The sequence below is a fragment of the Dreissena polymorpha genome, chromosome 1 (genome assembly GCF_020536995.1).
Source record: "Dreissena polymorpha isolate Duluth1 chromosome 1, UMN_Dpol_1.0, whole genome shotgun sequence".
In the NCBI taxonomy this organism is placed as follows: domain Eukaryota; kingdom Metazoa; phylum Mollusca; class Bivalvia; order Myida; family Dreissenidae; genus Dreissena; species Dreissena polymorpha.
This window is the reverse complement of record NC_068355.1, coordinates 166200012-166330546: the sequence shown is the minus strand read 5'-3', so window position 1 is coordinate 166330546 and position 130535 is coordinate 166200012. Positions and strand designations below refer to the sequence as shown.

At 35.9% G+C, this 130535-nt stretch overlaps 1 protein-coding gene and 1 long non-coding RNA gene across 2 annotated transcripts; one reads left to right on the top strand and one right to left on the bottom strand.

The window, feature by feature from the left end:
• Positions 1 to 15627: 15627 nt before the first annotated feature.
• LOC127859873 (uncharacterized) lies at positions 15628 to 26893 on the top strand. The gene is made up of 4 exons (XR_008039507.1): positions 15628 to 15762; positions 22163 to 22242; positions 22581 to 22847; positions 23449 to 26893. It is a non-coding gene; the product is annotated as an uncharacterized LOC127859873 (long non-coding RNA).
• A 9404-nt stretch (positions 26894 to 36297) lies between these two features.
• Positions 36298 to 127620, bottom strand: LOC127859543 (GTPase IMAP family member 8-like). Its single transcript, XM_052397049.1, has 9 exons — positions 127470 to 127620; positions 125734 to 125825; positions 111716 to 111829; positions 81779 to 81895; positions 79269 to 79316; positions 77084 to 77220; positions 57415 to 57976; positions 50842 to 51005; positions 36298 to 40140 (listed from the first exon to the last, which is right to left on the bottom strand). Exons 1-9 carry the CDS (start codon positions 127526 to 127528, stop codon positions 39328 to 39330), a joined length of 2106 nt encoding a protein of 701 aa, XP_052253009.1. The 5' UTR covers positions 127529 to 127620; the 3' UTR covers positions 36298 to 39327.
• Positions 127621 to 130535: the final 2915 nt, after the last annotated feature.

Genomic DNA, 130535 nt, shown 5'->3' with positions numbered 1-130535 from the left:
AATTTTGAGCAAGCAGTAAAAAGCACACAAGGTGCTACAAAGAACATACTGAGTCATAAATATTTTAACCAAGATTTAAGAAATGCACAGAAGAAAGTATTCATTGATTTTCAATAAGTAGGGCTATAGGGTGAAAAAGATTATGAAAAAAATAAGTTCCCCTGATTAATTGTATGTTACCATAAAAGGAAGATATATCATCCAGCTGTAATGTGCGAAAATTTCGAGTGCAACACTGTCGTAGTTTTTATTTTATGATCATGCAAACAAATATGGGTAAAAGCCAATCATTCTGCTTAAGAGACCTCCATTATTTCTACATGTACCTATGATGTGAAATGTACAGGTTTGTTATGCAATGATCAAACAAATTTATAAAAGCTTAGGAAAAATGGTTACATATATCCATGACTATGTTGAATTTGGTAAAGATTTGACACATTTGATCATATTACAGAAAATAAACGCACATGATACATGCTGAATTATCTATTGATTGTAAAAATATTATTGAAACAGAAATAGGTTTCAAAGAATTATCAATCTAAAAAAGGCTGCAGAGGAAATCATAAGCCAACTCAAATGCAAGTTATGAATACGAGTTGGGAATCAATATTGCACACATTTTATTTTCCCTGTCGCTAATCAATACTTTGATCATACATAAAGCATCAATTATTTAAAAATATAACAAAAGTTTTATGTTATCGAGAGTAAAATTAGAAGGATCAAAATGTGTTAAATATGGCAAACTTTTTAATCTTCAAAGCAAGAATGATAAGATACAGAACATTGTACATGTAACATTAAGCAAATATGCAGTGCTATAATTATCTACTGTTGAAAAAAATCATGTTACACATTCAACTGCAAAATGTGAGGAATGATCTGATACAGAAAACAAAACAAATCATTATTGTGTACAGCAGAATAATACAAATAAGATAATTGGTCGCAAAATGATGGTAACGAAGGTTTCACTCGAATTACAAAATATCTTTTAAACAACATTTTGAAAATACTTAGTATTTGGTAGTATACGGCTTAAATGATGATTATTAAATAGACATATGTGAAATGGTCACTAAATAACATCATAATATCAAATTTTATTAAATTTCAACATCAAAAGTTTGGCCTATAACGAAGGTTTGTTACCAGCACTGATTTCCTTCATCCTATGCAGGTTCATAACATGATCTCGGTCATTTTTAGCTCGACTATTATATATGATATATATACAGTGGAGCTATATCTTACTCACCCCGGCGTCGGCGTGCGCGTCTGCGTGAGCGTTGGAATGTTAAAGTTTGCATACCACCTCAAATATTTTCTATTTCCCTTGACATGTTGCTTTTATATTTTGAATACTTCTTTACCAACATGACCCCAATGTATAAACAAGAGCAGACAACTGTATCAAGCATTTTCTAAAAATTATGTTCCCTTTTTATACTTAGAAAATTGAAAATTTGGTTTTGTGTTTAGGTTCACTTTATTCCTAAAGTATGAAAGCTATTGCTTTCATACTTGCAACACTTACTAACTATCATAAGGGGACTGTGCAGGCAAAGTTATGTAACTCTGACTGGCATTTTGACAGAATTATGGCCCCTTTTATACCTAGATAATTGAACATTTGGTTAAGTTTTGTGTTTTGGTCAATTTTACTCCTATAGTATTATAGCTATTGCTTTCAGACTTGGAAAACTCGCTAACTATCGTAAGGGGACTGTGCAGGGCAAGTTGCATAACTCTGGTTGGCATTTTAACGGAATTATGGCCCTTTTGTGTCTAAGTAACTTTGAATATTTTGTTACATTTTGTGTTTAGATGGACTTTACTTCTAAAGTATCAAGGCTATTGCTTTCAAACTTCAAATACTTTCTTACTATCATGAGATTACTGTACCTGGCAAGTTTAATTTGACCTCGACCTTTGAATGACCTTAACTCTTAAGGTAAAATTAATAAATTTTGCTTCAATTGCCATAACTTCTTTATTTATGATCAGATTTGATTCATACTTTAACAAAACAACACTTACCTGACATACCACAATGGACTCCACCAAACCATCCCCCGCGCCCCCCCCCCAGACCCCCCCCCCCCAATTTGTTTTTTTCTTATCTTTGAAAGATCATCTAATAAATGACCACACCCCCACATTATACTACCCTCTCCACCCCCACCTCAACCCCCCACCCACCCAAAAAGATTTTTTTTTTTAAACATGGTAAAAAAAACAAAACAATTTATTTTATTTTTGAAGGACCGTCCGACCATCCGACCCTAGCTATCTCTATCAAACTTGAAATAAAATCTTATTTGTTTGTTTTATGTCTTTACAAATTGTCAATAGATTGTGGAAAATATACCTTACCTCTGAATCGTCTATAAAGTAAAACTTCTTTAAAACATAAGTGATCAATATGTTTCAATTATGGTTCTCTTCCACTTAGAATATGACTATATTACCTTGACCTTCTTTAATATGAACAATTTCCCCATGACGGCTTACGTTATACGGTCAAGCACTCGAATAGTCGAGCTCGCTGTCTTCTGACAGCTCTTGTTACATTTGGCTTTTATTTACTTTCGTTCATTGATCTTTTAATGTTTTAGCACTGGGTTGCTCTAATGTAGCATTATACGCCGCTTTGATACGCGTTTGCATAGAATCATATTGTCCAATATTGGTTTCTTATGGTATCGGATATCGTATTGCACAAATATCTTTCCATACTTTTGCTTTATTACATGGTAACTTAGGTTTCTGCTGATTTATCATAAAATGTTATACTAACGACTGGGCAACACAGTAAAAACACTGAAAGATAAATCTAATGGCAAATAATGAATAAAAGCAACATATGACAAGTATTTGACCGATTTGTGAAAATGTTAGTAATTTTGACAATTATATATATCGACCATGGCATCGTTGTATCTATTATTTATCTACTATGACATATGTAAATGTTGATGGTAACTTCTGATTTTGCAAATCGTAAATGGCACATTTATTAGAATAATTATATACACTTCAACACCGTTATTTCGAAGTCGTCAGGACCGTTAAAAAAACTTCGAAATAAACATTTGACAGACGACTTTTTTGATTCTGTAATAATAAAACGTTGTGGAATTTGCATGGTTCGGTTACACGCTACTATCAATAATTGTTTACTTAATTTGTCAGATTGCAATAGATTTCTACTTGTAACAAACGAAGGAATAAAACGATTCTTGTTCTTCTTTTTATGTTTTCTCTAAGTACAGAACATGTTAAATATAATGAATATGCACTAATTATCAGAACATATAAAATATAACGAATAGCACAAATTACCAGACCATATAAAATATCACGAATAGCACAAATTGTCATACATGACGTAAATACAGATGAATACATTTTCGGAAATGGATTAACATTTTTTGTAAATAAGACGCGATGTCTTATGGGACATGGACATGGAAGAACTCACTTCCGCCCATGTTTTGCTTGCAGAAGGTAGAGTTTATATAAGATGAATTTCCTTGGACAACATTTACTCAGACCTAACGTGACACGTTTATTTGTTACTAAAGAATGCAAACTACATAAATAGTAATTATCGGCTTTTGACGACATTATAAAATTAACACGATACGCGCAGACGACAAAGGTGTAATTATCAGCTTTTGACGCACCACGCCCAGACGACAAAGGTGTGAAATTATGCTCAGCGTTTTGCAGCTTTGACTTCGGATTAAAGATTGATGATTAGGTGCGAATTATAGTGTTGGGACCGACAGAATCACTTCGAATTAACGATTTTTTCGGTTTAACAAAGTTCGGATTAACAATGAAATTTTACATTAAACAAAGAAGAACCAAAATCAGGACCGGAAAAATACTTCGAAATAACGGTGACTTCGGATTATCGGTGTTCGAAATAACGGTGTTAAAGTGTATTTATAAACTATATAAGATATCGATGCTTTGTAAGATACATATTAACATGTGCATCCACTTTACTTCTAAAGTATCAAGGCTATTGCTTTCAAACTTTAAATACTTTCTTACTATCGTGGTGGTACTGTACCTGGCAAGTTGAATTTGACCTTGACCTTTGAATGACCTTGACTCTCACGGTCAAATTAATAAATTTTGCTTAAATTGCCATAACTTCTTTATTTATGATCACATTTTATTCATACTTGGACACAAAACAACACTTACCTGACATACCACAATGGACTCCACCCAAACCATACCCCATGCCCCACCCCAGAATCCCCCCCCCCCCCAAAAAAAGATTTTTTTTGTTTTTCTTATTTTTGAAAGATCATCTATTAAATGACCACACACCCACATTATACCCCCCTCTCCATGATGGCTAACGTTATACTGTCAAGCACTCGAATAGTCGAGCGCGCTGTCCTCTGACAGCTCTTGTTTTTATCAGAGCAATTTTTCTTCTTGGCATCAATATGACCCAATAAAATCCTGACCAAAGAGTCAATATCAATCCATTGTTATGTCCCAGTTATGTTACTAATTTACCACTGTGTATTTAAAGCACTCTCTTAATTTAAAGGACCTTTGGGGCCTCCTTTATCTTATCTCAATTTCATTCATGTCACTGAAATCAATATTTGAATGGGAAAAGTGCGTGTGTATTTCAAAGTGTCCTTTGCCCCTGACGCTGCATTACATGAGGACCCAAAGTGTGTACCAGCACTCCTACCTACTTTACCTACTAGATAAACGAAAGTTGCGACAACTTTAGAATTATAACTGCAATTTCCAGCTATTCCAGAGACATGTTTCTCTCCATACATTTTTTCTTCTAACAACTTCATCTCCTGAACTGTTTAGCAGAATTAAACGAAACTGTACAGGAATGATCCTTGGCTGACTCTCTTTCAAAGCATTTCACATCGTTTTGGTCGTTTGCATATATGGTCAATGCAGCTAAAAATGAAAACTTCAAAAATAGTTTTCTTAAACAACAAGAGTTAGGGGTTCGTAATTTGTTATGTAACATTATCTAGTGGTCCTGAACTAAGTTTGTTCAAATCATGCCCCTGAAGTAACAACTGGCCACACCGCAGTTGTCCCATGATTCATATAGTGTTTATATATAGTGAATAACTTAAAAAATCATCTTTCATGATACCGCAATAGTAACGGGTTTGATATTTGGCGTGTGACATCTTTTTGTGGTCCTCTACAAAGTTTGTTTAAATAATGCCGCATGGTGTCAAAATTGGCTCTGTCCTGGGGGTTACTTGTTTTCCGACCACGATGACGAAGACAGCAGCGGCGGTGGCGGGAGAAATAGAGCACCCCATTGAGGGCCTCCTTACATTGTAACTCCTAGTCAACCCGCAGACATTAATGGACTCGAATCAACATTTTGGGGCTGACTGATCTCTGTCACAATATAATGTGAGGGGGCCTTCAGTGAACTGTACTATTTCTTGTATAATGCCCATTTCTACTGTTTGTTACCCTTTTAATGTCATAAATACCTTACTTGCAATCTAATAGCTACTACTTCCGTAGGTGAGTTATATCATCCGAAAATTTTCTGGAGCAAAGCCGGGAGCCTCCACCTATATACGCAAATAGACTAGGTCGGAACATAGTGTAATGTAACCTAGGCTAAAACGATATCCCACAATTCAGTCTTCTTCCGGATGCAGGAATAACAACACGCCATTTTGATAGCTTTGATAATTGGATTTATTTCCATTTATTTCCAGTGTTTCGGTTGAATTTTGTTTAGACAAGTTTTAGTATTTGTCTGGCAATTTATTATCCGGATTATTTCATAGGTATCGTATAAAACTTTTGTTTAATTTGTGCTTTATGGGCAGTGTGTATTCAAGCGTACACATGGCGATCTCATTTACATTGTAAACTGGGAGAATGTTAATCAATGCCGTGTATTTGTTTAGACAAGTTTTAGTATTTATCTAACAACTTATATTATCGGTGTTATTTTCAATTATTGTATTAAACTTTTGTTTAATTTATGCCACAAACGCGGTTTTTGTGTTCATGTAAATAACTTAGAGAATGTTTTAATGCAAATTGTGAATTTCATGTGCCGACAATACAATAACAACCTGGTCTATGACCAGTTAATTGTTGAATATGTTTTACTCTTGTCTTTCATGTACCGACTGTACGAAGGACGCAGACACATAAGAAAAAGCACTTACAAGACGTTGACCACATTGCTTCGGCCATGCATTGGTCGACGGCAGACTATATGGCTCCCACCATACTTCGGTCTTTGCACGGTACCGGGCAAGACGTCGACCATGTGGCTCTTGCCACATCTCGGTTGACGTCAGACCATTATGGCTCCCGTCATACGGCGGTCTTTGCCCGGTTCGGCCATGCATCAGTCGACGTCAGACCATATGGCTCCCGCCATACTACCCGGTAACGTCACGTGCCGAGCATTGGGTACTAAGTCACCGAGTGCTCGGTGCCGAGCACTGGTCCGGTCACCGTGTACGGTCACCGAGCACAGTGTAACGGGCTCCAAGCACCGTGTACCAGTCACCGAGTACCAGGTATGGCCCGTAGTCTTATTTATAAGACGCGCAAAGAATTTAGAGATACTTTTTATATGGGCTAAATTCTTTGGAACGTCTTATCGGCAAAGGACCAATTACTTGGTGGAAACCAGAAAGTTTAAAAGTTCATCAATTTGCGTAAAATTGCAAAATAACATAACCAACTCATTAAGTTTTAGTTCAGAAGTCCATCTTTACCTCAAATATCGTCAAATTGAAGTTAGAAAGGCAATTCTTGAGTTAAATGCCTGCTTAAATCGCATCATAATCACTAACCTCACGCCATGTTTTGAAACATATTGAAATATCAACCAATCAGAAAAATGCGGTTTTTCGACACCACAGTGTGACGTGTACGCGTAATTTGTCTTTAAATGTCATATTGGTAATTCATCAGCGAGTGAATTCGGCATGAATATGCGCACGTTTACTATCGTTTTTTACTTGGAACATGTGACAAATTAATAGTTCTTAAAATATATGTTATTCCATAAAACTGAAATGATGATAAATGTCAGCGTTTCTACATACAAAAATTACCAGTCCAACGTGTGTCTGAGATAGATTACTGAAATACGGACACTGACACAATTGTTTCGGTAAATAATATACACATGTATATTCAATATATAAAATATATATATATATACACATGCATATGTTCAAACCAGATAACGTGCAGTATCTGGTCACTCTTCTAATTTTGAGCAACTTTTAACTTATGTCTTGTTTTTAACTCTTTCTGTGTTGTTATATGTACTTACATTCTACGTTAGATAGGACGGTATACTGTATGATCTGTATCACTATTATTTATGTGCCGTATAAAAATAAAAGTTGTTATTTATTTGAGTACTTGCACATTTTTAATTGTCACTTAAAAAAAATAACAATGCTAAATTATTCCAGAAAAGTACAATAACATCGCTTTACTATATAACGCTGTCCGCTTACAACAGACAAACGCAAACTGTGTTTTCCGCTGTTTATTCTTCACATTTAAACCAGATGGTTTACATGGAGGTGATGATATTGATTAATATCTACACAGCGAGCGAATCGAGAGATATTGAAAATTTGAATAGTGGTTGGATTTAAATTGCTCAGGCATGCAAAATTCAAAGCGTCATTACATAAGTCTTACGGAACATTATAGAGAAATTAATGATCTACACAGGTATGTAAATATTATTGCAATCCGTTGATATTAACTGTCTGATATCGGGGCTTGACTGTTGCGCACAAAATACTTGCACAACAATATAGACAAAGAAGAAAAACTTTCCACCAATGTTTTAGTCATTCCCCCGTTGTACGCTCCAAATATTACCAATATAAAAAGTAGCTTAATATTTGAGAGCGTCAACAAGTTGGATTAGTATGGCCTGGTGATGTCACATTATATTATGACCACATTTTGAAGTATTTAAAAAAAAAATTGCCAAAATGTTAAGGTAATTAAGACAATGTACAAGAGGCATAAGTCAGTGATGAGGGTGCAAAGTAAAGGTAATGCTTCATTGTCAAAATGTTGATCCTCAATGTTTGTGTCTGTTACATTTATCCTATACCCTTTGATGGATTTTCACTAAAATGGCTAAAAGTTCACAGTCACTAAAAGAATTATTAGAAGGCATATGTAAATTATACTGGCTCAAGTTCAAGATCACACTTGAAGGTTAGCCTTCATTATTTTCAGACCTGCTTCATTCCTTCCTATACCTAACGACCGCAGTAAAATGCAACATTAAAAGAATAATATAATGGATCAAGGTAAATGTTTATTAAACTGGGATCATATTGGTCAAATGGCTTAAAGCTAATTTTCTTAGCAATTACTGAGGTTGAAAATAAATGAACAATAATAATTCATTTTGTGTTTCAATAAATAATTGAGCTTTATTATATTGAACAAATTAACTGACGCAGTTAAAAAAACTGAAATCTTTCAATTTAATGGGAGATTATAATGTGTTAATGCATTTTCATGCAATAATTTGATTAAAACCATCATATTCAGTGAGTATTCAGCCGATTATTAATTGTGCCGAATTTTCGCACATGCCTCCCATGTACGTAGGAGAAATTAAAGGTGTGCAGTAAAAATGCCAAAGGTAAAAATGCCATCAATACAAATGCCAGAGGTAAATATGCCAGACGAAAAAAATGCCGGATGTAAAGTGGTAAAAATGCTAGAGGAAAAAATGCCAGAGGAAAAAATGCCAGAGGTAAAAATACCAGACGTTGTATAGAAAAATAGTAATATTGATTAGTTAAGTCTATATAATATATTTCATTTTTACCTATTGCATATTTTTCCTCTGGCATTGTTAGAACTTTACTTCTGGCAATATGTCCACTGTGACTGTCATTTTTTCCTGTGGCATTTTTACCTATAGCATTTATACCTTAGTAACATTCGAAATTAAATACAAGCATGGTATATGTAAGCTTTGAGTTCAATTAATGACAATAAAGGAACAAAAATACATATTATGATAAATGGTTGCCCTTGGCTCTCCAATACAACTACCATTAATAACAATAAATACTATGACAAATGTTGGATTCATTCCTTTTCTTAGTCTTGTACATTTTTAGTGGTTCACTTGCAGACAACTACCGTAATTACTCTATGTTTTCGGACACTCTAAGTTTTCGGACACCCCCTTTTTTAGCAAAAATAATTTTTTTTCGTGACTCTTAATTTTTGGACACACAAGTTTTCGTCCATAATTATTGTCTCTAAGTTTTCGGACAGTATATTTTACATCGCTTTTTTACCAAATTTCGGTCCTGTTTTTGATATCTAATGACACTTCGATCATTGGGTTTTACAACCAGATTAACATCATAAAACATTGCAGGTGCATGCCTGAGGGCAACGGACCATTAAATTTGCGTTATTGGGTAAATAACCTTGTAAACCGGTATTACACAATGGCTTCACCCGATAGCATAAGCGTTATGACAATTACGAGGGGTAGTGCCAATTAACAGTTCAATTATCTACCGCAATGGTACTACCCCTTCTCAGTAAAATAACTGTGACAAATACTAAACGCTTCAAAGTGTGATGCACCCTATTGCAAGTTTTACGAACAATGGAAGGTATTAGACAACAACTATCGGAAATGAACAAACAAGGAATTCATAGTTTGCTTTTTTATTGCGTTAATTAAAGGTTCATAGTAGCGAGTATCGGTACATCACATGCTCATCTTTGAACTCGTTGGTCAAAGTACAACCTTGTAGTAACTTTCTGTCAAATAAATTAAGCATTTAAAATTATTTAAAATGCAGGGCAAACATATATAACTGAAATTTATACTATACGGCATTGTATTTTACTAGCGCGTGCTATTACCGGTAGTCGTTGATACAATTGACGCTATTTTCGGACACTTCAATTTTCGACTCTAAGTTTTCGGACACCTGTATTTTGTGAATATTTTTTGTATCTAAGTTTTCGGACACGAAAAAAAAAATTATTTTTAAGTGTCTATAATCATAGAGTAATTACGGTGAGTAACCTTTGCTTGATTTAAAATCATACTTATGTTTTATTAAAATAAATTGTTTGAAAATGTAATATCAACAGACATGCGTCTTAAGAAGAATATAACTTGCAATCAATATAAAGCCAATTCATATTCAATGAATAGACCTAGATCATTTTACCAGAAATCTGCCGCAATGGTACTACCCCTTCTCAGTAAAATAACTGTGACAAATACTAAACGCTTCAAAGTGTGATGCACCCTATTGCAAGTTTTACGAACAATGGAAGGTATTAGACAACAACTATCGGAAATGAACAAACAAGGAATTCATAGTTTGCTTTTTTATTGCGTTAATTAAAGGTTCATAGTAGCGAGTATCGGTACATCACATGCTCATCTTTGAACTCGTTGGTCAAAGTACAACCTTGTAGTAACTTTCTGTCAAATAAATTAAGCATTTAAAATTATTTAAAATGCAGGGCAAACATATATAACTGAAATTTATACTATACGGCATTGTATTTTACTAGCGCGTGCTATTACCGGTAGTCGTTGATACAATTGACGCTATTTTCGGACACTTCAATTTTCGACTCTAAGTTTTCGGACACCTGTATTTTGTGAATATTTTTTGTATCTAAGTTTTCGGACACGAAAAAAAAAAATTATTTTTAAGTGTCTATAATCATAGAGTAATTACGGTGAGTAACCTTTGCTTGATTTAAAATCATACTTATGTTTTATTAAAATAAATTGTTTGAAAATGTAATATCAACAGACATGCGTCTTAAGAAGAATATAACTTGCAATCAATATAAAGCCAATTCATATTCAATGAATAGACCTAGATCATTTTACCAGAAATCTGCACTGAACACATTATAATGTGAAGATGTGGTTTTATCAATACATTATATACAGTTTTTTATCACATGCTATACCCTGTTTCCCATGTAATACAACCATTACATATTATTTTTTATTACACATGTGTAATACAACATTTTTAAGCGTGTTCACTGGCTTAGTTTTCGTTTATTGACCAATCGCATTTTGTTATTTTGCTGAAATGACGTTGCAACGTCAAATGACGTCACGAAATGTAAACAACATTCAGGATTTATCATTATGTTTTCGTAAATATTTATTTAATTTGCTGATTTAAAAGCATGTGATAAAAAAGATCTGACACTCGTTGTCATAGCATACCATATTATATTAAACTCGTCCAGGAAATTCGTTAGTAAGCTCGCCAAAGGCTCGCTTACTAACAAAATTCCTGAACTTGTTTAATAAAATATGGTATGATATGACAACTTGTGCCAGATCCTATATATCTGTTGGTAATTTTTAATTTTCATAAATTATCAGAAAAATAGACATTTGCATATATTTGTATTATATCAATTGATTTAAATACAAAAATGGATGTTTAATAAGATTGTTAAAATCCTCAAACAAGAGACCATGTGTGCACACACTTAATTTAAAAACACAGTCGAAATTATTAAAAATGCAATCACTGTATGTAAATATGTAATGGAAAATTGCTTATTCTACTAAAAGTAAATATATAATACTACAAAAGTACATTCAGAACATGAAATGAGCAGTTCTGTTTAAAAAAAATAGATGTCCATTTAAAGTTTGATGCCCGAATTCACATAATTAAATTTTCCTGAGACTTTTGCCCTTGAATATTTCAATAGATTATAATATATTGTTTGTAATCTTACGCCGAAGGCACAAATATTGTTAAAAAGACCTTTGTGGGTCCAACAGTCAGTCAGTCTGTTCATTTGGCGAGGGGTGTGGGTATTATGGACATGAAATCCTTTCTCCCCTTACGACTAGTACAAGTAGGGCAGTTATCAGGTACTGGTCCAAGTATGTGCACTCAGTACTGGTAAACCTGCTAACCCAGGAAATGTGTGAGTTGGTTTACTGTCCGCCATCATATGACTAAACTACTGTTTGAAAAGGGTGGAAAACCCAACGAAACAGTTAAAGAAAAAAATCCATCCGTAAATTAAAGATTCGCCCAAAAAGACGCATTTTGTCTTGCATAAATAAGTTTTCTTACAATCTTAGCTTTGATGCTTGTAGTGAGGATGTGTATGATTACATAATCCACACACCCACATCCCTGACCTCATTTGACCTTGACAGCAAGCTACTTTTGGACATGGTCTCACTCAAAAGATTCAAAAGCTCAGTTAAGCCAAAATGACGCGTTTCATTTTAATACCATAACTGCATGCAAAAAAGCTTTGATACTTGCATTTATGTTATCTATGAAAACATTCAACTTACCCACATCTTCTGATCTCATTTTGACCTAGATATTTACCTATTTTTAAAATAGGACTAATACACAAGGTCTAAATGCTTTGTTTACCCTAAATGACATGTGTCTTTAACATCAATAATGTTTCCTACTAAAACCCTTTATATTTAAAAGATCATGTCTTTGAACACTATCAGTGAACCCACTTCACCTGACCTCATTTAAACCTTGACATTGACCTAATTTTGGACTTAAACTAATTCAGAAGGGCACCATGGTTAACCACAATGGATGTGTTTTGTCAAACATTAATACCCCTTGCTTAAAAGCTTTGATAGTTGATACATGTATTAATGTTATCTATGAACACTCTCAACACCTTTCCTCTTTTTTTCTGTCGCCTTAGGCGTAGTGATGTAGCGTTTTCTGTCCACCAGTCTGTCCGTTCATCTGTCTCTCTGTCAGGGCTATATCTCAGATTTGATACAAGATTTCAACATGAAACTTCATGGGTGGATTGATATCAATAACGAAAATTGCAATGCACAAGAACCAGAACCCTTCACTTCCTTAAATAAGAGTAATGGCCCTTTGTTGTTTTTGTTTGATGTTACTTGTCAGGGCTGTATTACAGATACCCAACAAGATCTTAACATTAAAGGGGCCTTTTCACGCTTTGGTAAATTGACAAAATTGAAAAAAAAATCAGATTCGCAATTTTTCATTGAAGTTATGATATTTGTGAAGAAACATTAATACTGAACATTTACCATGCTCTAAAACATCCATTATGTGCATCTTTTGATGATTTAAAAACCTGAAAATAATAAAGCGTTGCAACGCGAAACGATTAAATAATTTGGAGAATTCTGTTGTTGTCGTATTTTTTGATACTACGAGGTTTGCATATATAAAGTAAAAAATACATTGGACATGGTATGAGAGCGAATGGTCTAGCGGATAGAGCAGTAGACTTTTGCTCCATGGCTCCAGGGGTCAGTGGTTCGAACCCCGTTGAGGGTTACTTTTTTTTAATTCTTTATTTGTATTATCGTTTTTTTTTACTGGAGATTTTTAGACCCAATGTTAACATTTATCAATATAAAGTATTTAATGACAAACTTAAATTCATTCCAAAATCTGTGAAAAGGCCCCTTTAAACTGTACGGGTCTATAGAATGCATAAAAACAATAACCCTACACTTATGGTGGACGAACCAGTTATCGAACAGATAAGAAATTACCTTAAAATATGTTAAAATTGGAACACTTAAAATGACAAAAACATTTTGTTTTAACAAATGACTAACAGTTTAATCATTTAATAACTTATCTGTAAAGTTTGCCAGCAAATATCCTTCAAGAATTCATAACAATGATTCCCTGGTTAATGTCACCTCTAGCAGACAAAACAAAATGGCGGCCGATGTAAACATGACCTATTACCCGACACTTCATAAATACTACTCAAGCATATAAAAAGTCACATGACTATCACGTGACCCGGACTCGGCGAAAAAATCTGCGTCTGCTGCAATCAAAATTGCAAACAGAAATATGCTTTTGGTGTGTAAATGCACGTTTTGATAAATGCATTCAAAAAGTAATAGCAAAAAAACACATAAAAAAGTGTAAATAACAATAAATACATTTTTTAACCTGTTTTCGGCGCATTTGTTTCAAGCTAAGTAGGCAAGTAGGTCATGCACTTTATGTGCGACCATTTGTTTATCAATGTGACGTCATGCGCACTTTTGCACATGTGCATTCAGAATCAAAACAAAACGTCCGATAATAGGTGCTGTTCGATAACAGGTACTTACACGATAATTATTATCCCCCGCCATAGGCGGACAGATATTGTTTTGGCGTTGTCCGTCCGTCCGTCTTTCCGTCCGTCTGTCCGTTCTCACGAATGATACATTGTGCAACTTTTTTTATGCCCATATATACATTGTGTGTCTTAATTTCATTGTGCGACTAGTCGCACAATACATTTGCCCAAAGTTCGTCAAAATGTGTCTTGTGCAACTTTAAACCTATCTGGAGAAGTCGCACAACGTTTTTGTCCAAAGTGTGTCCAAAGGATGTCCATGTAAAACTGTCTATGCGATGGACGAGACCGTAACTTTTATTTTTGCAAGTGTCTGTGAAAGTTTGAGCGTCTATATTTGAGGCAATCAGAAGCCTGTTTATAAAAAAAACAAGCCAATGAACACCAGGCTTTCTAATATCCTCGAATACCGTAAATTCGCGACCATAACATTAAATGTCAATATTAAAATAATAACACATAAAAAAACAACGAAAACAAACATGAACTTTTTAAAATAAATTCATTCCTCTCCGATTTGTTCCATTATGATGTCCACACAATGTTTTTAAAGCTCTTAGATGTCAAAATTCTTGACAATAGTGTAAAGTGTCAGCCATTTTGTTTTACTACCCTTGATTCGCGGGTATGACGTCATACAAAAATTCATTACAGTGTCGAGTAATTAGGCCAAGCTAACTTACTTTTAACCGTTTACATTGGTGTCATCAAAGATCTATTAATATTAATAGATCTTTGGTGTCATGTGCAAATGAAACATTTAACAAAAAGTCAAACACGAAATAACAATAAAATATTAACATATGAACAGGGTAAATTGCATGGGAAATGGGAGCAGCTCCCATAACAACTGTGTCTGGGTGGATTTTTTCCAAGACCCTGAAACGTAATGTTTTTAGGCACTCTGTATAATTTTTAGGCTCTAGGAACAGACACATTCTCCTCCTTAACAGCTTTGTAAGCATTTATCAAGGCAATTGGTGAATAGTGCCTATACTTCTTGCGACGATGCTTAGGGATTGTCTTAAAAACAAAAAAGAAATAAAAAATAAGCTTAATTGTCATGGTCTAAGAAACACACAATAAATCATGTGTTGGAATTGTTCATGTTTTCGAAGCGTAACATTTCCATATATGGCAGTGCTACTACAACAGCAGACGACAACAGAAAATTGTGATATCAGATTTTAACTTAATATATATGAAATTCGATGGTCCGATATTATTGATGTTAAGAAAATATGGTATTTTTGCTAATTGATTGTATTTTTCACTTTTTACTTGTTTAAAACGCATTATTTTTCGCAAATCTTCAATGGTTCCAATCGAGTAAACATTCGTTTCCATATCGCCACGATCACGCATGCGCAGAAATAAATCTCGATACCGGTTACGTGACGAAAACGAAATCCGCGAATCTAGGTTAGTCGCGAATTTAGGTGGGTCGACGATAGACGAATGCGCATGCACCCGCTTGTTGGACATGTGCAGTGGGACTGTCAAACGTTGTTTATCATAATGGATAGCGGATTTATATTTTATAGAACCATATGTGAGGTAAGTTTCGTATGTTTTTTTTTCTATTACTACTCAGTATAATCTATTTAGATGTTTTTTCTGTTTGTGAATAACTTATGGCACCCAGTTTAAGCCATGAAAAGAGGAATAAATAAGGTCATTTTGAAATCTGTTAAATTGGCCACACAGTTATCGGGAAATGCAATATTTAAATTTTGTCCAATTGTTTTACATCCAAAATGCCATAAGCACAACTAATTTTAAAAGAGTAAACGCACATTGCTTTCAATAGTTGTTAATAATTTCGCTGTTTTATCACGCGCACCTGCTCGTCGTTGGCAACGTGAAAAGACGCCGACATTTTGTTTGTAAACAACTTTGCTGCAGCAAATTTTTTTATATGGAAAAAAAGTAAAGCGGCGTTGTGGAGCGGCAGTCATCATAATGAGATTTTAATTAGATAAGACAAACTGTAAATGCCGAACTGGTCAAACCCGAGTGTCAGAGTGGCATTTAATTACGATGCCGAAGTAACCAGGTGACGAAGAAACTAGCTACCTGTCAATTGTAACCATTACCAGTGTGTCTTAAAATGCGGCTTTTCCAGGGAAACCATGTGTTAGCTGACTAAATGTTTAAGTTTTACATCTTACGAGCAAATAAATGTGTATTGCTCAAGCAAAAACGTTGATCATTACACTGTTTTCAGTGAAACATAAAGGATTTTTTTTATTTTTTTTTAAGATGCATTTGCGATTATAAAGTTTGCTAAAAATTTGAAGTTGGATATCTATTATTTGAACAACATTAATTGAACATAAAGCTAAAAAAAAAATCCCCTTTTTCTTCAAAACAATGTTAAATTCCCCCTACATGAGGGCCCCGGCCCCAGTCCCTTGAAATGTAATTAGGGCCATGTAATGATATCTAGGTTCAGATTAAATCTGGGTAAAGTTTGTCACCAGATGAACTATTAAAAAATTATGAGTTTATAAAACAAGAGGAACAGAACTGTTTAGTTTTCTATGACAGTGTTCATTTTGTTTTTATGTGAGTACCTGGTGCATTGGTGCTATATAATTTGCAGTTGAAAGTTTTTACTTAAATAAATATACACGTAAATATAAATTTTACATTCAACACAAACACACGAGGTACTTGCATGTACATTTTGTTTGTAATTAATTCTGAGGTAAATGCAGGGCTTTTTTCAGCCAATTTTACAGCCTTGATGGTCGGCCAATGAAAATACTAGAAGAGAAAATATTATAGTTATTGTGTTTATAAAATGTTTAACTTTTATTGGAATATTCAATGCTGGTCTTTCAAACTACTGATATTGAGCTGATTTTTAGCTCGGCTGTTTTTGGAGAAATACCGAGGTATTGTCATAACCAGCTCTTCGTCCGCCGTCTGCCGTCCGCGTCGTGCTAAAACTTTGACATTTGTCTCTAAAGTCAAAGTGCTTCCACCTACAACTTTGAAACTTCATATGTAGACCTACATATGAAGTTTCAAAGTTGTAGGTGGAAGCACTTTGCAGCTTGAGGAGTTTCACACGCAACACCCATTTTAGGGTCACTTGGTCAGAGGTCAAGGTCACTGTGACCTCTAAAAAGCAATTCTGACAATATTTTATTTAAAACTGCACCCGCAGCCGAGCGTTGGCACCCGTTTTGCGGTGCTCTTGTTTAAATTCCAGTGGTATGGGTAGTTTTACATTCTCTTCAAAAACGCCCTGAAATACTTTTATTGTGGGATTGTTTATTCGTTATGTATTTGGTTTGTTTGTTTTGTGCGTTTGGGTAGAGCCACCAACCTTCTGCAGTTATCTGGATTCCCGGGGGGGGTATCTTCCCAAATTTAAGGGCAGAAGTGTCCCGCTGAGACTTCCGAAATGTGACCCAACTCTGATAAAGAAGACCCATTTTGATACAATATTTTTGAAAAAGCAGACCCATTTGTATACGACACCGTTGAGAAAGTGGACCCATTTCAATACAAGAATTTTGATAAACTGGACCCATTTCAGTACTATAATTTGAAAAAGTGGTCACATTTCATACTAGAATTTTAATCTCTATCATATCAATACAGTATACTTATTGAATTATGCAAATATATATGTTGTTTTGATATATTATAAAGAGCGTTCTTAAGTATGACCGGAAATTAAATGTTTTCTTAATTTGCTGTGATAACGATTTCATGATTCCACACATTTTCTACAAAAAATATATTATTATCCATGATGTCACCATGGCAGAGTATAATTCCGTGTACACATGTAGCATAAAGTCGGTTATTTTGACAGTCGTCAAATTCCGACACAATTTTCATAAATCATTTGCAGTAACTGCAATTTTCCTGACACTTTTAGATTATGTAACCATTTGGTCACTTAATTCTGACGTATGCACAGTATCATCTTGTTTGACCAAGCAACAGATAAAAACAGTCAAGTTTCTGCATCTTTCTCGCTACTGATTGATACCCATTTATGTACAAGAATGACATTGATCATTCCCATTTTGATACTGATACTTTCAAATCTATATGCATTTATATACAAGCAAATTTCTGATTTCAATGCCCATGTCTATACTTTATATATATATACTATACATGCTCAAAACCAAACCCATATCTATAATTTAAGTCGTAAAACACACCCAAAAAAATCGGCACACCCCTATATACCGTATATAGGAAGTTAACCCCCAGGTCTGGAGTGCACCTAATTGCATTCAGCATTATTCATTATTCAAAGATTGAAGGGAGGTATATAGGAATTGGCTTTAGATTGTCCGTGTTAAGTTTCCAAAATATAAAATGGCGTCTGATCTTATTTTACACTTATACTTGATTTCAACAATAACTCACTTGATGATCAGTACAGTCACACACGTTATGGACATGACAGTTACTTAGATTATTAAAATTAAAGTCACACAATTTATGGACATGACAGTCACTTAGGTAATGGACTTTAAAGTCACACACCTGCGTTATGGACATGACAGTTACCTAGTTTAATAAAATTAAAGTCACACAATTAATGGACATAATAGTCACTTATGTTATGGACGTTAAAGTCACACACGTTATGGACATGACAGTTTAATAAAATTAAAGTCACACAATTTATATACATGAACGTCACACAACTTACGGACATTACAGTTACTTTGATTATTAACATTAAAGTCACAAAATTTATGGACATGACAGTCACTTAGGTGATGGACATTAAAGTCACACAAGTTATAGACACAACAGTTACTTAGTTTAATAAAATTAAAGTCTCACAATTTATGGACATGACAGTCACTTAGGTTATGGACAATTAAGTCACACAACTTACGGACATTACAGTGACACAACTTACGGTCATTACAGTTACTTAAATTATTAACATTAAAGTCACACAATTTGTGGACATGACAGTCCCTTAGGTTATGGACAATTAAGTCACACAACTTACGGACATTACAGTGACAAAACTTACGGTCATTACAGTTACTTAGATTATTAACATTAAAGTCACACAATTTATGGACATGACAGTCCCTTAGGTATGGACACTTAAGTCACACAACTTACGGACATTACAGTGACACAACTTATGGTAATTACAGTTACTTAGATTATTAACATTAAAGTCACACAATTTATGGACATGACAGTCACTTAGGTTATGTATGTTAAAGTCACACGAATTATGGACATGCAAGTTACATAGTTTAATAAAATTAAAGTCCCACAATTTATGGACATGACAGCCACTTAGGTTATGGACAATTAAGTCACACAACTTACGGACATTACAGTCACACAAGTTAGGGGAAAGTCAGTTACTAAGTTTATTAATATTAAAGTCAGACAATTTATGGACATGACAGTCCCTTAGGTTATGGACAATTAAGTCACACAACTTACGGACGTTACAGTGACACAACTTACGGTCATTACAGTTACTTAGATTATTAACATTAAAGTCACACAATTTATGGACATGACAGCCACTTAGGTTATGGACAATTAAGTCACACAACTTGCGGACATTACAGTCACACAAGTAAGGGACATGTCAGTTACTATGTTTATTAATATTAAAGTCACACAATTTATGGACATGACAGTCCCTTAGGTTATGGACAATTAAGTCACACAACTTACGGACATTACAGTGACACAACTTAAGGTCATTACAGTTACTTAGATTATTAACATTAAAGTCACACAATTTATGGACATGACAGTCACTTAGGTTATGGACAATTAAGTCACACAACTTACGGACATTACAGTGACACAACTTATGGTCATTACAGTTACTTAGATTATTAACATTAAAGTCACACAATTTGTGGACATGACAGTCACTTAGGTGATGTACGTTAAAAACACACACATTATGGACATGCCAGTTACATAGTTTAATAAAGTTAAAGTCACACAATTTATGGACATGACAGCCACTTAGGTTATGGACAATTAAGTCGATCAATTTACGGACATTACAGTCACACACGTTAGGGACATGTCAGTTACTTAGGTTATTAAAATTAAAGTTACACAATTTATGGACATGACAGTCACTTATGTTATGGACGTTAAAAAGTCACACACGTTATGGACATGACAGTTTTATAGTTTAATAAAATTAAAGTCACGCAATTTATGGACATGACAGTCACTTATGTTATGGACAAATGAGTCACACAACTTATGAACATGACAGTCACACAAGTTATGGACATGACAGTTTCATAGTTTAATAAAATTAAAGTCACGCAATTTATTGACATGACAGTTACTTATGTTATGGACAAATAAGTCACAAAACTTATGGACATGACAGTCACACAAGTTATGGACATGACAGTTTCATAGTTTAATAAAATTAAAGTCACGTAATTTATGGACATTACAGTCACTTATGTTATGGACAAATAAGTCACACAACTTATGGACATGACATTCACACAAGTTATGGACAAGACAGTTTCATAGTTTAATAAAATTAAAGTCACGCAATTTATGGACATGACATTCACTTATGTTATGGACAAATAAGTCACGCAAGTTATGGACATGACAGTCACACAAGTTATGGACATGACAGTTTCATAGTTTAATAAAGTAAAAGTTACGCAATTTATGAACATGACAGTCACTTATGTTATGGACAAATAAGTCACGCAAGTTATGGACATGACAGTCACACAAGTTATGGACATGACAGTTTCATAGTTTAATAAAGTAAAAGTTACGCAATTTATGGACATGACAGTCACTCATGTTATGGACAAATAAGTCACACAACTTATGGACATGACAGTCACACAAGTTATGGACATTCCAGTTAATTAAATTATTAATATTAAAGTTACGCAATTTATGGACATGACAGTCACTTATGTTATGGACGTTAAAGTCTCACACGTTATGGACATGACAGTTTCATAGTTTAATAAAGTAAAAGTTACGCAATTTATGGACATGACAGTCACTTATGTTATGGACAAATGAGTCACACAACTTATGGGCATGACAGTCACACAAGTTATGGACATGACAGTTTCATAGTTTAATAAAATTAAAGTCACGCAATTTATTGACATGACAGTTACTTATGTAATGGACAAATAAGTCACAAAACTTATGGACATGACAGTCAAACAAGTTATGGACATGACAGTTTCATAGTTTAATAAAATTAAAGTCACGCAATTTATGGACATTACAGTCACTAATGTTATGGACAAATAAGTCACACAACTTATGGACATGACAGTCACACAAGTTATGGACATGACAGTTTCATAGTTTAATAAAATTAAAGTCACGCAATTTATGGACATGACAGTCACTTATGTTATGGACAAATAAGTCACGCAAGTTATGGACATGACAGTCACACAAGTTATGGACATGACAGTTTCATAGTTTAATAAAGTAAAAGTTAGGCAATTTATGGACATGACAGTCACTTATGTTATGGACACATAAGTCACACAACTTATGGACATGACAGTCACACAAGTTATGGACATTCCAGTTAATTAAATTATTAATATTAAAGTTACGCAATTTATTGACATGACAGTCACTTATGTTATGGACAATTAAGTCGCACAACTTACAGATATGACAGTTACACAAGTTATGGACATGACAGTTACTTAGATTATTGACATTAAAGTCTCACAATTTATGGACTTGGCAGTCACTTAGGTTATGAACAGTTAAGTCACACAACTTTCGGACATTATAGTCACACAAGTTATGGACATGACAGTTGCTAGATTGTTATTAAAGACACATTAGCAATAGGGATAAAAGATACACTAGTGATGTAGTTCATATACACAAATCATGCCTATTTATGACACAAAAAGTCATATAATCAAATATAAAAAATATTTCATTTCAGTGGCTTTACAGAAACAACCAAAGAACTTGGAGACCTTCTTAAATGATGTAGAGTTTGCACTGAAGGAGGGGTTCTTAAAGGTATGAAAACATAAACTTTTGTTGATACATTAATATTGTTGTTACTTGCCTTTTAAATATGTTCAGTATTACAAACTGACTAAAATAAATTTAAAATCCATAACATTTACTGCAAAGTAACACGTTTTTCAACTATTCATTTTACTTTAATTTCAATTAAAAATGTGTGTACAAACATATTAACAAGTTTGGCTTTACCTATACACATAATGTTTGTGTATGTGACTATTTTCACCTTTTCTGTGTTTTTGATTTTATAATTCATTAGTCTGCACATCATTGACCGAAACTCTGGCATTTTATTATTTTTTGTTAATGATTTTATCCCTTCAAATCAGGATGTAGGTCAAGATACATCACCCACAGCCAGTAAATAGGTGTGCTCATCAACAGGTCAAGATACATCGCCCACAGCTGGTCAAGAGGTGTGCTCATCGGCAGGTCAAGATACATTACCCCCAGCTAGTCAAGATGTTTGGCCATCAGCACATCAAGATACATCCCCTACAGCCAGTCAAGAGTTTTGCTCATCAGAACATCAAGATACATCACACACAGCCAGTCAGGAGGTGAACCTTAGGAAATACACTGCAACATTAAGCCAGGTGAAGATTATATCTCGTACTTTGTGGGTTTGGAACTCATTTAAATTTAACAGTGGATTATTATGCCCGGCCCCGGATCGAATGATCAGGGGTATATTGTTTTTTGCCTGTCTGTCTGTCATTCTGTTGAAAACTTTAACCTTGGTTAAACTTTTGCAATAATGAATAACTTTTGTTATATTAAAGATAACAACTTGATCAAATATATGGCTTCAAAGCGTCGTTGAAACTTTAACCTTGCTCTTACTTTTTCGAATGGCTTTCTAAGATCTCACTACTACTTTTCAGCTCACCTGATTACAAAATGCTCATTGTGAGCATAGAGAAAACTCCTTTTCTGATAGAGCAAGAACTAGGGCTTAGATATTTGATGTGAATCTTGTCTGTTAGATAATTGGTTGCTTTTTGGTCATGCCTTGGAAATTCATGCTGAACAAGCTCATCTGAGAAGACCAAAATAGCAGAATCCTCAGTGTCCTATTGATTTAGTTATCGCCACTGTAGTTTGTGTTGTCAGAAATAAGGACTATACATTTTGTAATAAGTTTTGAATTAGTGTTGCTTGCTTCTATTTGAATAATATTCTTTGTAACTTTTTCAGAAGCATGGACGAAGATGACCACACTATATCAGATGAGGATGAAGAGGAATATGAGGGAAAGAGAAAAAGGAAGCCCCCCAAAAAGGCTGCAAAACGTCAGAAATTCACAGAGGTAGAAACAGAGGAAATAAAAACTAACTTTAGTGAATATCTTAAAAGTGGAATTTGTCAGCGGAACCAGCAGGTTGAAGATGCCAAACATAAAAGTCGTAAGAAAAATGGGCAAATTTGGAAAAGGTCAAACGACAAGATAATTGAGAAAATTAGTGCAATGAATCCAGGGCTTTTTTTCCTGACTTTGTGAAGCGGCCCTGGCCCCCTTACTTTGTGAAAAAATGAGTCGCGAACTTTTCAAAATTGTGAAAAAATGAGTTGCAATCTTTTCAAAATTGTGACAAATTGAGTCGCGAACTTTTCAAAATTGTGAAAAATTGAGTCGCGAACTTCTTAAAATTGTGAAAAACTGAGTCGTGAAATTATTAAAATTGTGAAAAACGGCCCATTTTATAAAAATTCACGGCCATGTTAGGTTTGTGAATTGTCCTTTTCAAAATTGTGAAATGTCCTTCCACGGCCACTCATAAAGGAGGAAAAAAAGCCCTGGAATCATAAGAAAAAATAAAAAAACATGTTGTTTACTATCGGTACTCGGATGGAACATTATAAGAATACTTTCGAGGGACATTGAAAAGATCATGCAACAGTGACTTGGCAAATATGGGTGATGTTTGTATGCAAGTGGTAATTTTTGTGTGTGCATTTTATTTGTTGAATTGAAACTTTACTATGTATATGTCTAAAGGTGGACAAGAATCTGGTATATTATCAAATGTTTAAAATGCTTATACAAAAGCTTAGATACAATATTTTCCTTTTTGCTTCATCGATGCTTTTGGAATGTACCTTATTTATTTTCTTATATACCTGATTTCAGTTTACAAATAATATAAGTAAAGTTTAAGGTATATAATAAAAACACATGTTATGAACATAAGGTCACAAATGAATTTTTGAAGCAAGCTCTATTTGTCACTACTTAGGAAGAAACATTTTTCCAAATAGATTCTTTTTTCTCCTGTGGTTTTTCTTAGATTCACAACTTTTGTTATTTAAAAAAAGAGATTGTGTGTCCTTTCCGAAATTCGCTAATAATATGTAACTTAAGCTGCCATATGTATGGTCCAAACTTGAAGAAAATGTTTTGGCAAGACCGATATGGAATCTGGGTCATGTGGGTCCAAAAGCTAGAATGTGTGCACAAATTTACAAAAATAATTGTAAATATGCTTGAAGACACATTTTTGATCCATTTTTTTTTCAAAATAATATCAAGTTTGACAAATCTTAAGGAAACTTTGTAAGAGTTGTCTAGACATTTTTAGTTTGAAATTGTTAGTACAAAATACATATGCACACACCCTAAGCATGTTTTTTTTTGGTTTTACAATTACTGGTTTGTAATATTTAAAAAGGACGAGGCAGTTGACTAAACACTGACAATTAGTTTTTTCTGATGGGAATGTTTACCAGTATGATTGGAATAATTTTTGTCATGCCGCTGGCATTGAGATCAATATAGTTGCCACAATGGCACTTGAGTGTCTGTATGTACGTTGGTTTAGGTTTTCAGTCAGGATTGCTTGTCCAGGCTGTATCGCCCTTATGCATTGACACTTTTAAAAAAAAAATAACTTGGCATAATTGTTAAACACCATGAGCCGGTGTGCAACAAGAAAGATCCAGGTCTCTAGCTCAAAGGTCAAGGTCACACTTCAAATATCGTCAAATATAGATCCATTGTATGGGTTCTGCGAGTTTGACAGTCCCACTACACAAAAAAGCCACATGTCCAACACGCGGGTGTACGCGCATGCGTCAATTAGAAAGCCTGGTGTTCATTGGCTCGTCGTTTTCATAAACAGGCTTTCTGATTGCCTCAGATATAGTCGCTCAAGTGGATATAAGAGTTCAAAGGTCAAAAATGAGCATTATACACCTTGTCCGGTCTGTATCTCCCTTATACATTGACACTTTTTGTAAACAAATATTTCTTGTTGGTTTTTGTCAGTTTTTTTTTATATTATTAATTGTGTCTGTGTCCAAACAGGATACCAACTTTGCTTTATTGACACTGGACTCGACAGGCATCTAGTTCTGAAGTTCATGTCACGTGTGTGTATAGGTTAATGGAGATATATTTTATACATATTAACTGTCTATATGTGTAGATAGGATTTATACTGAGTCTGTAGAAGAATACGACATTCAATTTCAATATTTGTTTGACTTTCCCTAGGTGTCGTGTAGCTCAACTTTTCAAAGAAAATGAGAGCTATTGTACCCACCGCGGCATTTGCTGTGGTTAATTTTTTTATAAATCACAAATAACTTTGGAAAAATGTTATTTGTATTTGTCAAGATTAGTTTTTCATTACAAAAGCTTAAATTACAAAACTTCAATGTACTGAAAAGTACGTGTGATCTGAGATTATACTCTGTAATAACTTGAACATATTGAAAATTAACATGTGATCTGAGCAAATATGTGACAAGTATTCAGAAAAGTTGACCAGCGCTGTCCTCAGACAGCCCTCGTTTTTAATTGTTTTATTTTGTTCCATTTAGTTCTGCTGCAGTAAAATCCATTTGCGAACATAGTTTAATCTGATATTTACTAATCTTTACACTCTTCCTATAGAGACGGATATTTTAGTTTAAGAATAAGGTCATATTTTTCAGTAACATTTTATTTATATCTTTCTTTGATGACCCACAATAATTGATGTTTAAGGTTCATATTAGTAACATCCCACAACCATTTTGTTAATCTTATGCTATTAAAGTTTGTCCAGTATGCCTGCATTTTGTCATTTATTGGTTTGCAACATTGTTTTGAATAGACCAATGATGCACATTACTTTTTACCATTTTATCTTGCAGGCAAAATATCCACCATATGTCTTTACATACACCCCTGAAAAATAAAAAATGTGTAGTTTTAAGTCATGTTGTGTAAATGTACCTGAATGTATGTTGAATTGGTGGGTAACCATGGTCTTGGTGTGTGATGTTTTACCGGGTATGTGGTTTTGTATGGCTGAAGTGAGAAAGAGAAGAAATTACATTATCAAATGTTGCCATTTTTAATGTGTGAATCCAGTTAGTTGTGGTTAAGCGCAATTTGATGCACAATGCGGATTATTTCATTTATAATATTTTTGAACATGATAAAGGAAATTTATGTCAATATTCCTTTTGCTTAAGTTTTGGGGAAAGTGATTACAATGGTTGAAATTTTCTACATTCAAAGAATAGGTATTGTATTGTTTCTTTAGAGCACTAGCATAGATTGCAAATACTTGATTGTATTAGTTTACATTTATAAAAGTAGGCATTCATGACAGTTATTTGATACGATATGTTTTTATTAAACATTTCTAACATATGTGTCATTTGTTGGTACATGTATTTGTGTTAAAAACATAGTTTTCCAGTGGAGTTGTAACTCTTTATTTGACATAATATGATCCCACAATTTATTTGGGTGAAAAGACACGCAGTGATATAGACACATAAGTCTGAAAAACACACAATGTATCATTCGTTAGAAACAAAAATGAAAAGACCCACAATACGATTTTGATAGTCCCACAAATTATTAGACACACAATGTATCATTCGTGAGCCCGTCCGTCCGTCTGACACTTTTGTGTCCGGAGCCATATCTTGGAAGTGCTTTGGCGGATTTCATTGAAACTTGGTTTGAGTATATATATGGATAAGAGGATAATGCACGCCAAATGGCATTGTATACCATCTGTTGATAACGGAGTTATGGCCCTTTGTATCTTGAAAAATTGCTTTTTTTGTGTCCGGACCCATATCTTGGAAGTGCTTTGGCAGATTTTGTTTAAACTTGGTATGAGTATACATATGGATAAGAGGATGATGCACGCTGAATGGCATTGTACACCATCTGTTAATAACGGAGTTATGGCCCTTTGTATCTCAAAAACATGCTTTTTTGAGTGTCAAGTATAACACTTTTGTGTCCAGAAGCATATTGGCGGGGGATATCAATTCAATGAATTTGCTTGTTTGTGTAAGGATTATACCATGTATCAGGGATTTGCTCTCATCCATAAACAGAATGCATGTGGCAAGGAATATCAATTCATCAAATTTGCTTGTTGACTTTCAAATTTACCTACTTTTGGACTATGACTTCAGTTGGGTTCATGAATCAATACTGACATGGCTTTCAGTGGGGTCATATGCTTTATTGAACGCAGCTTCTTGTTTAGGAATAATAATTCTGGCTTCATTTTATATTGCTGAAATGTTATACATTTAAAAAATTGTGCATATTCTTCGTCAGTTCATGGATTTTTAACCAGGTTTTCCGAAGTAAAAAAGTGGTTATTAGATTGGCAAATGTCGGCGGGCTGGCGGGCGGGCGGAACAAGCTTGTCCGGGCCATAACTTTGTCGATCATTGTGAGATTTTAAAATCATTTGACACATTTGTTAACCATCATTAGACGGTGTGTCGCGCGACAGAATTACGTCGATATCTCCAAGGTCAAGGTCACACTTTGAATTCAAAGGTCAAAAATGGCCATAAATGAGCTTGTCCGGGCCATAATTAACTATGTCATTCATTGTGAGATTTTAAAATCATTTGGCACATTTGTTCACCATCATTGGACGGTGTGTCGCATGAAAGAATTATGTCAATGTCTCCAAGGTCAAGGTCGCCACTACTAAAAATAGATTTATTTTTATACAAAGGGGGTTAATTATAAACAATCAGTTCAGTTTGAGTTGTCTCCCTTTATCAGACTTTTTTTTTCAAATTGAAAACCTGGTTTTGTGACAATTTTGCCCCTTGTTTTATAATGAATTATAGAATACTTCTAGCATAAACATTTGTTTGGACCCATGAAAATCAAAAAAAAAAGTCTGACAAATTTAGTTTCAATGTATATAATTTATGCATCTAAATGCACTTAATCCATGTCACTGCACTCTATTTTCGGGAACCACAGTGCCACAGTACAGACTTGAAAGAAGTTACATATGTAAATACAATAATCAACACAATATTTTAGAAGAAATTTTTATTCACTCATACAGAAAATGAAGGGCTATAATGTGAGTGCTTTCCAGAGTTTATGAGATCCATTGTCAGAATTGAATCATTTGTAAGATTTTTCTGATGTAACTATTCGAATCTGAATATTAAAATTATCATTAACACACTCTTTTTTTGCATGTCACTTTTGCAAGTTCCAACAAAATTAATTTATGTTTTTTTTGTCTGCAGTAAGCATGAGCAACACAGCCAACTATGCTTTTTTGTGCATCCTAAGTGTGACAACTAAAAATTGTATGTAAAATAAATTGCACTAAATGTATGCTGTTAATACCACACAAATATTGAATCAATATGAAGGATTTTAAACAATGAAATTAGAAACTACTGGAAAGCAAGGAAAGCAGTTAATTGTGTACACAAACAGTTCAAAGTAAAAACAACATTAAGTATCAACAGAACTGTTTGAGTTAAAATTCACAATTTCTTAACAAATACTAGTTGTAATAGCATAGGTCTTCTTGAACAAATAGTGCGATATTAACAAGTATTGTTAAGTAATAACAATTAAAAACCTTTATTAACAAAGTGCAAACGTATTTCATGGAATGACTACATTTTATTACCGTGGATCACAATTTCATTACTATCCGACCCTTACATTTAAGACTGAAGAATTAGTTGGTGAATTATAATGGACTCTTGTCCCGATTCTTTTTTTTATTTCAACAATACTAGGATCTTTTTTGGTTCCTATTTTTGCCCCATGTAGACAAATCTGGTGAAATCTAGACAATTAACAGTATTCTGTACATTAGTATACCCTTTTTCACCCTTTTTTAGTGGTTTATTACTGATGAAAATTGTATTGAGCATTTATTTTGAAAATATACAGCACCCACTTACCTCTATTAATGTTGATCCGTAATCATTTTTGGCAAAATAGGAGCATAAAGCTTTTACTGTTTTATGGACTGAGCTCAATATTCTTTATTTAAACTTTGCGCTGTTTATACAAAGAACACACAGAGTATTATAAAAAAGGCAACTCAAACAGATTCACACAAACACCAAAACACAGATTCCATGGGCAAGCAAAAATAATTTAATAAAGAGTACAACTTATTTGCTTTATCTGAATGTTTTTGCTTATGCTTTAACTTTTATAATTGTTTAAGTTAATGTTTGTTTAATTTGTTATAGATGTCTTTATCTGTGAAACCATTTTCTAATTTGATATCTATTTGAAAAATAGTTTTTTTAGATAAAGAGTTTTGCAGCCAAATCTATCAGGACCCTTAATAGATAAGCAAAAATGTCCCATGGAATCATGAAAGGGGCATATTAATGGTAGATAGCATAAAGGTTGTACTTATTGCAAGAAAAGTGGTACATCATTAACAGATCATATTTTTAAAGGCACATACATATGCATAATAATAATAATAATAATAATAATACAGATGTTAAGAATTTGACAATATTAAATTTCTCTAAAAAAAATATTTTATGGTGTACTTTTCAAAAAAAATAATTGTATATTGACTTTGACATTGAATCAAATATTTGGAGGAAACAGTCTGAATATTGGGGTTTTGTAAAATAAGACATGCAACTATGTATGCTAAAAGATATAAGTAAATTACTTCATTATATTTTTCAAAAATACAAAAATCTTTCAAAAATCACAGGTAAGTCAAATACTATTAATATGCTCCTTAAATATAATAATTAGTATAACCATAATTGTATATAACAAAACAACACCTTGCCATAGTAACTACAAAACAATATATATATATATATATATATATATATATTAGAAATAGAAAAACCCACTGATGGCCCTTTGACAAACTATTAACATAAATTTATAACAAAGCCTTGTTTCTATTAATACATGTATAAGAGCAAGGACCACCTGTTCTTACCCGATCAATTGGATATCAAGCATTTAAAAGCTTCCGATGTTTGAAATTCAATCTTGAAACATTATATGACATGTAGCCACATTTTGATGGAATGTTTGTTTTTGACCCTACATGAACCATTTTAAACTTTGTGAATATATCCTTACTTAAGCAACTTTGACAACTTGTGGCAATTGGGGTTATTACAAGCTTAGTACAGATTTACTATTATTGCCTTTTAAAACTTCTCCTCCCACTGGCAGAAATGTTTGTCAGATGAAGGCAAACTTTTTTTAACAGTGTCGTGACATCATTAGAACCAAGATTTTAGGGAAAATTTAAATTTTATTGTTCAGAAGAAATTTCTTCAATTTGAATTACAGATCTTTTTTTACCCCACATGACGCAGTGTGGAAATTAACCAAGGGAATTGTTACAAATTAATATTTTGCTTTTGGATTGAACTGTTAAGGCTGCCTCTCAGAATGTTAATAAAACACATTTTGGCAACAGGTGGTGCACAGAGACTTAAACCAATTGCATGATGACAAAAATTGATGAAAAGCTGTTTATGCTCAGTTGAGCCTTGTTTTTATGCTCAATTGAGCCAAAAAAGTACAAACATGTTACGGGTCACACTGGTTTTCTGAACATTATTAAGATAATGTTTTGGAGAAAAAATAGAAATATTTTCTTACAATAGGTTGCCCTAAAGTGACATAAGCTAATGCTTCCAATGCATATGGCACACCCTGTGATGATTCTTGTTTGAAATTAATACATTAATGCAATAAAGAAACATCAAATGCTTATACCAGTGTACGCATTGGCTTTGAATGAGAATGTTATGGAACTTCTATTTGAAGTTTGTATATTTACTAATCTTGTATTTATTGAATATCATGGTAATATATTCCTTTCTAAATAAACTTAATTAGTTAGTTTCCTTATGAAATTTTAAGTAAAATATAAGTAAACCTATAAGAGCAAATTGTTCTTAAAGAATTTATAAAGAATCTACATGTGTTTTTTCCTTTTCTTTTTTTCTTTTTCAATGTTACCTTTCATTGCATTCATAATAATTATAATAAATGTTCATTTTAGTACCAAACAAACATTCTTTGATGTTCGTGCATTACACACAAAAAAACACATAGCTAGAGCAGCTCTATAAAAAAAAGAACTGTTCTATAAGTAAAAATGAAAAACATTTTTTTCATTTAAAAAATCATGTATAAGTGAATGAAAAAAAGTTCCATTAATTTCCACACAAACATATATTCCATTACATACAAAACAACCCAGATTAGTTACATTCACTTTTTTTTTACTTGTTTAATGATTTTACTCCTAAACATACAATAGTTCAATGGCTCTCATCCATAGCATACTAATATGTTTTCTGGAATTTTTATTTTATCAATAAGTGCATATAAAAAAAGGAAAGTTAAAAACATATTTGGCTACACAAATGCAGCATTAACATAAACATGAAAATAATCAGTTTTCAAGTCCGTCTCATACAAACACACCATTATTATATTCAGAATAATTTTATTGTTCCCGCTAGAAGTAATTCAAAGATGTACAATTATTATAAGTTCATTCAAAGGAAACATGCGTGTTCATTCAAATGAAAAACGTGTATCCAAAGTTCTTATTTGTCTAAGTTGGGCATCATTGACCTGATTCTTGTGAACTATGTTTGAATGAATTACATGCTCTGATTTGTCCTATTTGAATACTCATTTTTTCTGTGCAAGTGAAAATCAGCAACATTGTTATCTCAGAGAAAAGCCACCCAGTGTTCACATCAGCAACATAATTAATCAAAGAAAAGGCACCCAATTTTCACATAAGTACCATAATTACACAGGATTAAAGCCACACAATGTTCACATCAGTAATATCACAAAAGAGGAAAACTTTTCAATTTTAACATTATTATAAAAGTAAGGAAGTGTTTCCAATATTTATATCATTCATGTAAAAAATATTTGCTGACAAATGTATAAAAATGAGCACAACTTTTAATGTCTAAATCAGTAATATAAAAATGTGCAAAACTCATATGTTTATATCAGTAATATATGTTTAAAAAGAGAAAATTTTCATTGTTAACATTGGTAATGTAAAAATGAGTATAGCTGTCCAATGATAATGTTAGTAATATAAACAAGAACATAGGTATGAAGTGGTCTCATTTGGACTTAAACATTCTACATTCTGTACCATTATAGAATAATATGTGATGTTAATGGAACAAACATGCACAAGTTCTATGTAGGAAAACTGTATTTGGATGTTTACTGACTACTAATATAAAAAGATAAACAGGCATACCTATGGGTAGTAAGGTGTCTGCATCAATATGAACATCATATCGAACGAATGAATTTTTTTCAAAGTTAACAGAAGGAAACCCAAAGAAAAAGTTTACACAGCAAATATTCATATCTAAAATATGCCACAGGCAAAAAATAACTTCACATATCATGCAAACAAGTAAATAATTCAGAAAATCAAAAATAGATGTCAGGCAAATCCTTACATCCTTAAAAAGCAAACAAATATACATACAAAGCTATTGTACATACAGTATACTATGTAAAATGTTACACATAATTAGAATGTCTATCTGTAATCAGCAATTCAAACAATTACAAATGTTCAGTCCTCTGTGAACATTAACAATGTCACAGCTGTCTAAGCCAGCTTTTCACCTTACCTGACCTTTGTTAGTGTCCAATAAAATTCAAATAAAATTTCCCGCGGCTAGATACGAATGAATACGCTTCATTTATACCATTGGCTGAATAGAGCATAATCCCCCAGACCATTGGAAACATGACCGCGTCTTTGTAGTATAGCGTGTAACAATGTTTTCCTGCGTGTTAAGCATGAAACAATTTTATCTCTAATGAAAAGGCTTGATGGATAGAACAGTTTTACACTCAACTCTTGACATCAATATGTAGTTTTGTGTGCCCCTTTATATTCAGAGGATTGTTAGCGCCAGAGCGTTGGTACTTAAAGGCTATGTTCTCATTTTGAGTAATCACTACCATATTGCTGCCTGTGTACTAGCTCTAGTATATTTTAGTTCATAAAAGTATCGTTTTTCCCTATCCTGATATTCGTTTTGGCCTAACCATTTTTAATTATTTTCGAAATTGAACATTATACATGTAAAAGTATAAAGTTTTAAACAAGCCGTCGTTCCAGCAGTGGAATCGTGACCTCACTTTAATGCATTGCATTCCAAACCGCAAGGTATCGGGGTCAGTTCGCGGCCAGTAAACGGATCGTTATATAATATAGGTGCTATCGCGTTAACTAGGTGAACTGGAATTGTATTTTGACCAGATATATATTAAATAAAGATATTTGGCGATATAACTATGGTAGGTCGATCATAGATTCTTAATGTGTTTTCAACAATACCATGGTTAATATTATTTTTGATTAATTAAACAAGCATTATTCCACCATTTTGACCTATTTGTAAAAAATAAGCGCGATGATTCCCGATACTGTTAATAATCGAATCAAATAGCAATGCCCGACACACCACTAAAACAGGTTTGTTCGAAGAACACGCATATAAATATTTAAAGTATGTACGGATACTTCGTGTGTGGCCGGTTGACTTATATGTTTTAATTTCACTTCCATTCTTCTTTTGTTTTCCTGTTTTGTATCTATAGATTTATGATAAGCAATAGGTAATAATGTAAAATAAGCTGCAACAACTCTGCGTAACATCCCGTTCTCAGTGTGATGCAGCTAAGAACTGCATGGAAAAAGACATTCGCTATATTTGATCTCATTCATTAAAATCTTTACCTTTCACCAACTCCAACCACAATCAACGCCGTATATCTTTTTTAAAGATATTTCTTATTTAGTCTGTGATGTGTTACAGCTTTTGTGATTAAGTGATTATTTCAGCTTGATGTAGTTATAATCAAATTATAATAATAATAATAACTTCAATAAATTTCCAATCTGTATGTTGTGTAACCTTTGTTGAGAAAAATTTTCAGCAATTACAAAAAATACAAATGTGTTAAATTACATGTACATAATCCTGCTTTCATCCACAGGTGGTTAGCGTGTGGCTATGATATTAATTAGTGAAAACATCATTTTGAATGATAAATAATCATATTATAATGAAAAATCAACTTTTATGCAAAAAAAAAAATGTTCACTATCAAATATATATATAACAAGGTATTCATCTCGAAATCACCCGAAAACAGGGTGCATTGCTTTGAACAGCCATTACTTCATCAATTTTGCAGCGACTTTCATGAACCCGGTCTTATTCAACGCAGAAATGAATTTCCTTTCTGGAAATGTATATATCTTGTTATATTTCTACACATGCTGGGTCAAATTTTAAGAAATAAAACGATAAACAATTAGTGTGACCTACTTGACAGCGATCAGACAGGATTCATGAATGAAATCTCCAGGTGTAAAGACACACCTTTGCATTGGACCAATGAAATCACTTGTGTGTTTAAAATGTCAGTTAGTTGAAATGTATATTAACAAATGTTTCAAGCGGCGCTGAACAGTTAGTTTTGATGCATAATTCAACGGCAAGCACGGTAAGAATGTTTTTTCATACGTTTTATTGAATTATGGTATCGAGGTCCGTGAACTTTGCAGGGAAAATGCCCTTTACTCCGTGAAGATTTCAGTCTTAGATCCGGTCTGATTGATGTCAAGTGGGTCACGCGAGTTGTGTATCGTGTTATTTCTTAAAAGTTGACTCAGTATTTGTAAAAATATTGCAAGACATGAACATTTCCAGAAAGGAAATTCATTTATGCGTTGAATAAGACAGAGATCGTGAAAATCGCTGCAAAATTGATAAAGTAATGGCTGTTCAAAGCGATGCACCCTGTTTTCGGGTGATTTCGAGTTGAATACCTTGTTATATATATATTTGATAGTGAAAATTATTTTTTTCAGAAAAGTTGATTTTTCGTTATAATATGATTATTTATCATTCAAAATGATGTTTTCACTAATTAATATCATAGCCACATGCTAACCACCTGTGCTTTCATCTTCATAAAATAATGTGCTGTTTATTTATGGTAATTTTGTAACTTTTTGAAGCTTGCTGGTTTTAAGTTTGAAACTAAGTCAGGAAATAAATTCATTTTTGTTTTTTCTGTATTTTCTTGTTGTTTGTTTAATCCGTTTAGTTTTCTTGTTCTGAATACAGTCATATGTAATTAAACTAATCAATACATGATATGAAAATTAAATAATATTACATGTTCAGTAACAGGTCCTGTTCATACAATGTGCATTTTTATGGAAAGTAGAAGTACCATAATTACTCCAAGTTTTCTGACAATAAAACATAATTAATTTTGGTGTCAGAAATTCCAAGATACATGTGTTTGAAAGTTAAGAGACACTATAAAAATTTCATTGATGATCAGATAAAGAAATGCCATGTGGATAATGTCAAATGTTTCACAAACCAACAACATGTGCTTGTAAAAAAATACAGTATAGTATAAATAACTTGTATATATGTTTCTCTTTGAGCTGATGGAAGAAACCATTGTTTTAAGTTATTTACCTAATAATGCAAATGTAATTAATGGTTGACTGCCCTATGGCATTTGTCTGTCTGATTTTATTACCTAAATCCAGTTATAAAAACGCAAAATTAAAATGTTGTCAGATAAGCGCAACATGGTTGAATTCTGGTAAAATAGCATTGTTAAACAAACTGTCACAAAACATAATTATTTTGTCTAAAAATGGAGATAACCAAAAATTTAGAGTGTCCAAAAACTGTTCGTAATTACTGTATTCTGATTTTGTATCTACTATTTGGATAAATTAATTGTTGTAGATAGTTTTATTTACTTAAGGGGATTTATATGTGTCTTTCATATGTTTGTAAGAATTGCTTTAAAAGCCGAATAAGATACAATAAAGAAGTAACAAGACTATTGCCAAGCAATATATGTCCCCTACCGGCTCTGAACCATTGTCAGAAATTCCACCATTGTCAGAATTGTTTATCCCCCGCCATAGGCGAAGGGATATTGTTTTGGCGTTGTCCGTCTTTCCATCCGTCTATCCGTCCGGAGCCATATCTTGGAAGTGCTTTGGCGGATTTCATTGAAACTTGGTATGAGTATATAATAATATGGATAATAGGATGATGCACGTCAAATGGCATTGTACACCATCTGATATCTTGAAAAAATGCTTTTTTGTGTGTCCAGACCATATCTTGGAAGTGCTTTGGCGGATTTCATTGAAACTTGGTATGAGTGTCCAGAAGCATATTGGCAGGGAATATCAATTCAATGAATTTGCTTGTTTTTTTATTTGTTGCTACAGCAACCAGAATTTTGACGTAGGAACAAAATGAAATGATGTGCATAATGTCCTTATTGCCATCTATCCATGTTTAAAGTTTTCATGAAAAAATATTAAGAACATTTTAAGTTATCGCAGGATCCAGAAAAGTGTGACTGACTAACAGACAGACAAAGCGCAAACCGGTAGGGGACAAAAAATGCTTAAACCCAAGATTATGACAATAATTAATTGGTTTAAAGGCAGTGTGCAATGGGTCCTTTTGAGAAGCTTAGATAAATAGTGTTTACTTATACTACTGGAATTTATAGTTGTATGTAATATTAAATGCATTGTCATAACATCAACACATATACAGAATCAAAGTACTCACAGTACTGGTGTGACATGCTTTTGAAGAGGATGGATATAAAAGCATCAATTTAAGTTTATCTACATCACCATAATTGTGTATGTGAGTACGAAAATTTTGGCTACGAAAAAAAATGGGTACGAAAATTTTGGGTACAAAAATTATGAAAAAAAATTGGGTACGAAAAAAAATTTGTTTACGAAAAAAAAATGGGTACGAACAAAAAATTGGGTACGAAACAAAATTTGGGTACGAAAAAGAATTTGGGTACGAAAAACAAATTGGGTACGAAAAAAAAATTGGGGGGAACAGGGAAGTAATACCCGTGGGGAACTAGTGACCCATTCAGCCAAACTGTGAGGCGGGTTACATTCTCGATCAAATATAACAAGAAATATCTTTGAAAAGATTTTCAACGTGTATTTTCTGTACCACTGATCTTAAAAAAAACGTTATGTTACAGTAAAATGTTTGTGGGTTATAACATTACGTTATGTAGCAGATATATTCAAAACTTGACATGCTCTTTAATTACACCATGCTCTTTAATTTCACATGTATATCATACCAAACTGTATATTTCGTTGTTTCCTTTGCTAAGTTAATGATGTTATGTGTACGGACGTGATTTCACATGCCCATGTGCACGAACATATAATTTTTTTCTTTTTTGATTATTGTTTTTTCTCTAATTCAATAAGCTTAGGCATGTTTGTTCGTTAAGTACGGCAATAATTTCATGATGATTCCCGAAAGTAGGTATGAGCACATAGTCGAATACGACTTGAATATGTGAGTACGCCCATGAACACATGGTAAGGTTAACTAAATCTCCGCGATATGACCTAATATGTGTTTAAAACAGAAAACAATATCCAACAAACGAATGAATTATCAAACAAAGTGTGTGCACTGATGTGGCTCTTTAATTTCTGTTTGAAAAGTTTATTAAATATGCAAAATGAGAGAGCATGCATAAGAGCGAGTTTCATATATGTCGCACGGCTATTATGCTGTTTATATACCATACTCGCTTTAACGTTTACAAACGTCGGGTTTCAAATAATTCGTTTTCTTTACACTCATGATCGCGTTAAACGTTAATTATACACGTTTTCATTCGCAATGTATTTACAGAATCACGACAAATGTCAAATACAATACAGAAAATGCATAGTTGTTTCATTGATCTATAAACATATAATGGATTGAATATAACTGATTTAAAATTAACGTTTTCAAACTATTATAAAATCTTTTTCCCAGAATATGCTTTCCTATTTATAGCTGAGCTTCCTTTACCTTTATCAATGATAATCAGTGAGGTATGCGGATTAGAAAAATCGGACTGGCTCAGTCTTTTACATAGGTCGCCATTGTGAAGAATTTGTTCATGGTATGATAACTTAGACCAGCTGCTTCGCAGCATCGTCAAAAAAGCCATGAATCATAATTATACCCTTGAATATTTTTGCATAAGGGTAAGAATCAAGTCAGTCTTTTCACACTAAACATACAATACATGCAAACAATGAAATGGTATATAATACAAGTATAATTAAGGCATATATATAAACATGCCTACAAAAGGATTGCCTTTTGTTGTATTGTTATATGTTTCATTTTAAATCTTAAAGGGAGAATAAACAATTGTATTACTTTTTTTAAGACAGATAAAAAGCTGATGATTAAACAAATTGAATAAAAGTTCAGAATAAGTTGTCCCAGAAAAGAAGAGAAAGTGCAGATTTACCGGTATTCAATTGCATTTTTTTCTGCTTTGCAGTAGAAAATTACTTCCATTTACAAAAGACATATACACTTTTGTCAAAGCCCAGTAATAAAGTGAATTGTGGGATATTCAGAATGAGACTTATGAATTGGTAATAAAAAAATGTGCCAACTGTAATCATTTTTTACTCCCCAATATATAGGCTAAGACTGAGATTTTAGGTTTTAGATTTTCTTGAAAGATTACTTGCATTTTCCAGTAGAAGCAAAACAGAAGAGAAACAATTGGTATCATATTTTGTAAACAAGATCAGCCAAATTAAAGTTCTGCAAATAAGGTCAAGTATCAGTATCTGAAATTGTATCTACCCCAAAAAAAACTGCTTATATATTATCACACATTTTCTGATAAGATGCACATTTTTTCTACATAAGGGAACACTTTGATTTTTTCTTGTAATCATTTTCAATTTGTGTTTTATATGATTCAAACATTTCCCTCTCTCTTCTAAGTTGCTCTTGGTGTGCATTTTCAGCATCTTGAGCAGCTTTAGCAGCTAGGGCGGCTTCAGCTTCTTTAGTAACCCTTGCTTCCTCAGCAGCTTTAGCAGCATCTTCAGCAGCTTTCCGAGCAGCTTCTAAAGCTTCAGCAGTTCTAGCAGATTCAGCTCGTTTTGCAGCTTTAGCAGCTGCTAAATCTGCAGCAGCCCTAGCAGCTTCAGCAGCTGCTGCAGCTTTAGCAGCTGCTACTGCTTCTTCAGCTTCAATCTGTTGTTTAAAACGTGAGCTGAAGTGAGGAATTTGCTTTTTCACATTAGCGCTGTCGATGGCAGTGAAAATCTCTTTTATCATTTCTCCTTTTTCTTCAGTTGAAGCACAGTTTTCTATGTACAACTCTTTAGACTTACAAAATTTTGAAATAGATGCAAATGCTACATGTTTGGCCTCTAGATTGTATGGAAAGTGCTTTTCACGTTCATTTTCATCTTTAGTAAAAGTCATTATTACAAAAGCGTAATCATTAGCATCGTCTCTAAAGTACTCTATGATTGGTTGAAATTGGTCTTTGACATCTGTGATCCTATGGGGATCTATTACAAAAAAAACTGCATGAAATCCTGGATGCAACATTTTCTCTGTTTTTAGGAGTTGCCCCCTCCAATCTATATCACCGTCACTGGTGGGATTCTTCACCATGAAGTCCACAATCGTTATTTTACGTTCGTTGTTCACGCCACTCTTTAAAATAAGATTAATAAAAAATATAGATTTATAGGCAAGATGTATGGTATACAATGAGATATCAGTTTATACAACCTTTTTATCAAACATGTTCAGAGATTTTGTTAATGAGTTTTTGGTGAGGATGCTAACATATGTCCTTGACAGATTTAAAGTGATATTATGGGCATCTAACAGTTTATAGGTGTCTATCACAACCGTTTAATTTTGGTGTTTTCACTTCATATACACTTAGATTTATTAATGCAGCATCAACATACTAGAACAATATCCGGGAAAGAGAAAAATAATGCATTTGAATATAAACCGTACTTTCGTTTGACAACTGATCATGCATGTTACACGATGTGTACCTAAATTTAGTTTTAGTGCAGATTCGCTCATACGACACAAAGACACAGTTTTGTTTTACGGATCATTTCGGCTTAGAGGACTGGGTGAGTCACGTAAGATATCGAATATAAAATATATTTTTAACAAGACTATTGCCAAGCAATATATGTCCCCTACCGGCTCCACCATTGTCAAAAATTCCAACATTGTCAGATGTTTTAAATATTTTATGTGTTGCCATAGCAAGTTTCATGAAAAAATATTAAGAACTTTTAAAGTTATCGCAGGATCCAGAAAACCACCAGTTTCAGCACTATTTCTAGTCTATTTGTTGCCATAGCAACCAGAATTTTTGACGTAGGAACAAAATGAAATGACGTGCATAATGTCCATATTGCCATCTATCCATGTTTCAAGTTTCATGAAAAAATATTAAGAACTTTTAAAGTTATCGCAGGATCCAGAAAAGTGTGACAGACAGACAGACTGACTGACTGAGAGACTGACTGACAGACGGAGTGCAAACCATAAGTCCCCTCCGGTGAAACCGGTAGGAGACTAATAAACAACTGGTAGCAAGATGAGTTGCAGATAATTGGTCAGTTATAACCACAGTTTAGCTAACTCTTTTGACCTGTTAATTCTTTTCAGCTCAATTCAACAGTGATAAATGCCCATAATATAACTTTAATTGAACATGGTGTGTAATGACTAGTGTCAGTTTTTTTATCGAATGCTTTTACACTACTGGCTAAAATCATGAATTACACACAATGAATTCCTTCAAGATCACTTTTAAAATTGTAATGCTTGTAATACATCACTATAACTTTGAAATGTTGAACAATTTTACAACAATTGAAAAATTACACAACTTAACCAAAATGGCTCCAGCAATAATGTTTCTAGACTGACAGCATAATTAAATGAAGTGTTGACTATAAAAAATAGATTATTTCTTTACATACATATTCACTGTTCTAAACTGTTCATTTGAAACAAAAAGAGAAAAAAAAACAACAAAGCCTTGATGTTGGCCATGTTTGTGTATTATTCAAATAATGCCAAATGACGTACTGACTGTCAAATGTCTGCATCAGCTTCAGGGCCAATACTTACAACTAATTCAATTGTTTTACAAAATGTGTAGAAAAACAGTTTTCTCTGCATTTTAATGACTGGGAATAAATTGTTTGCAGCTGTATTGTTTGTGTTTTTCCTGGCTAATTCAATTGATTGTTTTAGAAAGATAGGAAAATAATTGTCATTTTGACAAGAATTGCAAAACCTTGCAAATTACTGTTAACCCATATTATTAGTCAGACACTAAATTTTGTAGATTTACTTGGGTAAGCTCAACCATGAAATCAAATGTTCAACAAACATTACTGTCTTACATCTTTAAAAAGACACTACATGTATAATATTATTCACAAATTTAAGATCTAATGAATATGAATTGGTGTAATGTAACCTTTGTTTGCAAGCATTTATATCACGTAAGAGTAAAAGCTGTAAACTTGTAAATCATTTTCTGTTCAATCTGGTTACACTATTCTTTACAAGGTTTTCAATAAAGTTGAAAATCCTTGGAACTAGAAGGGGTATGGATGGCAGGAGAAGGGCAAGTGGATTGATTTGCAGGTGTGCAGCATCAAACTGTCATTTTCAACAACATAAGTTTGGATAGACAAATATTGATTAAACATTTGATATAGAAGTTTGCATAGAGTTCTATCTTGGCACTGTATTTGGGCATGCCTGGTCACTGTCAAACTCATGGCTACAAAAAATGGCAAAATTACAGTTTTAGCTAAATAAATTGAGTTTAGATAGAGATAATTTCACTGAAATGTTGTGTGTTATTTTAGCTTACATAAAGAATGATTGGGATTGCCTTCAGGACGAAATAGGTCAAGATCAATGTTATTAACAACTTAACAACAACAAATGGGTGGTTTAATTCTGGTTAATAACATAGGTTTCATTAACCTACTTTGATGACAATCAGGATCTAGCTTGGGATATCATGAGGTGTGTCGCATTAAAGTCAAGGTTACTGTAACTGCAATAAGAACAATCTCAATTAAGCTCATTTGGATAGAGGTATTGCACTGAAATTTTGGGTTTAGTATAATTATGCATGCAGACCTATTTCCAGGAATTGCATTTTGGCAATCTAAGGTCATAATCGATGTCACAATTACTAACAATAGAAAAACAATTTCCGCTGAATAAATTTAGTTTGGATGGAGTTATTGCTTTGATATAGTATTTAAGTTACTTGTATGCAACAACAATGATTTCATTGAGGCCAGTAAGGTAAAAGCTCAATGTCACTGTATCTACAACTAGAAAAAAATAACAGTTTCTGCTCAATAACTTGAGTTTGGATGGAGATATCATTATGCACTTGTGTGTTTAGGTAACTTTTTTGTATACCTAGCTTAGAATTTCATCTGGAACCAGTTGGGTCAAGATCAAGGTCACTGTTTCTAAAATAGAAAAGCGTTTTTATGTGTTTTCATTGTTGTTCAATCTTGTATATTGATAGTTTACATTCCGACCAAGCTTGGGAATGGATTTGGAACCAGTTGCATGTTGCAAGGTCAAGTTCGCTGTTACTTAAAATAGACAAACAAACTGTTTTTTACTCAATGGCTTGAGTTTGGATGAAGGTATTATTCTAAAATAGTGTGTGTTGTTAGCTTACATACAGCTCTGGCTTAGTGGTTTACAATTGTAAAGATTTAATAAAAAAAAATAGAAAAAAGTACTTAAGAGCTATATTACTTGGTAATTTTAATGTTTTAATTTTTTGGGGGTATATTAGAAAACTATAAAATGTTACAACTTGAAACTTCATTACTATAAACCTTTTATTCAGGAAGTACAGTGCTAAACTCTTGCTTTCATTTTCGCAGAGTTATTTCCCTTTGTTTTCAAACCTTACTAGCTATAGCTTCAGATTAAGCATAATGCTGGTGGAACTTCAGGTACGAAAGTGGGAATCATGTGTTCTATTAAAATTAAATTAAATGGTTTTATTGATATCTCGGACGAGTTCAAAAATGGTCCAGATCGGTGAAAAAACATGGCCGCCAATGGGCAGGGCATTTTCTATATGTATAAAGTGAAAACATGTGAACACTCTAGAAGTCACATTTTTGGCCCAATTTTCATGAAATTTGGTCAGAACATTTGTTTCCTTGATATGAGAGTTGAGTTCGAAAATGGTTCCGGTCAGTTGAATAACATGGCTGCCGGGGGGGGGGCAGTTTTCTTATATTTATATAGTAAAAAAAGCTTGTGAACACTCTAGAAATCACATTTTTTGCCCAATCAATCCTTGTAAACACTCTAGAGGTCACAATTTTGTTTCAGATTTTATGAATCTTGGTCATAATATTTATTTTTGTAAGCAAAGTTTGATGTTTGGTAAGGGGGGTCAACTCAAAATATAGGTCACCAGGTCAAATCTTACAAAAACAAAAACACTCCATATGCCAGAGTTTTGGTTCAATAATGATGAAACCTGACCAGGATGTTTGTCTGGACAATATCTAGGTCAATTTTTAGTTTGACGTTTGGTAAAGATTGAATTAACCGAATCCTCTCAGGTGAGCGAACTGGGGCCATCTTGGCCCTCTTGTTTAAATTTAGCATTTGCTCCTCAGGAGCATTCATAATTAATGAAGTTGGGAGTCTTGAAGCTAGCAATGGCTGGTTTATACAGGTTAAATGTTCCTATATCCAAATTTGTTGAACCATTTCAAATGACTATTAAAGTAATCATTACAGTCTAGAATCATATTTCTTTCTTTGCCACCAGTTGATATCAGATCCTACAGAAAAAAAAAATAAAATAAATTGCCCTCCCTATCGACCCTCATTTTGTTGAGCCCGTAACCTGAAACAAACTTGTTGTTTTTTTAGGCCTAACCATTTTCAAGATGTTACACTTTCATATTGAGCTGTTTTTCTGTATGTGAGTCTTCATACATACCGATGGTCCCAATTCAAATTGCCGAACCTACACTTTTTGGCATTTTGATACTGCACAAAGCGGGAAATCAATGCGCATATACCCCCAAAATAACGAACTAGTTAACCCATTGCAACAGCTCAAAAAAGTCCTGTGATGTAATGACAAACCGTAATTGATTGAAGTCAAAATGACGAAGCTGAAAAAAATTGTAACTTTGGCGTTTTGCGCTCTAATTAATATATTAAAGTATCAATATAGCCATGCATTTTTAAGGTAAATTGATGAAACGTAAATTTTGCTTATATAATAATTCAATTATGTACATTTTATAGCATTGATGAATGCAAAAAGAGATCAAAATAATATAAAATGTTGAGGCATTAACTTAGTAACTTAACAACTTATAGCTTGTTCCTACAACTTATTACCTAAGTTGAGGTCTCAACATAATAAGTTGTTCCTTCAACTTAATAACTTCTGGCCGCAAGTTAATAAGTTGAAACCACAACTTAATAAGTTTTGGGAACAACTTACTATGTTTGGACCACAACATAATTTAACCAATCAGATAGGCCGTTTCATCTTTACCGTTTTATCACAGTAAGTACCCTTATACTCGTACTATTGTGTGTTTGGATTTGAGCGCCAGTTAGAGCACTATCCCTGTAAGCTATGGATCCTGGGATTGAGCCCCTATCAGCACTTGCCATGTTAGCGACTGGGTTCAGGTTTCCATCCCCGGTCTGAACACTAGCAACGTAAGCGTCGAATCCCAGTTTCGAGTCCCGAAGCACTCTCTTCATAAAAGAGTGGTCCATGGTTTTTGGATTTGAACCCGGGACTAAGGGTGTCACCTTTAAACGGTCGCGTTTTGTGTTTTGCTCAAAAACGTTTACAAAAACAGTAAACGTTTATACGACAGTCAATATCAATATAATAAATATCGGGGTGCAAATAACGTAGCCGAATAGCCGAACAAAGTATATAAATGACGAACTGCAAAATCTGGGTACTTGCGGTAAATCCGGGCTTAGCCTACCGAATTCGGCAGTAATTTATTTCTGATTGGTTAGCGGATGGCACAGACATAAACGGAAACTAACGGAAAATCTTCGCTACTTTCCGACTTGGCAACGAAACAGTGCATATGCCACCATCTTGAATTATTTTTAGTGATTGATTAGCAAAGTAAAACACTGCAGTAGCATGTTGAAAAACATTATTTTAACCAAATTATATTGATTACGTTTTTGCTAGTTAACTGGTTTTTCATTTTCTGCGGTCAAACGATATGCACATTGTATTTCATGTGCAAAATACGTGCTTTTTTTTCGGATTGTCGTTTTTGGAAACAGTATTTTTCATCGATTTTACATTTTTTTTGACGTTCTTTAAATTGTGTTTATAGAATGAAGAATACACATGTGGTGATACGGATGGTCTATTTTATAATATATTATGGATTCAATATGACGTCATTGCCGGAATGGGATATGCAGTTATGCACTGAATATTACTTCCGGAAATAATTACTATTTTCAGTTTGGAAATGCGATGGTATTTATGCTTTTTAAACGGACATAGGGATATTGTTTAAACGGTAACGTTTCGTTTATTTAATTTCGTTTATAAACATTTAGAAAAATCTGTAACCCTTCTTGTAAAGGGCGATTGCTCTGACTGGGGCTCGATCCCGGGAACCATTGCTCACGAGGCGAGTGCTAGATGCCTAGGTTTTTGATGGTCCCTGGGTTCGCATCACGGTATGAGCACTAGTCCTTAAAGCTAATTAGGAGTTTTTGACGGTCACAGGGTTCAAATCACGGTACAAGCACTAGCCCTGAATGCTTTGAATCTCTAGATCGAGCCTGGGTTTGAGCCCCTATAAGCGACGGCTTGAATTCTGACGTGAGAATTTGCACCAACAGTGACAGGTCCCGGGTTTGAGCCCCAGTCTGAGTACTAGCCCTGAAAGCTATGGATGCCGGGTTCAAGCCTGTGTCTTACCACTTGCCCAGTAAGGGAAGGATCCCGATTGCGAACCTCAGTCTGAACGTTCGCACCGAAAGCTACCGATTCACACAGGGACTCAAACCAAACAGCCGTCGCTAACATATCATACTGAGCACTCGCCTTCTAAGCCACCGGTTGCCAAAATGGGCACTAGTTCTGTAAGCAACATTTCCTGGTTTTGAGTCCCGGAATAAGAGCTTGCCTCGCAAGCGATGGGTGTTGGATTTGAGCGCCGGTCTGAGCACTAGCCCTGTAAGCTATAAATCCCGTATTTTTTGGGTCAAGAGCTAAGACAAGGACTTGGATCAGGGTCCGTTCACTTAAAAATGGTAAGTACTTAAACCGGGATTTGAGCCCGGGGCCCATAGCATACAGGGTGAGTGCTCAGGCAGGGCCTCCAAACCGGGACCTATTACGTAGGGTGCGAATACTCAGACTGGGGTCCCAGTGGCTTACAGGGAAAGTCCTTAGACTGGGGCTTAAACCCAAAGACCCATCGTTTAAAAAGGGAGCTATCAGGCCTGGATTCAAAACTGGAATCTGTTGCTTATATAGCTAGTTTTCACACCAGGGTTCGAACCCTGAACCCAGTCGCTAACTTGGCGACTGCTCAGATAGAGGCTCAAATCTGGAATCCATGGCTTACATTGCAAGTGCTCAGACAGGGCTCGAACCGGGGATCTATAGCTAACAGGGATAGTGCTCAGACTGGCGCTCGAACCCGAGCACCTAGTAGTATAAGGGGTACTAATTGTCATAAAACGGTAAAGATGAAACAGTCGATCTGATTGGTTAAACTTAAAGTAGTGGCCTCAACTTAGTTAGTTGGTCCCACAAGTTATTTAGTTTAGACAACAACTAATAAGTTGTGGGAACAAGTTATGAAGTTGTCGCCACAAGTTTCTACGCTGAGGCCTCAACTTAATAAGTTGTTCCCACAAGTTGTTAAGTTGAATGAATAACTCAATAAGTTAAATGAACAAATTACTAAGTTTAGGCCACAACTTAATAAGTTTTGGGAACAAGTTATGAAGTTGTGGCCACAAGTTAGTAAGCTGAGGTCTCAACTTAATAAGTAGTGGGGACAACATACTTAGTTGTTTCCACAAGTTATTTTAAAAGTTGTTTCCACAAGTTATTAAGTTGAAGCCACAACTTATGAAGTTGTTCCCACAAGTTACTAAGTTGAAGCCAAAATATAAATAAAGAATTGCGGTTGTCACCTCTGTGCCACCTTGTAAAACAAGAAAACACACATTGCTTTCCTATATCTTATGGAAAACAGTGGAATAATTTATTCTATTGAAACAAAATCTATTACAATTACCTGTCCAATTTGCTGAAACAATGCAAGTCTAAATGACGAAGATACATTTTACAGCAGATTTATTAACTTGACGTCAAATTAATTCCATACGAACATACTCCATCATGACACACTTTTAAAAATGTTAAAAATAATTTTTATTTCATTTTGTGCAAGAAATATTTAACAAAAATACGTCTCCTGAAAACTTGTGTTTTTGTAAGTTCGGTATTTTAAATTGGGACCATCAATACCTTACAGATGATGAGTGAATGCTTTCAACGCTTTGAGCTGATTTTTTGTTCATGAGTCTACCTAAGTGACCTACAGCTAAAGTGTGAAATTCATTCTGGTCCATTGATTTTTGGGGAAGTTATGGGCCTAGGACTAAAAATTTTCAATATAATATCTGTTTTCCGGAGGTTTTTTACAAAACACTATCAGATATTGAGCTGTTTTTTGTATGTGCGTCTACCTACATGACCTACAGATGCAGTGTGAAATTTGTTGCGGTCCATTGATTCTTGGCGAAGTTATGGGCCTTGGAATTATATTTTTTCTATAATAACTGTTTTCCAGAGGGTTTTTTTACGCAACGCTTTCAGATATTGAGCTCATTTTTGGTATGTGAGCTACAGACGAAGTGTGAAACTTGTTCCAAATCATTGATTTTTGACAAAGGAATGGGCCTTGTTTTTTTATAACTGAATCATTGTCTTTTTTGAAACAATGACAAAATTGATAAGTTACATGATGTGTTTACAAGCTATGATGGAGATGTATTGTGAAAATAATGAGAAATGAAAGTCTTGTACAATAATAGTTACTCTGTTGCAAACACAACAAAAGTTAAAAAAAAATTGCCACTTAAACTATTGTAGTGGAGTATTGTGGTTAGTGAATTGTCTGGTTAGACTTTAAAATTATGCATTCCTCCCCTGCAAGCTACATAGATCCAAGCATTCTGGTTCTCAGCTTTAAGGACGTTGTGCCAACAACTAATGGCCTCAACTCCGCGAGAGCATCCAGAGCCAATGTGCTTTGGGATGTACGATAGTATTGAGATTGCGGTTGGCCCTGTGGTCCAGAAGACCACTTCACTCGAGTCTGTCACTGGGGAGGCAATCACTGACAGTGTCCAACAGATGAAAAGATGGTTGGAGCAATCAGAGCTATATTCTACTATTGTCACCAAGCCTACCATTGATGCTGTCACTGACCTGCCTGTTCTAGAAGAGCTTGACACCCTGCCAACTGTAAAAAAATAGCCAATGCTATTGATTCTATGATCTGTGGCAAAGCCCCAGGAAGTGACAGCATCCCACCTGCGGCCATCAAATATGGAAAGACCATCCTACTTCAGCCACTGCAGAATCTTCTGCTCTTGTACTGGGAGGAAGGTTCAGTACCAAAACACATGCGAGATGCCACCACAGTACCCATAACTATACAAGAACAAGGGAGACCAGAGTGACTGCAATACCTACAGAGGATCTCTTTTCTGAGAGTGGTTGGTCAGGTCGTTGCTGGCATCCTTCTAAAGGGATTCCAGACCCTTGCAGCATGAACCTACCCTGAGTTCCAGTGTGGCTTCCGCGCCAGCTGATCCACCACCGACATGATCTTCACAATACGACAGCTCCAAGAAAAGTGCAGAGAACAGAGTATGCCTCTTAACTTGGCCTTTATCTATCTTACCAAGGTTTTCGACTTTGGACTGTTGGACACCCCCAAAGCTGGGCACCACGGACTATGGTGGTATCCCTCCATAAAGACATGAAAGGAACTGTTTTTGACAGGTCATCCTCTGAGCCATTCCTCATTAGTAGTGGCATCAAGCAATTCTGCTTGATTGCACCTACTGTGATTGGCATCTTCTTCTCGCTGCTGCTGAAGTATGTCTTTGACCCTTCAACTGATGGCATCTACCTCCGCACCAGGTCTGACTGAACGCTGTTCAACCTGGCTCACTTAAGAGCCAGAACAAAAGTGACTATCAGAGAGATGCTGTTATCAACTATGCTATGTTTGCTACGCATACAGAGGAGGCCCTCTAGAGACTAATAGGCCTCTTTGCTTCTGCATGCTCATACTTTGTGCTAACTGTAAACCTAAAAAAGACAAATATCATGGGCCAGGATGTCAGCAACGTACCCTGCATCAATCACTAGGACCCCGTCCATTGATACTGAGCCCTGCAATTGCATCAGAAAGGCTTCAGTTACCATGGCCTGAATTGCGAAGAGAGTCAGGGAGAACAAGCTGCTGTCGGAGAAGACCAAAGTCATAGTATGTCCCGCACAGTGACATTCTGGAAGGTGCTAAGATCCCAAGCATGTTTGACTTTTTCACCCAACGTCGCTTCCGCTTGCTTGGTCGTGTGCTCAAAATGGTGGATGGACGTCTACCAAAAGATGTCATGTATGAAGCCTGCAAAATGCACACTCTGCCATTCGTTGGGCTGCAAGCCACTTTGTGTGCTTGACTCGTAACAAGGACTTCCATCCTTGCATTGGCCTGCTTAGCCACAGACACAGCAGGCATTGGCCCCAGAAGTGACAAAGAGTGCATCAGCATAGTCTCTCGAGACTCAGCTCTGCCAACACCAACACCAACACTTACTCTTGGTTGATGGTACTCAGTACTTGGAGAGAAAGTTCTTGTTTAATATATAATTCCCTCAGGTGAAATGCATATGAAGTGAGCATTATATATATGAACAACTTTGAAAAATGTAACTTTAGTTCATTCCCTTGAAGTTTTGTTTTTTTGGAAACCTGCAAGGGGTATAAGAGGGAAGTAATTTGAAAAGTTGATAATGGACAATGTCACAAACAACTTAGATGACCAATTTCATTAGGCAAAGGCAAAACTCACCACGAGCTTTTTGTTTTAGAATGTTTCTATAATTTTTTTATCCCAACAAATATTTTGTAAATGAAAATCTAAGAGTAACATTTCATTTTTTATCTTTGCAAAAAAGAGTTAAGTCATATAATAAGCTACTATTTACCTATTATCATTTTAAAAGCATTTATCACTGTTACATATTACATACTTGTATTTGTATGCCTGCGTTCCTCTCTGCTGAAGCATATTTAGAAGAAATGGCTGTGTTTCCCTTTGTTGAAGCAACATTTGAAGAATTGCTTTTTCTCAGAAGGGAGTTCCCAGTTGCACTTTTTCCATGGCCAGGAAGTCCAAGGAGAAGAATTCTTAGATCTAACAATACAGAAACATACTGATTTATATTAATGAAAATTCAAACTTGTGGCCCAGGATTGCCAGTAAGAGATTTATTACTGATTCCAAAATAATATACAGGAACATAAAAAGAAGCTACACAAAAGCTACATACCAAATGCAATATTCTTTTAGTACGTTTATGACCTCAATGGATCTTTGAACGTATTGTATCAATGACCATGACCAAAGTTATAGGTCCAGACGAACTTTCATGCTTCCAACATTATTATTCCAAATTACCAGAAATTATGTTGCATACAAGTTCATTGATCAATTGTTAAAACTAGTAATAATTCAATGTCAAAGGTCAAGATTTTTTTAATCTGCTCTGTAACATATTATTACCGGTATTACTTTGAGTTTGAATTTATTTTTTTTTGACACCAATTGATATTTTTAATTGATATTATGTACCAATTTTTAAAATAATAATTGGCATAACAAAGGGATCACATTGTCCATCTTGCCATCAGGGGCACATCTTACCAACTATACAAGGTATCAACTTGAATATTCATATTCAGATAGATTTCATGAGGGGGAGTGCAATGTACAAGAATCATAACTCTTGCTTTTATTGTTGCACATTTATTTTATAGTTATTTTTCAAGCATAATTGTTGTCTTGGGCATATTAAACAAATTAAAGAAGAGGTATTAACATGAAAATACATAGGTACGACGCTAACATTGAGGTGAAATTAAGTGCACAAGAACAGTACCTCTTGCACCCATAATGGAACAGTCATGGGCCTTTATTAACCTACATAATATAAGTTTTCTGGGGCTTTACTCATCCTGACAAAAAAGATATGCTTAACACATTTTCCTTTCTAAACTTAATTAATAAAACCAGTTTTTTAATACCAAAGTAGAAATGTTTTCTGAAAAACCAGCATGCAGGGAGAAGGAGTTATGGCAGGCTTGATAGTTACAGCTCTAATTATGTATAAAACAATTATGATGACATTAGATAAGCCTGTTCCAAAACTTAGGTAGCTTCACTTGTTTGATGTTTCATAGTCAATTTGTAAGTAAATATTATTCATACTATACCAGGTTAAATTGATTTTGAATTTGCAAAATGACACGAGTCAGTCACGCTAGCTCAAGGTCAAGGTCATACTTTGAAGTGAAACATTTCAGCTTCTATTCTTGTGTCTGCTTATATCTCCTACACCAATTGATGGATTTTCATTAAACTTGTCTGCAATGTTAAGGTTATTGAGATGATGTGCAGAAGGCATTAGACAGGCACGCCTGCTCAAGGTCAGGGTTATAATTATTTATTTTTAAACAGGTTTTTAATATAGTTGAAAATGCTTGTTATTACATTAGGGTATTTCTAGCGGATGGGAGGCATCAATCAGGTGGTTCCCAGTCAATAACTTTAGTTTGCAAAGACCCATCTTGATGGAAACTGCAATAAAGTGTGTTTCAATGAAGACTTTATATTGGGATAGTATTTAACACCAGTCTGGTCATGGTAAATGTCTCTGTTATCAGATATCAGATATTAAAATTAACTAAATTTGCTCTTCAAAAGTTAACACGTGGCTATTGAAACAACTCGCAAAAGGCAAATCGTAATGCATTTTATGAAGAATTGAAAGATCAGCTGTGCAATTGCACGAGTTTCTAAGCTCTTTTGGGCAGTCCATGTTGAGGGTCTTGTGTTTCCAATATTTGCCTCGTTACTCTAGTGGTATTTGCTCAATCCTAATGAAACTTCGTCAGAATGTTATGTTGACAATACATAGGCCATGCTCAAATCTGGAACAAGTTTGGCCATAAATGGGGTCACTAAGTCAAAAAGAAGAAACAGCTTGGTCATGACATATTTGCCCAAACAACATGAAACTTCTTTAAAACATTGTTCAATAAAATCTCGGCTCATTTCCAAAATGATTCCTGAATAATTAAAAAGAAAATGGCCACCACATCATGGGCAGTTTTCTTTATATGGTATAGTCAAATATGTGAATACTCAAGAAAAGACTTGTTTTCCCGCTTCAATATGAAACTTGTTAAAAAAACAGTTGTTCTAATGAGATCTCAAAGTGGTCAAGGTGAGCTATTCTGGCCAGTCTTTGTCTCTAATCAAAGTTCAAGGCAACAAACCAAGGTCAAATATTAAAATAATTAATTCATTAGACCCTTTTCACAATAAGCCACAATCGATAAGAGCGCGAAGTCATGTGACTCGCAGGATTCCAGAACGGGGCTGAACGTGTTTCCATTTCTTATAAAGCCTCGCAACGCTGCATCTTATTTCAAACCCTTCACTCTTTTAAACATTTGGTGACGTAATTATATTGTCAACACAATATGATATTTCCAGAATTAGTTGATTAGTTGATATATTTATATCCAATTTTAAGTGTTAATACATTAAATAAATGTTTTTCATTTAAACACTTGCTTTCATTTAATTGTTTGCACACATTTTGACACTCTTCGTTTGAAAATGTGTATCGCGATGTTTAATCAAAGATCTATCAATACTGTTTATTGACTACCCGGACATTCGTTTCTGCATTATTTTCACAATGGGGTCAATGGTTTATACATTATTTTGACAGGCCGAACATTCATTCCAAAGTGATTTTGACAGCCCAATATTGGTTCCAACATTATATTGATACCCCGGACATTGATTCTTGCTTTTATAGGAACAAACATCTGGTCTGTCCGGGTTGTCAAAATAAAGTAGGAACGAATGTCAGGGTAGTCAAAACAATGTTGGAAAAAATGCCCGCTCTGTCAAAATTTGCATAGGAATGATTGTCCGTTGGAATAAATGTTCAGAAACCTAATAAAGTGCTTAATAGCTATGCATTTTAAATATTTGTATTTATTTAATACTAAACAATTAAAGTATTTATCAGGAAGCAGTAAAATAAAACTCCTTCATTACATAGTCATATAAAGAGTGTACGTTAGTATACGGAACTACATAACTTAAAGAAGCTTTTAAGGTGATCACAACAGGGTAAGATAATGTTTCCGAAAAAAGTACAAACAATAGCGATTGTTAATATAAAGAATATAAATGTAGCAGTCATAATCACTTGTAAAGATATCTATATGCATGAATAAACAGTTCAGTTTGCACTACATCCGTTGTTGTCACTTTATTATGCCCCCCTTCGAAGAAGAGGGTATATATTGTTTTTGCACATGTCGGTCCGTCTGTACGTCCGTCTGTCCGTACGTATGTCTGTCCGTCCACCAGATGGTTTCCGGATGATAACTCAAGAACACTTAGGCCTAGGATCATGAAACTTCATAGGTACATTGATCTTAACTTGCAGATGACCCCTATTGATTTTGAGGTCACTAGGTCAAAGGTCAAGGTCACGGTGACCGGAAATAGTAAAATGGTTTCCGGATGATAACTCAAGAATTCTTATGCCTAGGATCATGAAACTTCCTAGGTACATTGATTATGACTCGCAGATGACCCCTATTGATTTTCAGGTCACTAGGTCAAAGGTCAAGGTCACGGTGACCCGAAATAGTAAAATGGTTTCCGGATGATAACTCAAGAACGCTTATGCCTAGGATCATGAAACTTCATAGGTACATTGATCATGACTCGCAGACGACCCCTATTGATTTTCAGGTCACTAGGTCAAAGGTCAAGGTCACGGTGACCCGAAATAGTAAAATGGTTTCTGGATGATAACTCAAGAACACTTATGCCTAGGATCATGAAACTGCATAGGTACATTGATCATGACTCGCAGATGACCCCTATTGATGTTCAGGTCACTAGGTCAAAGGTCAAGGTCACGGTGACTCAACTTAGAAAAATAGTTTCCGGATGATAACTCAAGAACGCTTACGACTAGGATCATGAAACTTCATAGGTACATTGATCATGACTGGCAGATGACCCCTATTGACTTTCAGGTCACTAGGTCAAAGTCACAGTGACTTGACACAGTAAAATGGTTTCCGGATGATAACTCAAAAAAGCTTACGCCTAGGATCATGAAACTTCATAGGTACATTGATCATGACTCACAGATGACCCCTATTGATTTTCAGGTCACTAGGTCAAAGGTCAAGGTCACAGTGCCAAAAAACGTATTCACACAATGGCTGCCACTACAACTGACAGCCCATATGGGGGGCATGCATGTTTTACAAACAGCCCTTGTATGTACTGGTGTCGTGGGGTCTATCTACCAGGGCTAGCACTATCCCAAAATTTCTTTGAGCCAACCAGTTTTTATGCCCCCCTTCGAAGAAGAGGGGGTTTATTGTTTTGCTCATGTCGGTCCGTCCACAAGATGGTTTCCCGATGATAACTCAAGAACGCTTAGGCCTAGGATCATGAAACTTTATAGGTACATTGATCATGACTGTCAGATGACCCCTATTGATTTTCAGGTCACTAAGTCAAAGGTCAAGGTCACAGTGACGCGAAATAGTAAAATGGTTTCCGGATGATAACTCAAGAATTTATGCTTAGGCCTAGGATCATGAAACTTTATAGGTACATTGATCATGACTGGCAGATGACCCCTATTGATTTTCTGGTCACTAGGTCAAAGGTCAAGGTCACAGTGACTTGAAACAGTAAAATGGTTTCCGGATGATAACTCAAGAATGCTTACGCCTAGGATCATGAAACTTCATAGGAACATTGATCACGACTGGCAGATGACCCCTATTGATTTTCAGGTCACTAGGTCAAAGGTCAAGGTCACAGTGACTCAAAATGGTAAAATGGTTTCCGGATGATAACTCAAGAATGCTTACACCTAGGATCATGAAACTTCATAGGTTCATTGATCATGACTGGCAGATGACCCCTGTTGATTTTCAGGTCACTAGGTCAAAGGTCAAGGTCACAGTGAAAAAAAACATATTCACACAATGGCTGCCACTACAACTGACAGCCCATATGGGGGGCATGCATGTTTTACAAACAGCCCTTGTTTAAATACTGGAAATTATTCACTGTGAAAGAAAATTTATTCAATTTAAAAGAAAATTTAAATAACATTAAAATAGTTTCATGTACTGAACCTTTTATAATGCTTTGTCTTATGGTTGATGCAACCATACACTTTGGATAATCCATGAAAACTTAAAAAAAACACAAAACACACATTCCATTGAGAATTATTTTAATATAATATATATATTATGACTATGTTTTGTATTACCGTAATGACTCTAAGTTTTGGGAAACACTTAAAAATAATTATTTATTTTTCTGTCCGAAAATTTAGATACGGAAAATATTCAAAAATTACCCGTGTCCGAAAATTTAGAGACAAAAATTAAATGTCCGAAAAGTATAATTATATTGAAATAAAAGCAATAAATCAATGCACAATAGTGTTTCTACTTTGAAATAAATACAGCTTCACAGCTTTGCTAACTCTTGCCTAAAATTATACAGAACAAAAAAGTAAAAATATTAAACATACTGCCTCCTTAATAGGAAGATATCATTTAAAATGCTGTTGCGTGAAGCGATTGTTTTTCGACCAGTATACATGGTTATTTACCCAATTGCGCAAATGTTATGGTCCATTGCCCTCAGGCATGTGTCTGTACCAGGTTTTATGACCTGAATTGGTTTGTAAAAATCCATGATCGAAGTGTCAAAAGATAAGCGAATACACTGCCGAAATCTGGTAAAGTAGCTCTGTAAAATATACCGAAAATTTAGAGTCATTAATGATAGACAAAAACGCGCATGTCCGAAAATTAAGTGCAATTATCGATGTTTTGTCTTAAGACCACATATACTCTGGGTAACTTGTATTTTTATGAAGATAATTTTATAAATATACACTTATGGTACTAAATATTATGTCGATGAATTATTTTGGAGGTATTAGAATGTTTATATTATAATTACTTATCAATGTATTGACTAAACACATGCCTGTATGCATATGTTTGACGCAATTGTAAACACTATCAGTGCTCATTAAAATCCCAAATATAAATGATAACAATCAACTGGTATATTATAATTGATATTCTCTGCCAAAAAAAGTTACACGTTCAGCCTCGTTCTGAAATTCCACTCGTCACGTGATATCTAAAATTAGCAACAGCTGTAGTATTGTGAAACTGGTCTATTGAGAATAAACAAATATTGAAGGGAGTTTCTTTATGACAGTTGCATTCTTGTTCATTTCAATAGATTTATACAAGTTGCTACAATTTTCATTGGTTTTAAACATGTGCTAAGTAACTTGTCAAAATAAATATAATTAACAGGCACACAGAAAAAAAATGAAATTGATGAAATTCAATCAGGTCAGTGATATGGATCCAGTATCGCCCTCTATTTAATGTACTTAACATGTTGAAAATAATGTGAATGGGAAATATGACTTTCTAATAGTAATTACCTTCTTTTGCTCGCACAGATCCCAAACCACGGACATGATTCATATAAAAGTCTTGAGCGTTTTGGGCTATCTCTCTTGTTAATTTGTTTTGAAAGTAGGGTTTTTTTGCTTTGGCATTGGCCTCATCAACTGCAGTCAAAATATTCCAAACCATTTCTTCTTTTTTCTCTTTGGAGATATATTCATTGTTGTCAATGAAGAGTATTTTTCCATTACAGCGCTTTTTAAGCTCTATAAATGACTTAAGTGCTGGATCTTCAGTCTTACTCTCCCCGATATTTGTGTATGCTTTCATTTTTGCTTCTGAATCTATGTGAGTCAAGATGACAAATGCGTATTCATCAACGCCTTTTCCAAAAAATTTGAAGAAAGTGTCCACAGTTTGGACTATCTCTTTAGAAAACCGATCTGGTTTCTGTACTAAGCAGACAGCATTGAAGCCAGGCAATGTCAGCCCTACGCAATGGCCTATTGCTTGATACACATATTCGTCACTTTGGGATGTGTCAAAAAATCCAGGAGTGTCCACAACTTCTAATCTTCTTCCAAATCTTTGTCGTGCCTGCAATAAATTGGTAACTATTATATGAGTTTTTATCAACATGCACATGAAACTAAAGAACAACTTAGCAGACAATACACCATTTAATTTATCAATGATCGAGGTTTCTTTTAGCGGTGGGGCTTGACCCTTTAGTTTGTGTTTGTCTGGAGAAGTTTTGTGAGCTAAAAGATTGTAGAGAAATTATAATTGGCAGAAAAGGAAGGTAAAAAAATAATCTTGTTATTCGACATGCCTTTTCCGTCAACATATCAGACTTGCAAAGTTTAAGTACTGGTCATGTACGTAATTCCGGCCTGTACGTAAAAAATCGGCCACCTGTGTAAAATCATTTTCATGATCTTAACGCACATATTTTGTTTTTATTTAGAAAAATCAACATGAAAACCATCCCCACTCTCAATATTTTGCAAATGTAAGAACCATATCACTGTAATCTTTTGTGTTTAAATGTCACAAATATAGCAGGATATATTCGGCTCATGGGGAAAGTGATGTCATCATTAGTTGCAACAATTATATAGAGCTAAGTCGGGTAATTTCGACACCCTAAGAGTAAAATTTGATTTAGTCCTGATGTGTCGAAATTACCCTCCAAGTGCCAAACTTAACGAAAAACACCGTTTTGACTTGTTGATATTTGCTAACGAACGTTATTATCGTTGCCGGCATAACTCAAAACTTCGAGCGATTTAACTAAATGCAGCTGAGTGTAATTTCGACAGTAAGCGGCTAATTTCGACAATTAGCGGCTAATTTCGACACTTGTCTTTGTATTAATTTTCAACAACTGTTTTAATCAGTTATTTGCAGTGTATCTCTCAATTAATAGAATTTCACGATCTCTTTAATGTCTAGTGTTACTTAGGCTCGATTGGTCATTGTCGGCTCGGGTACTGCTAACATTTACCCCGGGAACATTGAAGTATACTTACATGTACCCCGGGTACGGTAAATATACTAAAACGTACCCGGTCGAAATTAGACTGTACCCGAGTTTTATTCCCGCCCCAAATCAGATGTCGTAAAACGCGCTACCGATTACCCTTATTACGAAACAAACTTCTATTATTTCTAATTCTATTTTTTATAAACTGAATCAACATGCTTTTTGAGTTTGGGTTCCGATAATATAGAGGCAATTTAACAGAAAATTGACATTAATATAAACATAATTAATCTTAAAAAAATAGCCGACGACGACCGATTTAGCGTAAAAATTCCCGGGTAGGTTTTAGTATATTTACCGTACCCTGTGGTATAGTAAGTATACTTAAGCGTACCCGGGGTACATGTAAGTAGTACCCGAGCCGACAATGACCATTCGATTGTTAATAAGGTTGTGGTGGTTTAGTGGATGTGGTGTCCGCCTAGCGATCAGGAGAGAGTGTTTCAATAAGTCGTAGGCTTTCCATGCAGTGGAGCTTAAATAAATAGGATTATACTAAACTAGTGTTAATTTGCAAATCAGAAAATTATAAATAAATTGTATTTAGAGATCGTATTATGCTCCCACTTGACTCAATATACAGTACAAACACCGTGTACTTAAACAAACGCCACTCGCCGCAATGTTCATCTCACTGTTAGCTTACCAATATGAACCCCGCGATGGGTATTCAGATCAAATGTCGCGGGGGCTGTTTGCCATAGACGAACACCGCGAATCACCGCGGACCCATAATATCTACCGCGGTGTTCATCGTGTTCGCTACATATAATTGAACATAAACGTATTGAATTGATCCCTTTCATTTAAAAGTGATAATGAATAAATAAATTCTATTTTTATGTACACGCTGGTCGAAAGGATGTGATAAGTATTTAAAATATATTGGCGACAATAAAACGCCTCCAATACATATGTGTCAACTGTATCTATCGAATACCTGCAACTTCTCCCATCTTTATCCATTTATACTCGATAATCCCATATACGCCCGATTTCCGTTTTTAAAGCAAATTATGTGAGGGTAATATAGACGATAAGAGTGCTCAAAAATGTCATGTTGTGAATTTCAACTAAAGTTAAAATATCTCGCGAAATATTTGGTATTGCGATTAAGAGTTAATAGTATTGATCATCTAAAAGCATTATTCACGTTTCCGACGTTATGTACTGTACAAATTTAAGTGCATACGTGTGCACATACATATAATATCTACATGTAGTACACATGTTTATGATTTTCTTTTCTACGTGTACATTTAAAACGCCTGAATGACTCTCGCAGACAGGTGTTTACGGTGGTTTCGCAGCATCCGCGGTGATCACAGTTGATCCAATTAACGATATAATTAAGTAAAAAAATTAATACATTTTCATTAATGAATTACCTTCACAATCTTTAAAAAGCTCTAATTTTATGTAATCTGCTTGACAAGATACAGAGAGAGCTAAATATAATATTCAATAAGCTGCGTCAACCATTTAAAGAGTAATTCTATTTAACAAATCTATCTTTCCATATGCGCTGGGAATGCTTGAAAACATTTGGAGTGTCGAAATTACCCACCATCGTATAATATCGGAGGATAATTTCGACACCCCACAAATCATAGTTTAACAAACGCTTGGCACTATTCCAACACAAATACAAGGTCAAGTGAAACAAATTTTATACTAGAACTTGTACAAATGCCAGAAATACAGCGAAAATCCTGAAGGGACGTAATTGACAATTATGTAATCTCCCTTAGCGAAGCTCATAACGCTATAAAAATTCTCTAAGTAATACAATGTACGTATTTTAAATGACTCACTTACATGCAATCAGCGAGACGTTTGATAGAGAGATGTTATCTGGTGACGTCACAACACCAACTACGTCACATTTTACAACGAAATCATACGGGATGATGATGATTTAAGACAGGTCTGATAAATATTGTGAAAAGTGTCGAAATTAGACGACTGTCTGAATTTTGTGTGTATTTGAGATTTATTTACAGGTCGTCCAGCGTCTTCTCGACTACAGATGTATCGACCTGCCGTGACATTACCAGAATTACCGGATTACTGAATTACCAGACATTGCGCTACATATAAGAAACACATATATTTGATAAAATTATTTTTATTTTATCTAATAAACTTTAATTAAAGTTTTACCAATTAATTGTACAAAAACTTATATTCAAAACATACAAATCAGAACCTAAATATAAATTTTTAATATATGAATTACCTCCCTTTATAAGAATATTACTAGATTACATGTTTTAATATTATATATAAGCGTTTACTAATAATCAACACTGAAGTCAACTTTTCAAACAAAATGTGTTCACTTTTTTAGCTATGTTTGAAAAAATTTATTAAACACATTAAAAACAAATATTTTGTTATGAATTAGCAGTTTCCCATTGTTTATATTTATTAAAGGGTCCTTTTCACAGATCTTGGCATTTTTTAACATATTCATTAAATGCTTTATATTGATAAATGTAAACATTGGATCGTAAAAGCTCCAGTAAAAAATCTAGAATAAAATTAAAAAAAGGAAAAGAACATTGCCCGGAGCAGGTTTCGAACCAGTGACCCCTGGAGTCCTGAAGTAAAAACGCTTTAGCCTACTGAGCTATTCCGCCGAGTACACATACTAGACGTATTTTATACCTTATATAAGCAATCTTCGTAGTTTCACAAAATTTAACGACAAAAACAGAACTCTCCAAATTATTCAATCGTTTCGCGTTGCAACGCTTTATAATTTTTAGGTTTTAAAATCGTCAAAAGATGCATATAATGGCTATATTAGACCATGGTAAATGTTCAGTATTACTGTTTCCTCACAAATATCATAACTAAAACGAAAATGTGCGAATCTGAAACAACTTTTTTCAATTTTGTCAATTTACCAAAGCGTGAAAAGATCCCTTTAAAATAGGTAGGGGGAGTAACTGGTATAATAATTTCGCATTTATTTTAAATTTCAAGTCAAACATTTTAATAGTATAAACATTGATCAATACTCTGAAATTGAGGACATTTGTCAAAAGATATTGCTTTGTAATTTTATCTGCAGATCAAACTGAAAAGTGGCCGATTTTTTAGGTACATTTAACCTACGAAAATGGATAGTTTACATGTCATCATTTTCTGTTCATTAAGTAACATTCACCGATCTAATTCTATTTAAATTTTCATGGTAGGTGAGTTTTGAACCCAGGATTATATATGTGAAGTTTAGTTTCAACCAGTTGCCTAACACTAAAGATTTTTCTTAAATAGTCCCAAAAGTGGCCGGAATTACGTACATGACCAATATAAAAAATGATTTGGTAGATTGAAAACCTGGGCATATAGAAGGATATACGGTAGATACTTTTCATTCTTGATTTGTATTTATACAACAACTTGATGGATCAAATGCTCAGCCATCCATGCCAGGTTTTTCTTGTGGATAACAAACATTTATAAAATAATGTACATTTGCATTATATCATAACAACAAACATTTCTTTATTAGCTTTTAAATACTGACTTAATCTGACATGGATGATGTTTTAAAATCCGATTCAATCTTGTTTTTACAGTGCATAATTCATTTTGTTATGCCCTCACCATTATGGGCATATAGAGTTTGCCCTGTCAGTGTTATCATTCAAATTCCTGCCTGGACAATGTCCAACATTAAAACCTAGCATGCTGTAGAACTTATTGCCTTCAACATTGACTGGGTTTATCCGTTTTGACGATCACAGTAATAACTGTCATGCTAAGTGTGTTCAACACACCTGGAAATAGTGTCAGGGAATGTTCTGGAAAAAAAACTTACAAGGCGGATCAATAGTTGGCCGATGTGTGTACAAAAGTGATTTATACAGGCACCTTCAAGGAGCCACCATATTTGCTGTATTAGCATAATATTATCCTTTTAACATGATTGTAATTACTTAATACAGTAGATTCCACTTAATTGATTATCGGATAATCAAATAATTCGGTTAATTGAATAGAAATTGAAAACACCAAACCATTTGCATCCCTTCCCGTTGTAAAAACTCTACATATTCTGATAGGAAATATGGCGTGTTTCAGTTAATTGAATAGCCAATTTTCTATTGCACACTATAATCCACACGTTAATCCAGCAAATAATGTCATAAATCTCCAAGGATACGCATCGTATCGACGGTTTTGGCAGACACGCTCAAATGACTGCCTTTGTTTTAATTTGACACCATGCATGTATGCAGCGTCTGTCAAGCGTCACGTGACTAACAGGTGTAGTATGCGGGCAAGTACAATGCAAACACTGGAGTCTCGGGTGTGCAGTCAGGTGCAAACTTTTGAATGCAAACTGTCGAGTTAAACACTTCAACAGTTTGTTGTCGCTTAGAAACAATTAAAGAGTGTGTTGCTGATTAGAAACAAACTGTTGACGTGTCTTGCTCGACAGTTTGCAATAGGCGATGGCATGTTACACTATATGCTCAGTTCATGTAAACCTACACAACTGTGTCATGGTAAATCATATCTAAACATGATGTTGAACAATCGAAAACGCGCACATTTGTCAAAACATCGCAGTCTTAACAGTGCTGATCATGTTTTCACAATAACCAAAATAAAATCCAGTATTGACCAGATTTTCTAGAAAATCAGTACACAGTACATTATCTGTCTGTTTCAATACTAAACTACCTGAAAGAGCGTAACGTCAAAGATACAGCATTCTCCTCGCTACAAAGTTTTCCTTCGACAGTGTATATACACCCACGCTAATTTTCGCGCGCTTTTTTTCCAGAACAATACATGAGCAATAGATGTTGCTAGCGTAAGCGTTGGGTAAGCAATAAAATAAAAATTGGAAAAATCATTACACGCACCGTTTTGTACATTGCCGAATGTTTTTCGCTAGCTTTTTGTTTGGGGCAAAGGAAATACATGTGGACGTTTTATTTAAATCTAGAAAGTGTGTTTTGGATTACAAAATTTAGTATTCTAATTTGGGAATTCAACAAAACATTTATATCATATTTATAATGGATTCAATATTTAATTCCAATATTAACTTTTTTTAAACGCTTTACGTGTCTAAACGATGTTTTGATTATGCATGAAAAGCACAATTTCCAGGAGGATTACACCCGGTTAGTGATAACATTAGAAATATAACTGATTCCGTATAATTGAATACTCCGGATAATTGAATATTCGGACGTGACAAATGGGCTATTTAATTAAGCGAAATCTACTGTATTATAATAATTAAATAAATGTTATGTATTGCCCGGGAACAGGTTGGCTTTTGACACAACAGTATTATTTCCCCTTCAAGGCTGCTATTATTTTACGTTATATTCTTTGAAGTTTGCTGATATTGCATTTTGTTGGTTCATTTGGAAAATAAATTGTTAGAAATTAAATGTTTGATTTCAAGTGCTGTCATTACAGGTCATTATGTGTTCATTAATATCCATAAATCATGCTCTGTATAGTACTTGGACATAAAAATCTTTTCAAATATAAAAGTAAAAGTTTTTTTTCTATTCATAATTATTATGTAATGTTTTTTTATTGTTCCAGTTCAGATTGTTGCCATTGCCTGCCCTTCCTTCAGAACATACATACTATTTGTCTACTCAGGTCTTCATTTGAGGATATGCGATATGTAGTAATTAAATCTGAACAGACTGCCTAACGATGGGCACATGGCATTACTATGGAAGGGAAAGACTGCCAATATTATTCATCACAAGAAATGTTGCACGTGTTGAATATTCAGCTCATTTGTTTAACAGAGCATTTTAACATTTTAATATTTGTTTTGTACAATTGTAAAGTGTACTATGTTGTATGTTCTGATTCTACAAAATGTTTAAATGTTTAAAAACAAACATGTAACTTCTTAAACTACAGATCTGAAAATGAAGATAATGTGTATATAAAGTCTACATCTTCATATACCTTATATTGAAGTCATAATAATAAATAAAAGATAATAGATCCATATGAAAGTAAGTTGATGACAAACTACATTAACATGTTGAATATTTTCTAAGTTGTACGCGATCGGTTTTAGTAATCTGCTACACTTGTCAGCATCTAACAAGTGTACACTCTACAATTGTACAAAATACAAGTTGGAGAATCACAATTCAACATTTTACAACGCATTTTCAAGTCAACCGGTGTTAGGGTACAAATTGTCATTAGTAGTAGCCAAAGGTGTTGGGCGCATGGCCAAGTCACTTAAACACTATCAATATTTCATAAAACAACATTTTCATCATTTTGACCAAAAAATATTCTGATATAATATTTATATATATACAAGGTAGGTATCTCTTGACACAGGAAAATCACCTACATCAACATTTTAAGCAATAAAGTGCCTAAATGGCAGTCAATTTTCGTAAACTACCGTAATAACTCTATGTTTTCGGACACTTAAAAATAATAAAAAATGTTCCTGTCCGAAAACTTAGATACAAAAAATATTCACAAAATACAGGTGTCCGAAAACTTAGAGTAAAAAATTTAAGTGTCCGAAAATAGCGTCAATTGTACTATCGGTAATAGCACGCGCTTGTAAAATACCATGCCTTATAGTATAAATTACAGTTATATTTGTTTGCACTGCATTTTAAATAATTTTAAATGCTTAATTTCAGGGGGGCATGCGTATACAGGAGCTTACCGCGTTTAAGTGAGAAAGTTGGAACAAAACTTCAAAGATGGTGTTGTTTTAATGTTTTTCGTGAAGGAGTAGCAGATATTTTCACCCCGTAAGCCAGCTTATATTTATATTTTTTTTAAATGAATAAGTCCTTTTGGCTCTACGGTGTTTGTGCCTTGGTTTTTTGTTTCAATACCGTAGACGTCGGAATAAAAAAGTTATTGAAGCAAAACCCTCGACAAATTTGTTGTTTAATTTCTTGACCTTCGAGATGTTGGATGTTCGAATATCATTTTCTCTCACAATAAACAGTATTTGTAAATGTTTACAGTAAAATATAACATAAATCACGATTATTTTATTATCTCGATGCGTTTTTATGTCTATTAATTAATTTAATGCCGAATTATAACGCGTTAACCCCCCTTTTTGGAACTAAACTTCCTTTTAAGCACATTTTGGGACCTGACTTCCAAATGATAAACAGCTCTTTCCTATGTTAGAAGGTTTTATGGGAAATAACTCGTGAATGAATTCCGCATTGGTGCGAATGTTTTGGAAAACATTTTCACTTGACAAAATCAAGAGTTATCTTTTTATTAATTGTTATATTATTAATTTGTATTATTATGTGTTCTATTGCGTACTTAACGCTAACATTTAGTGTGTGTAATATAAGACATTTGACGGTATTATTAGCACAGTGTAATTCTTACCTGTTTATTTTAACACATATGGACATACTTATGTTTGAATATGCATCAAACGGAATACTATGCCTACTAAACGGAATACTATGCTTACTATTTCCAGATATCAAGACGCAAGTTATATATGTCGAGGATGCCAAGATTTAAAATGGCGGCGTAACGAAGTGTGTACGGCTCTAGAAAGCGAACGGTACATGAAAACCCACCAATCAAACAAAAAATATTACGTCGAAGTACCACGCCAAACAATCACATGTACGTGCAATATAAGTGTAATGAAAAACAGAAAAGAGTAAAGCCGTTTCGATACTAGTATAAGGTTGCTGTAACCAAATACTGCCATTGTTGCGATTCGTCATACATGAAGCAATTTGGAATACCTGACACCTGCTTAGAAGATGCATATCGGTGGATGTTTTTTTATAAAAACTTAAATATTCATTGTTTATTTAATACAATGACATTTGACACGTTTTACCATAACGATACTGATACATGTATGTGACTTTTATGTGACACATTTTGTACGACCTTCTTTTAAACCAGTTCTGAGTTGGTCACTACATGTATATTATAATCGCAAAAAGTGAATTTGTAGTGGATAGAAAGATTTGTGCAAATGCAATACACGATATGATTTCAGTAGAAGTGATCAATATATACATGTATTTTTTTTCTCTTTTATACATATGTGAATAGATATTATTTAAGACTGTTGTATTGAGGGAATAAAGTACCGGTATTGGTTCACTTAGAAAGATTATTTTGTTTGTTCCTAACATTGCCTTCTAATCGTAAGTAATGTTAATATGTCAAATGCATAACGAATTCATTCCGACCCAAATCTTTTTTTATCATGTATGTAAGTGCTGACTACAATTGAAAATGTATGCAGAGACATCGTTGGAAGAAATGACGTAACACATATAATGGTTTATTTTCTTAAAAAAGTGAGAAACTAGCATCATGACATATACGGAACAAAACATGTAATTACGTAGCAATAATAGCAATTATATGTCAGACTTGTCTATGTAGAAATAATAAAATAAAACAAAAAAAAACAACACATAATACATCAGCTGTACATTTTTTTGTTTGGTTCGTTTATTTTTATTTGCTGTTTTAGTCCGGCTCTGTTGAATGACTCTCTTGCATATTCTACATTTAAACTCATGTGGTCCATGAATGGGGAATGGTATCCCAGTCCTCTGCTAATTTTAAATTCCTAATTACGTAATTTTATACTGCAACAAAAGATGCACTTATTATCGCCCTTTAACCTTCATCATCTGAAAAGACAGTAAAAGAATGGTTAAAGAAAATTTCATATCAGAATAAGGTCGACACGTCATAAAATACATTAATTAATTAAAATATTACTGAAAGGGCTGATAAACATTCTATTATCTCGTACATCAGCCAACCCACAACCCATCATCTTTTTTTTTAAATGTGCGGATTAATGCTCCGTTTAGATCCATAATTGATAAACTGCTCAATATTTTCAAAAATTAACAACGGATTAATGTTCACCAACATTTTTTCATACAGATTTGATATAAATATTATAGAGCTGAACAAAATAATACATTAAGCCCTGTTTTCCCGGCACAAGTGCTGGACATACACCTTTAAAAATGCTATACCAATTCCAGTACTTGTGCACTTAATAGATTGTAAACAATGACTGTTGAAATCCGTACGTGGGAAGTTTTCTGGTAACCAAGAGCGACGTCAACGTTCATGAAGTCTTTCATTCATAAATGAATATATGCGTCTGGTGTCAAAACCAGCATCACCGGATGTAAAATCTATTTTTGACCTGCATATTATCTGCTGCTGTGTGCACCCGCCAATTAGTTTAAAATGGATTCCGAACCGGTAAGTCGATTAAATAACATCAGAACATAATATCCCTTCCAAAAGGGGCGCTATGCTGCTTAATTGTACATGTATATTGCAAAAAAGTGAAGCTCCCCACGTATAATGTCGCAGTTTATAACAATACAAGACAGTTATGTTTCATCTTTTGTAATGTAGCTTGAGGTTTCGTATCTTTGAAAAGTATGAAAGAGGTATACATTTAAACAGAGGAAACGTTCTTAATAACATTCATATCAATGGTTATTTCATTCACGACAGAAAGTTTGTGTATTTCTTTCTTACATGGGTATGAGCTGTGTTGGTCATTTGGAAGTCATGTCCCAAAATGTGCTTAAAAGGAAGTCAGTTCCAAAAAGAGGGGTTAAACCAATAGTTTTGGGCAATAAATTAGTTATACGAGATAAAACGGCGTCAGGAAAATGAAATAATCATGGTTTTAGTTATATTTTACCGTACACGTGCATCAATACTGTGTATTATAAGAGAAAATGATATTTGTACGTCCCATTTCTCGAACGTCACGTAAGGAGACAACAGATTTGTGGACAGTTTTCCTTCAATAACTTTTTGATCCCTACGTCTACGATCTTGAAACAAACAAGATGTGTTTGTGAAACACAATGTCCCCCTATATGATGTTTGACCTTGAAGGATGACCTTGACCTTGTGAAGGATGATCTTGACCTTGACCTTTCACCACTCAAAATGTGCAGCTCTATGAGATACACATGCATGCCAAATATCACGTTGCTATCTTCAATATTGCAAAAGTATTCATAAAATAATCAGTTTGGGCCACATATATTTGACCTCTGACCTTGAAGGATGACCTTGACCTTGACCTTTCACCACTCAAAATGTGCAGCTTCATGAGATGCACATGCATGCCAAATATCAAGTTGCTATCTTCAATATTGCAAAAGTATTTATAAAATAAGCGATTTGGGCCACATATATTTGACCTCTGACCTTGAAGGATAACCTTGACCTTGACCTTTCACCACTCAAAATGTGCAGCTCCATGAGATACACATGCATGCCAAATATGAAGTTGCTATCTTCAATATTGCAAAAGTATTCATAAAATGAGTGATTTTGGCCAAATATATTTGACCTCTGACCTTGAAGGATGACCTTGACCTTGACCTTTCACCACTCAAAATGTGCAGCTTCATGAGATACACATGCATGCCAAATATGAAGTTGCTATCTTCAATATAGCAAAAGTTATTGCAAAATGTTAAAGTTGGCGCAAACAGACCAACAGACCAACGGACCAACAGACCAGGGCAAAAACAATATGTCCCCCACTACTATAGTGGGGGACATAAAAACTGAGGGAAGCACAAACACCGGAGAGCCGAAAGGGCGTATTCATTTAAAATAATTATAAATACAAAGGGGCTTACCGGGTGAAAATATCCTTTCTTCTTTCAAGAAAACTCAACAAACGACGCCATCTTTGAAGTTCTGTTCCAACTTTCTCACTTAAACGCGGTAAGCTCCCGTATACGCATGCCCCCCTGAATTTATTTGACAGAAAGTTACTACAAGGTTTTTTATTGTAAAACAAAGAATAATATTATGTAAATTCATTTTTTTTAAATGGATTTGTTTGCTGAAAATTTTAAGGTTCTTGCAATATTCAACAAGACTGTCATTTTGGAACTCCTACTTAGACTTAAAAAAAATATATAACAAGACCCCTGAGTTAAATTATAACAAACTATCCATGACGTTTAATTGTTCAATTTTATTGTTTCACTCAATGCAACAAAGTAAGTTTCATGTGCTCACATATAGTTTTCTGATAAATCCTGATTAAACAGTTCGTGACACAATTTTGGTTATTTGCTATATTTGTTAAAAAGTGTAGGGCAATCGGGAACAGAAGTGCCTTTGTGATTGCTATGATTGGCTAAAGAAGTGTCTATGAAAATGGGGCATCCGACTCTTCTAACATTTTTATTTCCCAAATACGTCAGTAAACTACAAAATTTATATAACATTTTGTAACATTATTAGACACATTGATCTTTAAATCCTTAAAGTAAACATGTATTGCTTTATTTCTAAGTGGTTTTATTTTGTTGAAATGTGTAATGCTCATTCAGTTCATGATGATTTTCGATGGAATTTTATTGTGTTTGTTTTCATATAATCCAAAGTTTTTTCGCGCATTTTTTACTCCGCAATATAAGGTGCTATGTCACTAATCGGTCAAACAATGTCTGAAAACCCAAATGACAATTACAAAAATGCAAAAAAAGCTGAATAACTCATCTCTTGCGCATGACTTTTGTTGTTATCTGTTATCTAAGTGCCATCCGTTATCAAAGTACATAATGTATCCGCTTGACCGACGTGAGGTTACATCATGGCCTTTTGTCTGTTTTAAGCTCGACTTTTATATATGAAATATACATAGTGGAGCTATCCTACTCACCCCGGCGTCGGCGTTTCCATTCCGTTTCGTTCCGTTAGCGTGCAAATGTTAAAGTTTTCGTACTACCCCAATTCTTTTCATTGTCCCTTGACATATTGCTTTCATATTTTGCATACTTGTTTACCAACATGACCCCAACCTATAAACAAGAGCAGACAACTCTATTAAGCATTTTGTCATAATTATGGCCCCTTTTCCACTTAGAATATGCAGCAAATGTTAAAGTTTGCATACTACCCCGAATATTTTCAATGTCCCTTGACATATTGCTTTCATATTTTGCATACTTGTTTACCATCATGACCCCAACCTATAAACAAGAGCATACAACTGTATCAAGCATTTTGACAGAACTATTGCCCCTTTTATACTTAGAATATGCATATTATTGATAAATCTATGTTAAACTTTGCGTACTACCCCAAATATTTCCTATATCCTTTGACGTATTGCTTTTATATTTTGCATACTTGTTTACCAACATGACCCCAACCTATAAACAAGAGCAGACCACTGTATCAAGCATTTTGTCATAATTATGGCCCCTTTTTCACTTAGAATATGCAGCAAATGTTAAAGTTTGCGTACTACCCCAAATATTTTCAATGTCCCTTGACATATTGCTTTCATATTTTGCATACTTGTTTACCATCATGACCTCGACCTATAAACAAGAGCATACAACTGTATCAAGCATTTTGACAGAATTATTGCCCCTTTTATACTTAGAATATATATATTATTGATAAATCTATGTTAAACTTTGCGTACTGCCCCAAATATTTCCTATATCCTTTGACATATTGCTTTTATATTTTGCATACTTGTTTACCAACATGACCCCAACCTATAAACAAGAGCAGACCACTGTATCAAGCATTTTGACATAATTATGGCCCCTTTTACACTTAGATAATTGAAAATTTTGCTTAAATTGCCATAACTTCTTTATTTATGATCACATTTTATTATTACTTTCACAAAACAACACTCACCTGAATACCACATTATACCCCCCTCTCCCCCCCCTCTCCCCTCCCCCTACTCCCCCCCCTACCCCCCCCCCCCCCCCAAAAAAATTTTTTTTTTCCTTTTTTATTTTTGAAAGATCGTCTAATAAATGACCACACCCCACATTATACACCCTCTCAATCCCCCCCCCCCCCAAAAAAAAAATAATTGTTTTTTTTTCCTTTTTTTATTTTTGAATGATCGTCTAATAAATTATTGAATATGAACAATTTCCCCATGATGGCTTACGTTATACTGTCAAGCACTCGAATAGTCGAGCGCGCTGTCCTCTGACAGCTCTCGTTTTATTAAATCATATAGTCCCCAAAATTCTGTGTACTCAACTTCTTTTAAACTGCTTGGCAAATTTTGCTCAGACTTATTGAATTGAATTACATTATAAGTATAGGTTATCATAAAGAAAGGAATTCGCCCCTGCAATAATGTTTGGCAAAATGATGGGCCTTTTTTCCTCTATAGAATATATACTCCCAAAAGTTTACTGATTTTGCTTTAACTTTCACAGCTGAATGACGTTCATGTATACCGTAATTACTCTATGTTTTCGGACACCCGGTTTTTTAGCAAAAATAATTATTTTTCGTGACTCTTTATTTTCGGACACCTGAGTTTTTGTCCATAATTAATGTCTTTAAGTTTTCGGACAATATATTTTACAGCGCTATTTTACCAAATTTCGGTCCTGTTTTCGATATCTAATGACACTTCGATCATGGGGTTTTACAACCAGATTAACATCATAAAACATGACAGGTGCATGCCTGAGGGCAACGGACCATTACATTTGCGTTATTGGGTAAATAACCTTGTAAACCGGTATGAATCAATGGTTTCGCCCGATAGCATAAGCGTTATAACAATTACCAGGGGTAGTGCCAATTAACATGAGTGATTCCACATGAGTGAATCCTTTGTCTGTGGTTAAACCACGTGACCTATGTATCGATCAGCTTAGCAATTAGTGACGTCACAGCATAACTGTGCTATTATCTACCGCAATGGTACTTCCTCTTCTCAGTAAAATAACTGTGACAAATACTAAACGCTTCAAAGTGTGATGCTCCCTATTGCAAGTTTTACGAACAATGGAAGGTGTAAGACAACAACTATCGGAAATGAACAAACAAAGAATTCATTGTTTGCTTTTTTTGCGTTAATTACAGGTTCATACTAGCGAGTATCGGTACATCACATGCTCATCTTTGAACTTGTTGGTCAAAGTACAACCTTGTAGTAACGATCTGTCAAATAAATTAAGCATTTAAAATTATTTAAAATGCAGTGCAAACACATATAACTGTAATTTATACTATACGGCATGGTATTTTACAAGCGTGTGCTATTACCCGTAGTCGTTGATACAATTGACGCTATTTTCGGACACTTCAATTTTTGACTAAGTTTGACACCTGTATTTTGTGAATATTTTTCGTATCTAAGTTTTTGGACACGAAAAAAATTAATTATTTTTAAGTGTCCGAAAACATAGAGTAATTACGGTAGGTGATTGTAAACTTTGGCTGCAACTAAATTTGACAAATAATAACCCTTTGCTTTTTTCTTCCACTAGAATTTTAGCCCCTAACAGTTTGTATACTCAACTCCCTCTTTAACTGCTTAGAAGATTTTACTCAAATCTTAAAACTAAAACCATTTTCATTCATGGGTGATCATAAAGGGAGGAATTATAGCTGAAACAAATGTTTTGAAATTATATACCTTCTTTAGTTTGTACAAGAATTTGGTATCTAAAGAAGATTTTTCTGTATGGAAGCCAGCCTGATTGGAGGTTTTGACTTTGTCCCAAATGTTTTTTATGGGGGCATAAATGACACATCTATTTCTATTTATGGAAGGGCTGTTTTTAAATATTGCCATACCCAAATGAATATGAAATTCAAATTGAATGTATTTTTAGCTCACCTGAGAATTAGTTGCTCATAGTGAGCTTTTGTGGTGGGTGGTTACCCTAATTTGTGTGCATTGTGGGTCGCAAGCAATTTGTTTTAAACAACATCACTCTAAGCTGCTTGGCAAATTTTCAGGAAAATTCACAGGAATATATATTCTTTAGTTATATATATACCCTCTTAAAAGTTTATATTTGGTATGTGACATCAGATAGTGGGCCTCTACAAAAATTGTACAAATTAATTCCAATGATTGAAACTGGCCATTCCTCAGGGGTCACATGTTTTTTTTAGACTTGTATAGCAGAATAAGCTTGAAAATGTTCTTTCCAAAGACGACAAGTCCCAGAAGTATTTTTGTTAGTTGTGCCCCTGTGGTCAAAATTTGCCATGAACCGCTGTAAATTGATCGAATAGGCCCAGAGCTGTAACATTTGGCATGTGAAGTCAAAAAGTGGTCCTCTACAAAGTTTGTTCAATAAATGTGGAAAAATAAAAATAAAACTGTAATAACTAAGAAAGTAGATATTATCATAAACTTTGGTACACACATTTAGCTTTAGTTTTGCCATTTGTCTGTCAATTCCTTCATCGGTTAATCCTAATGTCCATCTGTCTGACTGCAACAATTGAAATAACTTGAAAAGATCCTTAAGATATGATTAGAAAACTTGGAACACTGTTCACTAACTTCTATATAAGACTGTGTTATTAATGGAACCTTATAAGTTCTGAGTTCATGTATTGCCTTGCTGTGTTGTCATTTTCCAATGCATGCATAAACAAGAGATGTGTTTGTCAAAAACACAATGCCCCCTATTGCGCTGCTTTGAAATAAAATTTCAATATATCATTTGACAGGTTTAGAAAATATCTCCCTTTTAAAGCGTATTACTTCCCTTGGATTGTATTTTTTGACTTGACCTTGAAGGTTGACCTTGACCTTTCACCACTCAAAATGTGCAGCTTCATGCGATACACATGCATGCCAAATATCAAGTTGCTATCTTCAAAAAAGCAAAAGTTATGGCCAATGTTAAAGTTTTCGGATGGACAGAATGACGGACGGACAGTTCAACTGCTATATGCCACCCTACCGGGGGCATAAAAACCTACTGTATGGATTAACTATTTACATATCATGTGTATAATTATATATCCAATAATTCCATATAATAACAACCTCAACTAAATAAAATAATTCTGGCCATTTTTGACGACAAATATGTTTGAGAACTTTATAAGCACAAACATACGCCGTTTTGAGAAGTGTATAGTGTATATATATGTACAGTGTATTATGGGACAGAGATTTTCCAACACAAACGAGATGTGCCAGCATCGGGCACAGTTCAGATTTTATTATAATAAATGAAACATACCTCGATAAACTTGTCAAAGTTGTCAATGATTCAAAACAACACTAGTACATAGATAGTAACATATGAAGAACGTGAAACATGCAAATTTTTCACACTGTTATTTGCATCAAAAATAAATTACCACACTTAAACTGTCAAATGCCATAGTAATGTTTAGCCTCTTATCAATTATAACTGAGCAATTATGCAATCAGCTTAATGGGCAACATCATATTCAAATGTTTGGAAAACGCTCGAGACAGAAATGGAGGAGAAAAAATAGGATCCATTACGTGTTACATTGGATTCAACGTTATAACAGAGCATTCATATGGGATTTACAGTGTATACCGGTACATAACATTAAGTGACGATGGGATATGAATGACTCGTTATTTCTGTAGAGGTCAAATGACAGATGATTTAACAAAGTTATCATTAAGCTTCTACAATGTACATATTTATGACACTTTGTTCCCACCAGATTTCCAAAAACAATGTTTGATGACTTCATAACATACAAACAAATCCAGATCATGCCACATTTATGTGTAATTTTATTGTTTTGAAATGTGTTGCTTTTCACACTGAAAGATCAAACGCTTATTTCAGTCATTGTTGTTATATTAACCTCACTCTAGAAAATATTTGTGTCTATAACCACTTGTGAAATAAAATTTGATGATAAGCCTGAATTAACAGGTACACATTGAAAGTAATGACGAGGTTAATTCACAAAATGTTCTCACCATTAGGCTTAAAAGGGTTATCACATTCTGTACATGACCCATGCATTGAATTATTCCAAGTAATATTGCTAAAATGTTAACCTTAATGAGACAAAGTGTTGGACTCAAGAACCAGATGGCTATGAGAATGTCAAATTTTGAGATTAAAGGTCATAATACAGCACTGAGTGTCAAAGCTCTGTATCTGTGTCAAAGAGTGCGGTGGTATAAGTCACATTAGTGATACACTGTAACTCCAATATAGTGCGGTCCGTTATAACGCTGCGTCCAATATAACGCGGGGGGTCCTTGGATCCCGTTGTTTCTCCAACCTTCCATTTCTGATTCAAATCCATGTTATGCAACTTCATGTATTCTCAGAAAATTCAAAGGAACCGGCGATCACAGCATGATTGCTTTATCCGTCCGTTTAACTGATTTTAATCGATTAGAGGTTAAACGACACTTGACAGCTAATTGGTGTTAATCTGTAGTGTAATGTCAATAAAGGTGTGAAAACTCGCGAGTCCGTGTTTATTTCATGTATTCCCTATCAGAGCGGTTCGGTGCGCTAATTTCAATAAGGCAAGTGCAAGCGGAATAATTATCAAATTAAAGTTATTTTAAACGATTACCTGTTTATGTTTTGTATTTATCGTGTATTGTATTTCATTGTATCGTTTATTATATGCTACACATGCTTGATAAATAAAAATATCTTTGTGTGTGTTTAATGTTTCAGTACGAAAAATAAATTAAAAAATCCTGACGAATTTATTTACATGCTAATGCAGTGTAATAGTTAACAGAGATGCACTTAAATTTTTGCCTGTTATCAGAAAGTCCACAGAAAGCATGATTTTACATGCTGCGTGTGACGCAATAAAACATTTCTTTGTACATGTATCGTATTGCATTCAATCTAAATTTAAATTCGCTCGTCCAATGAAAGCTGTGTTCCATAATGCACTGTACTAATTTTTCTGAAAAATGGCGTAGGCATATGAATTTGTTTACGAAATTCATAAACATATTTCTTGTCATAAATGTTTAACATTATTTTTTCGTAAGTGATGTTGTAATTATATTGGATTATCGGATAAATGTTCACATTAGAAAAGCGGTATGTATACTGCTATCGTTATCATTCGATTCGGTTTATATGCATGTATTTGCGGATGACAACACAGCATGACAATACACAGGACCTATATTATAGGCTATACTATACCTGTTTTTACAGCCCCCTTAAATAAATAAGCTCAAAACTTATAACGCTGTCCATTTATAACACTGTTGCGTGGCTTGGACCCCGTCATCCGCGTTATATTGGAGTTACAGTGTAGCTACTGTTTATATCAGAACATATCTATTCATAAAAAGCTTTTGTTTTTCTACAACATACCATCCTTTTACATTCATCTGTTACAGATTGAAGGCTCAATTCATCGTGAAATCCTTCTTCTTTTGTGATTCCCAGAAGAGAATTCCCAAGTGCACTTTTTCCATGGCCAGTGTGCCCAATAAGAAGTATTCTCAGATCTGGATAAAATATAATAACTGATTTTATGTGGTGATGTATATGACAAATTTAAAATTATAAAATAACATTTTTTTAGCTCACCTGATTGCTCAGGTGAGCTTTTGTGACCAGTCTTTGTCCGTCGTACGTCCGTCTGTCCGTCCATTAACATTTGTTCGTAAACACTCTAGAGGCCACATTTATTGTCCGATCTTCATGAAACTTGGTCAGAAGCTTCGTTCCAATGAAATCTCGGTTGAGTTCGAAACTGGGTTGTGCCGGTCAAAAACTAGGTCACTAGGTCAAAAAAAAGAAAAAACTTGTAAACACTGTAGAAGTCACATTTAATGACCAATCTTCATGTTACTTTGTCTATATGTCTGTGTTAATGATATGTTGGTTGAGTTGAAAAGTGGTTCCGGTCCATTGAAAAACATGGCCGCCAGTGGGCGGGGCAGTTTTCCTTATATGGCTATAGAGAAACCTTGTAAACACTCTAGAAGTCACAATTTTTGCCCAATCATCATGAAAGTTAATCAAAACATTGTTTTTATTTATATGTCGGACGAGTTTGAAAATGGTCCAGATCGGTGAAAAAACATGGCCGCCAGTGGGCGGGGCATTTTTCTCTATATGTATATAGTGAAAACATGTGAACACTCTAGAAGTCACATTTTTTGCCCAATGTTCATGAAATTTGGTCAGAACATTTGTTTCCTTGATACGAGAGTTGAGTTGGAAAATGGTTCTGGTCAGTTGAATAACATGGCTGCTGGGGGGGGGGCAGTTTTCTTATATTTATATAGTACAAAAAAGCTTGTGAACACTCTAGAAGTCACATTTTTTGCCCAATCATCATGAAACTTGGTGAATAGATTTGTTTGATATATATCTCAGATGAGTTTGCAAATGGTCCCGATGGGTCAATAAACATGGCTGCCAGGGGGGTGGGGCAGTTTTCCTTATGTGACTATATAGAGAGAAACCTTGTGATCAAACACTATAGAAGTCACATTTTTTGCCTAATCATCGTGAAACTTAGTCAATACATTGGTTTTATTGATTTCTTGGACAAGTTGGAAAATGGCTCAGATCGGTGAAACACACTTTTTAGCTCACCTGATTGCTCAGGTGAGGTTTTAGGATTGGTCTTTGTCCGCTGTCCGTCCGTCCACATTTGGTTTGTAAACACTCTAGCATTCACATTTCTCAAGCATTCTTTATCAAAGTTGCTGAAAGATCTCAGTCAAGTTTGATGATGAGCAAATCACATTATTAATGCCATAATTATTGCCCTTAGATTGTCCAAATTTTCATTATATTATACAAAATCCTTGTAAGCAAAGTTTGATGTTTGGGGGTCAACTCAAAATATAGGTCACAATTTCAAATCTTACAAAAACAAAAACACTCCCTACGCCAGAGTTTTGGTTCAATAATGATGAAACTTGACCAGGATGTTTGTCTGGTCAATAACTAGGTCATGTTTGACATTAGGTAAAGATTGAATGAACCGACTCCTCTCAGGTGAGCGAACTAGGGCCATCTTGGCCCTCTTGTTTATTAATTTATATTACATATCATTACTATAAATAGTAACAAAATGACATGTTGCGAGCAGGCCGTTATTTGTATGTGTATTAATACTATAAATAGTAACGAAATGACATTGCGAGCAGGCCGTTATTTGTAAGTGGCGGGCAAATATAATCATATCTGCCGTCTAGCCGGGGCAATTTTTCATATCTAAAATGAATCTGAAAAGAATGATTTAGAAAATCAAATCAGTGGTAGTGCATTTTATTTTATTTGTATTGAATATTCCAATTATGCGCTACCACGTGGCAGAGCTGGGCCGGACGTCTATAATCGGCCCAGGCCGCATAATCGCCCTTAGGCGCTTATGTTGGCAGCAAACCGATTATAGATATCAGGCCCAGCTCTGCCACGTGGTAGCACGGGGCCGATTATAGATGTTAGACCCAGCTCTGTCGTGTGTTATTGCCTAAATACATTAAATTCAAATTTAAGAAAAACGAGATCTAATTGCAAATTATTTCTACATTACCCTCTTTGCTCTTTGTTTCTGTTGACGACATATCAGGTATTGGCTGGTCTGAAAGTAATATAAGTTATGGCGTAACACCTGTGACAGAGTTTGGCAGAGTTACGATTGTTTATTTGACAACAAAATTAAATCTATTGATGAAGTATTGGGGCCACCGAGACGCTTATACATTTGTACATAATAGCTGTCAATTGTATTTAATATAATTTTGACTTAAATAAAAAAATCTGTAAGTTTTTTTGTTATAGTATACTAATGAAACATGTATTATATTTATAAGTTCTGACTTCAATCAAGAGCCAATAGTTTTTATATAATGGTATATTAATGATTATGAAATTAACTGACAGTAGAGACAAACCACTACCAAATTTTTTTTGTAGACACAAACCAATTACAACCATTTGGCAAATTTTCGTATAAAAGAGGACCAAGTTTTGGTGTATTAGAGTATGTCTACATTCAGAGAGCGATAGACATTTGATTAATTATACCAATAGTAATGGGGGCTATATAGGAGTCACTTTGTTGGTCGGTCTGTCTGTCGGTCCTGAAAATTTCATCCAATCTTCACCAAACTTTGTCAGAAGTTGTATCTAGATGATGTAAAGGTCAAGATTGAATATGGGTCATGCCGGGTCAAAAACAAGATCACGGGGTCACTTAGTGCGTTTTAAACCAAAAGACCATAACTATCGTCATTTATTGTTAGATTTTAAAATATCTTGGTACATATGTTCACCATCATGGGACGGTGTGTCATTTGAAAGAAGTACGTCAATATCTCCAAGGTCAAGGTCACACTTGGAGTTGCCTATGAATGGGCTTGTCCGGGCCATAACTTTGTCATTTATTGTGAGACTTTAAAATCATTTGGCACAGTTGTTCTTCATCATTGGACGGTGTGTCATGCAAAAGAATTACGTCAATATCTCCAAGGTCAAGGTAACACTTGGAGTTCAAAGGTCAAAAATGACAATAAATGAGCTTGTCCGGGCCATAACTATGTAATAAATTGTGAGATTTTAAAATTACTCGGTAAATTTGTTCACATTCAATGGGCGTGTGTCATGCGAAAGAATTACGTTGATATCTCCAAGGTCAAGGTCAAACTTTGAGTTCAAAGGTCCAAAATGGCCATAAATGAGCTTGTCCGGGCCATAACTATGTCATTCATTTTAGATTTTAAAATTACTCGGTACATTTGTTCACCATCATTGGAGGGTGTGTCATGCGAAAGAATTACGTCGATATCTCCAAGGTCAAGGTCACACTTGGAGTTCAAAGGTCAAAAATGGCCATAAATGAGCTTGTCCAGGCCATAACTATGTTGTTCATTGTGAGAATTTAATATCATTTGGCACATTTGTTCACCATCATTGGACGGTGTGTCATGCGAAAGAATTACGTCGATATCTGCAACGTCATGCAAGGTCACACTTTGAGTTCAAAGGTCAAAAATGACCATAAATGATCTTGTCCGGGCCATAACTATGTAATTCATTGTGAGATTTTTAAATTACTTGGTAAATTTGTTCACATTCAATGGACGTGTGTCATGTGAAAAAATTACGTCGATTTCTCCAAGGTCAAGGTCAGACTTTGAGTTCAAAGGTCCAAAATGGCCATGAATGATCTTGTCTGGGCAATAACCATGTCATTCATTTTGAGATTTTAAAATTACTCGGTACATTTGTTCACATTCATTGGACGGTGTGTCATGCAAAATAATTATGTTGATATCTCCAAGGTAAAGGTCACACTTGGAGTTCAAAAGTCAAAAATGGCCATAAATTAGCTTGTCCGGGCCATAACTATGTCATTCATTGTGAGATTTTAATATGACTCTGTACATTAATGTTGTTCACAGTCATTAGACGGCGTTTCATGCGAAAGAATTCAAGAGTTCAAAGGTCAAAATGGCCATAAATGATAATGGCATAATTCTTAAAAATCGCCATAAATCAGCTTCTCTTGTTTTGTGAAGACAGCATGCAAAATATTCTGTGTCAATGCAGCATGTGGGGGTATATGTCACGTCTGTGACAAAGCTCTAGTTTTGTTTTATAACTAATAAATACAATTTATTTTAAAAAATCACGGCAAGAAGGTGAAAAGTGCGTGGTATATTTGCGAAATTACAATTTTGAAGTCACTAATTTTCAGAAAATGCACAGTAGTGAACAACTGCTTTGCAATTATTAGTGCCTCGGTTTTATAAAAAAAATCTGATTGTTTTTAAACAGCCTCAAAAAAGATGCCAAATCTAGACCAGAGGCAATTATAAATCAAGTACTTTCCATGGGTCAGTTTTTTAATGTTTTTATTTGGAATATTGGAAAAATATATAATAGTATGTGTTTTGTGTGTGTTTGACATTTTTATTTTTAAAAATTAATACAGAAATAAAGAGAATATATGTTTGTGTAGTTAAACTAGTTTTTTAACACATGGTAATAAGTTTTAATTTACTGAAATAATTATTAAAAATAAGATTATGACAAAATAACCTTTGCTAACAGCTTTATCTGACCGTCTTGGTTTTTCAGTGTCAAAGGCAGGCACGGCATCATAACTGCTAGTCCCATACTGCGCTACATTCTGAGAAGGCTTGGGAGGTTCCCATTCTGTGGACAAACAATTTCCAAATTATACCAAGTGGATGCATATATAGTGGAGGATCATTCTTTGTCCTGATCTGAACTTTGTTTACATGGAGGGATTTTGAAAACTCTTGGCAGAAGTGATAATTATAAGGAGAACAGTCACACGCAATATCTAGATATCAAAGTTACAACTCAAGGTTTTACGGTAAATATTAGTACAAAACTTAAGCTTTTTTCCCCCCGAATATAACTTTATTTAGCCTTCATGCATTTGCAATTAGGATAAGTATGATTAGGAAAACTATGATGACAAATTATGTTTTTTGCAAATACAAAGCCCTTATAAGCCCAAGGTGTATATATAATTAAAAGGTCAAAGATAAACATAACTAATGCTTTAGTGTGCCATATTACAAGATGGTCACTAAGCTTAACATAAATGACTCAGTTTAAGGTCAAATAAATAAATCATTCCATTTATCGGGAGCATAACTTTTCTCCAGCATTCAATTGGCTTGTCAAATTAAGTTGTCAAAAGGGAAAAGTATGGTAAAAGGGAATGTCAGGTGTAAGATACAAGTCCATAATCAAGGTAACAATTCAAGTTTATAGAGAACTTTTCTTTAAACAAAAATAAATCCACTACACTCTGACACTCCAACTAAAATGCAAATACTGGGAATCAATCATATATTTGACATGGTTCAATTGCAAGTGAAGTGAAGGAGATGTTATTTTTTACACTTTCTAAAGATATCTTAAAATGAACATCTGAGTAAGCAGCCAAAGCCACTTTTACAAATTTCCTTGACACAGGTCAGACTGTACCTTTATCTTATTTGAAAAATTGCTCTAGCGCCAACACAAATGTGAACACTTCATTTAAATCATTTACTGATGCGGATGGCATGTAGTGATCGGCCTATCCATTAGAAAGTCTGTCTGTCTAAGGTAACCCAAAATGTTATGTATAACATCGTATAACATCAATAATGATTCCTCCAAAGCTTTGATACTTGTATGTTGATGAATGTTGTGATTGTAGGACATAAGCCCCCCAGGACAAAACCCCCCCAATGAAAAAATGAACATTTGGACAATTGCCCCCCAGTAGAAATGACAGGTAGGATAAGCCCCCCAGTGCTTATTTTGCATCTGGACATTTGCATCCCAGTGCTTATTTTAGAAGTGGACATTTGCCCCCCAGTGCCTAATTTTCAATGACATTACTCGTTTGAGCAGATAATCATGTCCAATTATCACCACCTGATTACTCAAAACCTTTGAGATGATAATCCATTTATCCAATTACCACCACTGAAAGGCTTAAATAAGTAAAGTAAAGTTGTCTTAATGCCGGGCTAAGCCTTTAATTGTCAGTCAGCATTCCGCTGAAACATGACTGGCATGTGTGTGCCCCGACCCGGGATCGAACCCGGGACCTCTGGATTTCAACGCAAGCGCCTTATCCACTGAGCTACGGAGGCAGACCGTATAAATAATGGAAGGGATAAATAAGAATATACCGTGTTAAAAAAAATAATTTTATTTTGCAATTATAAATACAATAGCAATTACAATTGTAAATACTTTAAAGCAGTTTATCACAAAAATGCAACATATGACATCACGTGTTTGAATAGAGAGAATTATCAAATATTATGAAGCACAAAAGAAGCACATTTTTGTACTTGAATTCTATCAACACAAGCACATCACCCTTACCTTACAAATCTTTCTGTCATTATATGTTTAGAAAGTTTACTAAATGCTTTTTCTGCTTTTGTAATTTAATGTTTGTAATTTTTTCATTTTTCATTTGTATTGAACTTAAACTTACTTCTATACTGTATGTATTAAGACGATGTACTTATGTAAATGTCTAAATAAAATGTCTGTTCTCTTCAGTTCTTATTCCAAACTTGACATTGACCTGCTTTTGGGCTTATTCAGAAGATCAAAGTTCTTTGTTAACCCGTAATAAAATGTGTCGTGTAAAATAAATAATGCCTCCTACAAAACTTGCAACACTTGCATGGATGATGTATATAAACTCTCTCAATGCACCCTAATTTTGTCGTTGACATTAACCTTTTTTATGCCCCCCTTCGAAGAAGAGGGGGTATATTGCTTTGCTCATGTCGGTCTGTCAGTCGGTCCGTCCACCAGGTGGTTGTCAGATGATAACTCAAGAACGCTTGGGCCTAGGATCATGAAACTTCATAGGTACATTGATCATGACTGGCAGATGACCCCTATTGATTTTAAGGTCACTAGGTCAAAGGTCAAGGTCACGGTGACTCGAAATAGTAAAATGGTTTTTGAATGGTAACTCAAGAATGCATACGCGGCCAACAGGGCACACTCTGAACAATATTACTGAAGCAACTGGTCTGTAATCCTAAATCTATAATTATCAGTCCAATGAAACATCATCCTTTTAGTAAAATACAGTGGATCAGTAAAAATATTATCAGAATATGAGATTTTTTGTATATTTTGTATATTAAATATTGTGTTTATGTTTAATTTTGTTGATTAATATAAATATAAGCAGGACAGGGGAGGTAATACACTATTATATATTTCTTATATACAGGGGAAACAAATGCAATAAGTTTTTGTTACAGCATTTGCCTCCCTTGTAATATATTTAAATTTTACCAAATGTAAGGCTAACTGCATTTTTTTAATGCATTGTATCAATAACCACCACCACCACCACCACCACCACCACCACCACCACCGTTGTTCACAGTGACAAAAAACGTATTCACACAATGGCTGCTACTACAACTTATAGCCCATATAGGGGGGCATGCATGTTTTACAAACAGCCCTTGTTTCCATTTCAACTGATTGAGATGGTCATTAATCTTGGTTGATTATTTGCTGGACATCAATATATACTAAATCAAAAGGTTTGTTGTTTCCCAACCAGCTCTTGTCAAAATCATTTTACCAAGTTTTTGTTTCCACATAATATCTCAAAATCTTAAAGAGGTGTTAACTTGAATCTTAATAGGTTCATATATCTCATTGGTAGAAGTGAAGGGAACAAAAATCTTAACTTTGGCTCCCATGTTTTATAATAATTGCCATGTGTTAATTTATGACTACCCGTACGAAATTTTGGGGTGGAAATGGGACGGAAATGAGGCGGAATAGGGACGGAAACTATTGTTTCCGGGCGGAATAAAGGCGGAAATTGATTTCCGCCCCAAAAAGACCATGTCTCTTGATTTTTTTCCAAGCGAAACTCATTAGCAATTCCGGGTGGAAATAAGACTTGGGCGGAAGTTCATACTTATACATTTCTCTGCGGCGGATTTTCTGACTTAGGAAATTAACTCGGGCGGAATTTCATACTTATACATTTCTCTGGGGCAGAATGTTGGACTTAGAAAACTATTGATAAAGAATTTAAAAATGGGACTTTAAGATAAATAAAAAACAGAGTTCTTATTGCAGTTTCTAAATGGTTATTGTAGGCAACATTTGCCATACACAAGGTAAACAACATTAATATTCAATTCATACCATAGTAAACCCATGCAAAAAAGGCTGAAATGAGCTTGAAATGACACATTCAAGACTGGAATGTCTCTGAAAAAATAGGACTATATATATAATCCACAAATTCAGCTGCTAGTTTTCACTCCTTAAAATTTGCAGGATAATTAACTAAGATAAATACTGTTCTGGATGAAATTTATATATATTTTGCATCAGGCTTATTTTTATAAGACCTTATAATTAAATCACTTTGTTATAACAATTTACCTTACAACATTTAAAGTACATGTAAATCTACTATGTATTTAAAATATCTTTGAATTAAGGGCCGTAGAGTAAATTTGATTAAGGGCTGTATGCAAGTAGAAAATTGTTGTGAAATGCAGTACATTTATCCCTGTTTATCAGAAGTGTTTTGTTTTAAGATGTCATTTTGGTTGCTGTATCTTTGTATTCGCCCAGTTAATTGTAAACAAAAAATGCATGGGTAATATGGGGTAATATGATGCTTCAGCCTGATAGGACAGACTCTTGTTCAGTATGAGTCAGAAATTTGAAAATAATAGCGCGGTGTTTGCAAGACCTGTTACTGGCTTGAAAATTTGAAATGCAGTTTTAAAGCAATGATTGGACTTTTTTAATTTGAAGTTTTAATAATATGATTAATTAATCTAACTTTGATGAACATTCTGAAATAATTAAGTAAAATGTGGAAGTCAAAATTCAGTGTGTAAAAAAGGCTGAAAAGAGCTATTGAGTGAGTTATGATGGAACTTTTTTAAATGCTCCGAACTACTAAACAGGTTTGTTAATTAGAATATTTCCTTTATATTGTTTTCTTATATTATGCTGTGTTTATTATAGTTATATTGTTTTACAGTAAAATCTGTTTTGGCAGGTGGTTTACCTATAACATTTAAAAATGAATGCTCAAGCCAGTTTATAATCTTTGCAGTAATTGCACATTATATAAAAGACGAATTCTAAAGGTGGACATCTGCCCCTTAACTCAGATTCTCAAGGTGGACATCTGCCCCTTAACTCAGATTCTCAAGGTGGACATCTGCCCCTTCACTCAGATTCTCAAGGTGGACATCAGCCCCTTAACTCAGATTCTCAAGGTGGACATCAGCCCCTTAACTCAGATTCTCAAGGTGGACATCAACCCCTTCACTCAGATTCTCAAGGTGGCCATCAGCCCCTTAACTCAGATTCTCAAGGTGGACATCTGCCCCTTCACTCAGATTCTCAAGGTGGGCATTTGCCCCTTCACTCAATTCTCAAGGTGGACATCTGCCCCTTAACTCAGATTCTCAAGGTGGACATCTGCCCCTTAACTCAGATTCTCAAGGTGGACATCTGCCCCTTAACTCAGATTCTCAAGGTGGACATCAGCCCCTTAACTCAGATTCTCAAGGTGGACATCTGCCCCTTAACTCAGATTCTCAAGGTGGACATCTGCCCCTTCACTCAGATTCTCAAGGTGGACATCAGCCCCTTAACTCAGATTCTCAAGGTGGACATCTGCCCCTTAACTCAGATTCTCAAGGTGGACATCTGCCCCTTCACTCAGATTCTCAAGGTGGACATCAGCCCCTTAACTCAGATTCTCAAGGTGGACATCTGCCCCTTCACTCAGATTCTCAAGGTGGACATCAGCCCCTTAACTCAGATTCTCAAGGTGGACATCAGCCCCTTAACTCAGATTCTCAAGGTGGACATCTGCCCCTTAACTCAGATTCTCAAGGTGGACATCTGCCCCTTAACTCAGATTCTCAAGGTGGACATCTGCCCCTTAACTCAGATTCTCAAGGTGGACATCTGCCCCTTCACTCAGATTATCAAGGTGGACATCAGCCCCTTAACTCAGATTCTCAAGGTGGACATCTGCCCCTTAACTCAGATTCTCAAGGTGGACATCAGCCCCTTCACTCAGATTCTCAAGGTGGACATCTGCCCCTTAACTCAGATTCTCAAGGTGGACATCAGCCCCTTCACTCAGATTCTCAAGGTGGACATCTGCCCCTTAACTCAGATTCTCAAGGTGGACATCTGCCCCTTCACTCAGATTCTCAAGGTGGACATCAGCCCCTTCACTCAGATTCTCAAGGTGGACATCAGCCCCTTAACTCAGATTCTCAAGGTGGACATCAGCCCCTTCACTCAGATTCTCAAGGTGGACATCAGCCCCTTAACTCAGATTTTCAAGGTGGACATCAGCCCCTTCACTCAGATTCTCAAGGTGGACATCAGCCCCTTCACTCAGATTCTCAAGGTGGACATCTGCCCCTTAACTCAGATTCTCAAGGTGGACATCAGCCCCTTCACTCAGATTCTCAAGGTGGACATCTGCCCCTTAACTCAGATTCTCAAGGTGGACATCAGCCCCTTCACTCAAATTCTCAAGGTAGACATCTGCCCCTTAACTCAGATTCTCAAGGTGGACATCAGCCCCTTCACTCAGATTCTCAAGGTGGACATCTGTCCCTTAACTCAGATTCTCAAGGTGGACATCAGCCCCTTAACTCAGATTCTCAAGGTGGACATCTGCCCCTTCACTCAGATTCTCAAGGTGGACATCTGCCCCTTAACTCAGATTCTCAAGGTGGACATCAGCCCCTTAACTCAGATTCTCAAGGTGGACATCTGCCCCTTAACTCAGATTCTCAAGGTGGACATCAGCCCCTTCACTCAGATTCTCAAGGTGGACATCAGCCCCTAAACTCAGATTCTCAAGGTGGACATCAGCCCCTTCACTCAGATTCTCAAGGTGGACAACTGCCCCTTAACTCAGATTCTCAAGGTGGACATCAGCCCCTTAACTCAGATTCTCAAGGTGGACATCTGCCCCTTAACTCAGATTCTCAAGGTGGACATCAGCCCCTTCACTCAGATTCTCAAGGTGGACATCAGCCCCTAAACTCAGATTCTCAAGGTGGACATCAGCCCCTTCACTCAGATTCTCAAGGTGGACAACTGCCCCTTAACTCAGATTCTCAAGGTGGACATTTACCCCTTCACTCAGATTCTCAAGGTGGACATCAGTCCCTTAACTCAGATTCTCAAGGTGGACATCAGCCCCTTCACTCAGATTCTCAAGGTGGACATCTGCCCCTTAACTCAGATTCTCAAGGTGGACATCTGCCCCTTAACTCAGATTCTCAAGGTGGACATCAGCCCCTTCACTCAGATTCTCAAGGTGGACATCAGCCCCTTAACTCAGATTCTCAAGGTGGACATCAGCCCCTTAACTCAGATTCTCAAGGTGGACATCAGCCCCTTCACTCAGATTCTCAAGGTGGACATCAGCCCCTTAACTCAGATTCTCAAGGTGGACATCTGCCCCTTAACTCAGATTCTCAAGGTGGACATCAGCCCCTTAACTCAGATTCTCAAGGTGGACATCAGCCCCTTCACTCAGATTCTCAAGGTGGACATCAGCCCCTTAACTCAGATTCTCAAGGTGGACATCAGCCCCTTAACTCAGATTCTCAAGGTGGACATCAGCCCCTTAACTCAGATTCTCAAGGTGGACATCAGCCCCTTCACTCAGATTCTCAAGGTGGACATCAGCCCCTTAACTCAGATTCTCAAGGTGGACATCTGCCCCTTAACTCAGATTCTCAAGGTGGACATCAGCCCCTTCACTCAGATTCTCAAGGTGGACATCAGCCCCTTAACTCAGATTCTCAAGGTGGACATCTGCCCCTTAACTCAGATTCTCAAGGTGGACATCAGCCCCTTAACTCAGATTCTCAAGGTGGACATCAGCCCCTTAACTCAAATTCTCAAGGTGGGCATCTGCCCCTTAACTCAGATTCTCAAGGTGGACATCAGCCCCTTAACTCAGATTCTCAAGGTGGACATCTGCCCCTTCACTCAGATTCTCAAGGTGGACATCTGCCCCTTAACTCAGATTCTCAAGGTGGACATCTGCCCCTGCACTCAGATTCTCAAGGTGGACATCAGCCCCTTAACTCAGATTCTCAAGGTGGACATCAGCCCCTTCACTCAGATTCTCAAGGTGGACATCTGCCCCTTAACTCAGATTCTCAAGGTGGACATCTGCCCCTTAACTCAGATTCTCAAGGTGGACATCTGCCCCTTAACTCAGATTGTCAAGGTGGACATCAGCCCCTTAACTCAGATTCTCAAGGTGGACATTTGCCCCTTCACTCAGATTCTCAAGGTGGACATTTACCCCTTCACTCAGATTCTCAAGGTGGACATCAGCCCCTTAACTCAGATTCTCAAGGTGGACATCAGCCCCTTCACTCAGATTCTCAAGGTGGACATCAGCCCCTTAACTCAGATTCTCAAGGTGGACATCAGCCCCTTAACTCAGATTCTCAAGGTGGACATCTGCCCCTTAACTCAGATTCTCAAGGTGGACATCAGCCCCTTCACTCAGATTCTCAAGGTGGACATCTGCCCCTTAACTCAGATTCTCAAGGTGGACATCAGCCCCTTAACTCAGATTCTCAAGGTGCACATCTGCCCCTTAACTCAGATTCTCAAGGTGGACATTTACCCCTTCACTCAGATTCTCAAGGTGGACATCAGCCCCTTCACTCAGATTCTCAAGGTGGACATCAGCCCCTTCACTCAGATTCTCAAGGTGGACAACTGCCCCTTCACTCAGATTCTCAAGGTGGACATCAGCCCCTTAACTCAAATTCTCAAGGTGGACATCTGCCCCTTCACTCAGATTCTCAAGGTGGACATCAGCCCCTTCACTCAGATTCTCAAGGTGGACATCAGCCCCTTCACTCAGATTCTCAAGGTGGACATCTGCCCCTTAACTCAGATTCTCAAGGTGGACATCAGCCCCTTCACTCAGATTCTCAAGGTGGACATCTGCCTCTTAACTCAGATTCTCAAGGTGGACATCTGCCCCTTCACTCAGATTCTCATGGTGGACATCTGCCCCTTCACTCAGATTCTCAAGGTGGACATTTACCCCTTCACTCAGATTCTCAAGGTGGACATTTACCCCTTCACTCAGATTCTCAAGGTGGACATCTGCCCCTTAACTCAGATTCTCAAGGTGGACATCAGCCCCTTCACTCAGATTCTCAAGGTGGACATCAGCCCCTTAACTCAGATTCTCAAGGTGGACATCAGCCCCTTAACTCAGATTCTCAAGGTGGACATCAGCCCCTTAACTCAGATTCTCAAGGTGGACATCAGCCCCTTAACTCAGATTCTCAAGGTGGACATCTGCCCCTTCACTCAGATTCTCAAGGTGGACATCAGCCCCTTAACTCAGATTCTCAAGGTGGACATCAGCCCCTTAACTCAGATTCTCAAGGTGGACATCAACCCCTTCACTCAGATTCTCAAGGTGGACATCAGCCCCTTAACTCAGATTCTCAAGGTGGACATCAGCCCCTTCACTCAGATTCTCAAGGTGGACATCTGCCCCTTAACTCAGATTCTCAAGGTGGACATCAGCCCCTTCACTCAGATTCTTAAGGTGGACCTCAGCCCCTTAACTCAGATTCTCAAGGTGGACATCTGCCCCTTAACTCAGATTCTCAAGGTGGACATCTGCCCTTTCACTCAGATTCTCAAGGTGGACATCTGCCCCTTAACTCAGATTCTCAAGGTGGACATCAGCCCCTTAACTCAGATTCTCAAGGTGGACATCTGCCCCTTAACTCAGATTCTCAAGGTGGACATCAGCCCCTTCACTCAGATTCTCAAGGTGGACATCAGCCCCTTCACTCAGATTCTCAAGGTGGACATCTGCTCCTTCACTCAAAGTCTCAAGGTGGACATTTGCCCCTTCACTCAGATTCTCAAGGTGGAAATCTGCCCCTTAACTCAGATTCTCAAGGTGGACATCAGCCCCTTAACTCAGATTCTCAAGGTGGACATCAGCCCCTTCACTCAAATTCTCAAGGTGGACATCTGCCCCTTAACTCAGATTCTCAAGGTGGACATCAGCCCCTTCACTCAGATTCTCAAGGTGGACATCAGCCCCTTAACTCAGATTCTCAAGGTGGACATCTGCCCCTTAACTCAGATTCTCAAGGTGGACATCAGCCCCTTCACTCAGGTTCTCAAGGTGGACATCTGCCCCTTAACTCAGATTCTCAAGGTGGACATCTGCCCCTTCACTCAGATTTTCCTGGTGGACATCTGCCCCTTCACTCAGATTCTCAAGGTGGACATTAACCCCTTCACTCAGATTCTCAAGGTGGACATTTACCCCTTCACTCAGATTCTCAAGGTGGACATCTGCCCCTTAACTCAGATTCTCAAGGTGGACATCAGCCCCTTCACTCAGATTCTCAAGGTGGACATCAGCCCCTTAACTCAGATTCTCAAGGTGGACATCAGCCCCTTAACTCAGATTCTCAAGGTGGACATCAGCCCCTTAACTCAGATTCTCAAGGTGGACATCAGCCCCTTAACTCAGATTCTCAAGGTGGACATCTGCCCCTTCACTCAGATTCTCAAGGTGGACATCAGCCCCTTAACTCAGATTCTCAAGGTGGACATCAGCCCCTTAACTCAGATTCTCAAGGTGGCCGTCAGCCCCTTCACTCAGATTCTCAAGGTGGACATCAGCCCCTTAACTCAGATTCTCAAGGTGGACATCAGCCCCTTAACTCAGATTCTCAAGGTGGACATCAGCCCCTTCACTCAGATTCTCAAGGTGGACATCTGCCCCTTAACTCAGATTCTCAAGGTGGACATCAGCCCCTTAACTCAGATTCTCAAGGTGGACATCTGCCCCTTAACTCAGATTCTCAAGGTGGACATCAGCCCCTTCACTCAGATTCTCAAGGTGGACATCAGCCCCTAAACTCAGATTCTCAAGGTGGACATCAGCCCCTTCACTCAGATTCTCAAGGTGGACAACTGCCCCTTAACTCAGATTCTCAAGGTGGACATTTACCCCTTCACTCAGATTCTCAAGGTGGACATCAGTCCCTTAACTCAGATTCTCAAGGTGGACATCAGCCCCTTCACTCAGATTCTCAAGGTGGACATCAGCCCCTTCACTCAGATTCTCAAGGTGGACATCTGCTCCTTCACTCAAAGTCTCAAGGTGGACATTTGCCCCTTCACTCAGATTCTCAAGGTGGAAATCTGCCCCTTAACTCAGATTCTCAAGGTGGACATCAGCCCCTTAACTCAGATTCTCAAGGTGGACATCAGCCCCTTCACTCAAATTCTCAAGGTGGACATCTGCCCCTTAACTCAGATTCTCAAGGTGGACATCAGCCCCTTCACTCAGATTCTCAAGGTGGACATCAGCCCCTTCACTCAGATTCTCAAGGTGGACATCTGCCCCTTAACTCAGATTCTCAAGGTGGACATCAGCCCCTTCACTCAGGTTCTCAAGGTGGACATCTGCCCCTTAACTCAGATTCTCAAGGTGGACATCTGCCCCTTCACTCAGATTCTCATGGTGGACATCTGCCCCTGCACTCAGATTCTCAAGGTGGACATCAGCCCCTTAACTCAGATTCTCAAGGTGGACATCAGCCCCTTCACTCAGATTCTCAAGGTGGACATCTGCCCCTTAACTCAGATTCTCAAGGTGGACATCTGCCCCTTAACTCAGATTCTCAAGGTGGACATCTGCCCCTTAACTCAGATTGTCAAGGTGGACATCAGCCCCTTAACTCAGATTCTCAAGGTGGACATTTGCCCCTTCACTCAGATTCTCAAGGTGGACATTTACCCCTTCACTCAGATTCTCAAGGTGGACATCAGCCCCTTAACTCAGATTCTCAAGGTGGACATCAGCCCCTTCACTCAGATTCTCAAGGTGGACATCAGCCCCTTAACTCAGATTCTCAAGGTGGACATCAGCCCCTTAACTCAGATTCTCAAGGTGGACATCTGCCCCTTAACTCAGATTCTCAAGGTGGACATCAGCCCCTTCACTCAGATTCTCAAGGTGGACATCTGCCCCTTAACTCAGATTCTCAAGGTGGACATCAGCCCCTTAACTCAGATTCTCAAGGTGCACATCTGCCCCTTAACTCAGATTCTCAAGGTGGACATTTACCCCTTCACTCAGATTCTCAAGGTGGACATCAGCCCCTTCACTCAGATTCTCAAGGTGGACATCAGCCCCTTCACTCAGATTCTCAAGGTGGACAACTGCCCCTTCACTCAGATTCTCAAGGTGGACATCAGCCCCTTAACTCAAATTCTCAAGGTGGACATCTGCCCCTTAACTCAGATTCTCAAGGTGGACATCTGCCCCTTAACTCAGATTCTCAAGGTGGACATCAGCCCCTTAACTCAGATTCTCAAGGTGGACATCTGCCCCTTAACTCAGATTCTCAAGGTGGACATCAGCCCCTTCACTCAGATTCTCAAGGTGGACATCAGCCCCTTAACTCAGATTCTCAAGGTGGACATCTGCCCCTTAACTCTGATTCTCAAGGTGGACATCTGCCCCTTCACTCAGATTCTCAAGGTGGGCATTTGCCCCTTCACTCAATTCTCAAGGTGGACATCTGCCCCTTAACTCAGATTCTCAAGGTGGACATCTGCCCCTTAACTCAGATTCTCAAGGTGGACATCTGCCCCTTAACTCAGATTCTCAAGGTGGACATCAGCCCCTTCACTCAGATTCTCAAGGTGGACATCAGCCCCTTAACTCAGATTCTCAAGGTGGACATCAGCCCCTTAACTCAGATTCTCAAGGTGGACATCAGCCCCTTAACTCAGATTCTCAAGGTGGACATCAGCCCCTTAACTCAGATTCTCAAGGTGGACATCAGCCCCTTAACTCAGATTCTCAAGGTGGACATCAGCCCCTTAACTCAGATTGTCAAGGTGGACATCAACCCCTTAACTCAGATTCTCAAGGTGGACATCTGCCCCTTAACTCAGATTCTCAAGGTGAACATCTGCCCCTTCACTCAGATTCTCAAGGTGGACATCTGCCCCTTCACTCAGATTCTCAAGGTGGACATCAGCCCCTTCACTCAGATTCTCAAGGTGGACATCTGCCCCTTAACTCAGATTCTCAAGGTGGACATCAGCCCCTTCACTCAGATTCTCAAGGTGGACCTCAGCCCCTTAACTCAGATTCTCAAGGTGGACATCTGCCCCTTAACTCAGATTCTCAAGGTGGACATCTGCCCTTTCACTCAGATTCTCAAGGTGGACATCTGCCCCTTAACTCAGATTCTCAAGGTGGACATCAGCCCCTTACCTCAGATTCTCAAGGTGGACATCTGCCCCTTAACTCAGATTCTCAAGGTGGACATCAGCCCCTTCACTCAGATTCTCAAGGTGGACATCAGCCCCTTCACTCAGATTCTCAAGGTGGACATCTGCTCCTTCACTCAAAGTCTCAAGGTGGACATTTGCCCCTTCACTCAGATTCTCAAGGTGGACATCTGCCCCTTAACTCAGATTCTCAAGGTGGACATCAGCCCCTTAACTCAGATTCTCAAGGTGGACATCAGCCCCTTCACTCAAATTCTCAAGGTGGACATCTGCCCCTTAACTCAGATTCTCAAGGTGGACATCAGCCCCTTCACTCAGATTCTCAAGGTGGACATCAGCCCCTTCACTCAGATTCTCAAGGTGGACATCTGCCCCTTAACTCAGATTCTCAAGGTGGACATCAGCCCCTTCACTCAGATTCTCAAGGTGGACATCTGCCCCTTAACTCAGATTCTCAAGGTGGACATCTGCCCCTTCACTCAGATTCTCATGGTGGACATCTGCCCCTTCACTCAGATTCTCAAGGTGGACATTTACCCCTTCACTCAGATTCTCAAGGTGGACATTTACCCCTTCACTCAGATTCTCAAGGTGGACATCTGCCCCTTAACTCAGATTCTCAAGGTGGACATCAGCCCCTTCACTCAGATTCTCAAGGTGGACATCAGCCCCTTAACTCAGATTCTCAAGGTGGACATCAGCCCCTTAACTCAGATTCTCAAGGTGGACATCAGCCCCTTAACTCAGATTCTCAAGGTGGACATCTGCCCCTTCACTCAGATTCTCAAGGTGCACATCTGCCCCTTAACTCAGATTCTCAAGGTGGACATCTGCCCCTTAACTCAGATTCTCAAGGTGGACATCAGCCCCTTACCTCAGATTCTCAAGGTGGACATCTGCCCCTTAACTCAGATTCTCAAGGTGGACATCAGCCCCTTCACTCAGATTCTCAAGGTGGACATCAGCCCCTTCACTCAGATTCTCAAGGTGGACATCTGCTCCTTCACTCAAAGTCTCAAGGTGGACATTTGCCCCTTCACTCAGATTCTCAAGGTGGACATCTGCCCCTTAACTCAGATTCTCAAGGTGGACATCAGCCCCTTAACTCAGATTCTCAAGGTGGACATCAGCCCCTTCACTCAAATTCTCAAGGTGGACATCTGCCCCTTAACTCAGATTCTCAAGGTGGACATCAGCCCCTTCACTCAGATTCTCAAGGTGGACATCAGCCCCTTCACTCAGATTCTCAAGGTGGACATCTGCCCCTTAACTCAGATTCTCAAGGTGGACATCAGCCCCTTCACTCAGATTCTCAAGGTGGACATCTGCCCCTTAACTCAGATTCTCAAGGTGGACATCTGCCCCTTCACTCAGATTCTCATGGTGGACATCTGCCCCTTCACTCAGATTCTCAAGGTGGACATTTACCCCTTCACTCAGATTCTCAAGGTGGACATTTACCCCTTCACTCAGATTCTCAAGGTGGACATCTGCCCCTTAACTCAGATTCTCAAGGTGGACATCAGCCCCTTCACTCAGATTCTCAAGGTGGACATCAGCCCCTTAACTCAGATTCTCAAGGTGGACATCAGCCCCTTAACTCAGATTCTCAAGGTGGACATCAGCCCCTTAACTCAGATTCTCAAGGTGGACATCTGCCCCTTCACTCAGATTCTCAAGGTGGACATCAGCCCCTTAACTCAGATTCTCAAGGTGGACATCAGCCCCTTAACTCAGATTCTCAAGGTGGACATCAACCCCTTCACTCAGATTCTCAAGGTGGACATCAGCCCCTTAACTCAGATTCTCAAGGTGGACATCAGCCCCTTCACTCAGATTCTCAAGGTGGACATCTGCCCCTTAACTCAGATTCTCAAGGTGGACATCAGCCCCTTCACTCAGATTCTCAAGGTGGACCTCAGCCCCTTAACTCAGATTCTCAAGGTGGACATCTGCCCCTTAACTCAGATTCTCAAGGTGGACATCTGCCCTTTCACTCAGATTCTCAAGGTGGACATCAGCCCCTTAACTCAGATTCTCAAGGTGGACATCTGCCCCTTAACTCAGATTCTCAAGGTGGACATCAGCCCCTTCACTCAGATTCTCAAGGTGGACATCAGCCCCTTCACTCAGATTCTCAAGGTGGACATCTGCTCCTTCACTCAAAGTCTCAAGGTGGACATTTGCCCCTTCACTCAGATTCTCAAGGTGGAAATCTGCCCCTTAACTCAGATTCTCAAGGTGGACATCAGCCCCTTAACTCAGATTCTCAAGGTGGACATCAGCCCCTTCACTCAAATTCTCAAGGTGGACATCTGCCCCTTAACTCAGATTCTCAAGGTGGACATCAGCCCCTTCACTCAGATTCTCAAGGTGGACATCAGCCCCTTCACTCAGATTCTCAAGGTGGACATCTGCCCCTTAACTCAGATTCTCAAGGTGGACATCAGCCCCTTCACTCAGGTTCTCAAGGTGGACATCTGCCCCTTAACTCAGATTCTCAAGGTGGACATCTGCCCCTTCACTCAGATTCTCATGGTGGACATCTGCCCCTTCACTCAGATTCTCAAGGTGGACATTAACCCCTTCACTCAGATTCTCAAGGTGGACATTTACCCCTTCACTCAGATTCTCAAGGTGGACATCTGCCCCTTAACTCAGATTCTCAAGGTGGACATCAGCCCCTTCACTCAGATTCTCAAGGTGGACATCAGCCCCTTAACTCAGATTCTCAAGGTGGACATCAGCCCCTTAACTCAGATTCTCAAGGTGGACATCAGCCCCTTAACTCAGATTCTCAAGGTGGACATCAGCCCCTTAACTCAGATTCTCAAGGTGGACATCTGCCCCTTCACTCAGATTCTCAAGGTGGACATCAGCCCCTTAACTCAGATTCTCAAGGTGGACATCAGCCCCTTAACTCAGATTCTCAAGGTGGACATCAGCCCCTTCACTCAGATTCTCAAGGTGGACATCAGCCCCTTAACTCAGATTCTCAAGGTGGACATCAGCCCCTTAACTCAGATTCTCAAGGTGGACATCAGCCCCTTCACTCAGATTCTCAAGGTGGATATCTGCCCCTTAACTCAGATTCTCAAGGTGGACATCTGCCCTTTCACTCAGATTCTCAAGGTGGACATCTGCCCCTTAACTCAGATTCTCAAGGTGGACATCAGCCCCTTAACTCAGATTCTCAAGGTGGACATCTGCCCCTTAACTCAGATTCTCAAGGTGGACATCAGCCCCTTCACTCAGATTCTCAAGGTGGACATCAGCCCCTTCACTCAGATTCTCAAGGTGGACATCTGCTCCTTCACTCAAAGTCTCAAGGTGGACATTTGCCCCTTCACTCAGATTCTCAAGGTGGAAATCTGCCCCTTAACTCAGATTCTCAAGGTGGACATCAGCCCCTTAACTCAGATTCTCAAGGTGGACATCAGCCCCTTCACTCAAATTCTCAAGGTGGACATCTGCCCCTTAACTCAGATTCTCAAGGTGGACATCAGCCCCTTCACTCAGATTCTCAAGGTGGACATCAGCCCCTTCACTCAGATTCTCAAGGTGGACATCTGCCCCTTAACTCAGATTCTCAAGGTGGACATCAGCCCCTTCACTCAGGTTCTCAAGGTGGACATCTGCCCCTTAACTCAGATTCTCAAGGTGGACATCTGCCCCTTCACTCAGATTCTCATGGTGGACATCTGCCCCTTCACTCAGATTCTCAAGGTGGACATTAACCCCTTCACTCAGATTCTCAAGGTGGACATTTACCCCTTCACTCAGATTCTCAAGGTGGACATCTGCCCCTTAACTCAGATTCTCAAGGTGGACATCAGCCCCTTCACTCAGATTCTCAAGGTGGACATCAGCCCCTTAACTCAGATTCTCAAGGTGGACATCAGCCCCTTAACTCAGATTCTCAAGGTGGACATCAGCCCCTTAACTCAGATTCTCAAGGTGGACATCAGCCCCTTAACTCAGATTCTCAAGGTGGACATCTGCCCCTTCACTCAGATTCTCAAGGTGGACATCAGCCCCTTAACTCAGATTCTCAAGGTGGACATCAGCCCCCTTAACTCAGATTCTCAAGGTGGACATCAGCCCCTTCACTCAGATTCTCAAGGTGGACATCAGCCCCTTAACTCAGATTCTCAAGGTGGACATCAGCCCCTTAACTCAGATTCTCAAGGTGGACATCAGCCCCTTCACTCAGATTCTCAAGGTGGACATCAGCCCCTTAACTCAGATTCTCAAGGTGGACATCTGCCCCTTAACTCAGATTCTCAAGGTGGACATCAGCCCCTTCACTCAGATTCTCAAGGTGGACATCAGCCCCTTAACTCAGATTCTCAAGGTGGACATCTGCCCCTTAACTCAGATTCTCAAGGTGGACATCAGCCCCTTAACTCAGATTCTCAAGGTGGACATCAGCCCCTTAACTCAGATTCTCAAGGTGGACATCTGCCCCTTAACTCAGATTCTCAAGGTGGACATCAGCCCCTTAACTCAGATTCTCAAGGTGGACATCTGCCCCTTCACTCAGATTCTCAAGGTGGACATCTGCCCCTTAACTCAGATTCTCAAGGTGGACATCTGCCCCTTAACTCAGATTCTCAAGGTGGACATCTGCCCCTTCACTCAGATTCTCAAGGTGGACATCAGCCCCTTAACTCAGATTCTCAAGGTGGACATCAGCCCCTTCACTCAGATTCTCAAGGTGGACATCAGCCCCTTAACTCAGATTCTCAAGGTGGACATCTGCCCCTTCACTCAGATTCTCAAGGTGGACATCAGCCCCTTAACTCAGATTCTCAAGGTGGACATCTGCCCCTTAACTCAGATTCTCAAGGTGGACATCTGCCCCTTAACTCAGATTCTCAAGGTCGACATCTGCCCCTTCACTCAGATTCTCAAGGTGGACATCAGCCCCTTCACTCAGATTCTCAAGGTGGACATCAGCCCCTTAACTCAGATTCTCAAGGTGGACATCTGCCCCTTAACTCAGATTCTCAAGGTGGACATCTGCCCCTTAACTCAGATTCTCAAGGTGGACATCTGCCCCTTAACTCAGATTGTCAAGGTGGACATCAGCCCCTTAACTCAGATTCTCAAGGTGGACATTTTTTCCTTCACTCAGATTCTCAAGGTGGACATTTACCCCTTCACTCAGATTCTCAAGGTGGACATCAGCCCCTTAACTCAGATTCTCAAGGTGGACATCAGCCCCTTCACTCAAATTCTCAAGGTGGACATCTGCCCCTTCACTCAGATTCTCAAGGTGGACATCAGCCCCTTAACTCAGATTCTCAAGGTGGACATCAGCCCCTTAACTCAGATTCTCAAGGTGGACATCAGCCCCTTAACTCAGATTCTCAAGGTGGACATCTGCCCCTTAACTCAGATTCGCAAGGTGGACATCTGCCCCTTAACTCAGATTCTCAAGGTGGACATCAGCCCCTTCACTCAGATTCTCAAGGTGGACATCAGCCCCTTAACTCAGATTCTCAAGGTGGACATCAGCCCCTTCACTCAGATTCTCAAGGTGGACATCAGCCCCTTAACTCAGATTCTCAAGGTGGACATCTGCCCCTTAACTCAGATTCTCAAGGTGGACATCAGCCCCTTCACTCAGATTCTTAAGGTGGACATCAGCCCCTTAACTCAGATTCTCAAGGTGGACATCAGCCCCTTCACTCAGATTCTCAAGGTGGACATCAGCCCCTTCACTCAGATTCTCAAGGTGGACATCTGCCCCTTAACTCAGATTCTCAAGGTGGACATCAGCCCCTTAACTCAGATTCTCAAGGTGGATATCTGCCCCTTAACTCAGATTCTCAAGGTGGACATCTGCCCCTTAACTCAGATTCTCAAGGTGGACATCTGCTCCTTCACTCAGATTCTCAAGGTGGACATCAGCCCCTTCACTCAGATTCTCAAGGTGGACATCAGCCCCTTCACTCAGATTCTCAAGGTGGACATCTGCCCCTTCACTCAGATTCTCAAGGTGGACATCTGCCCCTTAACTCAGATTCTCAAGGTGGACATCTGCCCCTTAACTCAGATTCTCAAGGTGGACATCTGCCCCTTAACTCAGATTCTCAAGGTGGACATCAGCCCCTTAACTCAGATTCTCAAGGTGGACATCAGCCCCTTCACTCAGATTCTCAAGGTGGACAACTGCCCCTTAACTCAGATTCTCAAGGTGGACATTTGCCCCTTCGTACTATATTTCTACAGTGCCTATGGTTGTGAATTCAATGATGGTTTAACGAGAGTTCATTCATGATATGCTTATAGGTTATACATGTAATTCTCCTTGTTTTATAAGTTTCCTTCAAATGAATTTAATTTAAACAGAACTCAACTGAGTCATTTTAATTTTGTTATTTGTGTCATTGAATAATTTTAGAAATATTTATTTTTGTAATAAAGTATTTCATAAAAGATAATTCCATTATTCTATTTTATTAATGTTCTTTTTCAAATATATTTACATTCAAATGCATTATATTTGATGCTCTAGATCAATACCTTCATGAATTAAATAATTGCAGACCACCTCTTAAATGGTAAAAAAACAGCTACATTAATTAGTTTAATAAAACTATCCTTATTATCAATATTAAGAGTTAAGTAATTTTCACAGTTATTTTCACAGTTATACAAGTGACATAACAAGTATCATTAATTGATATTATGCTTTACCTTTGATGCTATAGATCAATACCTTAATTTAATTGAATAATTGCAGACCACCTCTTTAATGGTATTAAATTGTTACATTAAATAGTTTAAGTATTCTTATTATCAATACTAGTATTAATATTAATTGGCAAGTAGTTTTCACAGTTATTTTCACATTTATACAAGTGACATTAGTTTATTAATTGATACAAATGATATAAAAAGAATGCAGCAATGTACTATCCTCATAACTCATATTTTCATCATGGAAGTTATTCTCAGCAACAGCTCTCAAAAACTCTGCTATGAGGGTCACTAATGTATACAAAGAAGAACTCTAAGAGTACGATTCGTTGGGAATGCTGCAAGCGTCAACTCTCCTATGTTTATTATGTGCATGCATGTTTGAAAATTAGTAAATAAAGATAATGAAAAAAACAGCAATGTTTATTAGTAATCCAATAGAGGGGCAAATGTCCGAAGGGGCAAATGTCCACCTTGAGAAATTGAGTGAAGGGGCAAAAATCCACCTTGAGAAATTGAGTGAAGGGGCAAATGTCTACCTTGAGAATTTAAGTGAAGGGGCAGATGTCCACCTTGAGAATTTGAGTGAAGGGGCAGATGTCCGTTTAGTTCTGATTTCATTAAGGGGCAGATGTTCGAAGGGGCAAATATCCTACATTCAAAAGACATAATGCAGTCAAAGGTGTCTATATCTTATTGAATGTTTTTTTGCCATATATATTGTCATTTGTGAAATAGAAACCAAGTGTTTAAGCTCCATCAGAGGTCCAGATAAAGTTTGTGTACTCCTTAAATTTAATTTCTGAATGTTTTAGTGAACCAACACGCATAACTGTTGATTTTTGGGTATTTAGTTTTAAGCCAGATATTTCACTAAAGTCTTGTATTGCGTTTATTAAAGCAGTGAATGAGTTAATTGTTACATCAATGAAGTATGCTGTGTCATCTGCAAAAAATGTTTGTTTTATGACTGACTTTTTTAGCTTTTGTGACCACTTAATGTCCGTCAATCCATCAGCAGCTTAAGTAGCTGTGTATATACCGGAATAGATCATGATACCCCCCCCCCTTGGAATCATTCACATATTCACCTGTCATTTCCGCCCGGAAATTGCCATCCCAGTCTAATTTACGCCCAGAAATCTTTTCCGCCTCATTAGCATATTCCGCCCCAAATTCCGCCCCGTGTCAGCATGCAAAAATAATTTACACCCAGAAATCTTTCCCACTTCATAAGCATATTTCGCCCCAAACACCGCCCCATTTCCACCCTGTTTCCGCCCCGTTTCCGCCTCGTTTCCGCCTGAAAAACATAATTTCTTGTAATCACTATATTACGGGCGTAATCAACAATTTTCCAGACGGAACTGTCATTAAACTTTGTCTCAATTCCGGGCGGAACATTTCGTACAGGTGCTTAAATTGTTTGGGGAGCATATATTGAACCTAATAGGTAAGTAGATCTCGTAACAGAATTATCAAAAATCAAAACTTCTGCTTCAATATTTTTAGAGTCATTGCACTTGTATATTTCTTTATTGAAATTATATCCAGAGAATATCATGAAAATCATAGGCGGTATCAACTTGAAACTCAATGGGTAGGTTTTAAGGTTAGTGGCCTTTGTTATTGATTACACTTACAAATTATCTTGAGCATATTTTGAAAATGATAAGAGGTTTCAACTTCAATCGTATTATGTAAGTAGATCTCAGTTGGGGGAAAGTACAGCATATAAGAACGCCAACTCTTGCTTTTTCATAATGTCTGAGTTATTACCCTTGTGATTGTTCATGCTTAAATTGTGTCCAGGACATATATTGAATATTATCTGAGGTACCTATATAAATATCATAGGTAGGAAGCTTGCATTGTTGGGTAACCATGCTTAAACATCTTATTTTGTGTGCACTCCTCGTTTCATTTGCTGAACTTTTCTCTTTTATTGTGCGCATTTTTAGCGAGGCTGTTTTCAGAGAAAACCCGAGCGTATTGTCATAGCCTGCTCGTCGTCCGCCGTCAGCCGTCCGCCGGCGTCCTGCTAAAACCTTTACATTGGCTCTAAAATCAAAGTGCTTCCACCTACAACTTTGAAACTTCATATGTAGATGCACCTAGATGAGGTCTACACGCCACACCCATTTTGGGTCACTAGGTCAAAGGTCAAGGTCACTGTGAATTCTAAAAAAAAAAAAATCACCTGATTGCTCAGGTCAGCTTTTGTGACCGGTCTTTGTCCGTCGTACGTCCGTCCGTCCGTTAACATTTGTTCGTAAACACTCTAGAGGCCACATTTATTGTCCGGTCCGTCCGTTAACATTTGTTCGTAAACACTCTAGAGGCCACATTTATTGTCCGATCTTCATGAAACTTGGTCAGAAGCTTCGTCCCAATGAAATCTTGGTCGAGTTTGAAACTGGGTCGTGCCGGGTCAAAAACTAGGTCACTAGGTCAAAAAAAAAAACAAACTTGTAAACACTGTAGAAGTCACATTTCATGCCCAATCTTCATGTAACTTTGTCAAAATGTTTGTCTTAATGATATGTTGGTTGAGTTCAAAAGTGGTTCCGGTCCGTTGAAAAACATGGCCGCCAGTGGGCGGGGCAGTTTTCCTTATTTGGCTATAGAGAAACCTTGTAAACACTCTGGAAGTCACAATTTTTGCCAAATCATCATGAAAGTTGGTCAAAACATTGGTTTTATTGATATGTCGGACGAGTTCAAAAATGTCCAGATCGGTGAAAAAACATGGCCGCCAGTGGGCGGGGCATTTTTCTCTATATGTATATAGTGAAAACATGTGAACACTCTAGAAGTCACATTTTGTGCCCAATTTTCATGAAATTTGGTCAGAACATTTGTTTACTTGATACGAGAGTTGAGTTGGAAAATGGTTCCGGTCAGTTGAATAACATGGCTGCCGGGGGGGGGGTAGTTTTCTTATATTTATATAGTAAAAAAAAGCTTGTGAACACTCTAGAAGTCACATTTTTTGCCCAATCATCATGAAACTTGGTGAATAGATTTGTTATATATATATCTCAGATGAGTTTGCAAATGGTCCCGATGGGTCAATAAACATGGCTGCCAGGGGGTTGGGGCAGTTTTTTCCTTATGTGACTATATAGAGAGAAACCTTGTGATCGAACACTATAGATGTCACATTTTTTGCCTAATCATCGTGAAACTTAGTCAATACATTGGTTTTATTGATTTCTTGGACAAGTTGGAAAATGGCTCAGATCGGTGAAACACACTTTTTAGCTCACCAGATTGCTCAGGTGAGGTTTTAGGATTTGTCTTTGTCCGCTGTCCGTCCATCCACATTTGGTTTGTAAACACTCTAGCATTCACATTTCTCAAGCATTCTTTATCAAAGTTGCTGAAAGATCTCAGTCAAGTTTGATGATAAGCAAATAAACACAAAATAAAGGTTTGGTGTTGCATGCATCAACCATGTCATTTGATGAAATGTATGTGCATATGTGGATAAAACTTGATCATAACAATTATAATGAAAATATCTAGGCCAAGTTTAAATCTGCCTCAAGTTTGTCAAAAATGTAGGCCACCTAGTAGAATCATTGGATGGACCTTGTAACCACTTTGAAGCCTTATTTTGACTCAATTTGGTAAGAATGCTTACATTGTCAATATCTTGACTTTGCAGTTCGAATCTGAGACAAGAGGTGTCAAAAACTTGGTCAACAGGTCCAATTGAGGAAAACCTTGTATGTCTGTCTGTCTTTTCCATATATTACTATAAGTACAGTCTAGCCATGTAGACATTCTGTGACGCCAATAAGGAGGTGAGCCTAATTGTAGAGATGCTTTGGTGCCCATAAGTAGGTGAGCTTAATTGTAGAGATGCTTTGGTGCCCATAAGTAGGTGAGCTTAATTGTACAGATGCTTTGGTGCCCATAAGTAGGTGAGCTTAATTGTAGAGATGCTTTGGTGCCCATAAGTAGGTGAGCTTAATTGTAGAGTTGCTTTGGTGCCAATTAGTAGGTGAGCCTAATTGTAGATTTGCTTTGGTGCCAATTAGTAGGTGAGCCTAATTGTAGAGATGCTTTGGTGCCAATTAGTAGGTTAGCCTTATTGTAGAGTTGCTAAAGTTGCCAATTAGTAGGTGATCCAAATTGTCGAGTTGCTTTGGTGCAAATCAGTAGGTGAGCCTAATTGTAGAGTTGCTGTGGTGCCCATAAGAAGGTAGAGCCTAATTGTAGAGTTGCTTTGCAAGGTGCCAATTAGTAGGTGAGCCCAATTGTAGAGTTGATTTGATTCCAATTAGTAGGTGAGCCTAATTGTAGACTTGCTTTGTTGCCAATTAGTGGGTGAGCCTAATTGTAGAGTTGCTTTGGTGCAAATCAGTAGGTGAACCTAATGTAGAGTTGCTGTGATGCCAATTAGTAGGTGAGCCTAATTGTAGACTTGCTGTGGTACCAATTAGTAGTTGAACCTAATTATAGACTTGCTCTGCACTAACTAGTAGGTAATCCTAATAAGATTATAATGTCGGTTTCTTCACCCTTAGGACTTCAATTATAAACCATTTTCAGGCACACCGCTTAAGATATATATGTTCATTTTTCTATTTCACGTGGGAATTCACAATTATATTTAATTGAATGTAGAACCAGAGGCATATTAAATACAAGAGGGCCAGAATGACACTTAAGCCCTCGCCTGAGTTGACTAACACAAATTGTTGAAGACTTTACCTGGTGATTTAGTTTTTTACCCCACTTGACAAATATTTTGAACAACTTTCAACAAAAGTCATAAACCTAGCCTCTCAAAAGCTGACAAGTTTTTTTTAAGATTCGACCTTTTGGACACGCACAGATTCTAACTTAGCCTAGATATTAAGGCCTTTTCCAGGCGCATCTACCTGCAGGCTGTTACACATACCCATTTACAAAGCAGAATGTTAAAAAAAAATCTCAATTTGAAATAAAAATCCCATTTGAATATTGTTTTCAAATAAATGTCTTCTGATCATTACATCTCAATTTTATTGTTATTTCCTCTATCAAATTTATAACTATAATTTAGATGTTTGTTATCTTATAATTTGAGTTATTATAACAAATTGTAATATTAAATTAGTTTTGCCAAAATCAGTTGACTTTTCATGCAAAACAATTCCGAATTCTGAAATTGCATTTTTACAATAAAGGCCTTTTATTGTCAAGATAAGCTTTTTAACCAAGCTTCCTAATGCGTCAGTCATAAACGCTGCCCCATAAGTGGTAATACTTTCTTTAAGATTTGACCGGGGGGCCTTGTTTCTTGTTTTTGAACCCACTTAACACAGATTCAAAAACATGGCTTTCATAATCTTAAGATAAACGTTGTAATCAAGTGTTATCAAAACTAAGTCATAATAATTATGACCTTCTGAGCGGTAACAATCTTTTTTCACACAATTTGATTTAGTTTTTATACACACATTATCCAGATTTAAACTCAGCCTAGATATTATAAAGATAAACATTCTGACTATGTTTAATTAAGATTGAGTAATAAATATTGCCTCTGTTGTGGATAGACATGGATGCACGTGATCCAGATTCGAACTTGTTTTAAATATTGTCAAGATGAGCACTCTGACCATTTTTCATCTGGATTGATTTGTATATGTGGCCTCTAGGGCGGAACCTTGGTTTTAATAAGATTTGATTTGATGATCTAGTTTTAATGCATATGACCCAGATTCTCAATGATTCTAGATCATTGCCAAGATAAACAATCAATTCATGAATATTGAGTCATAAATGGGGCATCTAGACTGGTAACAATGTTTTTCTAAGATTTAAATTGCTGATAAAGTTGTTGATGCACATGACTCTGATATTAACTAATGCTAGTTAAGTTCAAGATAAACATTCTGATCAAGTTTCAATAAAATTTAGTTATTTTTTTTTCTAGAGTGGAAACAAGGTTTTCAAGATTTGAGATTTATTTATTTATTTATTTATTTACATTTAAGGTCAATAGCACATACACATATATGACACATAAGACATAAAATTATCACAGATTAACATAGAATTTATCACAGATATCAAAGAATTAAGACTAGGCTGATTAAAAAAAATCACAATTTAAGAACAACAAATAAAACGCTGTTACTGTATGCATACTTTTAACAATACATGGGTTTTTTTAACAGTAGTACGTTCATATAAGCATGAATGCTGAGGACCTATTAATAACTCATAAAGCTGAAAGCTTATTTCCAATGGGGTAATAATTCTATGATTCTAAGATCTGGTGATCTATCTTGTGAATGTATGTGACCCAGATTTTAGTTCAGCCTTGATATTGCAAAGATAAATATTCTAACTAAGTTTCATCAACATTCAGGCATAATTGAAGCCTCTAAGGTAGCAATAAGATTTTCCTAAGATTTGACCTGGAAACCAAGTTGCATGTGAGGCTGATTATCCCCCGCCATACGCGGAGGGATATTGTTTTGGCGTTGTCCGTCCGTCGGTCCTTCCGTTTTTCCGTCCGTCCGTCTTTCTGTCCGTCCGGAGCCATATCTTGGAAGTGCTTTGGGGGATTTCATTGAAACTTGGTATGAGTATATATATGGATAAGAGGATGATGCATGCCAAATTGCATTGTATACCATCTGTAAATAACGGAGTTATGGCCCTTTGTATCTTGAAAAATGCTTTTTGTGTGTGTCCGGAGCCATATCTTGGAAGTTCTTTGGCGGATTTCATTGAAACTTGGTATGAGTATATATATGGATACGAGGATGGTGCACGCCAAATGGCATTGTACACCAACTGTTAATAACGGAGTTATGGCCCTTTGTATCTTTAAAAAATGCTTTTTTGAGTGTCAAATGTGTCAAATTGGCAGGGGATATCAATTCAACGAATTTTCTTGTTTTTCTAAGGGCTATGCCAAGATAAACATTGAGCTTTATGAAGATTAAGCCATAAATGTGGCTGCTTGACTGATTACATGGTTTTTCTTAGATTTGACCTGGTGACCTGTTTTAGATATTGTCAAAATTCTAACCATTTTTTATTATGCCCCTGGATCGAAAGATCAGGGGTATATTGTTTTTGGCCTGTCTGTCATTCATTCATTCATTCATTGTATGTATGTGTCCCAAAACTTTAACCTTGGTTAAAGTTTGATAACTTTTGCAATATTGAAGATAGCAGCTTCATATTTGGCATGCATGTGTATCTCACGGAGCTGCACATTTTGAGTGGTGAAAAGTCAAGGTCAAGGTCATCCTTCAAGGTCAAAGGTCAATTATCATGGTATTTTTCTTTCCTAAAACTTTAACCTTTGTTAAAATTTGGTCATAACTTTTTTAATATTTAAGATAGCAACTTGATATTTGGCATGCGTGTGTATCTCATGGAGCTGCACATTTTGAGTGGTGAAAGGTCAAGGTCTTCCTTCCAGGTCAAAGGTCAAATTTATGGCTTCAAAGCTTCGCAGTAGGGGGCATTGTATTCCTGACAAACACATCTCTTGTTTAGATTGAGTCATACAAGTTGCCTATTGGCTGGTTATTAGGATTGTTATGCTCCCCATATATATATATATATGGGGAGCATATAGTTGCTAGTTTGGGGTTCCTTACTTCCGTCACACTTTTGTTACAGTTTCTCATAGCGCCTTCAATATTTTACCGATCTCTTACATATTTGGCATGTAGGTACCTTGCATGGGCCTCTGCCTTTTGATGATGTTTGAGGTCACTAAGATCAAGGTCAAGGGAACTGAGGCAAATAATAGATTTTTCCGTCACAATTTACTTACAGTTTCTCATAGCACCTTCAATATTTTTCCTATCTCTTACATATTTGGCATGTAGGTACCTTTCATGGACCTCCACCTTTTGATGAGGTCTGAGGTCACTGGGGTCAAGGTCAAGGTCACCGAGGCTAAAAATAGAATTGTCTGTCACAATTTTGTGATAGTTTCTCATAGCGCCTTCCATATTTTACCGTTCTCTTACATTTTTGGCATGTAGGTACCTTGCATGGACCTCTACCTTTTGATGAGGTTTGAGGTCACTGGGGTCAAGGTCACCGAGGCTAAAAATAGATTTTTCCGTCAAAATTTTGTTACAGTTTTTCATAGCGCCTTCAATATTTTACCGATCTCTTATATATCTGGCATGTAGGTACCTTGCATGGACCTCTACCTTTTGATGAGGTCACTGGGGTCAAGGTCAAGGTCACCGAGGCTAAAAATAGAGTTTCTGTCACAATTTTATTACAGTTTCTCATAGCGCCTTCAATATTTTACCAATCTCTTACATATTGAGCATGAAGGTACCTTGCATGGACCTCTATTTTTTGATGAGGTTTGAGGTTACTGGGGTCAAGGTCAAGGTAACCGAGGCTAATAATAGATTTTCTCAAAGTCACACTTTGGTTACAGTTTCTCTTAGCGCCTTCACTATTTGATCGATCTCTTATTTATTTGGGATGTAGGTACCTTGAATGGACCTCTATCTTTTTGATGAGGTTTGATGTCACTGGGGTCAAGGTCACTGAGGCTAATAAAAGATTTTCTCAAGGTCACACTTTTTTCCACACAATTAAACCATATATCGATAAAGCATCATTTGGGAGCATCCATCAGTTTTACTGATATCCTTGTATAAGATTGACATGATGATATTGTCCAAATAAAGGTTCTGACTAAGTTTCATCAAGATTGGATTAACAGATGTAGCCTCTAGAGTGGCAAGGATTTAAAAATATAAGATTCGCAACCCACAATGCCAGACAAATGTAGTCCTTTGGTGGTTTATTAACCATATCCAGCACAAGGAATACTTAATTGCCGGAAGTTGAGCAGATAAAATTGATAAAATTATTGCTGAGCCTGTAAACTTTTTATCTATTTTTAGAAGGAATTAAAAAGGCTTCAGCTTCTTTTTTAGTTGAATTTTTAGATGCTTAGCAAACTGAGTGTTAATATGAGAGTCTGTTTATGGTGGCCCTCAGTTTGCCACTGTAGTCTGATTGTGGCAGGCCATCAAGTTTTTTTGCACTTGCACAAAATCGCTATTTTATTAAGAATCTTGGACTTCATGTGGGTGCTGGGACAATAAGTTATTTCTTTAACTTTTTATACCACCATTACCATCGGTAATGGGGGCTATATAGGAGTCACTTTTTCCGTCGGTCTGGCGGTCGGTCAGTCTGTCTGTCACGAAAATTTCACCCGATCTTCACAAAACTTGGTCAGAAGTTGTATCTAGATGATGTCTAGGTAAAGTTTGAATATGGCTCATGCCGGTCAAAAACTAAGTCACCAGGTCACTTAGTGCGCTTAAAACCGAAAGTTTGTCCGGACCATAACTATCATCATTTATCATTAGATTTTAAAATGACTTGGTACATTTGTTCACCATCATGAGTCGGTGTGTCATGCGAAAGAAGTACGTCGATATCTCCAAGGTCAAGGTCACTTGGAGTTGCCTATAAATGAGCTTGTCTTGGCCATAACTTTGTCATTTATTGTAAGACTTTAAAATCATTTGGCACATTTGTTCACCATCATTGGGCGGTGTGTCATGCACAAGAATTAGGTCGATATCTCCAAGGTCATTCAAGGTCACACTTGGAGTTCAAAGGTAAAAAAATGGCCATAAATGAGCATGTCCGGGCCTTAACTATGTCGTTCATTGTGAGATTTTAAAATCATTTGGCACATTTGTTCACCATTATTGTTTGGTGTTTTAAAATTACTCGGTACATTTTGTTCACAATCATTGGACGGTGTGTCATGCGAAAGAATTCAAGAGTTCAAAGGTCAAAATGGCCATAAATGATAATGGCATAATAATTCTTAAAAATCGCCATAAATTAGCTTCTCTTGTTTTGTGAAGACAGCATGCAAAATATTCTGTGTCAATGCAGCATGTGGGGGTATACGTCACGCCTGTGACAAAGCTCTAATTTTGTTTTATTACTTATAAATACAACTTATTTTAAAAAATCACAAAAAGAAGGTGAAAAGTGCGTGGTATATTTGCGAAATTATGATTTTGAAGTCACTCATTTTCAGAAAATGCACAGTAGTGAATAACTGCTTTGCAATTATTAGTGCCTCGGTTTTATAAAAAAAATCTGATTGTTTTTAAACAGCCTCAAAAAAAGATGCTAAATTAGACCAGAGGCAATTTTAAATAAATCAAGTATTTTCCATTGGTCATTTTTTAATGTTTTGATTTGGGATATTGGAAAAACATATAATAGTATTTGTTGTTTGTGTGTTTGACATTTTTATTTTTATAAATTAATACAGAAATAAATAGAATATTATTTTTGTGTAGTTAAACTGGTTTTTAACACATGGTAATAAGTTTTAATTTACTGAAATAATTATTAAGAATAAGATTATGAAAACATTACCTTTGCTAACAGCTTCTGACCATTTTGCTTTGTCAGTGTCAAAGGCAGGCGCGGCATCATAACGACTAGTCCCATACTGCGCTACATTCTGAGCAGGTTTGGGTTGTTCCCATTCTGTGGACAAACAATTTCCAAATTATACCCAGTGGATGCATGTAGTGGAGGATCATTCTTTGTCCTGATCCAAACTTTGTTTACATGGAGAGATTTTGAAAACTCTTGGCAGAAGTGATATATATAAGGAGAAAAGTCACACCCAATATCTAGATATCAAAGTTACAATTCAAGGTTTTACGGTAAATATTAGTAATAAACTTAAGCACTTTTTCCAGAGTATAACTTTATTTAGCCTTCATGCATTTGCAATTAGGATAAGTATGATTAGGAAAAGTATGATGACAAATTATGTTTTTTGCAAATACAAAGCCCTGAAGTTCAAGGTGTATATTATAAAATTAAAGGTAATAGATAAACATTACAAATCTATAACTATATAATGCTTTAGTGTGTCACATAACAAGATGGTCACTAAGCTTAACATAAATGACTAAGTTTAAGGGCATATAAATAAATCATTCCATTTATCAGGAGCATAACTTTTCTCTAGCATTCATGGCTTTCCAAATTAATTTGTCAAAAGGGAAAAGTATGGTAAAAGAGAATGTAAGGTGTAAGATACAAGTCCATAATAAAGGTAACAATTCAAGTTTATAGAGAACTTTTCTTTAAACAAAAATAAATCCACTACACTCTGACCCTGCAACTGAAATGCAAATACTGGAAATCAATCATATATTTGACATGGTTCAATTGCAAGTGAAGTGAAAGAGATGTTATTTTTTACACTTTCTAAAGATATCTTAAAATGAACATCTGAGTAAGCAGCCAAAGCCACTTTTACAAATTTCCTTGACACAGGTCAGACTGTACATTTATCTTATTTGAAAAATTGCTCTAGCGCCAACACAAATGTGAACACTTCAATAATCTGCAATATGTGTATACTGAAAACATATTTAACATTGGTAAATATAAAGAAACATTTTAATGTACATTAGGTCAACTAGTTTAAAGTTACAATTTGCAAAGACTTTGAAGTTTAAAGAAGGCAAAGTAAACACCCCATACGACTGGCGTTATACTGTTCAAGAGGCCTAAGGTTAACGCAGTTACCCTGTATGGACAGGCAATGGTATTAGCATCATACCATTTGGTATGGTGTTAGCCTCTTGATAACCTGGCTCAATGATATATAAATAAATAATTTATTTATAGATAAAGAAGGAAAAGGGACTAGGCTACAGTGTCTCGATCTTCTCAATTAATCATTAAAATAATGAAAGAAAAAATGCTTTTTTAGGTCTTGAACCCAATAAAGAATTGAAATATTGGTTTTAAATATATATTCTATTCAAGAAATTTGAACATTTTTAGATTTAATATAATACCTTCTGAAGTGAATATTGTTACTGCTTGGTTTATGTGTCATACTTGTGAAATATTCAATAGATTCATAATTTTGAAAACACTAGGGGTTTATTTGTAGTTTAATTATATTTAAGTATGCAGTACCAAGAATAATAAACAAATATTGTAAACATAACAGGGTTTCATTCATTCATTTTTGTATTAATTCATTTATTTATCTATTCATTCCTCCATCGGTCCATCCACCCATCCATTTGTTTGTGTGTTCGTCCGTTTGTGCGTCCATGCGTTTGTTCAATGGTTCACTCATTCGTCCATTTGTCCATTTATTTGCTCGTTCATTCTTCATTCATTCTTTCTTTCATTATTTAATTCTTTCTTTCACTCTTTCAGTCAGTCAGTCGTCATCAGCATCATCATTATCATCATTTTTATGTTTATTTTTTTATGTCCCCCACTATAGTAGTGGGGGACATATTGTTTTTGCCCTGTCTGTTGGTCTGTTGGTCTGTTGGTCTGTACGTTGATCTGTTGGTCTGTTTGCGCCAACTTTAACATTTTGCAATAACTTTTCCTATATTGAAGATAGCAACTTCATATTTGGCATGCGTGTGTATCTCATGAAGCTGCACATTTTGAGTGGTGAAAGGTCAAGGTCAAGGTCATCCTTCAAGGTCAGAGGTCAAATATATGTGGCCCAAATCGCTTATTTTATAAATACTTTTGCAATATTGAAGATAGCAACTTGATATTTGGCATGCATGTGCATCTCATGGACCTGCACATTTTGAGTGGTGAAAGGTCAAGGTCAAGGTCATCCTTCAAGGTCAGAGGTCAAATATATGTGGCCCAAATCGCTTATTTTATGAATACTTTTGCAATATTGAAGATAGCAACTTGATATTTGGCATGCATGTGTATCTCATGGAGCTGCACATTTTAAGTGGTGAAAGGTCAAGGTCAAGGTCATCCTTCACAAGGTCAAGGTCATCCTTCAAGGTCAAACATCATATAGGGGGACATTGTGTTTCACAAACACATCTTGTTTATTTTTTCATTTTTTATAAGTGATTTGTACTTCATATTGTATTATATGCATTTTAAGTTGTTCGCGATAGCAAACAGCTAATGTTGTTACTGAAAATTTCAAGTCAGTTCGCTGGTATCTAAGGAAAGCCAACTACCCGCCACAACTGCCATATGCGCGCGAGAAAGAGTTGTATCATTTATGCAAGAGGTTTGAGTTCTCCAACTATATTCTTTCACAAATGGAAACATTATGTGAATATCATTTTAAATGGAATAGTTTCGAACAGAGCTTATATAGAAAATAATAAATAAACAATGATTGTATTATACGTGTTGCAGAAGAGATTGTTTATGAATGATTAAAATAGTCCACTTTCTGCTGCGTCTTAGTGACGTAGTATTTTTGCTCAGCTCATTCATAATCTGAGGCTATTAATAGATGTGGTAAAACAACACAATAGTATAGGGTTATGCTTGTTTATATTCACAGTTATCAATTTATAAAATGTTTAACAGGAGTTCAACAATAACTACAGGGATACGATAGACAACAACAGAAATGCTTCATAATCGGTAAAACCGAATATAAAAAACAATTAAATATAACAAGAATGTTAATATAATATAATATAACATCTGTTTCGTAACCTCGTTCATGCTTCTACAGCGGGGTTAAATTTGATATTTCTGGGAAACGTTCTTTTGTTTTCAACAGATAGCTGCGATCTTTTTTATTTATGGGTGCTAACAACACAATAGTAGAAGGTTAAGCTTGTTTATATTCACAGTTCTCAATTTATAAAACGTTAAAAAGGTAGTCTTGCCGTCTTTGAAATAAAGTTTGAAATTTTGGTTTCTAAATAATTAAATTGAAAACAAAAGTTTAACTATTGTGTTTTTTCGCTTGTTGGTCGCATATTTACTGCATTTAATGTGTTTATTAATAGGCAAACCATAGATCTACATTAGTATAAGTAGATAAAAATTATACTATGGGAGTGAACACCATAATGTGTCCTCACATGGCTTATGAGTTTATTTCTTCATCATCGAAATTTATCGTATGTTTATATTAGATTAACAAGCAGTTTTCTTACCAAACATTTAAATCACACTTTCATTATTATAGCCGCGTCATGCGAATATGGGCCTTATGGTCTTTCGACCAGCGTAGCTCAAGTTTTAATGTGGTTTGCTTGAGAATTTAATACAATGCTGTTTAATACCAACACATATTATACTTATAGTGTGGTTCATTCTTTGTTTGACTCAAACCAAGCGACGGGTATGCTCACGTAGTGAGTTACGATAGTGAACAGCACACTTTACATTCAACCTGCGTTCGCACATAGAAAGAAAGGGTCAACTAGGTGCTACGTTTCCTTTGCTTACTTCAGTTAGAGGTCAATTCTTTACATAATTGCAATCATACGGCCCTGGCTTCTACGGCTTGGGGAAGTGTATATTCTTGCATAATAAAAGTCATAGTCGCATGTTATTTGTGTTTAGCGTCCTTTTTCATCACGTGGTACTTGTTCGCTGGTGTTTTAGCTTCTATTTTTCATCACGTGATCAAAAGATGTTCTCGGCCAAAAGATAGTTCATCAAAACGATAGCATGACATTATTAAGTTTGTACAATCGATAATATCATGTTCAATGGAATATTTTTTTAATGGAGCTTATATAGAAAAGAATCAATAAACAATGTTTGTATTATACGTGTCGTGGAAGAGATTGTTTATGAATGATTAAAATAGTCCCTATCTGCTGCGTCTTAATGACGTAGTACAGGTCATTCATAACCTGAGGCTATTAATAGATTCGAGAAAACAACGCAATAGTTACGCTTGTTTATATTCTCAATTTATAAAACGTTGAACATTAGTTCAACAATAACTTCAACTACGATAGACACGTTCTTTTGTTCTCAACACTGATAGCGAGATCTTTTGGATTAACGGGTGCTAACAACGCAATAGTAGAAGGTTAAGCTTGTTTATATTCAAAGTTCTCAATTTATAAAACGTTGATAATGAGTTCACCAATTACTACAGGTATACTATAGACAACCTCAAAAGTGCTTTATAATCAATAAAGCAGAATATTAAAAAACAACTAAATATAACAAGAAATATCGTTTAAAGATATAGTCAGCGTCAATGCTGACTTTGAAATAAAGTTTGCAATTTACATTTCTAAATAATTAAATTGAAAACAAAAGTTTAACAATTGTGGGTTTTTTCACTTGTAAGTTGCATATTCACCGCATGAAATGTGTGTTATCATTGTCAAACCACAAATTAGTGTAAGTAGATAAAAATTATACTACGGCAGGGCTTTCCATAGGCCATTTAACGATCCCCTCGCCGGGGCGCTTGAATTTCGAAATCAGAGTCCCCGGGGCACTTGAAATTTTCCGATCAGTGTATTTTTCAGTATAAGAAAGTGGAGATTGTAAAAAAAAACCAAGGTTTCTCTATCAGTGTTCTCTATCTTCCCTGTTTTAAAAGAGCACTCGGTACCTACTTTCACAAGTAATCGCCATAAACACCACATGGGGTAATGGATAATCCACTGATAAGAGAATAGCATGACGCGCGTATTGATTATTCTAGCCACATTACACAGTCATTTAAATGCTGACAAGGATGTATCAGGTAACTTTCCAGTCGTCAAACTGTGATGTTCATCGTCCAATCGGTTACGCAAATGCTTATGAGGGCGGACTTAACTATCGACCATTATTTTTTATTGACGTTGGGCATGAAGTAAGAGTTTATCGCAGCTTGATTAGCAAGAAGTTGTACCATTTACGTAATATAAAACCGGTAACTAGAACAGTACATTAAAGACAGTTTCGGGCATCATCAGCACACCTTTTTACTGTAAACAAATGTTACCTATGACTCATAATTAATACGTGAAATTAATTGCAAGTGGTAAACAATTAATTACTTATAGTGAGTAAGTTGTGCAAATAACTCCCGGTTACAATTATGCGATAACAATTTAATTCCAGTACATGTATATTTTATCATGTCCATTTATAGAACTGATTCACCTCATTTTTCTGACATTTATTCAACACGCAATGGGCTTTAACAAATTTTCGTTGAATTAATTACGCACACTTGTAAATGTTTCGTCCAATAATCAATACTTAGAAGATTGATGATGGCAACCGGCCGAAATCCTCGTGGACAGGGTGAATTTCATGCATAATTCCGTCAAAACATTTATTTGACTCATAAAGTGTTTAAACAAATTATCGTTGAATTCATAACGCAACTGTTAATATTTGTTGAAATCTCAAATGGGAATTATTAAATTTGTAATCCGAAACCCTTTCCCGCAAGTCGATGTTAACGCGTTTTAAATCTGAAACACACTTCCGAATGTAAATGTTACCGCAACATTAAAATATTCTTGCTCCAAATTAGCAGTGCAAATTTATTGTGTGTCGAATCTTTTTCTCAATTAAAAAGAGCGCGAAAATTATGCAGCATGTACAACGTCGCGTCATTTGCATAGAAAGCGTGCGTGTATCGTTTTAACAAGCACACAACAGTGTTGTCAGGGGATTGACGCATGTTCAGAGGCAATATTTCATCAAATCTATAAATAGTCACTTAAAATTTATTTGATACTATACAAAAATGGCAAGGTTTGTGTTAAAGAAATAATTGAGAGCTTTTATTGTAAATATTTACCAGAAAGTGATTTATAAAAATGGAATAAACGGATTATTGGGTAATAAATAGAAACTTTAATAGTAGTAAATATACAGTAATAGAGTCGGGTTGAAACGGATGTTTTGGGGAATCGTTTGAGTCAGGATTCACTATCTGTACGGGAATGTTTTAAAACAATTAAACAATATAAAAAATTATATATATTTTTAAATGACTGGGGGATTTTCATGAAGAGTCATCGCGCACCAAATGACGTCTTTTGACGCTGTTTTTCTTTGAGTTATAACGCACCACAGAACATGAATTGACACGTTAAATTAAAAAAAAAATCAACGTCAAGAGGGGACACCCCTCCCGAACCACCCCTATCAGCCCCGGGGCGCCTGACAAAAATCCTGTGGAAAGCACTGTACTGGAGTGCACATCATATGTGTCCTCCAATGCCATATAATGAGTATATTCTTTCACTATCGAAATATATCGTATGTTAATATTTGATTTAAACGCAGTTTTCTTTCGACACATTTAAATCATGGTCTTATGCGTTTCGGCCAGCGTATCTTAAATCCAACATGTGCATTTGGTCAAAGGCCATGCTGTTCGCTATAAAATCACTCAATGTGTTATGGTCTCATTATGTATCTCCTGACCAGACTGAGAGATGCGCTGGCTGAGTGGGCTATATATATGATGGACGCATATGGAATAAGACCCATTTTCGAATGACGAGGGTCATTAAAAATCTCATTGCGAATTGTAAATGGTACATTTTAGCACAATGCTTTTCAATAAAACATTGAATTCAAAATAGAAAACTTGTAAATAAGGGCAGCCTTATAATCCAGGCGTTCAGGAACGATTTCCAGACGTGCTGACAGAGTATAGCAAACATTTGTGGTTGGATAAATAAACGATTTTTTGTGCTGTCATAGAAACCAAATTTGCGCATAAATCATTAAGCTGGCTGAGTGGGCTATATATATGATGGACGCATATGGAATAAGACCCATTTTCGAATGACGAGGGTCATTAAAAATCTCATTGCGAATTGTAAATGGTACATTTTAGCACAATGCTTTTCAATAAAACATTGAATTCAAAATAGAAAACTTGTAAATAAGGGCAGCCTTATAATCCAGGCGTTCAGGAACGATTTCCAGACGTGCTGACAGAGTATAGCAAACATTTGTGGTTGGATAAATAAACGATTTTTTGTGCTGTCATAGAAACCAAATTTGCGCATAAATCATTAAGTTGTCTCAATATTTTCTTGTCTTTCAGAGTTTAAACGTGTATTATACTGTAAAAAGCACCCATGGTACATCACCGATGATATTTCCCTGAAGACTTTTACATAAGAACAAGTTTTTATTTTAATGTAGACGCATTCACACATTATGGCAAATAATTGTACTAACTTAATATTTATTTAAGATCTTAATGAATGACCAGGATGGTTTAATCGCTTTTCTATTAAATATATTTTTTTTTGTTATGTAGTGTATTTCAATTAAGAACGTTTTTTTATAATAATTATTATTATTTATTACATTTTATTTTGTAGTTGTTTTTGTACACACATATATTTATAAAAAAAATACATTTAATTAATTAAAACAAGGTTAAAAGCTCAACAAAAAATAAAAAAATTAAATAATAGATGAATGAATGAATTAATTAATTAATAATTAAATGAATGAATGGATGGATGGATGGATGGATGGATGGATGGATGGATGGATGGATGGATGGATGGATGGATGGATGGATGGATGGATGGATGGATTCATGGATGGATGAATGGATGGATGAATGGATGGATGGAAGATTGAAAAAACGAACCCATGAACAAACAAACAAACCAATGAACAAACGCACAAACGGATGGACAGATGAATGAATGTATAAATAAAAACATAAAAAAGTAAAAACATAAATTGATCAATACATAAATGAATGAATTAATTAATGAATAATTGAAAGAAAGAACAAACCAAATAATGAACAAACAAACGAATGAACCAAACAACCAACCAAAGAAAGAACGAATGAACCAACAAACCAATGAACAAACGCACTCACGCACAAATATACAAACCAATGAACAAGACGATGGAGAGGCGGATGGGAGGTTGAATGAAGCAATGAATAAATAGATAAATAGATATGAATATAATATATACATGAATGAATGAATGAATAAAACCTGTTTTGTTAACACTTCTTGTTTGTTATTATTTTTGGTATTGCATACTTAACTATCAACAAATCCCTAATGTTTTCCAAAATTATGAATCTATTGTACATTTCACAGGTATGACAAATAAACCACGCAGTGACAAGATTCACTTTAGTATTTATTATATTCAATCTTTAAATGTTATGAATTCCTTGAATAAAATAGATATTTATATTCAATATTTCACTTCTTTATTGAGTTCAATGCCCAAAATGGCGTTTTTCTTTCATTATTTTTAACAAATAATCGAGAAGATCAAGATACCGTAGACTTATCCGTTGTACTTCTTTATCTAAAAATAAATTGTCTATTTATAGATCTTTGAGTCAGGTTATCTAGAGGCTAACCCCATAACGAATGGTATGATGGTAATACCATTGCCTGTCCATACAGCTTAACTCTATTAACCAAAGGCCTCTTGAACAGTATAACTTGAGTCATATGGGGTGGGGAATACCCTTTGTAAACACTTTGCAAGTCATCTGTTGTTGTTTGCTTGCGAACAACTAAGGTTAATAACAAATTTGCAAGCCAAATTTGTTAAAGACCCAAAACCTGATAACTATCGCATCCGCGCTGTAGAATAGTTGTATCATTTATGCCAGAGGTGACAGTTCTTCAACTATATTCATTCACAAATGGACACATAATGTGAATATTGTTTTAAATGGAATATTTTTGTACGGAGCGCATATAGAAATAAATCAATAAACAATTTTTGAATTAAACGTGTCGCAGAAGAGAATGTTTATGAATGATTATAATAGTCCAGTCTATTTGCTGCATCTTAATCACGATGGTATTTTTGAGCAGCACAGGTCATTCAAAATATGAGGCTAATAATAGATAAGGGAAAATAAACCTACTGCTGATCAACACGTATAGTGGGTTATCAAGAGTCTAATACACTATCACGCGTCTGTTGCGTAACCTCCTTGGTAGTGCTTGCTAGTACATCGGGGATAAAGTTGATGTGTGTGGGAAACGTTCTTTTGTTCTCAACAGGTAGCGGCGATCTCTCCTGTATTCTTAATTTGCATGGGTGATAACAACGCAATAGTGTCAGGTTAAGTTTGTTTAATTTCACAGTTCTCAATTTATCAAATGTTGCACATGAGTTCACCAATAACTACACGTATACTGTAGACAAGGACAAAAATGCTAATTTATAATCGCTAAAACCAAATATAAAAAACAACTAAATATAACAAGAAATATCTTTTAAAAAGATATCAGGCATAAATGCTTACTGAAATAAAGTTTGAAATATACGTTTCTAAACCATTAAATTGAAAACATATGTTTAACTATTGTGTTGTTTTTTTCACTTGCTAGTCGCATATTCACTGCATGAAATGTTTGTTATTATAGTCAAACCACACATAAGTGTTAGTAGATAAATATTATAGTACGGGAGTTCAAATCATATGTGTCCTCACATGGCATATTATGACTTTATTTCTTCACCATTGAAATATATCGTATGTTAGTATTTGATTAATTAACACGCAGTTTTCTTTCGACACATTTACATCACAATTTCAAAGCCGCGTCATGCGAAAATGGGCATTTTGGCTAACGTAGCTCAAGCCCAGCCTGTGCATTTGTGCAGTATGGTCAGGGGCGATGCTCTCCGCTATAAAATCCCTCAAGGTTTTATGGTCTCATTGTAACATGATGATTATTTGAACATTATTTATTGAAAATTGGAAAAATCTTTTTTTTTACAAAAAGAACATGGTGTGGCCTTGCATTTACAAAAAACGTACTGTCAAGCAGATAGGCCAAAATGTCATTTATTAGTTACACTCCTGCGGTAATAAGCTGAACTTTTCCTGATGTTACAATTTATCGTCTTGTGTATCATGTTTATTTTATCAGTGACTGTTTGTATTAAAGAGAGAAGACAGTCCAAGAAAGACCACTGTACAAAGAGGTCATAATTTCTTTTTGTCGCGGGCGAGGCCTGTGATGGATCTTGCTGTTACATTGTACTGACACTGGCTGTGTTTACAAATTAAATCAATAGAAATAAATCTTTTTGAACACTGAAATGGAGTTGTGCAAGTTTTTTATGTTTCAAAGACTACGTGAAATCTTTATGTATCTCCTGACCAGACTGAGAGATGCGCAGACTCGGTGGGCTATAGTCATGTTTGGCGCATATGGCATAAGACCCATTTTGGCATGACACAAGTTTTTAAAAATCTCATTATGAATTGTAAATGGCACATTTTATTACAATTCGTTTTGATATAAAATTGAATTCAAAATAGCAAATATAGCAAACTGGAAAATAAGGGTAGCCTATTCAGGCGTTCAGGAATGATTTCCAGACGTTTTGACTGAGTACGGCAAACAATTGAGGTTACATAATTAAATGAGTTTCCTCTAATCGTGACACTATACAATTACGGTGGTGTTTGTTTCCTCATTTTGAAAGCAAAACAATGTTTATCGATAGTCAATTATGTCTTCCCCTGACGATTTATTGACCGAGTACAGACCCTGAAATTCTGCAAGATGGATTTTAATGCATAATTGTATTTAGGCAGGGTCCCTGATTTAGGCCACATTTTGTTTATATGTGTCGTTTGAACATGCCAAGAGTAGTTCAGAATTCATTACAATCAACAGTGTTACATCCTTTACACTGTGCAAAGATATACATGTTTAAGGGATGTAGCCAAAGGTCAGGAGATTTCTCTCAATAAGCCTATGACATATTTGAATGCATTCATTCATGTCTGCTGGGGGGTAAAGGTCATTTAAGATGAAAAGCTGGGGAAAACAGCTACGCTGAAAAAGCGCATTAGTATTCTATACCAATGTTTAGGGCAGAGACTGGTTGACACTGTGTGAATTGCTAGGGTAACATGTAATGCATCAACAACAAAACAGGGTCAACAGCGCTGTCTTTATGAATACCTATTCGTGAGTAAAAAGTATTGCTCACAGGTTTATTTTTTAGCTCGACTATATATATATGTATTATAATAGTGGAGCTATCCTTCTCACCACCGCGTTGGCATGAGCGTGAGCGTTGGAATTTTAAAGTTTGCGTACCACCTCAAATATTTTCTATTTCCGAAGACATATTGCTTTTATATTTTGCATACTTCTTTACCAACATGATTGACCCCAATCTATAAACAAAAGCAGACAACTGTATCAAGCATTTTGTAAGAATTATGGCCTTTTTTCACATAGAATATGCATATTATTAATAAATCTATGTTAAAGTTTGCGTACCACCTCAAATATTTTCTATTTCCTTTGACATATCGCTTTCATATTTTGCGTACTTCTTAACCAACATGACCCCAATCAATAGCAAGAGCAGACAACTGTATCAAGCATTTTTTTAAAAGACTTATGGCCCTTTTTTGACTTTGAATATGCAGATTATTGATAAATCTATGTTAAAGTTTGCGTACCACCTCAAATATTTTCTATGTCCTTTGACATATTGCTTTCATATATTGCATCCTTCTTTACCAACATGACACCAATCTATAAACAAGAGCAGACAACTGTATCAAGCATTTTGTAAGAATTATGTTCCCTTTTTATACTTAGAAAATTGAAAATTTGGTTAAGTTTTGTGTTTTAAGGTTCATTTTATTCCTAAAGTATCAAAGCTATTGCTTTCATACTTGCAAGACTTATTAACTATCATAAGGGGACTGTGCAGGCAAAGTTATGTAACTCTGACTGGCATTTTGACAGAATTATGGCCCCTTTTATACTTAGATAATTGAACATTTGGTTAATTTTTGTTTTTTGGTCCATTTTATTCCTAAAGTGTCATACCTATTGCTTTCAGACTTGAAAAACTCGCTAACTATCGTAAGGGGACTGTACAGGGCAAGTTGTATAACTCTGGTTGGCTTTTTAACGTAATTATGGCCCTATTTTGTCTTAGTAACTTTGAATATTTTGTTAAATTTTGTGTTTAGATCCACTTTACTTCTAAAGTATCAAGGCTATTTCTTTCAAACTTCAAATACTTCCTAACTATCATGAGGGTACTGTACCTGGCAAGTTGAATTTGACCTTGACCTTTGAATGACCTTGACTATCAAGGTCAAATTAATAAATTTTGCTTAAATTGCCATAACTTCTTTATTTATGATCAGGTTTGATTCATACTTTGACAAAACACCACTTACCTTACATACCACAATGGACTCCACCCAAACCATGCCCCATATTTGGTATGCATGTGTATATGGACAAGTCCTTGACATACGCACAAAAAGTTTCATCCCTGTGACCTTCACCTTGAACTTAGGGTCCGCGTTTAGGTTTCAAAATCTGTGTTTAGGTTTTGAAAAATGCTCATAACTTCTATGTCCCTTAAGATATAACCTTCATATTTGGTATGCATGTGTATATGGACAAGGCCTTTCCATACGCACAAAATTTTTCACCCCTGTGACCTTCACCTTGAACTTAGGGTCCGCGTTTAGGTTTCAAAATCTGCGTTTAGGTTTCAAAAAAATACTCATAACTTCTATGTCCCTTGAGATATAACCTTCATATTTGGTATGCATGTATATATGGACAAGGCCTTTCCATATGCACACAAATTTTCACCCCTGTGACCTTTACCTTGAACTTAGGGTCCGCGTTTAGGTTTCGAAATCTGCGTTTAGGTTTCGAAAAATGCTCATAACTTCTATCAAAGCTTTATAGGGGGCATATGTCATCCTATGGTGACAGCTCTTGTTTTTTTCTTATTTTTGAAAGATCATCAAATAAATGACCACACACCCACATTATACCCCCCTCTCCATCCCCCCCCCCTAACCCCCCCAACCCCCCAACCCAAAAAGATTTTTTTTTTAAACATGGTTCAAAAAAGACAAATATTTATATAATTTTATTTTTGAAGTACTGTCCAACCATCCCACCCTAGCTATTGCTATCAAGCTTTAAATAAAATCTTATTAGTTTGTTTTATGTCTTTACAAATGTTCAATAGATTGTGGAAAATATACCTGAACTCAGAATCGTCTATAAAGTACAACTTCTTTTAAACATAAGCGATCAATATGTTTCAATTATGGCCCTCTTCCACTTAGAATATGACTATAATTATTATCTTGACCTTATTGAATTTGAACAATTTCCCCATGATGGCTTAAGTTTTACTGTCAAGCACTCGAATAGTCGAGCGCGCTGTCTTCTCACAGCTCTTGTTATTTAGTTTCATCAATTATCTTATTGTATATTTTGAATGTGTATATGGTGTCAAAAAAACAGTTTTGTAAAGGGAATTTCCATCATAAAATTATATTCTTATATTATATTCCAACAATATTCATTCAATATGATGGTGATTGCATATTGTATTTTATTTTAACTGGTTCTCATTACATACCATTTGTGATGATTTGCAATCCCTTTGCAAACATAGTTTGTATACACTTCGTTAGGTAATTGGTTTTCAAAACTCTTGCTGTTCCTTAAGTAATAAGATGTTGTTTGCAATACTTTGATTTGTATACCAGACATGCATAGACAAGCAGAAATGCACAGTTTTATACAAAAAAACAAACACATCATATCTATTATAAGGTTGATATTTTATAAAAAATATAATGCAGTTTTTCTTACACTTACCTTTTTTGGTGCTGGAACTGGTGTTTTTGCCACACTTTGGACAGAAATTGGCATCATCATCAACTGTTTTACCACAATGTTTACAAAACATTCTGAAATAAGATCATTCAAATTAATTAGTAAACATAAATGCTTATTTGTATACAATTTCTGAAACCAATATGTGATGAGCTTTTTTATAGCAAAACAAGTTTGAATTGAAAGAAAAATATTTGCTATTTGCGTTTTTGGCAATCTGCGTTGTCTTATTGTCACTTCGTGAAGAATGTGTTTCCAAAGCCTCTTTGACTACATTTTGGACTTAACTAAAACTTTTACATTTGAATAGCCTTAATGCGTAGATGATATTCAAGATAGGAATTAAGGCTTCAATGAGTTTTAGCAGAATTAAAGACCCATCAATGCCTGTTTTTTCACAATAGAATATATAGTTCCAAGTTTTTTTTTCTAATTCTCTTTGACTTTTTGCTCTATGAGTATAGAACTCAGCCAAGATATGAAGAAAATCTTAATAAAAAATTCCTACCAATTTTCAAAAGATTGGTAATTAATGACATTAATTAATAAAATCTAGAGTGTTCATTTTGTAAAATGTTTAATAATGTTTAATCTGGAATGCGAAGGCAAGCAATTAGACAACGTAAAAAACTCCTATGATGAGATAAACTGTTAATATTTTTACTTATTGAGTTATAACAGGACTTTGATATAATACATACAAAACACAGACATGCAGGCAGATTGTTTGGCCATCTGATGCAACCTGTTGTGAATATATAATCTTTGAACAAAAGTACTCATAACCACCCAAATATTTTATATCAAGGCACAAATTCTTAGCGTAATTTGGAACAAATAAATATAGATTAATTTTAGCATAGGTAAAAGTATTCTTCACATCAACTAAGCCAATGAAGCGATCATATGTAAAAACAAATTGGTGTAAGAATAGACGAAAACAAATAAAAAGGTATTTTTAAGATTTTGAAAAATTAAGAAATGTATGAATTTAAGATTTAACAATTATGCCCGAATTTACGAATCCACAAAATTGTATATCAACAATAAGATTAATGAAATTTCTGTTTACCAAATTCAATGAAAACTCATTACACATACACATACATGTATAAACTGACATCATCATTATTATTATTATTATTATTTAGAGTGCTCAGTGATTAAACATTAATAACAATGTTGCATATTTTTCATATGTTTCACTTATATTGATTATTACAAAATAATTTGACTTTCATCTCTAGTTTTATAATAATACTTGTGTATTCTTTTATATGTATTTTACACATTAAATCACATAAATATTTACATAAATTACTTTAGTTCAAAACCTTTCTGAATGAAAATGTCTTTAACTTAATAAACAGAATAATTGTTATCACATTATCATTTTGGGTTATATAAATTGTTTACTAATTAGGCTTTACTAATTTACCAAAAATATTTACAAAGTAATGTTCATACTTGTAGTTAAACTTATTCCAATATTCAATAGTTTCAATCTATCAAAGAGGTTTAACACTGAGAAATAATGGAGAACAACTGTTTTTTTTCTGCAGGATCCAACAAGGTGGAGCTGCATTGCAATTCAATGATTGGTTGTTTGCTGTCTGCCGCTCATGACCAATAAGCATGCTTTAATACACTTCTTTGGTTTCCATTTTTGTAAGGAAAGCAGAGCATAAAATATGTTAAATAAGTTAAGCAGAACTTACTGGTTCCTTACAAAGATCTGTTCAACTGCATGACCACTGTAAGCTAGCGGATGAACCATTTTTCTTAACTGGTATACATTCCAATTTACCCAAATAAAGCTAATGAAACGGTCCACTAATTTCTTGCCTTCATCTATCTTTTTTCATAATGGGCATCTGTTTGTCGTCAAGCAATGTATCAGGTGATTAAAGTAACATAAACACTCAAAATCAACGAATATTTTGCAAAATATTTCGTAAAATAAAGTTAACCCATAAAAAATCAGTATTCCTTATAGCAATAGCCAAAACAAGAAATATCTTTTAAAAAGATATACGGCGTTGATTGTGGTTGGAGTTTGTGAAAGGTAAAGAGTTCAATGAATGAAATCAAGGATAGCGAATGTCTTTTTCTGTGCAGTTCTTAGCTGCATCACACGCAGTACGGGATGTTACGCGGAGTTTTCGCGGCTTATTTTACATTATTACATATTGCTGGTCATAAACCTATAGATACAAAACAGAAAACCAAAAGAAGAATGGAAGTGAAATTAAAACATACGAGTCAACCGGCCACACGCGAAGTATCCGTACATATTTTAAATACGCCCGTTCTTGGAACAAACCTGTTTCAGTTGTTTGACGGGCATTGCTATTTGATTCGATTATTAAAGGGATCTTTTCATGTTTCGGTAAATTGACAAAATTGAAAAAAGTTGTTTCAGATTCGCAAATTTTCGTTTTAGTTATGATATTTGTGAGAAAACAGTAACATTAAACATTTACCATGGTCTAATATAGCCATTATATGCATCTTTTGACGATTTAAAAACCTGAAAATTATAAGCGTTGCAACGCGAAACGATTTGGAGAGTTCTGTTGTTGTCGTTTAATTTTTGTGAAACTACGAAGATTGCTTATATTTAGTATTAAAAACGTCGATTATACATACTTGGCAGGATGGCCGAGCGGTCTAATTGGTTTTTACTCCAGGACTCCGGGGGTCACTGGTTCGAGTCCTGATGCGGTCTACTTTTTTTCCTTTATTATTATGCCCCCGGATCGAATGATCGGGGGTATATTGTTTTTGGCCTGTCTTTCTTTCTGTCTGTCATTCCGTCATTCTGTCACCAAAATTTTAACCTTACATTTAAGTTTTGCAATAACTTTTGAAATATTGAACATAGCAACTTCATATTTGGCATGCATGTGTATCTCATGGAGCTGCACATTTTGAGTGGTGAAAGGTCAAGGTCATCCTTCAAGGTCAAAGGTCCAACAACAAAAAACGCGGCGCATTAGGGGGCATTGTGTTTCTTACAAACACATCTCTTGTTTAATTTTATTCTTGATTTTTTACTGGAGCTTTTGAGATCCAATGTTTACATTTATCAATATAAAGCATTTAATGACAAACTTCAAAACATGCTAAAATCTGTGAAAAGGCCCCTTTGAGTATCGAGAATCATCGCCCTCATGCTTAATACATTAGTCAATATGGTGGAATAATTCTTGTTAAATTAATCAAAAATAATATTTATCATGGTATTGTTGAAAACACATTAAGAATCTTTTATTGACATACCATAATTATATCCCTGAATATCTTCATTTAACATATTTCTGGTCTAAAGAAAATTCCAGGTCACCTAGTTCACGGATAGCGTCTATATTATATAACGATTATTTTACTGGCCGTGAACTCAGGTCAGCACATAAGGAAGTCGTGAAGACGCAGCCATGACCTGTAAATAAACTCTGACATTCACACACACTGGCCGCGAACTGACCCTGATACCTCGCAGATTGAAATGCAATGCATTAAAGTGAGGCCACGCTTCCACAGCTCTTTATACTTTTACATGCTAACATGTTGACAGGAATATGGAAGTCAGTACTAAATATGAGAACATAGCCTTAAAGTAACAAAGCTCTTGCGCTGGCAATCCTCTGAAAATAAAAGGTGCACGCACAAACTGTATTGATGTCGAGAGTTGAGTGAAAACTGTTCTATCTATTAAGCCTTTTTATTAGAGATACAATTGTTTCATGCAGTTAAACAGCGTTACAAAGACGCGGACATGTTTCCAATGTTCTGGTGGTATACTCAAATCAGCTAATGGAATAAATGAAGTGTATGCATTCGTGTCTAGCCGCGGGAAATTGTATTTGAATTTATTGGACACTTACACAGGTCAGGTAAGGTCAAAAGTGACGTTAAACAGCTACGCCGAAAAATTCCAACGCTAGATGTGGTATGGTAACATAGATTTAGCGATATGCAAAATGCATTTTTTTTTTTAATTGTGGCACATTATTATTCCATTTCAATTTTCTGCGACAATATATATTCTTAGTGTTTTTCCTTGAAGGGAAAAGGGGCATGGCGCATTTCTTTGAAAACAGGGCATTTTCACGCGCAGTTTAGGTAAAAAAGGGCAAAAACGTTCCGTGAATTAGTGGTTTTGAGAGAAACATATACACATACAAATGTAAACAAGCACATTAAATGGTAATTGGTGTATTTAACTAACTTTAATTAATATTAATACATTTACGTTGATATGTCTCCATTAAAGCTGCATGCATATGAATCTGATTATACACAGATCCACTAACATATACATGAAACCATGTTTGTCTTATCTCATTTTCTAACGATAATCTTGTCATAAGTTTTGCCAGTAAAATGAGTAAACTGAACGCTAACAATTTGCAAACACTCGTTTCCGTGACATACATCAACTGAACAGATTACTAATAAATATGTTGTCGTTGTGTTTAACGTTTAATGCATCGTTCGTTATCTCATGCATTTCATTAATCCCTTTTAAATGGGTGATCTACATCGTTAATTCGATCGTTATTTGCTATTTTTGCCGAGAGTCACAATGTATATGCTTATTGTCCGCCATCTTGTTAAACTGATAAGCGACAGGTGCGCATAGCAACGTAAACTCGTATAACAATTCCGCCTTATACGCGATTCGCATTTTGTTTAATTAGAAAATGTTACAGTAATTATATCAATAATGAATTAGCTAAATCTAAAATACATGTTTCGATATTACTGTATTATGCATGATA

Bases quoted from the DNA above. Each gene is read 5' to 3' on its own strand.
- LOC127859543 (XM_052397049.1), bottom strand. From the start codon at position 127,528: ATGGTTCATCCGCTAGCTTACAGTGGTCATGCAGTTGAACAGATCTTT. The intron at 111,830-125,733 runs GTAAGTGTAAGA...GTTTGTCCACAG, and splicing joins CAGTTCCAGCACCAAAAAAG to AATGGGAACAACCCAAACCT. The intron at 77,221-79,268 runs GTAATGTAGAAA...TATTTTATCCAG, and splicing joins AGAAACAAAGAGCAAAGAGG to ATCTGAGAATACTTCTTATT.